General features: G+C 42.7%; 2 protein-coding genes across 4 annotated transcripts; both read left to right on the forward strand.

Annotated features, from left to right (window-relative positions):
• Positions 1-18247: 18247 nt before the first annotated feature.
• Hk2 (hexokinase 2) lies at positions 18248-79569 on the forward strand. 3 transcript variants are annotated; one of them, XR_007211884.1, is made up of 19 exons: positions 18248-18744; positions 37773-37935; positions 53566-53714; positions 57561-57680; positions 58236-58331; positions 59007-59106; positions 59362-59545; positions 62826-62981; positions 64185-64418; positions 65742-66046; positions 67600-67748; positions 67985-68104; positions 70898-70993; positions 71401-71500; positions 71589-71772; positions 73162-73317; positions 74954-75187; positions 77084-78954; positions 78990-79569. XR_007211884.1 is itself a non-coding variant. In XM_048352820.1 (18 exons), exons 1-18 carry the CDS (start codon positions 18682-18684, stop codon positions 77226-77228), a joined length of 2754 nt encoding a protein of 917 aa, XP_048208777.1. In that variant the 5' UTR covers positions 18248-18681; the 3' UTR covers positions 77229-79569. The 3 variants fall into 3 exon arrangements, 1 of the variants encoding a protein (XP_048208777.1); XR_007211885.1 differs by lacking the exon at positions 18248-18744 and adding an exon at positions 19093-19710; XM_048352820.1 differs by having other exon boundaries at positions 77084-79569.
• A 46197-nt stretch (positions 79570-125766) lies between these two features.
• Positions 125767-130505, forward strand: Pole4 (DNA polymerase epsilon 4, accessory subunit). Its single transcript, XM_048352821.1, has 4 exons — positions 125767-126007; positions 126475-126559; positions 127210-127251; positions 130212-130505. The coding sequence occupies exons 1-4, from the start codon at positions 125792-125794 to the stop codon at positions 130223-130225; spliced, it is 357 nt and encodes a 118-aa protein (XP_048208778.1). The 5' UTR covers positions 125767-125791; the 3' UTR covers positions 130226-130505.
• Positions 130506-144179: the final 13674 nt, after the last annotated feature.

A 144179-nucleotide genomic window follows, 5' to 3' on the forward strand; every position in this document is an offset into this window, starting at 1 on the left:
TTCTCCTAATCCCAGTTTCTAATCTACTCTTGAAATTGTTCAGCATTACATTATTCATTACTACGTCCTAAAATGAAGCCTTTATTTGTGGAACTTCGGCTTAAACTCAGTGTTTTGTATCTCTAAGATATACCTCTTGCCCTTTTGTTTTAGCATTGATTATTTTTAAGATAGGGTTTCTCTTCTTACCCAGGCCCTGGATCATGATCCTCCTATTTTTCTCTTCCCACTATAGTTGGAACAATAGGCCTGTGCTACCATATACACCCTCTGCTGAGAGGGAAACTCGTCGGTTTTCTGTGCTTTGGCATGGAACCATGGTCCTCCTGATCTCAAAGATAGTTAGGATTATAGGTATGGGCCACAACCATCCATCTAAAAAAGCCCTTTAATTAAGGTGTGAACAGACTAAGAATTAGATGTAAAGAGAGAGAGAAGAAAAATCATATGCAGAAGAGCTGAGAACAGGCATTACACTGTAACCCTGGACTGCACAAATAACCAGTTGGTCAAACATCTTCTGGTGAGGAGAGATGAGAGCTTTGCTATGTGCACTGACAGAGACAATAGTAAAGACTTGCACCCTGTTGTTTCAGAAAAGCAGTATGCCTGTGGTCATGGCGTACTGAAAGCATTCAAACCTGTTGGAAACAATAGCTCTTTTGTCCAGGCTCCCTCAATAGGGGAGTTTATCATTTTTCCTTTTGTTTTTTTGGACTCTAAATGCAATCTTAGACTGACAACTCTCAAATTTTATCCCCATTCAGATTTCTGATATTAGCAGGAACTCATGTAACTTGTTATCTACTTGTCATCTATACTTAGTTTCTCACAGGCATTTCAACTTAGGTTTTTCAAAATGGAACTCTGAACCTAGACACTAAATCTGTTCTTCCCCATATCTCCCTGTCTTAATAATGCCACTTATCTATTTGCATAAACCAGAGTTCTGAAGTCATTCATCACTTTTTACCTCTAATCTGCCACAAAGGATGTTAATTTTATCTTCAAAATTTCATAAGGTAAATCTCAGTTGCAAATCCACTTGTGAGAAAACAGAGAAGCTACATTTTGAGAAGTCGAATCGGGAGACTTTATTAGAAAGCTGGTGTCTGCACGTGGACTCCTGTCTCAAGAACCTTCAGCCCCTCTAATACACTTAACACTGTCAGAAAACTGAGAGAGCAGAAAAGGCAATACTAACAACCTAAATCAACTCCAGTGGAGAGTAGGACACCATGGTGACCAGAGGAGAGCCAGGGGACATGAGACAGGAGACACAGACTTGAGGCATGGAGTAATGGTGCCTGACCAGGGCCTAAATAGTGTCAGGGTCGGGGACAGGGTCAGAGGAAACTCAAGAGTCTCCCAAGTTCAAGGTGTAGGACTGGTCCTATCGTCCAAGTCCCTGCCTCAGTCTCTAGGAATTCAGGCATGCCCATCTCCTGGGAGGTGTGACTTTACCTTCCTCCACCATGAAGACAAGATGGTGCCTGTTAAACCCAGTTCCCTACCCACCACATGGCCAAGATTGTGCCAATTAGATCCAGCATCCCCACTTGAAAAACATTTCTTGACTCAATACCCCCTCCTCTCTTTTTGCCAAGTCATTGTCCTCTTTTGCCTGGTTGGACTTACTGACTTCCTAACTGGTTAGTTATCTACCCTTTCCTTGAAATCAATGTTCTAGATGGCAACAATGATTAGAAATTATCAGAGAGAGGGAGAGAGAGAGAGAGAGAGAGAGGTACACATACAGAATCAAGAAATTCATCTGCTTAATGTCTCTGATATCTTCATATTGAACTTATTTCTCCTTCCCTTTAGTGTGTTCCTCATTCTCCATGAATCTGAACCTCATCTCATGCCCTTCCTCTTTGCTGCCCTCACTCCACACATCTTGCAGTATTTTGTCCTGCTCTGGTGTTTCCTGCTCTGGTGTCTTTGAGCATCCTGTTCCTCTTCTAGAAAGCTTTTATTGTTCCCCACTCTGCCTGGCTGGCATCAAGGGGGAGTTCTATAAGCCATGTCCTTTGAGGTTCCAAGGCAGCCTTCTTTCCTGATCATGTAATCTCAGATATGCTCCCAACTTCCCATACTCAGAGCACCACAGTTCCCCCTTAGGCCATGTGTCATCATTTGTAGTATGTAGTTATTTGGGTTTTTACATAACTCTGTCTGTAAGCACCATGAGGGAAAGGATCATAGTGACATGTTAACATCTGCATCTGTGAACTGGTTGCAGAGCTTGGCATAATAAGTACTCAACATAACAAGAGGAATAAGGTTTTACCAGGGAGGAATTAAGCAGTGGCATGACACCAATGCAGTGAGCACTTTAGAGAGGACTGGCTATGCGGGTGTGTCTCTGAGAGTGCCATCTGTCAAAGCTCTTAGAACTGTGTGCTGATGGTTCTTTAAGTGGGATAAACATTAACACACCACAACTGCCCTGGACTGAATGTGGACTGAATGTAAGAGGTAGTAAACCAAGGCCTTATCTGTTGAGAAGATCACCAGATCTACAAAACAAAAAGAGATAGGTATTCTTTCCTTTCTCTAAGTTCACTCCTACTGCCTAGCTTAGTAATCTTTGTCCTCCAAGCTTCTGTGTTCTGTCTCCACAATTGTTTCATGCTTTAGGTTCTTCCATTTCCACACCCAGAAGGCTGACCCTTCCCTCCTTTTATTGGCCTCTGTGTCAGGAGGTCTCAGGCATTTTGATCCTTGACTTGGGACACAACTGCTACCAGCCCCTGTGCTTATCTTCTTGATCATGGGCTGGAAGGCTGCCCACTGGTTGACTGACCTGTTGCCTGGCACAGGCTCCCACTGATCAGCATGTCACCTTTGTGACCAGATGCCCACTTAGTGAACAATGTCAGCTCTCTCTCTCTCTTAAGAGCAAGGGGGGGGGGCATTCCTCAAGCCTCTGTGGTTTTAAGAGACAGGCATTACTTCATCACCAAGTGCTTAGAAAAACATTCTCCAAAATAGCAACAGCCTACTTTCTATGTAGTGTCTTTCTACTTCCTTTATAAACTTCCTTTTTTATTTAGGTTTGTATATGTAATCAACAGAAACCTGAACCATAACTGAATGGACACTTAAGCTTACTTGGAAAATCTACTGGCCACATTTTATACATGTATATGTATGCTTTATTATTATTTTGAAACTTTTTACAAAGCACATACTGTAGAATTCAATGGGTGTGAAAGGTAAAAACAAAATGGTAAGTCTCCCTCCTGGGCTCACACTTCCCTCTGTGGGTTTTTTTGCATAGCCTTCCTGACCATGTATGAGCTTATAAACATGAAGAACTTAGTGCTCCTTCCCCTCCCCCTACCTTCACGTTGCTTTTCATCTTGCTCTCCTCTCTGAAAGTGTACTGTATCATTAACTCAAAACTTTTCTAATTTGTATTAGCCATCTAATATTCTTTGGATGAGTGGTAATCTACATAAAAATGGAATATGTAATTTCATACATATTCACATACATTTGTGAATAATTTCTTAGAAATAAAAGGATATGTTCACTTGAAAGTTGATGGAAATTATCACCTTGTCCTTTCTCACAATATTCTCTGTCAACATAGTTTATGATTTTTGTGTCTATAAACTGAAAAACACAGTCATTTTATTTTTAGTTTGCATTTTATTTGATCTCAAGCACATCATATTTGTATGCATAAAGGATTTGTTTCCTTATAATGACCTTTTCATGCTTTTGCTCACTTTCTTTCCCTTCTTTCCTTCCATTTCTCCCTCCCTTCCTCCTTCCTTCCTTCCCTCCCTCCCTCCCTTTCTTCCTTGTTTTTTATTCATGTTTGTACCAACATGCTTTATTGTCTTTCCTTAGTGATGCTTGAAAGTTTTATATATTTTTATATATTTTTTAAAAATTTTTATTGTCAAACTGATGTACAGAGAGGTTACAGTTTCTTTTTTTTCTTTTTTTTTTTTTGGCCAGTCCTGGGGGCTTGTACTCAGGGTCTGAGCACTGTCCCTGGCTTGTTTTTGCTCAAGGCTAGCACTCTGCCACTTGAGCCACAGTGCCACTTCTGGCCGTTTTTTGTATATGTGGTGCTGGGGAATTGAACCCAGGGCCTCATGTATATGAGGCAAGCACTCTTACCACTAGGCCATATCCCCAGCCTGAGGTTACAGTTTCATATGTTAGGCATTGGATACATTTCTTGTACTGTTTGTTACCTCCTCCCTCATTCCCTTCTCCCCGTCTGGAAAGTTTTATATTTTAAGGAAATTTGTTTATGGTAAATTTGTCTTGAGGAATTAAAAAACATTTTAATTTAGCTAAATTCATCTTTCTGGTAAGGAATTCTTAGAAAAGCTTTAATTAGTTATGACAATAGTTTGTGCTCATGCTCTTTTTCTAATAACTTAATTTTTAACACACATCTTTGTTTTATCCATAATTTATTTTGCTAGAAGCAATAGGATAAGAAAAAAAGTAAAGTTTTTTTCTCCAAAATGATCATTTTGATGTTCTAAAACTACATATTGATTAATTCATCTTTTTCTTTTTGATTTGAAGAAACAAAACATCATCAAATATCCAACCCCTATATATCTATCTCTGGGTCTGTTTCTGAATTTTTTACTCTATTTTGCTCTGGCTTCACGTTTGAAATGCTTTAAATTCTATTATTATTATTATTTCAAAAAGAGTCACAGTGATTTCTTAGACTAGTGTTAGCTAGGTACCAAGACCACATGAAGAATGACTCTTTAACTGTGGCCTAAATAATGCTTTATTTATCCCAATAACAACTACCCTAAACACTAGGCTGGGGGTGTCTAGAAACCACATCCTGCATTCAGTTAAGTCTCACACTTAGTAAGACTTAGTGTTCTCTGGGTAATTTTGGTTGCAAGAAACAGCAATTCACTGAGGCTGGTTCAAATAATAAGGGGTATTGTTTGTATATTTATATATGAAGATATGGATCTCAACCATTTCACCAGGGGAAGCCATATAACAAGACCTCACAGGAAGATCTCTTATGCTTTTTTCTTTTGACTGCACATCATTTGTGTAATTTAAAAGCATAAGTATACAAAACTCATTTTATGAGCTTGAATTCATATACATTTAAGGCTTATATCAGATGCATTAGGGTGCTGGGCTATCACAGTGCTGGGAAGGAAAACAGGTACAGGTATCAGGACCAAAAGTGTTACAAGAAAAAGCTAAAAAGAAATAATTGTTCAAATAGAAGGGTCCTCGGCTGACTGATAAGAAAGTGCTATGTACTGAAGAATAGTGACCTAATAGTGATCAATAGTGATCAATAGTGATCAAATGGTGTTTTAAAACCTAAGTCAAAATGTAAGACTGTCAATGTTGAATGTGAAATGAGAAGTGGGAAGTTAGATCAGGGAGAGCAAACCTAAGACAATAGAGGGAAGAGATGTGGGAGAAAACAGATGACTAGAGGAAAACATAATGTCTAATATTCCAATATTGTATTAGTCAGGACAAAATAGGTTATGCTGAGATGACAAGTGACTCCCAGTTCGGTATATTAAAACAAAAAGGTGATGTCTTATTTGTACTCTGTGTCCCTTACAGGTTGTTGGAGACTGCTCTAAAGTGTCATAAATTCAGACTGAGGGAGGCTCTGTCTCTGTGCTTTTATAATAGTCAAAGCTTTCCTCTTCCCCTCCTCCTCTGTTCCCCTCCCCTCCTCCTCCTTTTCCTCTTCTCAGTATTGGGGCTTGAACTCAGAGCCTGGATGCTGTTCCTTAACTTTTTCACTTGACACTGGTCCTCTACCACTCAAGCCACATCTCCACTTCTGGCTTTTTGGTAGTTAATTGGAGATATGAGTCTTATAGTCTATTTAAAAAATAATAATTACTTATTTATCGTCAAAGTGATGTACAGAGGGGTTACAGTTTCATACATAGGGCAGTGGGTACATTTCTTATACTATTTGTTACCTCTTCCCTTATTCCCCCACACACACCCCGTCCCTCTCCCCCCATGATTTGTTCAGTTGGTTTACACCAAATGGTTTTGCAAGTATTGCTTTTGGAGTCATTTGTCTTTTTATCCTTTGTCTCTTGATTTTGATATTCCCTTTCACTTCCCTAGTTCTAATATCAGTATATACTACTCAGATGAGATACAGTGATAGCACGAGTACAACCACAGGAAGGGATACAAGAGGATCACATAGCATGTTGAAAGTAATTACAGCAGTGATATAACAGTCATTTCCATAACATGGAGTTCATTTCACTTAGCATCATCTTATGTGTTCATAAGGGCATAGCTATTGGTCTCTTGTGATCCCCTGCTGTGACTAGCCTAAACCTGTGTTAATTTTTTCCTATGAGGGAAACCGTAGAGTCCATGTTTCTTTGGGTCTGGCTCACTTCACTTAGTATAATTTTTTTCCAAGTTCTTCCATTTCCTTATGAATGGGACAATGTCATTCTTTCTGATAGAGCATAAAATTCCATTGTGTATATGTACCACATTTTCCTGATCCATTCATCTACAAAGGGGCATCTGGGTTGGTTCCAGATTCTCGCTATGACAAATTGTGCTGGGATGAACATTGTGCTGGTGGCTTTAGTGTGTTCTTGTTTGTAGTCTTTTGGGTAGATGCCCAAAAGTGGGGCTGCTGGGTCATAGGGGAGCTCTATGTTTAGCCTTCTGAGGAATCTCCATACTGCCTTCCAGAGTGGCTGAACCAGTTTACATTCCCACCAACAATGAAGTAGGGTTTCCTTTGGCCACATCCCCTCCAACATTTGTTATTGTTAGTTTTCTTGATAATGGACATTCTTACTGGAATGAGGTGGAATCTTATAGTCTTTCCTGCTAGAATTGGCTTCAAACTGTGATCCTTAGATTCTCAGCTCCTGAGTAACTAGGTTTATAAGCATGAGCCTCTGGTGCCTAGCTCAAGCTCATTATTTTGTGTGTACACTTGCTGAATTTTTGATGGACCAAACTAGTACACATTTAACTTTAAAGAGACATGGTTATGCAATCCATCATGAATTTAGAGGGAGAGGTGGAAATATTTGATGAATCCAATAATGATTACTATAGGTAATCATTACAGCTTATAGAGATATAAGCCTCAGAGTGAATTAAACCACTATTTGTGTGTGTGTGTGTGTGTGTGTGTGTGTGTGTGTGTGTGTGTGTGTGTGTGCTGGTCCTGAGGCTTGAACTCAGATCCTGCATATGTCCTTGAACATTTTTGCTCAAAGCTAGTGCTCTACCACTTGAACTATAGCTCTAGTACTATCCTTTTAATGGTTAATTGAACATATGAGTCTCATAGACTTTCCTGCCTGAGCTGGTTTTGAACCATGATCCTCAGATCTGAGTAGTAGCTTAAGCCACCAGTGCCAGGGGAAATTAAACCAACTTTTACATTTCAGAACCTAGCTTTGGTATAGCCATCTTGACTCATACATTTGCTATTGTTCACTGGGGAGGGGGTGGCTGCATCCTGATGATACCAGTGGTCCACACCTGCCCTGTAGACATGAGGGTGTCCCCAAGACTCTGCCCAAAGCTATACAGTCAGAAATGTACACAGCCGTACACCATTTCTCTGATAGCATTCAACCTTGGACTTTGCCCTAGAAATCTGCCTCTTGTAATTAATTTTTTTAGACTGAATAGATACTGGATAAACAGTTATCTCAAGGGAGAAAAAAGAGAACAAGGTTATATTGTTCTTCTGGATGTTTTAGCTGATACTTTAATCTTTCCTCCCTGAACTCCATGTCTGCTTGAGATGCCACTGTTGCCAGAGGAAGCTCTTAACCCCAGATTTTCCTTGATGTCTCAAACCCTACCAATAGTGAGGCCTCACTATCCTCTTTGGCAATGGTCAGAGAAGCAATTTTATAAGATTCTCAGATGTATCAAGGAGTAAGTGTTCCATGGCCATTTTGAACTCCAGCCTTTTCTTTCTACACAATTATATATATTAAATCAAGGATGGTACTTTCACTGGGTTCCAGTATTCTTACCTATAATCTATTCTCACAAGACCACCAATTTCTGACTTACCTCCCTGGCTTCCCCCGCAGCAGTCATATAGGAGGCATTGTTGGCTGCCTACCATATTCCTTCTTCCTGAAAACCTGATCTTGTTTGTGCTCCATCCACTGTTCTCAGTTCTAGGGTAGAACCTGATTAAGATAGCCTTCACATGATTGGGGTTCTTAGCTGGGTAATTCTTTGTTGTGGGGATTACGGTTTATATTTTAGAATGCTTAGCAGCATCTCTGCCAATAACAGCTTCCACTCCAGTTACAACAAACAAAAATATTTCTAGATATTGTCCCATGTCTCCTGACAGGACAAACTGTTATCCAATTGACAACCATTGATATAAACTGTGACTATTTTATTCAGTGTGTGTGTGTGTGTGTGTGTGTGTGTGTGTATGTGTATGTGTGTGTGTGTGTGTGTGTACTGGGTCTTGAACTCAGGACCTGTGCTCTTTCTTGTTTTTTTGCTCAAGGTTGGCTGTCTACCACTTGAGTCATACCTCCACTCCTGGCTTTCTTTTGTTGGTTGTGGGGCTTGAACTCAAGCCTGGGAGCTATCCCTGAGCTTTATCACTCAAGGCTAGTACTCTACCACTTTGAGCCACAGCACTACTTCTGGTTTTCTGGGAATAAGACATGATAAGAAATAAGAGTCCCATGCAGGGCTAGCTCCAAACCATGATCCTCAGATCTCAACCTCCTGAGTGTCTAGGACTACAGGTGCCCAACTACTCATGGTTTTCTGCTGGTTAATTGGAGATAACCATCTTTTTTATTTGTCTTCCCAGGTTGGCTTTGAACCATGATCCTCAGATCTCAGCTTCCTGAGTAGCTTAGATTATAGTTGTGAGCCACCCATGCCTGGCTAGTTCAATTCATTTTTGTTTTTTCTTTCTGGGAGGAGTGATATAATCTTTCTAAGTAACTGGTTTAAATATGGTAAATGATCATTTGACTAATAAGATGAAAGAGAAATTGCTGCTAAGAGGTTTCAGGAAATGCCTTCCCACTTCCAAGCAAAACAACCAGGATGAGATATTTCCTTTCTTTTTCTCTGGATCTCAGTTTGTGGATGAAATCTAGATACTCTGCAGACACCTGCCACCCATGTGAAGATAAAGTCAACTGAGGGAGTGAGGCAGAGCCAAGTGATTCTCAGAGAAGTAGGGCCAGAGTCCTGACGCACCAGCCTGGCACCTGGCCCGCTGCTGGGCAGCTTTTTGTTTAAAACAACAAGTATTCTTATTGTTGGAGGCATGGTGTTCTGTTACTTGCATCTGAAACCATCCTAACTGAAGTCATCAGGAGAGCAGAGCACACAGAGCAGCTCTGTCAGCCTGCCTGAGCTGCCACAAACAGGGTCTTGGCTCGTGCCTACTGGAACAATGCTTTATTAATTAGAAGCAACGCATTTCCCATCATTGAAGTGACAGGAGGTTAGGAAGTTTACTTGGGGTTTTGGAAAGTTTACAAGAAGAAAACTAAGCTCCTGCTAGCCAAAGGACAGGGATGAGGCAACTACAGAGGTAAGAACCAGGTGCTTCTGGACCAGGAGGAGATACAAGGATCAGAGATGGGCAAACAGATGCTGAGGGGCTGAAGGAGACAAGTGGTAGAACTGACACAGATTCCACTGAGCTGAATCCAAAACACCCTGTGACATGCTGGGTCTCAGTTTTCACCTTTGATGACACATTGGGACCACCAGAGGCCCCACTTCCACACAGCCTGATATAATTGGACTGGGGTGAGATCTAGACATCGAGTTTTAAATATTTCAAATTTATTTTTTTTAGTGGATTCAGTGTCTTTCATCCTAATTCCATATCCTTTTGATTCTATTGTTCTGCCTTCACGGCAGTAGCTTCTTTTCTCAGTTGAATTCCAGTTTGGGGCGAATAAAAGCACTTGAATCTGGTGAAGACTGCACCAGACAGTCTCTCTTCCCTACCTGTTTCCCAGGCATCTAATTCCTCTAAGTAGAACACAGTGTATGAATAAACACAGCTATATTAATTTTGTTTTGTTTGTTTTTATGTGTTAATAATGGCTTTGTATTATGTGGTTCTATATTTGCTTCTTTGACATATCTGCATCATGAAGATCATTCTATATTAGTACTTAGAGCTTCTTGGTAATTTCATTGTGGAGATATGCTCCAATCTACTGAGCCAGTGTCCCTATGATAGAATTTTAGTTGGTTCTAATCTTTTTATGCCAAATGACCCTTCAGTAAAGATCCTAACACAGTGTGAGTATGTGTAGCTGTAAGGCATACAAAGGCAGTATATATACATTGCTGGAGAGTTTTGAATTGATCTCAAGAAGCTATGTTCTCCAACCAACAGTTTTCTTCTATGACAACAGTTAAAAACAACAACAACAACAACAACAACATGATGCCTAGGGACATTACCTATGCACAGAACTCAGGAGACAAGAATAAAAAGAGTGCATAAATGTTTAACCTGTACAGCACACAAAAAAAAATAGTGCTTCAGGAATTTCATTTTCTGTTGGGGTAATCTGTTCACTCTGGAGAGTGCCTCTTGGCCCCATGGTGAAGTGTGTTAACATTATTTGGTTTTTGCTCAGCTGATAGGCAAAATCTTCCTTGTATATCCATATGGTTTAAATTTGCATTTTTAAAGTGTATTGTGGGAAGTGGTGATGTGGCTCAAAGTGGTAGAGCTCTAGCCTTGCGTTGAAGAGCTCAGGAACAGTGCCCAGGCCCAGAGTTCAAGCCCCACGACTGACAAAAAAGAAAAAGAAAATGAAAGTTAAAGTGTATTGTGGCACACATTTATAATTTGAACACTCTGGAAGCTGAGGTGGGAGGATTGCAGAGTTTGAGGCCAGCCTAGCCAAATATCCATACCTTGTCTCAAAAAGAAATTGTCACTATTGCAGGTGGTGTTAATCATCATCTCTTAGATCAAATAGTCATTTGTTCATTTCCTCCAAATTCTCCATGTCCTTCCCAAGGGTTGGATATATTTTTTCTTAATAATTAAAAGAAGCTTTTTATAAAGGAGGAGAATGAGTTTTATCTGGCATATGTTTTTGTCTAGGTTGTCTTTCAATTGCTTTCTATGAGTCTTTTAAGGCATTTAGATTTTCAGTGTTGCTCAGAAATGCCTTCACCTCTGTTCACTTAAAAAAGTAATTGAGGGGGCTGGGAATATGGCCTAGGGGCAAGAGTGCTTGCCTCCTATACATGAAGCCCTGGGTTCGCTTCCTCAGCACCATATATATAGAAAATGGCCAGAAGTGGCGCTGTGGCTCAAGTGGCAGAGTAGCTAGCCTTGAGCAAAAAGAAGCCAGGGACAGTGCTCAGGCCCTGAGTCCAAGGCCCAGGACTGGCAAAAAAAAAAAAAAAAAAAAAAAAAAAAAAAAGTAATTGAGGGCTGGAAATGTGGCTTAGTGGTAGAGTGCTTGCCCAGCATGCATGAAGCCCTCGGTGTTATTCCTCAGCACCACATAAACAAAAAGCTGGAAATGGCACTGTGGCTCAAGTGGTAGAATGCTAGCCAGGGACAGTGCCCAAGCCCTGAGTTCAAGCTCAAGGACTGGGGCGGGGGGGGGGGGGGGGAGTGGGGAGGAGCAATTGCAATTGAACAAGCTTTCTCCATGGTTTGCAGAAACATTTTCAGTAGTCTTTTCTTTCCATGTGAATATTACAATTAGCCTGCTTATTCTTTAAAAGTCCATTGCTTTTAGATATTTTGAATTTAAAATTTACAGATTAACCTAAGAGGAAGTAAAAACTCACAAAATACTGCTAGACTTTCCTGCTTATTCGAGTTTTATGAATTCCTGTATAGTTCAAGTTCCTCAGAATTTTGTCTTTTTGTTCACTACTAAAATGGAAGAAAAGAAGCCACTAGAGTGTGTTGTTAATTTGGCATTAGGAACATTCAAAGCTTCTCAAAGTGATCTTAGCATAATGGATGTCTAGGGACAGGAAGGGAGGGGAGCCCTGGGAACTCTTGGCGTAAATGAAAAGGAGTATGATGTCATTGATATTGTTTAGAATTGCCAGCAACAGTAATCATAATAACAAAAAGACTAAAGTTTTTATTGTTGCTTATAAATTCTTATTGCCATTCCCTGTGCCAACTGCTCCCACTCCTTGGTGCGCCCTGTTCCACAGCACAGCCAAGGCTGAGAATCACTGTCTGGAGAGTTCTGTCTCCCCCTCCCCCGCTTCACAATCACACACTTATTAAGTCCTATTTAAGCCATTGCTTGTATTCGTCTCACTTCTTTCAGCATCTCTCCATCCTTCTGCCTTGAGTCTGATGGGAGCCTTTGGCATCTTTTCTCAGGAATCTGGTCCCATTCCCTATCCTGCCTGTGGTCTGTACCTCTTCTAGCTCAGGTGTTCTGTCTGTAGCCACTGATAGGATTCTGTGGTTTCTCCTGCATCTGAGTCCTTCTACTAGCCCAGCTTCCCTCCTTCTGCCCAGCCTGCCATTCCCCTTTAGAATCATTGTCCTTCCATTTGGAACAACTCTGTCTTTCTCAAATCCCCTAGTCTTTGTATCTGGACTTCTTTTTTTTTGAGTCTCTGAGTTCTTATTGTACATTATGAATCATGCAGGAGCTGGTATGTAACACCTAAAGGCTTTGTATATTCCATCTCATGATCTCCATTTTGCAGATGAGGAAATCAGGGCCTAGAAAGGTCCCAAACCACACAGGTTCCTATGCTAGCCTATTGTGCCACCAAGTTCTTCTTGTAGCCCTCTGTCCATCAGAATGAGAGAGTCAGATGTGTAGTCCTAAAATGTGGGATGGCCTTAGAGAGGGCTCTCTGGCAATATTTCACAGTGGCATGCATCTATGGACAGTGCTGGGTTATAGCTTGTATATAGCTTTTATCCCTCTCAAAGTCAACGAATTTATAGTTTCTCTAAGGTCAAACTGTCTACTTACTCTTTCCTCCTAATTTAACTATCATTGAGCATGGATAACTATTTCCCAATCCCTTCAATGTATTTTGTAGTTTAGTAAAAAATTGGGCAAAGGGCATTTTAAACTTTGCAACTGTAGCATATTAAGTGACTGTTGGGGATATGTGTGGATATTTGTTAAGTTTTGGGTCCTCCTAGCCCCTTTGAACATCTTTCTTATGTTTTGGAACTTTATTTCATTTTGACTCCTGACTCCCTGGCCTATTTTTTCAGCTTTCCTTGCAGCTAGGGAATGGTCATATGACTTAAGCCCTTCTAACCAGCTAAAAAATACCGGTTTGGAAGTACCATAAATAATTTGGAAGTACCATACAGAATTTCTTCTATCAAGAATACTGTGAGACAGACATCTAGCTCTTAGAGGTGACTGTGGTACATCTGTAGTGTCCTATGTTTAGCATCAGGAATGTGGCAGAGATGCCAGGCCAGGGTTCATAGACACAGCCTCTTCACTGGGAGAATTGGATGGTATAACTGGCATCCCTCTTGCCTGGTTCCAAGCCTGATCCTCTGGCCCTCTTGAAGATCCAGTAAGGGACTTTAATTTTTATTGTTGTTGGTTGTGGAGCTTGAACTCAGGGTCTGAGTGCTATTCCTGAGCAATTTTGCTCAGGGCTAGCATTCTACCACTTTGAACCACAGTTCTACTTCTGGTTTTCTGGTGATTAATTGGACATAAGATCTCACAGACTTTTCCTTCCCAGCTGATTTCAAACCATGATAACCAGATCTCAGCCTCCTGAGTAGCTAGTATTACAGGTGTGAGCCACCAGCACCAAGCTTTAATATTTAAAAAAATATAATTTAATTTTTATTATTAAGATGTTCAGAGGGGTTACCATTTCAAGTCAGGTAGTGAATATATCTCATTTATTGAACAATGCCACCTGGACTTCATTTGTCTTTTGATAAATTCCTTTTCTGCTTGAACAAGCTTGAAAATGTTTGAACTTGACAGAATTTTTTTTTGTGTGTGTGTGTATGTGTGTGTGTGGTGTGCATGTGTGTGTATGAATTGTAATGACTTTCAGTTGTTTTTAAAACTGCTTTAAAATGCCTTTCTGTCCCAATTCCTCAAATATATAAATAATTGGACTATAAACACAGGAGATTGTCCAATATTAAAGAGAACAAGGATGCAAGGAGTTATGAATATGTACATTTAGGCCAGCTCCAACCTGAGTCTCTTTTAATTTTTTCCTTTGGTGGTAGTGGGGTTTGAACCAGGGCCTCATGCTTGATGGCTGATTCTCTAACACTCAAGCTATGGCTCCAGATTATCTTTTGCTGATTATTTTGGAGATGGAGTCTCATGAAGTTTTCCACTAGACTGGCCTCAAACTGGGATCCTCCAGATTTCATCTTCCTGAGTAGCTAGTATTAAAGGTGAGGGCCAATGTGTCTATCCCAAACTCATTCTTAAAATTCTCTACATGACCTATTTATAATATACTGCAAACTTGATGAATCTTAACTTTTACAAATCCTAACAGAGGTCTTTGGGGAAAATATTGTCTTTTCAAGACATTCTCCTGAACCCAGTGGCCAGGGCTCAGAGCAGAGGATTGGCTAGTATGTACCAGCTGTAGTCAGATAGAAAAGCTGGCAATCCCATCTATCAGAACTCCCTGGATGAACATTATCCTGTGGCTTTGACTCTTCCTCTTCCAAAACTTTATAATAAATAAAGACACAGAAGCTAGCTTTGTAAGGAGAGCCTTTTCTGTGATATTTATTTTACATGCTAGATTTTTATCTTTGACTAAGCAGTTAATCATTTAGGGGGCAAGAACCATATGCTTCCTTCTATGTTTCTCACAGCACCAAAGGGCTGTTCTGAACATTGTAAAGGTTTAATAATTATTTGCTGATTGATTTCTCTCTTGGGTTGTGGAGTGAAAATTGTATGGTTGTCCAGTCACACTTCAATATCTGTGCTTATGAATGTACATGAGGGAGGAGAAGAGATGAAAGGAGACAGGGGGAGGGGGGAGGAGGGAATGAGGGAGGAGGTAACAAACAGTACAAGAAATGTATCCAATGCCTAACACATGAAACTGTAACCTCTCTGTACATCAGTTTGAGAATAAAAATTAAAAAAAATAAAGGACTACATACTATACAAAAAAAGGAAAGGAAACAGAGCTGACAATCAGTAAAAAGTAAACTTGAACTATGAGTGTTATTTTTTGTAGGCTGTGTGCATGTGTGTGCATGTGTGTGTGTATCTGTGTGTATATGCCAATGCCAGTACCGAGGCTTGAACTCAGAGCCTGGGTCCTGTCCCTAGGCTTTTTTGTTCAAGGCTAGAGCTCTATATCATTTGAGCCATAGCTCCACTTTTAACTTTTTGGTGATTAATTGGAGATAAGAGTCTCACAGGCTTTCTTGCCCAGGTTGGCTTTGAACCATGGTCTTCAGATTGCTGCCTTACGAGTAGCTAGGATTATAGGTATGAGCCAATAGCATCTGGCTTCAAAGTATGCATTTTATGAGCTGGAGTAGAGAGGAAGGCAGAGACCTCAAAGCCTTTGTAGTAGTTATCTGGTGTTCAAATTTTAAGATTAGAAAGTACTAGGTAGGTAATCCCAGCTATGAGTGAGGTGGAGATTAGGAGGACTGTGGTTGGAGTCCAGCCTAGGAAAAAGGTTATGAACCCTTTCAACCAATAGATCAGAAATGGTGGTGTTGTACCTATGATCCCAGCTATGAAGAAAGCTGCAGGTCAGAAGATGGAGATCTAGGCCAGCTCTGTCAGCAGTAATAATAGTGAATAGTAATGACAATAATAAAAATTCAAACCAACCTCAAACTGCAAATCTCTATCTAAAAAATAATCTTAAAAGCAAAAGGGGGTTAGGAGTGTGGCTTAGTGGTAGAGTGCTTACCTACCATGCATGAAGTCCTAGGTTTGATTCCTCAGTACCACATAAACAGAAAAAGCCACAAGTGGTGATGTGGCTCAAGTGGTTAAGTCCTAGCCTTGAGCAAAAGAAGCTCGATGACAGTGCTCAGGCCTTGAGTTCAAGCCCCAGGACTGGCCAAAAAAAAAAAAAAAAAACAAAGAAAAAGAAAAAGAAAGAAAAAGGGACTGGTGTTGGGGCTCAGGTGGTAGAGTGCCTATGTAGCTAGTTCAGGCCTTGAGCTAGGGATACACAATTTGTTTTATATTTTATTTATTTATTTTGGTGGTGCTAGAGTTTGAACTCAGGACCTTATTTGGTACAAACACGTACCACCATTGCACCAGCTTCCTCATTAAGATAGGGTCTAACTAACTTTTTGCGCATGTTAGCCTAGAACCACAGTCCTCTGCATCTCTGCTGTGCAGCTAGGATTATAGGCATGAGCCACTGTGCCTGGCTGTATTTGGTTTATCTTTTAAACAAGTTGTTTTAGCTTCCAAGTGAAGAGATTTTGAAGGCTGAAGCGGGGAGGTAGGCAAGGATGGAAGCAAGATGATGTGGCATTGGCTCTGGTAGAACCACTGGTGGCTTGGACAGGAAGTATCCAAGAGCATGGAGAAGGTTAGGGTGTGATAGGTCACATTGACTGCTTTGTGGATGGATTGACTGGATGCAAGTGTGAGTGACAGAAAGGAAGCATGGATGACTTAAGGTGCAGGTTGATGGATGACATAAGGTGCAGGGTGATGATAGCTGCTGAGAGTATTGGGAAAGGAGATCCGAGAAGAAAGGTTGAGTTCATTGTTGCACGTGTAGAGGTGACTTATGACAGTCAGGAGCAAGCCTGGAGTGCTGGGAGAGGTCCTTTTTAGGTGTATTTTTGTGAGTCACCTGTGTGCATAACAGTCATAAGGCTGAGAGGGATCACTAGAGAGAAGATGTAACCAGATCAGAGAAGAGGGTAGAAGGCAGGTCTGGAATAATGGAGTATTTGTCAGTAGAGAAATTGGGCCCCCGGACAGCAAGGTTAGTAAGAAACCTACTGAGTGAAGCAATTGGCTCAGACGGGGCAAGGAAGGTGTGTCCAAAGGATATGACCAGCTGTCCCCAGCATCCCTGAGGGGTGGAGTAAGATGAGGCCAGAGAGATTTGCAACATGTAGGTCAGATGGTGACTAGCACCAAAGCGGTTTGGGTCCAATCCTAAGTGGAGTGCAGAAAAGGAGGGGTGAGGATTTGCATTTGGCTCAGAGTTTTCAAGTCGTGCTGACAAGGTGGATCATAGATTAAAATTTTTTCATAGTTACATGTGTTCTTATTCTCCAACAAGTGTTAAGTATTTCTATAAGAATAACCTCTATACACATTTCAGTTACTATCCACTCTCCCATGTCATCTGGCAGAGCTTATTTTCCTCTGTGACCTCTCCAACTTACCAGCACCAATCTCATGTCTGCTAAATTATGGAGGCTAGTGCCAAGCATTAAACTAGGGATCTCCTCCTTTTCCGAATTCATGAGCCAGCCCATCTGTTCACCGACTTTCACTGTCAGTCCTACAGCAACTGATAGGGCCTCTTTTCTGCCTTTTACTTTCCCGCAGAGGCAGGGTAGGATCACGGGGGAAGAGAATATGGTCTTAATGTCAGACATGTGTTCTTTTCATCATGGTACATAAGTACTTAACAAATAGCAGATGAGAAGGCAAATCTCTTAAAAGCACTGTGCCTCAGTTTCTTCATCTGTGAAACGGGGTAAATAAAACATACAACCCACCAGTGGTTCGTTGGGTTGGCTTTTGTAATGTTTAGCAAAGACCGTGAATTGCGCGTTAAGACCCAGTAAGTGAAAAGCAGGATGCTTCAGAAGTGTGCCCAGGTAGTGGAATCCCCTCACGAGATCCTAACACAACAGACCAAGTCTTTCACCCGCACAAGGGCGTGTGCCGGTCCAGTCACTCGTCTTTCCAGTCGCTCCACATCTCCTGGGTCGCCGATCACGCGCCCCCCACCCGTCCGGAGCCTGACGCAGCGGTGGCTCATGCGCCTTTGAGTCCTAAGCTTTTGCCACGGATCACACGTCCCATCCAGGGCTCCCGGCCCCACCCCCTGCCTGGGGCTCGCCTCTCCTAAGTCTGGCTCGAGTGTCGAAGCGGCCGCGCCCGCGGGCCGTGCGCGCTGATTGGCTTTGCCGCTCCAGTGGGCGGCCCGCCGGCACACACACCCTCTCTGCGCAGCCAATGGGCGTGCGCGCGTCACTGACTGGGCGGCCCTCGAGCCGGCAGCCCCTCAATAAGCCACATTGTTGCGCCAAACTCCGGCACTAGAGTTCTAGGCCAGCGTTGGAAGTCCTGCGTTGCCGAGCGAAGATACTTTGGCAGGAGTCTTCGTTCGAACGACCGTGAGAAGTCCGAGCGTCCCAGTGGAGTTGGGCTGCTGTCTTCTTAAGCCTCAGTGATCCTGCGGATGAAGTTAGCGCCCTGACACTGGGTACCCGGACACGTCGCCCAGACTGATACTTAGGCGCCTTTTAGTTGTTGTGGCTCCACAAAACTTTCTGGAGACCCGAGAAACCCCAGTTGGCAAGCTATTGCCGTTAGCCTTCTTTTGTGTAGCTTCTGGACTCTACGCTCCCTGCTAGGCAGCGGAGCCACGGTACAAAGCGGTTGTATCACGCCGACCTTTTTTCCCTTAACAAGCGCTCGCGCCTCAGTTTCCCCTACTTGGCTAGGTGTAAGTCGCGGCAAGATGATCGCCTCACACATGATCGCCTGCTTGTTCACGGAACTCAACCAGAACCAGGTGCAGAAGGTAAGGCAGCACAGCACCGGCGGGGGAGTTTGGCTACCTGCTGACGAAAGTTGCGTGCTCTCCGGTAATCTCCCATCCTGTGGGGGATCCGCTTCCTCTCCCTTGGGGCTTGGGATGCGGAAAAAGTTTGGGTAGTTGGGAAATTCCTTGGGCTGGTAAGCCACGTCCGCTAAGGCTACGACGGACTTGTGGGCTCCCGCGAGTCGCTGGGACTCGCGCGCTCTCGGGCTTGCTCCTTCCCTGCGCTCCAGCGCGTGGTCGCGTTGCCCCTAACTCCCTCTCCCATCTTTTTTTTTTTTTTTTTCTTGTTTCTGGAGGGGCAGGTCTCCCAGCACGTAGTCAAGGACTGCTGGGGCCACGTGGGAGGAGACCCTCTTCTGCAGCCGGAGTTCCGGCGAGAGCACGTGGGGAGAAATCGTGTCTCGGGGAGGCTCCTTGGCCGCGTGGGGCTGCTGGGGGCCTCGCGCGCTCAAAAACTGATTTTGGAAGGCGCGTGGTTCCTCTACGGTTCCTCACCGCCTTAACTGAGGAGGTCTCAGAGGAAAAGCCGATCCGTGAAGGCGCTAGGAAGGGGACAGAATTCGCTCGCGACGCCCCCTCCCCGGAACTGAGGTGCCCGGAACTGAAGCTCGGCTAGGGGCGCTTCCCCCACCCCTCCACGCGATCGGCTCCGCCTCGCGTCCATGGGGCCCGCCTCCGAGTGGGTGGCGGACTTGGATGTTACTTTCTGCTTTGCCCCTAAAAGTTAGTCAGATGGGACCAATTCCCTACCCTCCTACCACATTTCTGAGATTTCTTTTTTAAATTTTTCGTCTTTCTGAAAACGACTTTTTTACTGCTCCAAGTCTAGCCCTGTCTGTGCCCACCTAGTTGGGGGCTGCCCTAGCAAACCTGCTCTCTTTGAGGGGCGCTCTCTTGGGGAGCGCTGATCCGGTCATTTACATAAGAAAGAGCCTCGGCGGCTCTGTGAGTCTCCTTCTTGCCGCCTGGGGGTTTGGAGGCAGGGTTGGGTGGGGCGCAGCCCCGCGGGCCCTCCTGAGGGGAGAATTGAGTTTCCTAAATGGGATTATGGGATTGGCTTGGATTTGAGGGAGGGGATGGTTTGGGGCTGTGGTACGAGAGTTGTTTTAGCACTGTGAAGCAACGAGTGAGCATTGCCCAATTACAATTTGAGTGACAGAAACTTTTTTTTTCTTTGAAAATGTCATAATAATGTGCCATGAGGTGACCTACTTGTATTCCCTATCTGGAGGTTCTCGCACCAAGAAAAGGATGACAGGTTACCATCTTGACGTTAACAGAGCCATAGCATAGCCATAGATGACCCTCAGACTGTAGGAGGGAGCTAGGGGCTCCAGGCGCCCGGTTTAGTTTTGTTCTGCAAAGAGTTATTACGCTCTACTCTTTGAATTTGGCCTTTCCCTCTAATTGTTCATTTAAAAAGGCATCTTGGCAACTTCTCTAGGCTTATCTGTCCAAGATAGGATTTAACTCTTGGGGGAAGACTCTTGGCTTGGCAAGTCCTAAAATACAAAGCAGAGGCTCATTAATTCCAGGAGGTCTCAGTTGGGAGAATATGGCTCCAGGACATCTAAATTCCTTTGCAAGTTTACTCTTACTAATGTAAAGAAAAAGGCCAGGATTGAAGCTGTGGAACTGTGTATACCAGTCCTAGAGCCTGGAATGGGAGTCATAGCTCATACGGTGCAAAGGTCATACGGTGCAAAGAGAATTAATCAGGGTATCAGAAAATGTGTTCTAATTTCTCTTATAGTTTATGGATCAGAGGGTCTTGGACTCTTTTGGACAGCCCATTTCCTTTTTTCTTTTTGTGTCAATACTGGGGCTTGAACTCAGAGCCTGGGTGCTGTTTTAGCTTTTTGGAGATGAGAATCTCATCAACTTTCCATTGACCTTGATTTTCAGATCTCAGCCTCATGAGTAGCTGGGATTATAGGTGTGAGCCATCAGAGTCCCAGCTGTCTATTTAAAAGGCAGTGATAGCAGCCTTGCTTACAGAGGCAGATGATAGCAGCTTTGCTCTCTTACAGAGTTGGATGATTATTCACAACAGTGTGGAAATGTCCACCCTTTAGATTTCTCTGCATTTGTAGCTAGCTAGAGGTGTCCCTGAGAACACTTGGATGGATGTATTTCCTCCAAGTTACCCATGGGGGCAGAATTGAATCAGGCCCTTAACTCAACAGGTGTCAGAACTGGGATTTTGCCTAAACTGGGAGGCAAAATCCCAGTTCTGGTGAGCAAAGCTGGCTTTGGTGAGCAAAGCTGCTTGATTGTAGCTGAAGTTAGGAAGGGAGCATCTTTATGAGCTGCTGCTGACAAAAAGAATTAGAGAAGAATGAAGAAGCTGAGTTTAATTTTGGTCTTTTGGAAAGGCCTTGATTTGGACTTTTCTTGAATACCCTTGTGATGACATCAATTTCTAAGCTAGCCTGAGGACAGGCAGGGTGTAGAGTCATCTGTCCAGAACTAACCCTATCAGGAAGACTGGCCTGGAGAAGTACATCATATATCAGGTAAAGAATACAGAGTCATCAGAAAAGGAAAAGACAAATTAGGAAAAAGGTCCTTTGTTTCCCTATTTTTGGAGTTTGTTTCAGTATGTATCTTATTTTATATATATATGAAGAGTTTTTCTAAGACTCAGAGGATTCATTTTATTGATGTGAATTAATATGCAAGATAAAGTACTTTTGCCAAGGGAGCAGATTCAGAGCAGAGTTAACTCTAGAAATGAAATGAAGTATATACTCTTTCCTTTTAGCCATTAATCAAATTGTTGCAATACATGTAGACTGATGACATTACTTTCAGTCCTGAAATATACAGAGCTCACTTGTTCACTCACTGTGTGAACAAGTGGTGACAACTCTGAATGGGAGGGGGCTAACTAGGCAGAAAGAGCCCCCAAGAGTGAAAGTAGATAAGAATGGTTACATTCTACAAAGTAGACAAGAATATTTTCATTTCTCTGTGCTAAGTGTGAAACATAAAGGAAGATACATTCTGTTGTGAGGAGACAGAAGGCTCCAGGAGAAGAGAATTTACTAAGCCTAATAATGGTGAATCCCCATGGTTTGGTGGAGGAGCTAGAGATATCCACAGACCTTTGATGCATCATGAACACCTACTGCACCATTAATCTCCAGAAAAGGAACTAGGTAGTAGAATGAGCTACTGATTAAAACCTTTTTCATTTTTATTTTTGGCATTGGTACTGGAGTTTGAAGTTAGGGCCTCAAGTTTTTTGGCTTTGTTGCTCAAGGCTGGTATGCTACCACTTGACCCATACCTCTACTTCTGGCATTTTCTGGTTAATTGGGGATAAAAGTCTCCTAGATTTTTTACCCTGGCTGGCTTTGAACTGAAGATCTTTAGATCTCAGCCTTCAAGATAGCTAGGATTATAGGCATGAACCACCTGCTCTTGGTTTAAGATTATTTTTGGCTGGATTGATTTTCATGGCCTAATAACCATTGACAGTTACAGCATATCATTTTTCAGCTGGTAACATGTTAATATCCCAACACTGTCCCTTCCTTTGCTCAGTGGATAGATAACAGCAGTAGGCATACATTGTATCTTTTGCTAGCCATTCATTTGTTTTATATTGTCAAAATCCTAGAGTAAAGCTAAGAAGTACTTTCTACTTTACTCTTGAAATGAATTAAAATTCCCTCTTGAGGCTGCTCAGTCAAAGTCAGCTTTGTTTTCCTCTGACATTAATTACTTTTCAAAGTTGGTCTTTTTTAGCACCTTGGTGTGGATATATGTGGTGGGAGGGGACAGTGGAGGAGTGTTGTCTACTCAAATCAGAAAAAGACAAAGCAAAGTTAAAATGTAGCCACTGGAGTCAAATCTCACCCCCACCCCTCACCCCCACCCCCTGCCCCCCCCAAACAAAACAAAACAAAACAAAACAAAAACTCCTCAGCATTCTTCTGATATTTCCTACTTAAAAGACTAACTCTGATAGGAAGTTTCTCATTATCCTTGTGGAATTTTGAAGTCAGCAAATTTGATTTGTTTGCTATCTCTGTGTTGGCTATTTTTTCCATTTCAAAGGGTAAGGTGGGGTGTGGCAAATCAAATCCCAGAGTTCATTGGTTTTGTCTAGACTGCACACTGCGGGGGGGGGGGGGGGGGGGGGGGGCGCGGGGGGCGGGGGGGGGGGAGGGGGCTTATCCTGCTGTGCACTGGAGGGGCTCTTGCTGCTTTTTTCTGTAGTCATTTTCTCAGCCTTGGTGTGGTTGTCATCTGAGGCTCAAATACCTTGTTTGCAAGGGGCTATCATGAAATCCTATCATGAAATGTAAGATAAGTCTCTACTTAACTCCTTTAGACTTACTTAGGAGTGCTTGTTTTTTTTTTTTTGCTCCTTAGTGGACTTTTGCAATGTCTGGAGACATCTTTGGTTGCAACAAGTAGCCAAAACAAGTAAATTTTACTGGCATCTCATAAGTAGAGGCCAAGCATGCATGGATGATAAATATCCTGTGATGCATAGGGAATCGCCTGCCTTCTAGAATTAATTGCTGTAATATCTATAGGGTGGAGGTTGGGAAACTAACTGCTCTAGAAGAACTATCCTCTCAACCCTTTCAGTTTTCAAGTGCATCACTTAGTGGCCATACAGCTGGTTGGTAGGCCCAGTTGTGGCTAGAGTTCTCATGCTTTTAACAGTGTGCTTCACATCATGAGATAGTCATGACAAGAAAAGCAGGCTTTCATAAGAGATGAATTTAAAGTGAGGTCTCTAGTTCATAGCAGTCAGCAAACACCATGATTCCTTACTGAAGCGTGGGCTTCCTAGCAGGAATCAGTTGCTGTTTGTAAGAAAGCTGGGTAGTGCCAGTGCTTCAGAAAACTAGTAGGAAAGAAGTCTGCCTTCCTTGGGAGACTCTTCCCAGCCGTGTTGGAATTTCCTTGGATGTAAGACATCTGCCAGGCTTCCAGCCACATCAGGAGTGGTGAGCCCACAGCATGTAAGCTCAGGAGCTGCCACAACTGGGGAGCAGAGGGAGAAGACTGGTGACACCTACAATGGACAGGGACTGTGCAGCAGTTTGGGGAATTAGGTGAATTGGAGCTAGGTCCCTTATGCTGAATCTTGGTTTGCCACAGAACAAGCAGTGTGAGGATGTGCCTTTTATGAACCCTTTCTAGGGCTGAGCTTCTTCCTGTCATAAGATGGAGAAATTATTGAATAATGCCTTACTGGAAAAGTTATTAAAGAGAAAGAGAGTTGCTTGGCTCTTGTGGCTCATGCCTGAAATCCTAGCTACTCAGTAGGTTGAGATCTAAGGATTACATTTTGAAGTCCCAGGAGACTCTTATCTTCAATGACCCACCAAAAACCTGGGAAGTGGAGCTGTGGCTCACTGGCATAGTGCCCATCTTTAGCAGATAAACTCAGTGCCTTGGCCCTGAGTGCAGCACCATAAAAGAAGAGAGTTCATATGTCAAACTCTTAGGAATTGTATTTGACCTGTTGTCAAATGCTTTATGTATTAAATGTGGAGGAAAAAAGACCCCACTCTTGGATAAACCTGCTGTACTGCCCATCTGGACTGAAAGATGAAGACACTCTGCTGCCACCTAGATAGTCCCAAGGGCTTCTTTTATAGAATGTGGGCCCAGGCTCTGTGAATGTGGCTCGGGTTTGTGCTCTGTCCAATTTGAATTAGAACAGAGGACAGAAAAAAAGGAAAGTTCTTGAGGCTGAGAAGAAGGAACATCTTTATTGGATTTTCAGCTTCTAAAGCTTTTCTTTCCTGGGCATGGACCACCTTACCCTCAATGCTTCCTTCTGGTTCTTTGGGGGAGGTAGCACCTCCGTTCTGCTGTGTCTGGGGGTCCATACCTATTGGTGCACTCCAGGGGTCAAGCACCGTCCTTGATGCCAAGAGAGAGACAGCTGCATGGAATGATCATGTTATTTCCAATCTTGCCCCTCTCCCCCCCCCCCCCCCCCCAGTCCTCCAGTAACTTTTCTAGAGAGCACAGGACCAAGACTCTGGATGGGGATGGCGTTGGCACTTGCTGAGGTTGTTCACCTGGGAGGTTTTCTGCTGCCATGTTTGCCAATCAGATACCTTTCCTCCCTGTTCATATTTGCTTCCAGCTCTGGTGTCCACTGGGGAAACTGTTTGAGGTGTCAGCACTAGAGTCCCTGAGACCAGGCCAAGGAAGGCTAGGCCACTCTTGAACCTTCAGGAGATTCCCAAGGGAACTGGGCCTGGGCAGCACAGCCCCTCCCACATTCTTTTGGGCACTCATGTTCAGACCCCCGAGCTGTGTGTTCCCGTTTAACTCACTGGGGCGTAAGGCATTTAGTATGTTGAATTTATACTCTCTCATCCTTGGAGACTTAAAGTTTTTGTCTTACCCCTGTCTGCAGTTCTGACTCTGTGAACCAAGATCTCATTCTGAAAAGAATCTCTTCTCCACCTTTTTGCAGGTGGCCATAGGCATTTTTAGTGCTTTTGTCTAGGGAATCTGTAAGCATTTCCTTGACATTCCTTTCCTGGGGAGATTTGATGTAGTCTTATCTCTGAGTTCTGCGTGACTAGTGAGGGGAGAGGAGTCAGACTGACCAGCCTAGCCTTCCAGCTTGCCCCCGTTTGCCTCCCAGTCTCCCAGTCTACTTGTGTCCCCGCTTCATTGCCTCCCCACCTCCCCATCCAGCCTTCCCACTTTCCCTCACCATCCTTGCCCTAGATGTTCAGCATCCATTTCTCTGGAGATGGTCTGTAGGCTTAAAAGGCCTTATTCCCAGCCTCTTCCTTTTGACATGTGTATCATCTGATAAAAAGGAATGAAGCTAGGCAAAGCACCTGACAGCTCTAATAGGGTTAAGTGAGGACATTTGAAGCTGCCATTTTCCCAGTTGAAGCTTCCTGCTTCCTTCCAAATGTTCCAGTATCTGTACCCTCCACAAGCCTTCCAGCCACATCCTATCAGTTCCGGCCCCTGTGGATAAGAGCTTTGACTAAGAGCTAATTGGTGTAGTAAACCTATGCCACCCTCAAGCTGTCCCACCGGATAGGCACTTCTACTGCCTATCATGCAGATAAAGACACTAAGCACGGAAAAGGACTGTGTTTTGGCTGTGGGCAAGGCAGAATTCAAACCCAGGGGGTCTGACTCTGAAGTCCATACACTTAATCCCAACACATAGCAATTTAGGGCAACTAGAGATGGGCAACTGTTTGTTTCAAGGGCTTAAGGGTCAAGTGTCAAGTGTCAGTTGCAAAGGGACCTTTGGGATCTTTGCTGTAGTCTAACGCCTTCCTTTTACAGTTGATAGGAAACTAGCTGATGGGTGGTAAGAGCTCAGTTCAGGCTCTCTTAGCAGAGGCGCGCGCGTGTGTGTGTGTGTGTGTGTGTGTGTGTGTGTGTGTGTGTGTGTGTGTGTGTGTGTGTGTATAGGTTGGTACTGGGTCTGAATTTTCAAGGCTTCTCATGCTCCCTTGGCTTTTTTTTTCTCAAGGCTGGTCCTCTATCACTTGAGCCACAGCTTCACTTTCTGCATTTTTTGGAGGTGAGTGGATAGGGAGAAAGCCTGTCTCACACAGTGAGGGTTCAGGCTTGAAGAGCAGGGTCAGGCAGAGAGCACCTATAAGTGTCCAGAGTAGCCAGCTTTTCTTCTTTACCAAGTTACTCTTCCAACTATTCTCTGGGGCATTCCCATATCCCTTTGTAGGTATCTACAACAACAACTGTTTGTGCGTGGCGTGCGTGTGTGTGTGTGCTGTCTTGAACTCAGGGCCTGATGCTGTCCCTTAGTTTTTTGGCTCAAGGCTGGCATTCTGTCACAGCTCCACTTCTGGCTTTTTGGTGGTTAATTGGAGATTGGAGTCTCAAGGACTTTCCTGCCCAGGCTGCAGGCAGGTCTCTCTCAGGCATCCTGAGTAGCCAGGATTACAGGCACGAGCCATTGATGCCTGGCAACAAAGTCATGGGGCTTGAACTCAGGGCCTGGGAGCTATCCCTAGCTTCTTGGTGTTCAAGGCTAGTGCTCTACCACTTGTGCCACGGTGCCACTTCCAGTTTTTGAGTGGTTAATTGGAAATAAGAGTTTCACAGAGACTTCTGCTTGAGCTGGCTTTGAACCATGATCCTCAGATCTCAGCCTCCTGAGTAGCTAGGATTACAGGCGTGAGCCACTGGCACTCAGCAATAAAGACTTTTTTGATCATTTATTATATTGAGTATTGAGAGAGCTGTTGGCATCACCAAGATTTAGAAGTAGATTTAGTTGGTACTTTCAGTCTCCTGGGACCAGTGAGAGTAAGAGAAATAAGGGTGCTAAAGGTCATGTGTTGTCATTTCAGTTAAGGCCATTTGTGCTGAAGGGCAAGTGGAAGTTTGTCAGGTCAGAGAGGTGTATATTTTAGATGTGGAAGTTAAGATATGCATGCATTCCTAACCTTTCAAGGACAGACACTCCTCTGATCCATACTAACATGTGATTTAAGTGATTGTAAGTCCCTATTTTTATTACAATGAGAGAAACTACCTGCTGTCTGCCCTCCTTTCAGTTTGTAACTACTTGTTGGCATATTTGCCTATTGGCATGGACTTGCTGAAAAGAGGTTGTGTCTCCTTTAACCCCTGGTATCCTCAGTGCCCAGCCCTGGCACACAGGATTTGGTGCTCAGTTAATACCTATGGGTAAATGGGCCATGTTCATGTCCATCTGGGGTATATTATTCCTTTGTCTTGCTGCCCTTCAGGCAGAACAGAATGAAGACAGGAGGGCCCGGGCCCAGTGTCCCAAATGCCCATCTTCTAGACCCCTGACAGGCACTGCTGCTGGGCTCTGTCTCGCTGGGCTGTAATTTGATGCAGTTGAGAGTGAGAACTGGCAGAACAGGAAACCCTGTGACTCACCATGGATGGTGCAACAGGATCTTGGAGGAGTGGCCCACGGGCTCCTTGGTCAGCTCCGCTCTTACCCCCACTGCCACCAGAGGCTTTCAGTGTGCCCTGCGCCAGCTGGATTCTCTCCAAGGTGGCCTGGCAGAGGCCTCTTCCATGTGAGGAAAGGCTAGAAGCAGATCTGTTACTCTTGGTCAGCTGGGCTCCAGTTCTCAGTTCTCATGTTCTGCTGCTATGTGTGTTCCTTCCCACTATCTTTATTTTCTTTATCAGAAACATCTGGCTTTGACTTGGCAGCTTTACAGGCTAAACTTGCACACAGTCTTGGCCCTCCCGGAAAGAGTCTGTGAGGGCATTATTACTAATGAGGTCATTGTTAGCAGTTACCTGGCATTCCTGGGATGGGCACACCTGTGCTTAAGTTGGGGCGCTTGGGGCTGGCTACCGGATGTTGTAGGTGCTGCTAGAGACTAAGGCTTGTGGTTTGGGTAAGCTTCTCCAAACCTTGGTTGGTTAAATATTTGCGTCAACCCTCTAGCAAAGGAATAATGAAAAAAAAAACTTCTTTTGAGACTTAAGTTGCAAGCATGTGTCAGCGTATAGTTACTGAAAGGCTCTTTGTGGCTGGATTTAAATAGAGCTCCCTTCTGGATTGCCTGAGACTATATTCACTATGTACCCCAAACTAGTCTTGAACTCAATATCGTTTTGCTTCAGGATTATAGATATACTCCATCAGATCCAGTCTTCTACGTTTTAAAAATTGAACTATAAGCCAGGTGCCAGTGTAATCCTAGCTTCTCAGGAGGCTGAGATCTGACGATTGTGGTTCAAAGCCAGTCCAGGCAGAAAAGAAACTCCTATCTCCAATTAATCACTCAAACAACCACACAACAGAAGTGGCTCTGTGCCCCAAGGTAGAGTGCTGGCCTTGAGTGCAAAGAGGTTCAGGTACAGTGCCCAGACCCTGAGTTCAAGCCCCACAAGCAACAAAAAAAATATTGAACTATAATATGCATAGGAAACTGAATATATGGAGTAACTATCACCCAGACCAGATCTATTAACAGGTGATTACCAGTGCCAGCCCCATTTTCTGGCTCTTAATATCGACTCTTCTTACCAAAAAGTGTCATCCATCAGTGGCATTATTCACATAGATGTGTTTTTTTTTATTACTATGAATGGACCCATGTTGTGTTTGTCTGCTTCTTGCACCTAGCATCACATCGTGAGGCTCATCTGTGTCCTTGAAGGTGGTGGTAGGTGGTGCATTCTCAAGCTGCTCTACCTTGCTTTGATGGTTGACTCAACAGAATAAGTGATAAGGCCTTCTGCTTCTAGAAGACACAGCCCTTGCTGAATTTCTTTGGAGGAAGCCTAGTTGGAGCATTGACATAAGATGATGTATATAGATGAATGACTTGATTGAATCTTCAGGATAGAACCTGAGTGGTATTCAAGTGCCTCCTTCAGGATCACCTGGAGAGAAGGTTCTAGATAGTAACAACTATCCAGGGGATGGGGAAAGGAAGTCTGCTATGCCTTCATGTCACTGCATCCTTTGCTTGAATGCTTCTAAGCTTGTGGAGTCATTTTCTTGTCCTATTTGATTGCTTGAAGTCACCCTTCTGTCAGGAAGGTGTGACCTGTAGAAATGACTGGTGAGCATTTGCTCATGTATGTATTATTTTCTGCCTGCTTACTGAAAGGATTTGGCCATTTGGCTCAGCTTTCAGTAAGAGGATTTCTAGAGCAAGAGTCATTGAGTGGGCAGGGCTGATTATTAAAAAACTAGACTAAGGGCTGGGAATGTGGCTTAACAGTAGGGTGCTTGCCTTGCGTGCATGAAGACTTGGGTTCGATTCCTGAACACCACATAAACAGAAAACGCCGGAAGTGGTGCTGTGACTCAAGTGGTGGAGCGCTAGCCTTGAGCAAAAAGAAGCCAGGGACAGCACTCAGGCCCTGAGTCCAAGCCCCAGAACTGGCAAACAACAACAACAACAACAACAACCAGAACTGGCAAACAACAACAACAAGTCTTCAGACTAGCTTGCTGGTTGGAGTTGAGGACAGAGTTCTGAGCTTCCTGATAAAGTGAAAAAGACAAGTCTTCGAACATCAGCAATTTCACTGACCTGTAGTGGGGGTGCAGTGAATTTGGGCTGTTAAGCTTTTGACACTAAGCCCAACAGGCAATTGACTGGCCAAGGAAGGATTAGTGAACAACACAGCAACTAGGGTGATTGTGTCTTTAGGGTCTTTGTTTCCCATTATCCCTTTTGTTTTCTTTGAGGGTGTTGTTCAGGTCAGCCTCTAATTTACATGATCCTCCTTGAGTGCTGAGATTATAAATGTGTGCCACCATACCTGGCTCAGTGATTCCTTGCTTAGAAATGTTAGAATCACACTCGGTCCGCTAGTTGTGGACCAAGTTGGTCCGCAGTTTCTTCTTAGATGGAAAAATCTGTACAGTTATGTTCATGCTAGAAGCATCTGAACAGTTTACCTTTTTTTTTCTGTTTGTTTGATCTGATGGGGCTTAATTCAAAATTTCTAATGGAGGCTTCAAAGAGCAACAAAAATGATAGAATTCAATCATACTAGAGTGGAGCACAATTTCAGTGGGGAGCTTGGGTAATGTAGTGATTTAAATATGTTTTCTGATAATGGAATTCATAATCTTAGGATCTTGGGCTTGCCCAGGCCTTCTGAGCTTTTCCACTCTGTGACCTCCAGGTTAAATTCATCCACTGATATGGCTTATTTTGTAAGCCATCTCCTGTGACCTTGCATTGCACATGCCTGTCTAAGCTAATCTACCAAGACTTAGCCCTCTCTGAATCCTGGAAGCATTTATTTTCTTTTTCTTTTTCAGAAGCATTTACTGTGGCTTATAATTTGGTTCAGGTTCTTTGCTATCTTGTAAATCCTAGCGAGTAGAGATCTTAATTTTATTTTTAACAAAAATATTACTGTGATAAAATATATATAGCGTAAAGTACTTTTACCTTTTGCTTGCTTTTTTAGGCTGAGGTGGGTACTTTTGCTTATTGGCTGGTGCTCCACCGACTGAGCCATGCCTCCACCCCATTTTTGCCATTTTAAGTATACAATTCAATGAAAGCAGGTACATATACATTGTTGCACGACCACCATAGCTACTGATCTCCAGAAAAGAGTTCCTTTAACATCATATTTCTGTCCACTGTAGTGTTTGTATGTAATGGGTATTTAATAAATTCTATAAACTGGAAGACACTGGAGATGCAGCCATGTCAGGGGATCAGGGATTGAATGGTAATAAATCTTACAGATTTGGCAATTTAAGGTTTCCTTCTCTGTTTTCAAATTTTCTTATGATATTCAAATGAGCCTTTGGTATACTTTATATAAATTGTTGAAGTTGGAATTAAGGTACTCTTCTAGCACTATGCAATTGTGTTGGGGCCAAATTCTTGCTGAGACCAGATAGAATAGCTTCAGGACGCAGGCATTGCCATCAGCTATTTAATTGAAATGTTCCATGGGCCAGCAGAGTTGCTGTTGGTCTGGGTGATGCAAATTCTAGGACCAGTTGTCTGCACCCCACCCCCTCCCAAGGCTGCTCTCTGAAGTTTCTCTGAGAATCCCTTTCTGGCTCTTAATCCCTTTCTAGGCTGTTCTTTTCTTGGATCTCTACATCTGGCAAGGGCAGGGCCCTGACTGAGCCTGTGCACTGCATATTCTGATGTGGGGCCTCTCAGAGAAAGAGAATGTCTCCTCCATTCCTTAACATTGCTTCTAAAATACACTTTCCTCCTCCATTTAGGGTTGGTCCGGAGATAAATTTGGACACTTAAAGGAATGGGTGTAGGTCCTATTTAGGACATTATTTCTTAGTTTCATAATACACAGTATAGGGTTCATTTCTTGGAGCTTCTCTTGATCTACCCCCAAATTTTGAAGAGGAAAAGACATATCAGACGATATGGGAAAAATGAAAGTGATTGCCCAATGAGGACATCCTAATCTTCTCAGCATTGCTGAGTAGTTACCTACAGAATCTTGTGATCTATTTCTTTCTTAACACACACCCTTGTCTGGGGCAGGCTCAGCCAGGCTTTGCCAGGCTTTGCTCTGGCTTGCCTGTGGCTCCCTAGTCTGGAAGCCCCTCTTCTTTCCACCTCTTGCCCAAACAGGGCCTTAAAGAGAAGCAGTCATGGGGATAGGCCACATATTCACCACTGAAGGAGAAAGGGCTATTTGAGGAAAGTCTTCACCTTGTTAATCCTGGGTATGATCTAGTAGAGTTGAGAAATGTCCTTGGTTTGGCAGAGAGAAATCTGGAAGATGAAAAAGGGTGGAGAGGAAAGAGGTGGTATAGAGTTTTATGCTTACTGCTTAATTATGGTCAAGACTGTGTCGGGCTCTTTATCTTGTGTGTGCGTGTGTGCGCGCACTTTGATACTGGGGTTTGAACTCAGAGTCTCCATATCTCTAGGCTTTTTCTACTCAAGGCTGGCATTCTACCACGTGAGTCATACCTCCACTTCAGCTTTTTTGTAGTTAACTGAAGATGAGTCTTTTAGATTTGTTTGCCAAGGCTGACTTCAAACCCTAATCCTCAGATCTTAGCCTCCTAAGGAGCTAGGATTATAGGTGGGAGCTATGGTGTCTGGCTTTCCCTCTATTTTATATAGTAAGGATGCTGGGCTCAGAAAAAGTGTGACTTTTCAGTGTTGCACACCTGCTCAAGTACTTCTCAGCTAGGATATGCACACTGGTTTTTCTAGTGCCAAAGCCCTCATATCACTACCACTGGCTAAAGAGAGAACTGCCTGAATGGTTCTGTCTTGATGGTTTCCAACAGCTTAAATCTCTTTCCAGCAAGTATAGGGTTTGTCCTCCCAACTGTCAGCACTCTGGATCAACACAGGATTATTTTACTAGTGATATTATTGGTCTAAGCCATAACTACTAGCTTTCAGATACCCTAGATAGGAAATTGATAGAAATGACCTTAAGTAGTGTTGACTAGAACCTGCCAGTCACAATAATATTGACACGATTCAAAACTTCCCAGAACTAGGATGGATATTTGACTGTTAACAAGTGTATCTTTTTCATCAGTTTGGAATAGATGCTAGGAATTCTTTTTTTTTTCTTCTTTCTTTTGCCAGCACTGTATATTGAACTCAGGGCCTTACATTCTTGCTTTGGCTTTTTCACTAAGGCAGGCACTTGAACCACATCACAACTTTGGATTTTTTGCTGGCTAAAAGTCTCATGGACTTTTACTCAGGCTGGCTTCCAACTGTGATCCTGATCCTCAGATACCAGCCTCCAGTGTAGCTAGCATGAAACGTAAGTGCTCAGCTGGCTGTTTGGAATTCTTAGTGCTTTCTTTTCTTTCTTTTTTAGTGGGGGAAAGGGATTTTGGAGGGATTCAGGGCCTCAAGTTTGCTAGGCAGGCACTCTATCACCTGAGCAAAGCTCCCAGTCCTTTTTGCCTTCTTTTTTTCAGATAGGGGCTCAGATGATTTGCTCAGGTGACCTTAGACTATAATCATATCTGCTTCCCATGTAGCTTGGAATTCAAGTATATGTCACTGTACTTGGACTATTTTGCTTTTATATTTGTTTTGAAACAGGGTCATGCTATGTGTAGCTCAGGCTGGCCTTTCAACTCACCACCCTCCTTGCTCAGCCTGGTGACAGGTATGCACTACCTTGCCTGGCTTCTCAATGCATATATATATATATATATACATGTATATATATATATACATGTATATATATATGCATTCCTCATATGATTCTGATGTTCTGCCAAGTCCGGAACTCTTATCACAAGTGGCAGAATGGAGATGTGGCAGAAGTTACCAGAAAGCAGGTTTGTCAGTGATTGAGAAATAGCTTTGTAACTTTGACCAACAATGGAGCTTAGAGAAGTACTGACCTTCTCATGCTTAGAAGCATTCAAACCTAGCTGACTCTGTTGATGGGTGAGTGTGACTCAGATGCTATGCTCACTAGATGTTGAGGGCCTTCTCTTATGAAGAGTAGTGGTTCTCTGCAGTTGTCCTACTGTTTTGTGTACATATGGCATGTTTCTCTCATTTCTTTGAGCCTGTACTTTAGTGGAAGTCAGCAGGATTCTGGAACCTGCATTTATTTCCCTCCTGATTCAAGAAAACTGTCTTCACATGAGGTTGCATTTTGTCCCTGACCTCCACTTCTCTTGGCCACTGCTCATTCAGTGCAGTAGTGCCTGCCAAGGCTGTTTGGCCTCCAGTTGGATGTTTGGTAGGCTGTGGTGTTAGGTGATTAATCAGCCCTTTCTAGTGACCTTAATAAACTGGTAGATAATATCATCCTACCCAGATGCCAGCTACTCCTGACTTAGAAAATTCAAACTCCCAGCTGAAGGAGGGGATGTTTGGTTCAAGATGCTGGACTTGTATTTTTTACATCTGTCCACATCCTTACTCTTGGTCTTTCTTTCTGTATGATTCAGAGAAACCAATGCTGGTATCATCTAGAAACCATAGGACAGATAGGGAGTGGCCAGCATACCAGGAAGGCCCATAGGCCAGCAAGAATAGTGATCCTGAGGCCCACACAAACCTCTGAATTTCACCACTCAAGGGACCTATAAAACAAGAATGCAGAAATTCTACAAAAAAGAGAATGGAACCAGGTACTAGTTAGCCACACATTCCTGTAATCCTAGCTACTCAGGAGGCTGAGATTTGAAGGTAGCAATTTTAAGTGAGCCTGGTTAGGAAAATCTGTGAGACTCTTTTTTTTAAAATTTTTATTTTATTTTTTTTTGCTAGTCCTGGGGCTTGGACTCAGGGCCTGAGCACTGTCCCTGGCTTCTTTTTGCTCAAGGCTTGCAATTTGCCACTTGAGCCACAGTGCCGCTTCTGGCCGTTTTCTGTATATGTGGTGCTGGGGAATTGAACCCAGGGCTTCATGTATACAAGGCAAGCACTCTTGCCAATAGGCCATATCCCCAGCCCCTCTATGAGACTCTTATCTCTAATTAACCACCAAAAATCTGGAAGTGGAGCTGTGGCTCAAGTGGTAGAACACTAGCCTTGAGTATAAAAACTTAGGAACAGCAACTACGCCTTAAGTTCAAGCCCCAGGACCACCCCTCTTCCCCCAGTCCCCCAGAAAAGAAGAAAAAAGACAGTGGAAATCAAATTAGATAGAAGTTTAGATTAACCCTTGGCAGATAAGACATGTTTGATAGGAGTTGAGAGGATCATAGTTCAAGGTCAGCCTGGGCAAAAGTTTGGGGAGATACTGTCTCCAAAACAAGCTGAGCATGGTAATGCACTCCTTTAATGCCAGCTAGGTAGGAGGTGGAGGTAGGAAGATCAAGAGCCCTGAGTAAAGGCCTGAGACTCTGTGCAGCATATATAAAAGCAAACAAGACTGGAGTAGAGTGTTGCTTTGTAAGTACTTGCAAGTAAATACAAAAAACCCACTATCATAAGAAACTCCAGTGTCCACACATAGGAAAGCTTGTTTACCTACCATTATCAGTCATAATTGTCACTATTGTTTTCATATGGCATTGAACACTTGAAAGATGATTATAATCTATTGGGGAAAAGTCAACATGTTTTGAGTTTTTTTTTTTTTTTTTTGCCAGTCCTGGGGCTTGGACTCAGGGCCTGAGCTCTGTCCCTGGCTTCTCTTTGCTCAGGGCTAGTACTCTGCCTCTTGAGCCACAGTGCCACTTCTGGCTTTTTCTGTTTACGTGATTCTGAGGAATCAACCCAGGGCTTCATGCATGCAAGGCGAGCACTCTACCGCGAATCCGTATCCCCAGTCCCATTGAGTTTTAATTTGATTCTTTCAGAGCTGAAAGTGAGATCTGTCTGACTCAGTTTCCAGCAGGCCTTGTGGCAGTTTAAACATCAGGGATACACTGAGAATGACTGACTTAGAATTTGCCATTTAGGAAGTGGCAATAGAATGGCTTAATGAGGCAGAATGTGCTCTTCACATGAATTTGCTCATTCCCATTGCAGATACACGAGAAACTCTATGCAAGAGCTTGTAGGGGGCATCGGTGAGATTTCTAGGCCATAAGGTGATGTCCAGAGACCCTGCCCTGCCAGGCTTGCCCATGGACCTCACTTTCTGTTAATGTTCCATGCCTATGTTGAGGGCTCCTGGCATAGAAGGTAGCCTTTAAATGGGTGTGGCCAGCCCTAATCTCTGTGGTACCATTTGACATTTGGCCTGTAGAGACCTCCAGTCTAGCAAAAGAGAGGCAGACATTCAGCAGAGTGGACAAAGCACCGACCAGCCAGATTGCACCCTTTATTCCCAGTTCAGCCTTGTCTGTCTTTGTGACTTTGGGCATGCTGCCTTTTTTTTTTCCTCTGAGAATGGAGGTAATGACACTATTTTGCCTTCAAAGACTGTTGTGAGGACTGAAGGTCTTTGTGGGTACAAAAACCTTAGAATCAAATCTGGTACAGATAATTGCTACGTGAGGCTTTGCTGTTTGTACCATTGTCCAGGACATCCCAGGCAGGTCCTGGATAGGACTGGGCTTGGCCTCTGATCTGAGTGGCCCTGGTCTTCATACATTTGTACACTCTGTTGTAGGAAGCAGGTTCACCACAGTGTCCTTTCCAGTCAGTCCTGCAGTTTGCTGGTGAGGAGAGAACATGTGCCCACACCTTGAGGGCACAGCTGGTGCAGCTGCTTTCCTTATTTTCTCTGTCTCACCCTTCTGGTGGCTCTCAGCGTGACCTGTCATAGCTGCTTCTGCTGAGCCTAGTGTGAAACCCACGCACCTGCCTGGGTGGGTTTTATCAGGTGCTTTCCTGATAGGAGAAATAGAATATCCATGGTCAAGTCTGAGGAGAGTTTTCTGGTGCTTCTCCTTCTGGAGTTTAGTAGGAAAAGTTCATCCATTAAAGTTAGACACAAGAGCAGTGAAATAACTAAGGAGAGTTACCTCTTCCTCTGAGCAGTGTAGAGGTTGTGTTATCCAAAGGTCCTGCTGTGTGTTGGGCACTGAGCTTGGTTCCAGGGTATGCAAGGATAAGCATTGTTCTTTAGCCCTTAGTGTTTCTGATTTATCATTATGCATAACCTCCCATCTTACGATGGTCCAATGGATAGTTTCTTGATTTTGTGATAATAGAAAAGTGATACACATTCAGTAGCAACCAGACTTCAAATTATTTGATCCTTGCTCAGGCTAGTGACGTGTGGAACAATATCTTGCCATGTGGGCAGTGGCGGTGAGGCACAGCTCCCTGTCAGCCACATAGTCACAGAGGGAAATAACAATATTCTACCATGCAGTGTTGTTAAGCCATGATATCTAGTAGGTTAGGGGTTAAGTGAATTTTCCACTTGTAATTTTTAATTCAAGATGGGCTTATTACGATGTTATCTCATCATAAATCCAGAAGTGTCTGTGAATATTTATTTCCAAACTGTAGATGGTATTGTGAAAGCAAAAGCTTGAGTCTTATAATTTAACAGGAAGGTCAGCTATGGAACTTAACCAGGTTGGGTTTCTATCAGATGCTTTTCTGATAGGAGAAAATAGAATACCCATGGACAAGATCTACACCCAAGATATAGAAACATGCTGTAAGATTAGGAAGTGAATAGCAGCTGGCTTGTGTGGGGCCTTGGAAGGATTTTGGGTCTGCCTGGGGTTTGCAATATAGATAGAGGAGGAACCAGAGAATGGTGTGAGTCTAGCTGAAACTAGTGGCTGCTGGGCCTGGGTGAGGAGTGCTAGGACTGACTCAGCTGGGCATGTGAAATGTATGGCGGCCTAAGAGGAAGGTCAGTAATGAACCATAGCATGCGGTCAGGTGTTTTAACCCAACCTATCAGAGAACACCCCTCTTCCCAACTGCCCTTTCCCCTGGTCCACCATTCTCCAGGAATAAAATTAAATCTATTTAAATTTTTTTTTAAAAAGAAAGATAATGGTTTGCCAAGTCAATTCTTATGAATAGGGTTTAATAATCACCTCTATCCTTGACAGATTTTTATTCTTTTGAGGGGCTGGATGACATTCCATGGCATGGACGATGCTATAATTTATTAACCCTAGGTCTATTCTTGTTTTCTTTCTCTTTCAGGTTGACCAGTATCTCTACCACATGCGTCTATCTGATGAGACTCTTCTGGAGATTTCTAAGCGGTTCCGCAAGGAGATGGAGAAAGGACTTGGAGCCACCACCCACCCTACTGCTTCTGTGAAAATGTTGCCCACCTTTGTGAGGTCTACTCCAGATGGGACAGGTACTGGATCTGGTGGGGTGCGAGGGCTCTGAGGGCCCCTTGATGGGCACTTGATTGGTTGCTTTTGTTCAGGTACCCAAAGAACTATGTGTCAGTGAAGTTTCCTTGGCTTCAAGCTAAAGCAGCAAACACAGGCTGATCTAGACATGCAGAGAATTGAAGGCTTGGCGGGGGGGGGGGGGGTGGCGTTGTGGGTGGCTAGGAAGACTAGGGAAGCTGGCAGTCTTGACAGTCAAGTCAACATCAAGTCAGCCTGAGTAGTCAAGGATAAAGCTACTCGTGGTCAGCCCTCCCAGGATACTGCTGACAGCAACTAGTTTTCTACTGTGTTGACAAAGGCGTCTTGGCTCAGTTTGAAGTTTTGTAATTCCACAGAAATTGACCACAGTGGTGGTGATATCAACAAAGCAGGCTTTGATGCTCACAGCCATGGACAAGGGTGGTCACTCTCTGGCCTAAACATATCTAAGTATCTTTAGGGATGTATTCTGTAGGCATGCTGGAAAAACAGGGTAGTTCAACTTGTCCTTTATTATACCACCATAGAAAGGCCTAGAAGTCTAAATAAACTATACAGAAGAGCCAGATGTGTGGCCATGCCCATAATCCGAACACTTGGGAGAGTGAGGCAAAAGGTTGGTGAGTTTGAGGTTGAACTGAGGTACTTAGTGAGATAAAAATAAAGACATCAAATAAAAATAAATAAAATGAAATACGAAGAACATTTGAAGAGTCACAGTGTACATTTAGATATTGAAGGCTCTGAAGTCCTGCAGTAACAACCTGCTTGTTTAATCCTGTTTGGATACATAATCCCTGTTTCATGGTGTGCCACTCAGGATCTGATTTTATCTTATGGCTAGAGATTGGTATTGGAAAGATGGACAAAGGTTGGATCCCAGAAGAGTTGGCATTTGGGCCTCATTTGCTAGACACTGAGGGTTTGGGAGGGCAGTGAAAGTTTCTGACAGGTGTGAGCAGTTGTAATGTTGCACTGTCAGCTGTAACCATGGACTGGAAGGGTTGTGTCTATGGAGTGGGAGATGACAGATGGCTCCCATGTGTCATGATGGATAGGGAAGAGAGATTTGAAGGGGTTCCAGGAGGTTGAGCATAGCAAGCAGCTTGGATGGCAGCATCCCTGGGGAAGGGGATGGAACTGAGCTGCCACATGGAGAAGCACAGGGTAGGCCAATGAGAATTGGGTGGCATTAGGCAGCTCCTACATCTCCATACAGGACAGGAGAAGGAGCCCAAGGACAGCTATGAGGGCAAGGGAAGAACCAGGAAGCAGAGAGTCCAAGCAGCTGAGTGAGGAGAGTTCTCAAAGAAGCTTCAGGTGGTGAGATGTCTGCAGAGGAATTGGGAACTGGGGCTACAGAAAGGATGTTAGGGTTTTTAATATAACTTGTACATGACTATTTCCATCACACTTGTGTTCTTGAACAACACTGGAGTCTATAAGAACCTGATTTGTCTAACAAGACTTTATACAGTTCCTAAAATAAGTATGTTTGCTGAGTTCTTGGAGCCTAGCCTGGTTGACCTTGTTCAAGATCATTCTCTTGTGTACTTCAGCCATATAAATAGCCTCTTGAGGTATGGGTATGGGTGTGGGGGTGGTGGAGAGGAAGGGCCTCTGGAAATTCTCCCTCTATGACCTCTAGATTGGCACATTTACTGTACCCTGATTTGGAACTGCACCAATATCTATGCTTTGTTTGATATTCTGATAAATTTATTAGCTCTTGAAGTTTAGTCATTGTCAAAATATGCATTCTAGTGAAAACAAATATTCTGAGCACCCTTATGTATTCATTTGTTTTTCATAAAATGTTATAAAGTAGGTACATATTTTAATCCTTTTTTGTTTGTTTGTTTGTGCGGGTCCTGGGACTTGAACTCAGGGTCAGGGTGCTGTCCCAGAGCTTTTTTGCTCAAGGCTGGTGTTCTGTTACTTGACCCTTGGCTCTTTCAGCTCAACTTCTGACTTTTTGTGTTAATTGGAGTCTTGTCTGGGCTGGTTTTGAACCTGGATCCTCAGCGCTCAGCCTCCTGCTGAGTAGCTAGGATTATACGTGTGAGCTACGTGCGAGCCACCAGTGCCCCACTAATCACTCTTTCTCTCCTTTCCTTCCTTCTTTCCTTTCTCTCTCTTTCTCTCTTTCCCTCCTCCTTTTTTTTTTTTTTGCCAGTCTTGTGGCTTGGACTTAGGGCCTGAGCACTGCCCAAGGCTAACCCTCTGCCACTTGAGCCACAGTGCCAGTTCCACCCTTTTCTGTTTATATAGTGCTGAGAAATGGAACCCAGAGCTTCATGCATGCAAGGCAAGCATTTTTACCACTAAGCCATATTCCCAGCCCCTTCTTTTCTTTTCTATCAGTCATAGGGCTTGAACTCTGGGCCCTGGGCCCTGTCCCTGAGCTCTTCAGCTCAAGGCTAGCACTCTACCACTTGAGCCACAGTGCCACTTTCTGTTTTCTGGTGCTTAATTGGAGATAAGAGTCTCACAGACTTTTCCTGCCTGGGCTGGCTTTGAACCATGATCCTTAGATCTCAGCCTCCTGAGTAGCTAGGATTACAGGTGTGAGCTACTGACACCTGGCTCTTTTGTTTGTTTGTTTTTTTAAGATGAAGAATTGGAAGCTTGGATGGCCAAATCATTTTCCCAAGATTATGATCTTGAGATGAGCCAGGAGTCACACTTATAGATACCAAACTCAAAGGCATCATGACCATACTTGACATGAGTGTGTTCGCATGCATATGTGTGTGTGGCTCTATCCACAGCCTGGTAAATGCTATGACTAGCATTTTTCCAAATGAGGTTGCACCTACTTAATAAAATTGTTTGAAAGGACTAATTGTGGAACAAATGGTATATATAACCACGATTTCACAATTCAATTTCTACCTGTATATACCCTGAACAACTGCCATATGAATTAATGGAGGCAGGTCCAGTAATGTTCACAGAACTACTTATAATGACTATGTTGGACAATGTGTGGTGTAGTCATATGATGGAATACTTATTGAATAGCACATAAAAAAGCATATGTAAATATAGAAGCAACTCAAAAGACAAGTTGAAGGCTGAGCATGGCGATGCACTCTAGCCACTCAGGAGGTAGAGGTAGAAGAATAAAAGGCTGGCACCAGAAACCAAAAACAGACTGGGGGCATCATGGCTTATATACATCACTTGCCTACCAACTATAATGTCCTGAGTTCTATCCTCAGCACTGCCCATCTCTTGAAAAATACATGAGTAAATTGCAGAAGCACATGAATTTCTTGGTCATTGAATGTTAAAAATCCCTCAACAGCTATATATGTTAGGAATTAGAATGTGTACAGTAGATAACTGATAGCAATGTTTCTGGAGATACAACTGAAGAAAAGAACTGGAGGCTGTGTAATTAATGTGGTTAATAGCAGGATTTTCAAGTTTATATTCTGTTACTTGGAGGAAGAATGTGTTATATATGTGGCAACAAGGGTTGGGGACTCCTAAATTGATAAAGACTACCAAGAAGGAAGATTCTCTTTCCTTGTTGGCTCCCCTATGAAGTGCTGAAGGAAAAGACCCCAAGAGTGCGGCTGTGGGCACACATACACACCCGAGATGTGGTCACACAAAGCCATGGACCTTGCTGGTGCACCTGTTTCCTTGCCACGGCCATGGGCGGAATCTGGGTTTCTGATCTTGCTGCTGGTGATGACCTCTCACTCTCAGAAGTCTTCAGACCTCTCTTCCAGTGATGCCTGTTCAACTTGGATTTTATCAAAGCCCTTGCTTCTTAGCTCGTTCATTTCCAGCATTGCTTTTCAAATCTGAAGAATTAAACTTCAGATTCATACCTCTGATCTGGAAGGACATAATCCTCACATCAGTAGCTTTCTAACTTTTCTGGAGTATATCTTCATAACTTCATATACTCATAGACCTAAATATTTACGTGTGTGTGTGTGTGTGTGTGTGTGTGTGTGTGTGTGTGTGTGTGTGAGTATACTGGACTCATGCCAGGAGACTCTCTCTTACCTTGTTTTTCTTCCTTCCTGCCAGTCCTGGGGCTTGAACTCTGGGCTTGGACACTCTCCCTGAGTGTCTTTTGCTTAAGGCTAGCTCTGTACTACAAGCCACAGCACTATTTCCAGCTTTTTCTGTGTGGTATGGAAGAATAGAACCCAGGGCTTTATCCATGCTAGAGAAGCACTCTACTACTAGGCCACACTCCCAGTCCCTTCTCTAAACTTTTTTGCTCAAGGCTAGTGTTCTACACTTGAGCCACACCTCCATTTCCAGATTTTTTGCTGGTTACTTGGAGTTAAGAGTCTGACTTTTCTGCATGGGCTAGCTTTGAACCTGGATTCTTAGGTCTCAGCTAGGATTGCAGATGTGAGCTACCAGTGCCCAGCTAAGAGGTTTTCATTCACTTCATGATGTGAAAGCCTTAAATGGTCTTCAGACCAGTTTTTATTCTAGACTGGCATTGTATAATTAGCTACTTCTTGTCTGCTGTACAATGTGTGGTTTCAGGTCATTGTGGGGTGAGGTGAAGATTCTTCAAATTCTAGCTTTAAATGGGTTTAAATTCAAGGTGCTCATTTCTAGTGTGCCTCTGTTTTCTTCTTTGTAGAAAGATGGGTTGTAAACTTCTCAAGGTCTTCTCTGAGAATTTAGGGGAGAACCAGCTAGGCAACTTTTCTACCTGTGACAGAAGCACACCTATGAGCCATGACACACCACTGCAAAAGATGTGTTCACTGTAGACTTTACTGAAAAAGGATGATTGAGCCCGGTGGCCCATGCCTGTAATCCAAGCTGCTCAGGAGATAGAGATTTAAGGATTATGGTTCAAAGTTGACCCTGGGCAGGAAAGTCTGTGAGATTCTTATTTCCAATTAACCACTAAAATGTCAGAAGTGGAGCTGTGGCTCAAGAGGAAGAGCACTGGCCTTAAGCATGAAAGCTTAGGGACAGTGTCCAGGCCCTGGGTTCAAGCCCCAGGAACCACACAGGAATATATTTCCAGCACAGGACCAACAAGGAATACTTTTCTCAGATGACTGAACTGTCTGCCAGGGCATGTGCAATTACTGTGTTAATTACACATGAACTGTTTTTAAGGTGGTGAAAATGTTAACTACCCTAATTTGATCATTACATACTATATATATGTGCTGAATTATAGCATAGTACATGACAAATTTGTACAATTGAAATAATCAAAAGAATGTTCTGTTTATTTGTTCTTTTACTTTCCCCTCACATTTAATCATTGTAGAGTGAACATACTCTTTTTGACTAGACTTACCTTATCATACCCCCTGCCAACCATCAGTTTATCCTGTTACTTGATACACTGTGAAATAAACTACAAAAATTAGTTCATTTCAACCCTACAGCTTGAGCTCATATATTACTACCTACAGTTAAATGTTAAGTTTGTTTTCTTGATACAAAATGTACATATAATGAAATGATAAACCTTAAGTCCATTATTTGATAAACTGACAAAAATATATACATCTGTTTGTATAATTCTTGTTAGTGTATCCCAGGAAAATTGTCTACTGCCCTTCCCAGTCAATCCCTGTCCTGGTCTCAGATACCATGCTCTAGTTTTTTTCCCACACATAGTAGTTTTGCACATAAAATACTTTCATATAGTAGTTGTTGCATTTTGTGCCAGTGTTGGGTTTTGAACTCAGGGCCCTTTGCACTTGCTTAGCTTGCTTGCTCATTATGGCACTCTTGAACCATACTTTCTAACCCAGCATTTTACTGGTTAATTAGAGATGGAGTCTTGCAGATTTCTGTCTTCACTGGCTTTGAATTTTAGTTTTCAGATCTCAGCTCCCTGGGTAGCTAGGATTAAAGGCAGGAAAGATTGGCTCCCAGATCAGTAGTGGTTTTTTTTGTGTGTGTGTGTGTTTTGTTTTGTTTGTTTGTTTTGTTTTGGGGTCAATCCTGGGGCTTGAACTCAGGGCCTGGGTACTATCGCTGAGCTTTGTTCAAGGCTAGCACCCTACCTCTTGAGCCACAGTTTTACTTTTGGCTTTGGATATGAGTCTCACTGACTTTCTTGCTGGGGCTGGCTTCAAACCACAATCCTCATATCTCAGCCTCCTGAGCTACATGACAGTCATTGGTACCTAGCTCAGTAGTTGTTTTCAATGCAAGAGTTTTACTCATCCTCGGTGGGGTTTATCTACCTTGGGTTTATCAGTAGTTTGTTCCTTTTGATTACTAATTCCATGATATGAATGAAATCATATGACATGAATATTGACTGATACTGGACAGTTTCCAGTTTTTTGGTTATTTTGAGCAAAGTTGCTGTGAATATTCTTACCTAAGGCTTGTTGTGAATGTACATTTTCAGTTTCTTGGATAAACATCTGGGAATGGAATTTCTGGGCTATAGTTTGGTACATACTTAGTTAAAAACTGCTAGGCTTCTCTCTAGAATTGTCAAACCATTTTCTATGGCCACCAACAACATATGAAGGTTCTGCATATTCTTCTATTCTCACCAATATTTGTTGTTTGTATCCTCTTGATTTTTGTAAGAACTGGAGAAAGGAAGCATTTATTTTACTTGTATCTGCCAGGCATGACACCTTTTTAATTTGAATCCTGGGGTATGAACTCAGGGCCTCATGCTTTCCAGCTTGACTGATGCTGTATCACATGAGCCACGTCTCCATTTTAGCTTTTTTGCTGGTTATGTTTTTGGAGATTGAGTCTCATGAATCTTTCCACGTGGGCTGGTCTCAAACTTCAGTCCTTCAAATCTCAGCCTTCTGAGCAACTAGGATTACAGATAAGAGCCACATATGAGATATGGCAACTGATAATAGGATAAAACACTTGATTTAGAGAGAATAGGCAACTTGCCCAAGTCACAGCAAACAGATGGTAGTGTTGAGATTTCAACATGGCTAGCTACATGCCAAACCTGGGCTCTTAAGAATACCATAGAGGGGCTGGGGATATGGCCTAGTGGCAAGAATGCTTGCCTCATATACATGAGGCCCTGGGTTCAATTCCCCAGCACCACATATACAGAAAACAGCCAGAAGTGGCACTGTGGCTCAAGTGGCAGAGGGCTAGCCTTGAGCAAAAAGAAGCCAGGACAGTGCTCAGGTCCTGAGTCCAAGCCCCAGGACTGCCCCCCACCCAAAAAAAAAAAACCACAAAAAACACCCCATAGAGCTACATTTATGCTTATGAGCCTCCCATATGACCAACGCAATTCACCAATTTTCTTTCTTTTTCTTTTTTTTTTTTTGAAACTCCCATCGAGCTGTTGCCTTTGATAACAAAGACCTATGTGAGGTTCCTTTCCTCTGTAAGGCCATAGAGTGCCAAGCTACCTGTGTCCTGCCTTTGAATACTGAAAATTGGTACACTGAGAGATAAAGTGTGTATAGACAATTAGAGAGTGTTATTAGGCCATATAATTCAAGCATACAATATGATAAAAAGGAGACTGGGTTAGCGATAGGTTGTATAGGAGCTGGTGGAACCCCAAGTGAAGCCCTTATCTTGGTTGCTGTGCATTGTATCAACAGCCAGGCAATAGAGACTTAAAGCAAATAGTTAGCATACAAGTAAGTTAGTAAGTGTATTTATGTGGTGCCAGAAATATAAATGATGATTGTACTGATAGTTTACATATGGTAGATGGCCTTTATGAATGCCAGGCATTGTGCCAAACACCTTGCCTTTCACTGTATTAGAAAAAACAATAGCCCCTTGCCCCCAGGTACTGGGGTTTGATCTCTGGGCCTCGCATTTGTTGAGCAGATACTTTGTCACTGGAGTCATGCCCCCTCTGCTGTTGTCTTCAATTTCGACAAACTGTGCTTCTAGATGTGAGAGTGGTGTGTGTGTGTGTGTGTGTGTGTGTGTGTGTGTGTGTGCCTTTGACCTAACCAGAAGACGGATGGGGTTGGGATAGATGGCTGGGAAGGGGAATAATAGATGCATTTATGTGTACATAAATTGATATATGTTGAATTGAAACCCTTTTGTGCAAGTATTTGAAGATAAAAATGATTAAAAGAAAATGTTGACAGCTACCTGCCTTGTGCATTGAGTGAGCAGGAAGGGCTGCAAGCTCTAGGGTTTGACCATATGCAGTTTGCCTAGAATACTTTCACTACTGAACGTCCTATGTCATTGGAAATCCCTCTATTCTGTGCAAGCCAAGATGATTGACCCCCCTCTATGGGTCATTGGCTTTCATTGCTGCTCTGCTGAAATATCACAGCAGCCAGCCTCCCTGGCACTAACCCATCCCCCACAGTGCTACTAGAGTCCTTTGTAGAATGCATCTGGTCTGCTTGAGAACCAGAGTCTTTGGCAATGGCATTGGATATGTGCTGTAGCCATGTCATGTAAGCCTGGGGTTACAGTGTTTCTGGATGTCATTTTTGTTTTTGGCAGCTACCAATTGGTACCATCCCATATAATTATAATAAACCTCCCTCTCATCTTACTGGATATCAAGTATTCCATGGACTTCCACATATGTCCTCTTCCTCTATATGTTCCCTTTTCTATGGCAACTTCCTAAGGCAGATGGTCTCATGTTGCCCCTGAACAACCTTTCTAACCTATTTGAATTAGTTTTTCTAGTTCTGAGCTCTTTTGTCCTGTCAAGTCAGCAACTGTTGAGCATCAGGTAGCTAAGATTTTGGCAACTCGTCCATGCTCAATGTTAAAACAACTAGTGACGGACATGAAGTATTGTGTTAGGAAGTCTTTGAATGGGTTCAGTTTTTGACTTGTAAAATAATGTTTTTCAAACATTTCTTGAAGTGACTTTTTTCAATTGTTTTGGAGGGAGTGGACCTCAGTTCCAAATTTAAAAGATAAAAGTAGAGACAAATAAATAAAACTGGAAGTGAGGGTATAGGAGGTGAGCTGAACTGAACCAGTGCCTTCCCTCGCTGTGAACAGACCTTGTTACTTTCATGGATGAGCTGCACTCTGGGAACACTGTACAAACCACTTATGCAAAGGGGGCTTCTGGAGTCTGGGTTCCTGGTTTGGCACTCAGCTGGTTTTGCATGAAGGGACACTACTGCTTGAAAGTATAAAACACAACCAAAACTATTTGCAAATGATCCTTAGACACTGTCTGGCACAGTGCTCTGAGGGCCTGATGAGGGGAACAGGTGGTGATCTATTTTAACTGGTGGCAAGTATCTGTATATTGGATATAGACTTGGTTGAAAATTTCAATGGCCCCTGTCCCTCATCCTGCAAAAAATACACTGACAATGCAGGTACCACGCCCACCTACTATGACATGCTTAACTATTATCTATCAGTAGATCGATTTATTATGTAATTGTACAAAGGGATTTCACTTCCCGAAGTCAGGTTATGAGTATAATACATCTTGATCAATGTCATGTTTTTCATCAGTCTCCTCCATCTTTCCCCTTTTCATTCCTACCCTCAAGTTACACAATTCAGGTTTTACATAATGCACATTGACTATAATGACTACATCTGCTCACCTTTCTTCCCTCCTTTCCTGTGCCCTTCCCTCATTGTACCCCTCTTCCCCCCTTCCCCCAGCATATGTGTCAGCTTCAGCAATATTAAAGTGATGACTTTAAGTAAATGACTGAAGTCACATCACCTGTAAGGTGACATCGACTTTCAAGTACAGGTGATTAGTCAGGTGCCATTTTGGTCCTTGGCTTTTGCCGGTGACAGGTGAGTTCCCAGGAGAAATTGGAACTCCTTTATCTTGCTGACCTTATGTGTCTGATAAGAGTGGAACTGAAAGTAGGCTGACTGGTAGTCTAGGTTGGGAAATGAGTCAGCCAACAGACTGCCAGCGGAAGCTAATTGGGTCTTCACTGTTGGGTGAAGTAGAGTGGGGGTTCGCTACAATGAAACGGGGTCCCCCCCAAGTGAGGGGATTCCTGGTTCCCCCAAGAGTCCACTACACAGTCTCCAGCTACAAGATGACAAAAAGACAGATTTATTGGGGAAGTAAAAAGTGAACAAAAAGTGAACCTATCAGCCTTGGTCGCAGCCCAGACTCGGGAGCCGAAACTGCCGACCACGTGTGCAGGATCAGGGCCCAGACTCGGGAGCTGGAACCGCGTACACCTGTGCAGCCCAGACTCGGGGGCTGGGACCACGTGTCCGTGTGGCCTTCCAGCCTGGTTATAATGCAAACATCACAGACAAACTTGCCACATGCAGGTGACCTATGAAGATACAACACTTACAGAGCATGCTAGGCTGCATGCAGGTGGCCAATAGAGTTAGTCTGTCTCATAATATCTATTTGAACTAACCTATCATTCTAGTTAGAATTGATGCATGGATTTGGCGGGGCTCACATGATGCAGGTGGATACGCCTACTCATAGAGGAGGGCATGGGTTTAACCTTGAACGTTCCTTGAACTTTCCATGCTTCAGGTGGTCAAGCAGTTTACACAATCTAATCACAGCAAAGGGGAACTTCCCTGGATAGGGTGGGGGAGATCTTAGTGAAGATGGAGTTGGCTTCTGCTCTAATCTGAGCTGGAGTCAACCTGAAGTTCCTCCACAGCTAAAGATGACACTGGCCACATCTGACCTCCCTATTACAGGGCAGTGTGACATAGGGTGGCACTTGGTCCTCCCATTGCCATTTCCTCTTAGCTGGGGCTGGTACAATTTATTTAAGGCTTTTTCTTTATTCCCTCCTTGCCTTACTAGGCAGCTGGTGCTGCTTCTCAGGTTGGAGGGGAGCAGACTGCATTATCCAGCTTTATTAGGTTCCAGGTTTCGCTCTATAGGGCATGTCACCATTGTCAGTGATGGTGTACCTGTCACCTCAGTCTCTCATCCCTCCACTCAATGTGAAAGGTTAAATCAGAGAGGACTTAGTCATCTAATAAGCCCATAAGGGGCTCATTGGGCAAACAGGTAAAGGTGAAGGTGTCTTTGATTTCTTTTTCACTACTTTATAGCTTCCAGGAACCTGAGCTGGGAAAGATGAAGGTGTGGCACTGCAGGCCAGAGACAGGCTTTGGAGTCAGATGGACTTGGCTTTTAATGCTGGCTCTCATTGCCTCTGCATGACCTTAACCAAGTGACTCAACTTTCGAGACATAGCATCACTTCCTCCATTACCCAGGCCAATCTAGGGGCCCCCATGACCTCAAGGTCCGATGCTCTTGACATTGTTAGTGAAGAACTCATTTGGAAGTTTATAACTTCTCATGATCAATTTCCTTGCTCACAGAAGTGGGGGCTGCCGGAGAACCAGCCAGGATCTACATCTTGGTTGGAATTGCTTGATCTGAGTAGATTTTTCTCATTTGTGAGGTTGAATTATAACATTTACTTGAGCTCCTGAGGATTAGTAAGTTAATATTTGTAAATAAATACGTCATTGCTTAACGAACCAAGTTGTCTTCTGTTAAAGACATCTACATGGGAGGCTACACAGGCTACTGAATCTCTCATTTAATAAATGAGCCAATGACAAGAAAATTTAGGGTGAGATAGTTCCTTAATAAGTTGTCTCAAATGTGAACAATAATTACTTAGGATTTGTGAGGCCTACTCATCCATCTCTCAGTTACCTCAACCACAGCTCTATGGGGGGACTGTCATGCATGCCGTGAGTACGGGCACTGGAGTGTCCAGTGCAATGAGGAGTCACCTTAGGATTTCTAGAGTCACAAGGCTGGACCTGCCTCAGATTCTGGACTCAGGAAGGGTATAGTCCTTAACCATTAGCTGTGGTCATGTGTGTTTGTGGAAAAAGCATTCGGGAGAAAGGATGTGGAAGGATGTCTGGTCCTGAAGAATCTAAGGAAAACAGGGGCATTGCTTCCTGGGAACAGAATTTTCAGCAATGCTTTATTATTTGTAGTTTCCCTCCAGTTCACCAGAGAATACAGCAAAGCCACAATCCTGATGGAGCCAGGCTGGGCTGAATCCAGCAGGGCTGGCCTTGGGTGATCACCAACTAGGGCAGCCCTGGTCATCTCCGTCCCCCATGGTCACTGATTCAGCGGATCGTGTGTGTCCTGGGCCCCGGAGTGCTGATAAGGCAGTTCGTTCTTGATGTTCCTTTTCATCCCTCATGACAACTACTACATTGCATTTCCTACCATCTGGCTGAGATCCCATGACCAGGGAAGGCTCAGAATCAAGAGTATCTGGAAAATTTGCTATGACCATGAAGCAGACCAAATTCTCCCAGATGAGATTGGCATTGCTTTAGTGAGGCAACAACTGGCGTGAATCATGAGGCTGCTTCCAGGACCTAAGTGGAAAATGAGTATGGATTCTATTGGCTTTTCTTAGAGAGGTTGCTATAGTGTCCCCTACTGGTGTTGGCTGGGGAAACTCGGGGAAGGTGTGGGGTATTGTTTGCTGAGAACCTATGAAGAAAGTACTTATGGAATGTGTCTTAAGATCTTGGCATAGTTATTGGGTGCTAGATTCATATTTCCTCCTCACAACCATCTTATTAAATATGCAGTTCCTACTTTATTTTGTTTTGCTTTATTTATTAATTTTCTGTGCTCATACTGGGACTTGAACTTAGGACCTGGACACTGTCTCTTAGTTTGTTTTTTTTTATTTGTTTATTTGTTGTTTTGTTGTTGCTGCCAGTCCTGGGGCATGGACTCAGGGCCTGAGCACTGTCCTTGGCTTCTTTTTGCTCAAGGCTAGTACTCTACCTCTTGAGCCACATAGTCACTTTTGGCTTTTTTCTATATATGCGGTGCTGAGGAATCGAACCAGGGCTTCATGTATACAAGGTGAGCACTTTACCACAGACTATATTCCCAGCTCCCCCTCCCCTTTTTTTTAAATTCAAGGCTGGTTTTCTACCACTTGAACCATAGCTCCATTGCTTTTTTGTTGTTGTTGTTAGTTCTTTGGTGATGAGTCTCATGGGCTGTTTTTGAACCTTGATCTTTAGATCTCAGCCTCTTGAGTAGCTAGGATTACAGGTGTGAACCATTGATGCCTGGCTGAGGTTTCCATTTTAGAAATGGAATAATTGAGGTCCAGAGGCTTGACTATGACACCACCTACTGCTGTGTGTTCTGAGCGCTGGGGAAAGTCCATGGGATATGTCTATCTTCAGTTTTCCCTTTGTACTTTAGGGGCTGTGGTGGTACTATCAATGAACCACAGCCTAAGTCTTAAAGGTGTTAAAGGGATCTTAACACCTTTGTTGGGCATAGAATAAACCTGTTTCATTTAGTTTGATCCTACTCTCCATTCTGTTCTATTTCAATTTCCATTAGGAGAGGGACTCAATATTGAGGAACAAGCCAATAAGTGTGTTTCCTAGGAAGTTACTGTGCTCTTTGAGATGTGCGATAGGGCAGTGGGAGACTTGGGGAGCACAGTGTGGGTGAGCCGCCTCCCCTCCCTGCTGGCCCTTGCCTACTAGCCATCCGGCCCTGCTGTGGGCTCTGCAGCGCCTCTTCAGCATTTTCATTCTGTGTTCTACAATGGAGTATGTCCCTGTAGTTAGCTGTATTATTGTCCAGAATCTAGATGTTTCCTGTCTGCACTGCTTATTTTCAGGTGGGAAGGAACTCCATCTTTCTGGTGACACAGGAAGATTTTACCCCAAACTTTTCCAGAGTCCTCCTATGCTCTTTGTTATTCCTTCAAAACTCTGTGGCTTGTCTGGAAAAGCTGAGTGGGACGATTTTTGTTGTTGTTTCAGATACTGGAGCTTGAACTCAGAGCCTAGGCACTGGTTCCTTTGCCTCTTCACTCAAGGTTGATGCTGTATCACTTGAGTCATAGTTCTACTCCTGGCTTTTTGGTAGTTAATCTGAGATAAGAGTTTCTCGGATTTGCTGCCTGGGCTAGCTTTGAACTGTGATCCTCAGATCTCAGTTTACTGAGTAGTTAGGATTACAGGTGTGAGCCACTGTGCCCAACTAAGTGGACCAATCCTTGCTTTACACACTTTGTGGCTTAGCATCCTTTCAAATTCTGCTAAGCTTGAGTTCCTTCAGGGGCATTTGCTTAGCAGTGTACTAGGCCATTGAATTTATAAAAATGCGACCTTAACCTGTGTAGGACATTGGCATTGAAGAACATAAATATTAAAGGTCAATTTTTGGACATAAGGATAGAATTGAGATATAGAATTCTGCAGGCTTTGTGGGGCCCTGGAGCTCCATGGGTACTTGCTAAAACATGTAGTAAGCAGTCCATCTTGTGAAAGAGTGAAGGCCCTACTGTTGGTTGTGAAACAGTCACATTGTTGATGTGAATTATAAAATTAACATAAAAGTGCTAAGCATCAAGAAGTAAGATCCATTGTGATCCTCTCCTAAGAATACCCTCCTTTGTTCTCACTGTGCTTAGAATGCTGTTTAATTAATCATGACCTGTGCTTAGAAAGCTGTTTAATTAATCTTGACCAAATGGAATTATTTGTCTTTTACTATCCACTGGATTAACACAGATTTTTTTTTTTTTTTTGCCAGTCCTGGGGCTTGGACTCAGGGCCTGAGCACTGTCCCTGGCTTCTGTTTGCTCAAGGCTACTCTGCCTCTTGAGCCACAGTGCCACTTCCAGGTTTTTCTGTTTATGTGGTGCTGAGGAATCGAACCCAGGGCATTGTGCATGCTAGGCAAGCACTCTACTGCTAAGCCACATTCCTAGCCCATTAACATAGATTTATAGGCATATTCTAGTTATTACAAATGAGGGAAAGCATGCAGCCTATGTTTCTTTGGATCTGGCTCACTTCGCTTAATATAATTTTTTCCAAGTCTTTCTGTTTCCTTATGAATGGGGATTATTGAAATTAACTCCAAGAAATGGAATCAAGAGTTTTTTTGTTTTTGTACTGTTTGCAGTTATTTCATTTTTGTCTTTCTTTTCCTTTGGCTTATTCTCTTTTGCCACTGTTTTTGATTTCTGTACCCTTTATTTTGTATATAAGTTTATCTGATTTGGGGAGGGAATCACAGAAACAGTGGGACAAAGAGTGAACCAATTCAGCAATGATACTCATTAGAAACTATGTTGAAAATGAACTTTACAACCTGGGAAGGAAGGGGATTAGGAGAGGGGGGAAAGTGGAAGAATATGAGGGATGGGGAACACTGTTCAAAAAGAAATGTACTCATTACCTGACTTATGGATTGTAACCCCTCTCTACATCACCTTTACAATAAAATTAAAAGAAAAAAGTAAGATCCATTGGTCATTGTATCACTGCAACCAGTGTTCATTGAAGGACTCAGGGTTTTCAGTATTTAAATTTTTTTGTTGTTTGGTTATTTGGTTTGTGCTGATATTAGGGCTTGAACTCAGTGCCTGAGACATGTCCCTTATCTTTTTCATTCAAGGCTGGTAGTTTGCTACTTGAGCCACAGCTCCACTTCCAGCTTTTTGGTGATTAATTGTAGATAAGCATTTCTCAGATGTAGATAAGCATTTCTCAGATTTGTCTGGTTTCGAACTGTGCTCCTCAGATCTTAGCCTCCTGGGTCTCATGAGACACCAACACTGGCTAGGATTTTAAGTTAAAATTGATATCTGTCAGGCAGTTTGGATTTGTCTTTCTCTAAACTAACTGTGGCCCCACCTTTGTTTATAGAACATGGGGAGTTTTTGGCTCTGGACCTTGGAGGGACAAACTTCCGTGTGCTCCGGGTAAGAGTGACAGACAATGGACTCCAGAAGGTGGAGATGGAGAACCAGATCTATGCCATCCCCGAGGACATCATGCGAGGCTCTGGCACCCAGGTATGGCTTTTCTTTTCTTTTTTGGCCAGTCCTGGGCCTTGGATTCAGGGCCCGAGCACTGTCCCTGGCCTCTTCTTGCTCAAGGCTAGCACTCTGCCACTTGAACCACAACGCACCTCTGGCCGTTTTCCAAATATGTGGTGCTGGGGAATCGAACTGAGAGCTTCATGTGTAGGAGGCAAGCACTCTTGCCACTAGGCCATACTCCCAGCCCCGGTATGGCTTTTCTTGTAGGGCAGTCTTCACTCTATAAACACCTCCCTTGGGATGGTCCTTCTTCAGCTTCCCTTGCCACAGAGAGACAATCAAGACACGCTTGGACACAAGCACAGCTGTAGTGTTCCCTAGTAGCGGGAGGAGATCTGGCTATTCTCGCCTTGTTTTATATCCAGAGGGTACTAAAGGGATGGACGGGGATAACTACTAGGATTACATTGACATCTAGGAAGGGGTGGAGTCTGAGATCTCCTTTAGTTCCTGTTCCTTCTCCTAAGCAGGCCAATGCTGGGAAAATAATTACTGATTATGAGCAGAGCAAGTGAGTGAGATATTTTTAGATCCTTTATTTGTCTTTGGTGGTGGCCCAAAGGGAGAAGTTGCTTGCCTTGTTTTAAAGCTGAGGTTGGAGAAGGAACTCTGCTGAGCGTGTCACCCATCCATCTCCAATACAATGTTGAGAAGGAACCACAGAAGGGAAAGGCTCTTCCACTGCTTCCCTGTGCCTGTACCATGCTGGATTACTGAGCCTTGTATTTGAGCAATCTGTCTGATTCTGGGTTAGCAATACCATCTGGCAGAGCCTCTGCTTATTTATTTATCAGTAAAAGGAGATGATAGTACCTATATATTGTGGGGTTGCTTGGAGAGGAGGCATGTTAAGCATTCCACACAATGCCTACTGGTTTTCCATGGGGGATTTTGCATGTTCATCTAGTTGTTCTTCCCACTGTGCTCTCAGTCTCTGTAGTCAGCAATTGCATTGTTCCCCTTCATGGGAGATGTGGTCAGGTGGTCACTTTTTCTTCTTCTTGTTCCCTGTTTCTCACCCTGAACACAGATCACACGACACAACCCCAAAAGAGGTCTAGGATTGTGAAGAAGACTTGCAATATCATGCTAATGTGTTAGGTAGAGTCACATCTCATCTCCTACAGTAGGTAGGGCTCAGGTACCATACATGACTTAACGCTCAAAGCCTGACAAGGCTTGGGCCAGGAAAGTGTCATTTTACTATCTTAAAAGGGCATAAAGAAAATGACTTCTATTCTTCATACATTACACTAAAAATTTTTAAGTCTAATTTTATAACATTTATGATGTAGTAGTACAATAAATGTTTACTCATACATTCAATTAAACTGCAATCTATGGATATAAGCGTGTGCATAAACTCATTAAATTACATACCCCATTAAATTACTGAATCAAACGTACTTGCTTTCCATAAGAATATTATCTTGGTCTATTTTAATTATTAACTTTGCATAGGACATGACACTATTAGTCATAGACAGGGCATGAAGTCAAATCAGTCTTTGCAACGTGTGTGTCATTTCCAACAGTGGTCTCTTAATGTATCATCCTCAGTGGCTCAGGAAGTGCCTTCCACCAGACTCTAGGCTGCTTCTATCCGAAACTATACCAGCAAATGGTTCTTACTTTTATACCAGCAAATGGTTCTTACTTTAGTATGGCATCATCATGGCCATCTTTTGTTGTAACAAAGGTCACTTACTTCCTTGAAGTACAACATCTCAATCAATGGGCTAATGTTATACTTTATTTATTTTTTGGGCAAGGGCTCTGTAGACTAGGCTGACCTCTAACACAGTCCTTCTGTCTTAGCCCTTCTGTGTGCTAGGATTACAGGAATGAGCCACCATGCCCTGGTAAGGTTTTAGTAGTATATCTTATGGGAAGAGGAAAGAGCAAAACCAATACAGAAAAGGAAACTTCATATAATGATGCCCTTTGAGCCTTTTTATGGCAGGAAAGTGTTCGTTCTTTCCCCCCAGCATCTATCTTATCCTTAAATCCTCAACTAACAGAGGAGGAAGCACATGGTCTTCTTTTCTTCTCTTTAAAAAGGTATAAGTTTTAGTTCAAAACTAGTCCAAATAACTTTTTTTTCTCTGTATAAGACTACTGGTCACTTGAAATGCTGAGCACTTAAAATGTGGGGAGAGTGAGCAGCTGAAATTTATTTATTTTTTAATGTTTTAGAGGTGATATACAGCAAGGTTAACTTTACATATATCAGGATATCTGTATCTATATATATAAAATTTCATTCCTTTTGATTAGTATCAGCAGCTGAAATTTTAATTGTGTAATTTAAATTATATGTGTATATATGTGTGTACACACACACACACACACACACACACACACACACACACATATAGTGCCAGTACTGGGGCATGAACTCAGGACTTTGTGCTCTCCTTTTAGCTTTTTCACTTAAGGATAGTGTTCTCAAATGTCCACTTACAGCTTTTTGCTGCTTAATTGCAGCTAAGAGCCTCAGATTTGACTGTCCAGGCCTCCACAGCTCAACTTCCAGTTTTTCTTAGCTTCTTTACTCAAGGCCAGTCTTCTACCACTTGAACTATAGCTCCTTTTCCAGCTTTTTAATGGTTCATTGGAGATGTGTTTCATGGACTTTGCTGCCTGGGATGTCTTTGATCTGTGATCTCAGATCTCAGCCTCTTGAGTAGTTAAGACTAGGTGTGAGCTGCCGACTTCTTCTAAAATTTGCATTTTTAACTCTTCCCAGGCCATGATGGGAATGCTGCTGGTCCAAGACAACCCTTTGGCAATCTTTAGTGAAATCTTTATTTTAGCTTCTATCTGGAAAGGAAATGATAGTTATTCACACACACACACACACACACACACACACACAGTCACAGGCATACACACACAGGCACAGTCTCACACAGACACATACTCACTCTTACACTCCTCTGCCCCTGCCTTGGTTTATAGAGTTTGCCTCTTGGTTAACCTGGTTCTTAGAATTTGCTCAGCCTCACTGGCCTCTGTTGTGCCTCTGGTCACAGCCTCTCAGAATCTGGAAGGTCATCTTTGAGGATGCTGAGTGGCAAGAAGGGAGCTGCGAAGTTGTGGGCTTTGGGGCTGATTGAAGAGCCTCGCTTTTGTGAATGTGGTTTTCTCTAAGGCTTAGGAACTGTGGGTTCTGCTCCACATGGTCGCAGTTATGAGGCACTTCCTCCACAAACCCTTTGATTCCTCAGTGCTTCTGTTCTGAAATTACAACACAAAGATAACCTTTTCAAATTGCTTCCAGGGGATTAAAATTTTTAGAAAGGAGGAAAAATATAAAAGTTGCTTATTTTTGTCAAGTGGATTCATAGATTGCCTGTGGGAAATGGCCTACCCAGTCACAAGAAACAAGGATGCTAAAAATACTTCTTGGTAGTGACATAAGCTTTTCCTTTCTGGTAAGGTAATCAGTTGGGTGTCTCGGATGGGGCCACCAAAGTATGTTCTGTTCTTTGGGCATACACTAAATTTCTGATCATGTTGGTCATAAAATTTCTCCCTCTGTACAGTTATTTTGACACAGAGGGTATAAAAGGAAGACATTATTTAATGAGCACTAACTCAAAGCCCTTGCATGCATTGAGCTGCTGAATTCTATTGGTAACTGTAAGGACAAGTCCATGTGACATTCTTGTGTTTAGATGAGCAGATGAAGACTTCATGGGTATAAAGATTTGGCACAAATTTAACTATTTTTTTTTTCTAAGCCAATAGCCAAGGTTCTTCATCTCTGTGCTTTCTACCTCTCTACTTATATTTTCCTGTGTCATGTATCCTTAGCTGTTTGACCACATTGCGGAATGCCTGGCCAACTTCATGGATAAGCTACAGATCAAAGACAAGAAGCTCCCATTGGGCTTTACCTTCTCATTCCCATGCCATCAGACTAAATTAGATGAGGTAAGTTGCTTCAGACATTTTGGCATCACTCTTGGGATTGGGAGGACTAGGAACAACTCCCAAGCTACCTGCTGCCCTTGGCTGGGTGGTGGCTTTGACCTGTGGTGCAGATGAAGTTTCAGTCAAGAGTCCTGGGTGACTGTGGGTAGTTGTGAGAGCGGGGGGAAGAAATACCAGAGGGAGTTGTTCTGTCACCTCCCCCCACAGACATTGCACAGTGTTCCTATTTCACCAAAGGTAACAGGATGAAACTTCAGGAACTCCTTTGATCTAAAGTATTATGAGTGAGACTTTGGAAAGAATGATTCTTAGGAAGTTAATGATGTGAGGATATATATCTTATTTTGATAGTTATTTTGATAAGGCAGCAAATCATGAAGGGATTTAATCTGATTTCCTGATTTTTGGTGGCCCAAGTTTCTTTTTTCCATTGCCAGTCAGGAAACAATACAAATTCAGTCATGACCTGGGGCTGTGCTGATGTTGATTGTTGGAGGAGTGTGGTCTGAATTTTAGTTGTAGGAAGTCAATATTCGTTCTTTAATCCTTTTTTAGAGTTATCTTGTCTCCTGGACCAAGGGGTTCAAGTCCAGTGGAGTGGAAGGCAGAGATGTGGTGGCTCTGATCCGAAAGGCCATTCAGCGGAGAGGGGTGAGTGTATGTGGGGGAACAAGAGCTTGGATTTTATAGGTGCTTCTGTATCCACTCTGAAATCTTTCTCTATCTCTCCTCAAACTCAGCATGAAAACCTTCTATAGAGCTTAGGTAGATTTGTCTTTTTCCTTCCTGCTATATATTTTACCCCATAATTTTGTGTACCTTTGGGGTTTTAAGGTTAATATGATGGCAAGATCCTTAACCTTGATGCAGAAAAATCCTAAAGACTTGAATATTACTGTCAAGAAAGTATGACTTGCATAAAAGGATGGAATGGGTCAGAGAGAAGAAAAGTTAAGTCTAGCAGAAAAGAAGCTGAGGGGAGATGAGGAGGAGAGATAGAAAGGAGGAGGAAATGGAAGAGAAAGAGGCAGAAGAGGAGAGGTGAAGCTGGAAAAGATAAGATGGGCTGTTCTTAGTGCAGTGGTGGCTACAAACTAGGCCATAGGGTAGCATCAGGAAAATGGTCCTACATGATATGGATGATATGGTGCTGTTTGGCTAGGTCTGGACCTAGATTTATAGTTCTAACCTTCTTTGGTGTTGAGTTCAGTTTGTAAGGGGGCAGCCTTGCCATTGAGCTGGGCCTCTTACTGCCCTTTCTCCATCTTTGCACTTGTTTCCCTTCTGTGATGGTGAAGGTCAGAGCCCTCCCTTTGATCTCCACAGGACTTTGATATTGACATTGTGGCTGTGGTGAATGACACGGTTGGGACCATGATGACCTGTGGTTATGATGACCAGAACTGTGAGATTGGTCTCATTGTGGGTGAGTGAACACCTGCTGTGAAGGCCAGTGCTGGCCCAGGCACAGGAATGTGGGCTGGAGAGGGAAGAAGGATCTATAGCCTGGGCATTTCCACTTTTGCGGGCCTTGTGCAGTTGGGGATAGTAGAGGATTTAAGCCATGCACTCTGCACAGAGGGATCCCAACCCCCAGCAACCTCAGAACAGGAGCATGTAAGAGATGGGTGGGGCATCCATCAGTGAAGGTGGGTGCTGATTGGTCTCTTGCTTTGTCTAGGCACTGGCAGCAATGCCTGCTACATGGAGGAGATGCGCCATATTGACATGGTGGAGGGTGACGAGGGGCGGATGTGCATCAACATGGAGTGGGGGGCCTTTGGGGATGATGGCGCCCTCAATGACATCCGCACTGAGTTTGACCGGGAGATCGACATGGGCTCCCTGAACCCTGGGAAGCAACTGTAAGTGGGTCCTTTCTGTGGATGGGTAGGGTGGAACATGGAGGCTGAGGTTGGGCTGCTGGGATGTGGGACTGCTTTCATCTTCTTTGTTTAAATACTCTTCCATAGTTCCCAAAAGGTTGCCAGGGCACACACTGGTTATAAGAATGTTTGTGAGAGGGCCTGATAGAACAAGTAGTCACTTTGGAAGGTCTTATTCTAAGAATACTAGCTCTTCCCTTTCTTTCTACACCTCCCTCCCCCACCCCCTTTTTTAAACTCAGGGCCTGGGTGTTGCCCCTGAGCTTTTTGCTCAAGATTAGCATTCTACCACTTTGAGCTACAGCTCCATTTTTAGTTTTTTGGTGGTTAATCGGATATAAGTATCTCATGGACTTTCTTGCCTGGACTGGCTTTGAACCACGATTCTCAGATCTTAGCCTCCTGCCCTTCTATAGGCAAACTTTCCATAGAAATTGTGAGTCACATCAGAAAAAGTCCCATTGCATGATCAAGATGTGGGTCTCTGAAAGCCCCTTTTGTGTCTCTCACCCCAGATTTGCCCAGGGTTTGAAGCTATGAAGTGGCTTCTCATTGCTCACCCACAGAATCCTGCTGTTGTGTCTGATTTAGGCAGACAGAGCCAAAGAGCCTTTTGGCCTCTATCCTGTGTCTGTGGCGGAGCCATGTCCTGGGGTAGATTGGAAGAAGGAGCCTAGCATTTTTGAACCCTGAATGCTATGACTTTACCATGGCCAAACTTGATTTCTTGTTACTTTTGTCTTTTATGTAACATTATTTCCTTTGACCAATTTGCCCAATGCCTCTGTTGAAGATCTTGAGATAGGATTGCTGCAAGCTCTGATAGCTTATTGCAAAAACAGTGTTGAGCAATGTAGCACCTCTGTGGTCTCCTTGGTGCTGTAACTGTTTTAGGAAACCTTTTAGCTCAGATCTCTAGGGAGAAGCAAACCAGCTCTATGAACTGTGACAGTGGTGGGCAGCCTTTTTCTTTGTCCGTTTCTGCTTCCCCCAAGCCTACTTTCTTTAAGTCACAAGCTTCTCTCATGTTGAAACGTGAGTCCATGTACTTGAACTTTCTTAGGAACATACTACTTGTGTCTGCCTTGGTAATGAGAGGTTGATGAGAAGTTGCCTCTCTGATGTCTGCCCCCATTAACAAGGCACACCCATGTCACTTCTGAAGAGCCACGTGCCCTTTGACATGCCCAAAGACAAAATGACCAGCCAGGCCTTGACACACACCCCTGCTTATCCTCAGACAAGACTCACAGATGGGAAAACGTCTTGCCAATTGTGTCATTCTGAAGTCATGAAAGTGTCACACTGCCTATCGGAGAATGTCCTCTCCATAGCTCCAATAGTACCAGCTTTGTGAGAGAAGATGTGAAACAACCGATATGTAAATTCCTTACTTTTATTATTATTATTATTAGTGCTTGAACTCAGAGCCTGACACTTTCTTTTGGCTTTTTTCCATTCAAGGCTGGACTCTACCCCTCAAACCACATGTCCACTTACACTTTTTTTCTCCCCTTGTTGGTTAATTGGAGGTAAAAGTCTCACAGACATTTCTGCTTGGGCTGGCTTCAAACTGTGCTCTTCAGATTGCAGCTTCTTGAGTAACCAGGATTATAGGCAGGAGCCATCAGTACCCAGCTGAATTCCTTACTGTTTAAGCCAGGCTACTATGGAGGTGGGGACCTGTATTGATGCTTTGACTTTTTTTTTTTTTAAGACAAGGTCTTACTGTATAACCCAAGCTATCCTGGAGCTCGCTATCCTCCTGCCTCAGTCTCACAAGTGCTGGGATTACATGTGCATGTACCATGTCTGGCTTTGCTTCAGTATTTTCAAAGCATCCTGTACTTAGAGCAAAGCTTCCTTCTCTCCCTTTGCTCTCATCCTTCCCTACCTTATCTGGCCTTGTGGTTTTTTTTTTTTTAATTATTATTTGTTTTATTTTTTTCAGTACTAGGATTTGAACTCAGGCTTTTTATTTTGCTAGTTATTATTACTATTTTATTTTTTTGAGATAGGGTCTCCCTGCCTGGGCACACCTGGGGTGAGATTGCTAGTTTATACTTTCCATTGAAGTTGGGATGACAGGTACATGCTGAAATCTCTTCTGCCCAGGCTATCTTGGAACAGTGTTCCTGTCAATCTCAGCCCCCTCTGTAGCACAGACAACAGACATATATCACGGTGCCCAGCTACCTGTTCAGAAAGGAGTCTGTGGTGTATGCTTGGGTACTCCTTAAATTAAAAATTTTGCCAGTCTTGGCCTCCCAAATAGCTAGGATTTCGAGTGTGAGTCACTAGTACCTGGCTCACCTTGGGTTTGGGGCAAGTTACTTCCTGATGACCTGGGTTTTCTCTCTGGTAGTCGATTCCAAACCCCTGCCACACTGCTGCTTTGCAGCCTCCTTGTCTCTGTAGCCCATTCTAGTTAGTACCACCATCTCTGTTGGCCTCTTATTTCTGAGATCCACATCTTTTCTGAGACACCAAGTGGTCTTTGCCAAGAAGAAAGTTGCGAAGTCTTGGTTTCTCATGGTCCTGGCTATAAAGACTGGAATTCTAAAGCAAACAGTGTCACCTAGTGTTGAGAAATTAAATTATCCAACTCTCTTAGTTTGAAGGCCAACTTTCTGAAATATACCTCTTACCTTCACCTGCCTGCCCAGCTTTCATTGTGTGCATCCCTAGATTTTCAAGATCTGTCTTAGGCTTTCCTCATAACCTTGCTCCATCACTCCTTGTCTGTTTCTGGTGGTTTTTACCCATTTTCTCAGGAATGCACAATGGGCCACAGGGGCAGGGCAATGTGAGTGGATGAGTGGCTAGCTCGGCCCCCATATTTAGTCAGACTGGCTTTTTTCCTTGTGCAAACAAATATTGAGACTGTAAGAATTAAGACCAGCATTTTTTCTCTCCCCTACATGAAACATACATTATCTCAACGTTCGCCTATTCCAGAATATTCCTGTATTCACTGGGTATTTTATCTGACTGTTTAAGACTTATTCTTTTTCATATAGTTTAAGGCCTGCTAGCCTGAAAGACTGTCCCAGCACTGCTCTCACAGCCACCTGAGCTGTCCCAGCTCTGGACATCCAATCCCTAGGTAGTGAATAACATCCATGTTAATTCTTAATAATATGTACCCTGACTTCTAAAGTACACTGATATCTCACGTGTGTGCATCTCACCTTCCTATGAAAGTTACGTGTCCACTATTGGTGTGGACGTCACTATTCCACTTTGCATTTCCTTGCAGATTTGAGAAGATGATCAGTGGAATGTACATGGGGGAGCTGGTGAGGCTCATCCTGGTGAAGATGGCAAAGGAGGAACTACTTTTCCAGGGGAAGCTCAGCCCAGAGCTCCTCACCACAGGTTCCTTTGAGACCAAAGACGTTTCAGATATTGAAGAGTAAGTTTCTGGCCGCACCAACTCACGAAGTCTCTAGAATTGGGGCAGGCAGTTGGAAAAAAAAGTAAGGGGTATTTTACTTTTATTTTTTTACCTGTTAAGAAGGACCACAAGAGGGCCTCAGGTGTCCAGTGCTAGGTCTGTGACTTCACTTTATTTACTAGTCTCTACTTTCATTCATTTTAGTAAGTGGTGGTGGGAACCATTGGCCTCCATGAACAGAGACCAAAACCCATTTCCTTGGGCTTAGAGCTGAAGGCATTAAAATACTTAATTGGGTTTAGAGCTGAAGGCATTAAAATACTTAATAACTCATGTTTTTCTGCCTTCTTTTCCTTTTCCTGAACCTCTTGACATTCCATTCCACATTGGAAGTTCCCAAAAAAGAAAAAAAAAACACATCCTGATCCCTGCTTCATAACCAAGAATTAGGTTCTTGGGTACTCAGAGATGCAGGCACTTATTCATAGCCCAGCAAAGATGGTTGGCATTTTTTCCAACAAAAAATATCCTAAGAGTCAGGCCTGGTGTTCTGTTTTTGAAATTTCTGCTTGGAGATTGAGGAGGTTGTGTGGTTTAAGGAACGGGATATGAAGAGGAAGTATCAAAGGAAGTGAAAACCCCTGGGAGAACTGTGCCTGCTAGTTGCTAAGCCCAGAAGGGACATGAGTGCTATTACAGAGTGCTTTTAGTTCCCCAGAAGGGTGCCTCGGTCACAACTTGGGGCCTTTCCCATCTTCAGGCATAGACATTGCCTGCTCGAGAGTGAAAAGGTAGGAGTGGCTCCCACAGCCACACTCATGTCCAAAGTCACTGATGGCTGAAACTCCCTTCTAAGCCAAGTAAATAATGTAAGCCATACCCACTAACTCAGTATGCAAAGCACCACAAACAGGGCTTCTCGTCATATAATTTACACAAAAGAATTTCTAGTTTTCCTCATGGTGGGGGTGGGGGTGGGGGAAGGGAACCTAGAAAGGCAGTGCAGATAGCCCTCAGTATGTGCATTTGTCTGTGTCATCTTTCAGGAGGGGATTGTTTCACACTCTCCTTCTTCCTCCATCTCCCCACATCCCACCCCTGCCTGCACACCCCGGGAGGAGGAGTTTGCTATAACTGAGGTGCTTCCTTGCCAGCCCACACGTCCTCCCACTGGCCACAGCAAAACAGACATATGCACACATAATCTTTCCCATTTTCCAGGGAAAAGGATGGTCTTCAGAAGGCCTACCAGGTCCTGGTACGGCTAGGCATGGATCCACTGCAGGAGGACTGCGTGGCTACTCACCGGATCTGCCAGATCGTGTCCACTCGCTCAGCCAGCCTGTGTGCGGCCACCCTGGCTGCTGTGCTGTGGCGCATCAAGGAGAACAAGGGCGAGGAGCGCCTGCGCTCTACCATTGGAGTGGATGGCTCCGTCTATAAGAAACACCCGCAGTGAGTCAAGTGTAATAGCCCAGAGTACTTGGGACCTGGTGACTCCATGAGCCAGCTCCATTTCATATTCCTTAGAATTGAGGGCCTTTGCAAAAGAAAAGTTGGCTGAAGGGCATTTCTAGTTTTTCCATCTGACTTTGCTATTTAATCCTGTGCCATCCATGTTTTGATCCTTTGATTCATATCTACCCAAATATTCAAATATCCATTCAGCTTTTAGTGGTCCCTCTCTGTGCTTATTTATTTCCCATCATTTTCTCCTAATGAGTCCTTGGTCACTGTGCCTTCATTAACTGAACTGGTTGCTTCAGAAGGCTTAGGGCCTGAGATTCCTTAACTGTTCATCCCAGTGCCTCAGAAACTTTAATGCGTGCACAAATCACCTGGAGACCTTGCTTACAGGCAGGTTCTGAATCTGAAGGGATGAGGATAGCCCTGAGATCCCACTTTTTGTTTATTTTTATTTTTTTGGTGCTAGTACTGGGGCTTGAATTCAGGGCCTGGGGTACTGTCGCCCAACTTTTTCACTGGAAGCTGGTGCTGGAATATTTGAGCTACAGCTCCACTTCTGATTTTTTGCTGGTTGCTTGAAGATAAGACTCAATAGACTTTCCTATCTGGGTGGATGAGAACCTGGATCCTTGGGTCTCAGCCTCCTGAGTAGCTAAGATTATAGGCATGAACCACCACTAATGCTCAGCTGAGATAGCATATTTTTAACAACATCCAGTGAAGTTGCTGCCCCATAGATCATACTTGAAGAGGCAAGCTCCAGGCTCAAAGCTGCCACCATCCTGAGAGTTTCTTGATGAACAAATCTGTTGTTTTCAGCTCTGTCTGTTTTCAGACATTTTTGGCATCCATGGCAGGAACTGAGAAAAGACCATCAGACAGAATGCATTTTGAACTTTTTTCCTGGGATCTTTCTAGGGCAGCATCAAATAAAATGGGGGATAGAATGTGGAAAGCAGGTGGCATAGTCACCACCAGATTCTGTCAGGCTTCCCAGCAGAGGCTTGCTGCACCTGGTTGGGTGGGCAAGCTGTGGCTTACTGGCTGTATCAGCAAAGACCATGCGGTTTCATGTGACTGCATGTATGAGGCAGTGACTTGTTAGAAGGACTCTTTGCTTTTAGTGGAGGATAAACCCAACCAGGGTGGTCATAGTTGAGTATCTTGAATTTTCAGGTAGTGGCCTGTGATGTGGGAAAGATTGGAGAGAGGAGGGTCAGAGTAGCTGGGATGGGCAGTGAGCTATGGTGCCATCATACCACTGGCCCTAACTGTGGATGCCTGTCTCTTTATCCACCTGGGTGGCTGTAGTTTTGCCAAGCATCTTCATAAGACTGTGCGGCGGCTGGTGCCTGACTGTGATGTTCGCTTCCTCCGCTCTGAGGACGGCAGTGGTAAAGGAGCAGCTATGGTGACAGCGGTGGCTTACCGGCTGGCTGACCAACACCGAGCCCGCCAGAAAACCCTGGAGCCTCTGAAGCTGAGCCGTGAGCAGCTTCTGGAGGTGAAGAGGAGGATGAAGGTGGAAATGGAGCGAGGTCTGAGCAAGGAGACTCATGCCATTGCCCCTGTGAAGATGCTGCCCACCTATGTGTGCGCCACCCCTGATGGCTCAGGTACAAACCAGGGGGTGCCACCAGTGTCACCTGGTAGGCTTTTATCTTGGTGTTGGAGTTCGCGAGAGCTTCCTTAGTATTATTAGTCTTATATGTTAAAACCAGATTGTGTTTCTGCAGCTAAGAGAATTCTGGTGGTCCATAAGTCAACAAGGCCTTCCTCTCAAAAAGTAATAGACAGACGACTTGTCTATCTATCTCTTCCTCTGTTAGTCCATCTAGTATTTGGTAACTACTAAAGATTGGCAGTTAATTTTATTAACAAATTGGTGTATGTGTTAGAATGCGGAGACATAGAGAAGTTAAGAAACTCTCCTAAGTTTTTGTAAGTAGACAGTGTCAGAGCTGAGATTCAAATTCATTAGTTCAGGTTCCAAAATAAGCTCTCATGATTACCACATTATTTTGTGTCAGGCCATAAACCATTCCATGGCCTAGATTTAGCTGAAGCTTGCTTGCTTATTTATTTATTTGGTGTGGAGCCTGAACTCAGGGTGCTCTTCCTTGCTTTTTCTCTCAAGGCTATAGTACTTGAGCTCAATCTCTGTTTTGTGTTTTTTTTTCTTCCCCTGGTTAGTGGGAGGTGTGATTTTTTTTGACACTGGCTGACTTTGAACTGTGATCCTCAGATTTCAGCCTCCTAACTTGCTCGGATTACAGGTGTGAGCCACTGGTTCCTGGTAGTTTTAACAGCATGCAGTCATCCCCATTCATCTATAAGACAACTTGTTTATGACTGCTTTCCTCTGCACTGGCAGAATGGAGTGGTTGCTCCAAACACTATGGCCCACAGAAAATCAGGGTTCCCTCTGCCTCTGGTGAAGGTCTTACAACTTAAGGCGTCTATCTCCAGATCAGAGAAAATGACCAGTGAGGTTGGTGTAGGTCTTTCCTCACCTTTCCGGAAGAGGTTACCTAGGGTGAGAGGAAGACTAAGTTTGTATTTCACTCAAACTGCCTAGCAAACGAGAATGGTTCATTTTTTTTTAAAAATTACTCTTCAGGGGCTGGGGATATAGCCTAGTGGCAAGAGTGCCTGCCTCGGATACACGAGGCCCTAGGTTCGATTCCCCAGCACCACATATGCAGAAAACGGCCAGAAGCGGCGCTGTGGCTCAAGTGGCAGAGTGCTAGCCTTGAGCGGGAAGAAGCCAGGGACAGTGCTCAGGCCCTGAGTCCAAGGCCCAGGACTGGCCAAAAAAAAAAAAAAAAAAAAAAATTACTCTTCAAACTCCTTTAAAGAACCTTACTTTTCTGTTTGTCTATTCTAGAATCTAACCAGAGGTGACATTTGATTTGGCACAAATAGTGCATTTAGTTTGAAGTGTACTACATCCTCATTTCCTGTGTTCATTCTGACTGTTGAGGCCCAACACAGGAATTTAATGAAAACCAATAAGGAGCTCGAAGGACTGTGGTCCTGGAGATCTTACTTTCTTTGCTGTTAGATGGAACTCCATCCACTCGAGGCTGTGGGCCTCTATGGAAAAACCCCTATTGGGAAAGTGCATAAACTCTGTTACCTTCACCATCATCTTTTTTCTTCTCTTCAGAGAAAGGGGATTTCTTGGCCTTGGACCTTGGAGGTACAAACTTCCGGGTCCTGCTAGTTCGTGTGCGGAACGGGAAGCGCAGAGGAGTGGAGATGCACAACAAGATCTACGCCATTCCGCAGGAGGTCATGCACGGCACAGGGGAGGAGGTGAGGCCATGGCTCCTGGGAGAGCCTGAGTATCCCTCCTGCCTTCAAAGACAGCACCTCCTCTTCTCACCCGGCGCCCTGGGAGGGCCAGTGTCATTGAGGGTCCCAGTGTGGTCTCAGGTTATGACAGCTGGTCTTCCACCTGGGTGGAAACTTTGAGCTCATGCCCAGGCCCTGCTGGAGGCAGCCTTCTCTGGCCACAGCCTCTTGCTCAGTGTCCCATCTTCTCCCTACAGCTCTTTGACCACATCGTCCAGTGCATCGCTGACTTCCTGGAGTACATGGGCATGAAGGGTGTGTCCCTGCCTCTCGGTTTTACCTTCTCCTTCCCCTGCCAGCAGAACAGCCTGGATGAGGTAACTGTTCCTTCCTGGAGGACCCTTCTAAGGGCTTTACTGACAATCAGCTAGCCCAAGTTTGGTGCAGGAGAAAACATTAAGCTGAAGCCAGGTGCCAGTGGCTCCTTCTCCCTGCTACTACTTGAGGAGGCTGAGATCTGAGGATCACAGTTCAAAGTCAGCCCAGGCAGGAAAGTCCATGTGACTTTTATCTCAATTACCTACCAAAAAACCAGAAGTGGAGGTGTGGCTCAAGTGGTAGGGCACCAGCTTTGAGTGAATGAAGAAGCTTAGGGACAGTGTTTAGGCCCTAGCTCCAAGTTCAAGTCCCAGGACCAGCACACACAAAAAAAGTTGAGCTGAGAGGATGGAAGGAAATGAGGCCATGAATGGCTTTTGGAAGGGAGAAAGGGAGCTCCTTGATTGATGGGAGTGAGTTAGTCAAGGCTCACTAAGGAGGTTAGCTTGGATTCACCTGTCTTTGGAATGGCAGAGATGCTTATCCAAATATTAAGTCACATGCTTAAACTACCCTATGGGATATACTATGCTAGTCTTCCTCTGTGCATTATCTCATTTAATCCTCACAGGAACTATATAAGATTGGTATTTGTATGTCCATTTGGCAGAGAAAAAAATAAGACCTGCAGTGGTGATGAGTGGTTTGCTCCACCTAGCCTGGCAATGGCCAAGCCATAGTTTGAGTTCTAGTTTCTTGACATCTGAATCTCAGGGCTCAGATTCTGCTCTCCTGCTCCGTAGGCCCTTGGTCTGGGCCCAGGACATTTTTATTCTGTCTTCTATTGCATCAATGCACTGGCTATTCCGTAGTCTCATTCCCTTTGATTTGCCTTGGATGGGTGAGCAGGTCTGGTGCTCTAGATGTTCAGGACATGAGTTCATTGAAGAGTGGAGGAGAGCTGAACAGGCAGTGCTTGGACCTGCGCTGATGACTTCATTGTCAGAGTAGTGTTTTGTGAGCAGTTGATCCTCTTAAGTCACAGCTAGCATATATGCAAGCTGAAGGTCGAAACTTGCCAGCGTATATCCTTCCAGGCTTTTTCTCGTGTGTGTGTGTGTGTGTGTGTGTGTGTGTGTGTGTGTGTGTGTGTGTGTGTGTTATTGGTTTTAAACTCAGGGCTTGCCAGGGAGAATGATGCTGTACTACTAAGCCATGTCACCAGCCCTATTTTTTTACACCTGTTAATTTGGAGATAGGATCTTGTTTTTTCACCTTGCTCTACACCTGGACTGTGATCTGCTTGTTTATGCTTCACCAGTGCAGACAGGATGATCGGTACACACCACTAAGTCCAGCTATTGCTTGAAGTGGGGTTCTCATGAACTTATTGCCTGTGCTGGCCTTGAACTACAATCTTCCTGATTTTAGTGGCCCAAGTGGCTAGGATTATAGATGTGAGCCACTGGTATCCTGCCCAAAAAAATTTTAAGCAGATGCTATCCAAAGCATCAAGGAAGCTGGAAGTTAGGTTAACTTTCTGTCTGAATTGTTAAGATTGAGATCACTGTGCTGGATTTTATCGTATATGTTCTAATTTCCTGTAAGGAGTGGGTGTTAAGTCTAAAGCTATAAAATTCAAGAGCCAACAAAGCAGAAGACAGGTGTTTGTTGGTTCCGGTGAGATCATCTTGCTGATGGGCTTCAGTAGGTGCTGAGGAGGCACACAAACCACTCTGGGGGCCCTTCAGCTGTATTTACTCATCACTTACCTTGGGCAAGACTCACAGCTGTTGAAGCCTGTTGTTTTATTATCAGAATCACTTTTAACGATGTTATTTGGTTATTCTATAAACTTTAAAGTGCCAAACTTTTGCCAGAGATGTGATTCTTAGCTTGTGTATGAGAAGGGCAGAGACAAGCACACCCTGTGTGGATGTGTGTGTAAGCAGGGTTCCACAGAGATATGCTTTGTTCTTCTGGATCTTCTGGGATCTAGTTACATAGTGACACATCCAGGTTGATGAAAGAAATGCTCAGGCAGTGGGGCATGAACCATGAACGAGACCTGAGACAATTATGCAAGTGGGTGGTATGAGCCCACTGTGGGCACACCACAGAGCACACCACAAAGGGATCTTGAGGTGCTCATTCCTGATGGCTGCACAGTACAGAGAGTTCTGGAGAATAGACACGTGTTCCATGTGCAAAGCCAATGGACATCTGCCAGATGACCTTGTAACATCGTGAAAGGCGCATTAAAGACAGGCCTGCATGTTTAATGTTTTCTCAGGATCGTGGAGGGCCACCTCACTGAGAAATGGAGGCAGGTGGTGAGAGAAGTAGGCTTCCCTTTAGCTATGGTTTGTTTCATACTGGAGTCTGGAAATTCAAGGACCCAACACTGGCTTTTGTGATGTGAATATAGGATAAGAACAGGGTAAGCTGCTTAGTGCAGAAGAAAACAAATGTGTAGGAGCATCTGCATCATGCAGATGGACTCAGTAGGCCTTGGGGAGAGCTCTGTTCCCCTCTTCAAACTGTAGGCCTTGGGTGAGGTATCCCAGTGGCTTAGTTACTTGTAAGGTTAGGGGGTGTGATCTTGGTAAATGTTTCACAAGGTGGTTGTGAGGATTAAATGATGTAACACATGTGATGTGTTTAGCGTAGGTGCACTGCATAGTAGGTAATCCAAGTCAGTATCTCTGAAGCAAATTTAGGATTATTTGTGGATGAGATGACTGGCTATTCTTGGGAATCTGTCTAAACTGGGAGGTTGAGAGCTAGGAGGAGAATGGGCTTTAGGGCTGGTCGGACATTCATTTCTGATGTCTTTCATGTGTGAATTTTAGAGCATCCTGCTTACGTGGACAAAGGGCTTCAAGGCATCTGGCTGTGAGGGCGAGGATGTGGTCACCCTGCTGAAGGAAGCGATTCACCGGCGAGAGGTGAGAGAGCCGTAGTGATGTAGGCCCTCTGCCTGAAATGACCCATGTATTCAGAAATTGGGCAACATTGAGTCCTGCTCTGAACATGAAGACTCAGGAATGAGTCTTCCAAGTCTAACCAAGTCTTGTTCTGTGCACAGAAGCCCACGGTTTAGGGGTGGGTATTAGGGGCTATGAAGGAAAAATGAAGGTGGACCAGAAGAGCAAGAGAGCATGATGCACCAGCAGGCTACTATCTCAGGAAGGTGTCTCTGAAGAGGGGTCATCTGAGTAGATGCTTGAGTGAATGGAGAGAACAAGCCATGCCAAATAAGATATACTTCATATACATATAAGTCTTGGTTAGACGTGTCTGAAAGGAGACTACTGTGGCCCCTTTGTGGATGAAGTACCTGTTTCTACCTCAGGAGTTTGACTTAGATGTGGTTGCTGTGGTGAATGATACAGTTGGAACTATGATGACCTGTGGCTATGAGGACCCTCACTGTGAAGTTGGTCTTATTGTTGGTAAGGACACTTGTGGTCTTCCCACATGGGGATGAACATCCTTGGGTGGGTGGGAGGTGATGCTGAGTGCTGGTGTTCTGATTGGCAGGCACGGGCAGCAATGCCTGCTACATGGAGGAGATGCGCAACGTGGAGCTGGTGGATGGAGAGGAGGGACGGATGTGTGTCAACATGGAGTGGGGGGCCTTCGGGGACAACGGATGTCTGGATGACTTCCGCACAGAGTATGATGTGGCTGTGGATGAGCTCTCTCTCAACGTAGGCAAACAGAGGTAGGTGCCCAGCTGTGTATGGTGGGCCTTGCATCCCAGAAATGGACCCCAACCTGTGTTCTGAGTTGCTACCTCACCATTTCCCAGCATGCTTGTTCTCTTGAGGTGCTAAGGACTTTGAAAAGTTTTCTTGCCAAATTCATCTGCAAAGTTTGAGTGAGTAAACATAAGCAGCTCTTACCCAGAGGCCTGGAAAAATAGGCAGGGGACTGTTAGAGCCTAGGACTGAAGCTACAAGGAAACAGATGTAAGGTAGTACCATCTGGGCAACCCTGGATGAATTAAGCAGTGCTGGGAGGCACAAGAGTCCAGCCTTTCTTCTTTTCTCCTGCCTGTATATGGCACCCTCTATTGGTAGATTGGGAAAATTGGCCTCCAGCTTCACCAAGCCCCAGGGAGGTTAGGGGAGGTTCTGAACTAAGAGGCCTAGATCCAACTCATTTCCTGTTAGGAAGATATTATCTATAGTGTCATAACTGCATTATCCAGGACCGTCATCTTGCAGAATACACTTAACAAAAATTTGTCTGGCCAGTGGCTCATGCCTGTAATCCTAGCTATTCAGGAGGCTTGCGATCTGAGGATTATAGTTTGAAAATAGCCTAGGCAGGAAAGGCCATGAGATTTATCTCCAACACACTACTCAGAAAAATCCAGAAGTGATGCTGTGGCTCAAGTGGTAGAGCGCTAGACTTGAGCACAAAGAGGCTCAGGGACTGAACCTAGGCCCTGAGTTCAAGCCCAGAACCAGCAAAAAAACAAAAACAAAACAAAACAAAAAAGTTGTTTGAAGTAAAGTACCCAGACAAAAATGCTTGCAGTAGCTAAGCAGGAAATCAGGCTACAGTAAGAAAACTGAGTTGTGATAGTCTTATTTGAAACTGGTCGCCTTAATTTTCTTTCCTTTTTTTTTTCTTTTCTTTAAAGAGACACGATGCAGGGTCCAAAGATGCTCAAGCATGTAAGCATGTCACAGTTATGCTTAGTTCTAGGGACCAGGACAGTGGGCTGCTGTTGACAGTAGTTGTTATAATGAATAGGTCTAGAAGAAAGTATGCTAACTTTCTAGTGAAGTCAAGGCTGAATGTTCCCTGCTTGCCCCCTCCCCTACTCCTGGAAGGATGGTGGGGTTTGTTTCCTTCTCAAGGGAATAAGCTTTGGGAAAGGAACCCAGGTGGGGCCCAATCTCTGGAAGCCCTGTGGGCTTCAGGCACTACGTGTGCTCCATTTTGCTGAAAGTAGTGGGTCAGCATGAGAAGACTACTGGAATTTTGCCCATGGGAACCAGTTCCTTTCCATCAAGGGGCATCTTCTGCCCTCTCTTTTTTTGTTCTTTCTCAACATATCCAACACCTTCCTTACTAAACTCTGAACATTGTCCCCTGGCAGGTTTGAGAAAATGATTAGCGGCATGTACTTGGGTGAGATTGTCCGTAACATCCTCATCGACTTTACCAAGCGTGGCCTGCTCTTCCGTGGCCGCATTTCAGAACGGCTTAAGACACGGGGAATCTTTGAAACCAAGTTCCTGTCTCAGATTGAAAGGTGAGAGTGCAAGGACTGGATAAGAGAGGACCACGTATATCCCCCTTTTCTTCCTCTTCCGAGTGGCTTTTACAAACAATGCTCACTTTGTTGTTGTTGGTTGGTGGTATTGGGGATTGAACAAACTCAGGGCCTCTACCATTTGAGACATGCCTCTATCTCCTTGTATTATTTTCAAGGGTCTTGCATTTTATTCTGGGCTGTCCTGGGCTGTGATCCTCCTATTTATGCTTCCTATGGGGATGACGGGAGTGTGTACTACACCCAGCCATTGTATTTCCCCTGTAGTTGCGATAACAGGTGCTCACTACTACACCAACTGTTGATTAAGATGGAGTCTTACAAATTTGCCCAGGTTGGCCTCAACCATAATTCCCTCTCTCAGTCTACCGAGTAGTACAGGCTTGAGCCACCATGCTCAGTTGACTTCCACATTTTTATATGACATTTGTACAAAAGAATGAACATGGTATGAGCTCATGAAAACTGTTGCTGTGTATACAAGGCAAGCTCTCTTGCCACTAGGCCATATCCCCAGCCTGTTGCTGTGTTTTGACCATATATTAAAGCTAGAGAGATATTTGCTCCTAGGGTATAAATGGAAAAGTGCAGAGGAAGATAACAAATAAAACATCTGCACTCATCTTGGAGGACTTTCCTAACTACTGGCTTCCAGTAATTGGGCGATAAGGATCGAGTCCAGATGGGATTGTCAGACAACACAGAAGTGTGTGGTGAGGGAGCTCATTAGAGCAAAGCCCCCCTCCTCCAGTCCAAGGCAGAAAATTCTCCAAATTAGAATGGTGAATTTCAGAGCCCTTTAAAGATTAATGCTGTCATTACTCTTAGGCCATCTACCAGGAAACAGACGGCTGACACAAATGAACCCCGAGGGTATCTATATCAGTGAATAGAGAGAAAATGTTGTAGCTTGCCTGTCTGTGGATATTCAAGAATATGATTCCAGTTTTCTCAAATAGTTCCTTTTATGTCACAGCTTTTATTATTTTCTTCCTGTGATTTTTATTTACATATGTTTCATAAACAATGCACAAACAGATGTAGATAGCAAGCAGGAGTCCAATGCTGGTTAATTAATGCCTGTCCTGGGGACCCATTGATGGCAGCAAGAGAAAGGATGTGGAAAACAGCTCTGCAACTGGAAAATGGCCGCTTGCTGCCATTGCCACTGTCTTTGAAATTTCTAAATGAGTTGAATCCACAGTGAATTCCTTTCTGTTTTCAGTAATCAGTTTTATAGTAGCAAGGCTCTCCCTGGGTAGGTAAGTCGAATGAGGAGCCATTTCTTCACATTCCTGTTACCCTGAGGGAGAGTCAGTCAGCATGCTTCTGTAGGATGAACACTGCTCTGAGATCAGGACCAGCTCTCTTCCACCCCCAGTTATTTATTTATCTATTTTTGATCCTGGTCCTGGGCCTTACTGTCCCTTAGCTGTTTTGTTCAGGCTTGGTACTCTACCACTTCATCACAGGCTCTTGCCTGCAATGGCCTCGAACCACGGTTCTCAGATCTCAGCCTTGTGAGTAACTAGGATTACAAGAGGCTAGGTGGACCCCGGACAGGTAGGCCACTGAGTCTATCTGCATGGCTGACCTCCATTCTCTCCCACCCCAGCGACTGTCTGGCCCTGCTGCAGGTCCGCGCCATCCTCCGCCACTTGGGTCTCGAGAGCACTTGTGACGACAGCATCATCGTCAAGGAGGTGTGCACTGTGGTGGCTCGGCGGGCGGCCCAGCTCTGTGGCGCGGGCATGGCTGCCGTGGTAGATAAGATACGAGAGAACAGGGGGCTGGACACCCTCAAAGTCACAGTGGGTGTGGACGGGACCCTCTACAAGCTCCATCCTCAGTGAGTATCCGACCTAACTTCCCTGTCTCATCTGTCTTCTATTTTCTTTCCCTTCTTTCCCCTTAGCAGATCACAAGCCACTGTGGTTCTTTTCATGTTTACAGTTTTAAGACTAATAATCAGAAGCAGGCCTGTATTTCACCCCAGCACCAGGAGCTCTCTCTGACCCCTCCTGGCTGTACCCTCATTCTGCTCTTCCAGGAAGGAGTGCTATGTTGAATGTGTCTCTTTTTCCCCCTGTACCTATGTATACATCTATATTGTTATAGTTTTGCTTATTTTTGAACTTGCCACGATGGAATTATCACATGTCTTCTGTGATTGGCTTTTCTGGCACAGCATTTATGTTGTTAATTATTTTAGTCAGTCTTAAGGCTCAAACTCAGGAACTGGATGCTGTCCCTGAGACTATTTGCTCAAGGCTGGCACTCCGCCACGTGAGCTACAACTCTACTTCCAGCTTTTTGGTGGTTAATTAGGAATAAAGAGTCTCATGGAATTTTCCTGCCTGGGGTGGCTTTAAACAGTGATTCTCAGATCTCAGCTTCCTCAGTAGCTAGGATAACAGGCATGAGCCACTGGCTCATTGAAGTATGTGGTTGAAGAATGAATCTCAGGCTTTTTTTTTTTTTGTCAGCTATGGGGCTTGAACTCTGGGCCTGCACACTGCCCATAGCTCTTCAGCTCAAGGCGAGAGCTCTACCTCTTGAGCCACAGTGCTACTTCCAGTTTTCTGGCGGTTAATTGGAGATAAGAGTCTCACAGATTTTCTTGTTCCAGCTGGCTTTGAACTGTGATCCTTAGATCTCAGCCTCCAGAGTAGCTAGGATTGCAGGCATGAGCCGCCGGTGCCCAGCTCAGGCTTTTGAATAAGTGAATTATCATTGTATTTACTGTTCATGTGATGCGTCTCTTGTTTTCAGATTTTCTTTTTGCCAATTGTGGGGCTTCAACTTTGGTGCTTGGACACTGGACTGGGGCCTGGGCACTGTCCCTGAGCTGTTTTGTTCAAGGCTAGCACTTTTTTTCCTTTGAGCCACAGCTCTACATGCAGTTTTTGTGTGGTTAATTGGAGATGAGAGTCTCACGGGGACTTTTTGCTTCTTTCCTGGCTAGCTATAAACCATGATCCTCAGATCTCAGCTTCCCAAGTAGCTAGGATTACAGGCATGAGGAACTAGCATTTGGTTCATTTTTAGATTTTGACTATTAGAAGCAATGCTGTTGTGAGTATTATATAGTAAATGTATGTCACAACATATGCTTGAACTCAAGCAAGATTTTTTTTTTTAATAGTTTGGGGCAGAGATGGGCAGATACTGACTGCTTTCTTAAGTAAAGTTGTGTTGGGGTGCTGCCATTCCACATGTCTACATCTTGTCCAAGACTGTGCTCAAGCTTCTGCAGAAGACACTCATGACAGATCACCTGTCCCCAATGCTGTCCCACTTCCTCAGTGGAGAAGTACCCAAATGTTTTCTTTCCACCTTTCTTATCCTTTTTCTCCTTTTTACTATTGTGCTTCTCTCATCTTCCACCCCCCTTTTACCCTTGTGACAGGGCTTTACTTTGTAGTGCAGGCTAACACTAAGCTTATGAATTCTCTTGCTTCCATCTGCTAATGCTGAACTTATTAGGAGTGGATCGAATCTATCCTTCACTGATTACTTTGAGCATAGCTCACCAGAATTGCCCACGGTCATGTTACAACTTGTATCTATTACTCTAAGCCTCAGTTTCATGACACACAATACTTTTGGAGTTTTGCTACATTGTGGCTTCGGCCTTATCATCATCTGAATTATTCCTGGGTTTCCAGCATTGTTTCTTACACCTCTGAGGACACAAACCAATCATGACTAAGGTACATTTGTTTTTCTTGTGTCTTTTTTCCAGCTTTGCCAAAGTCATGCACGAGACAGTAAAGGACCTGGCTCCCAAATGTGATGTGTCTTTCTTGGAGTCCGAGGATGGCAGTGGAAAGGGGGCAGCTCTCATCACTGCTGTGGCTTGCCGCATCCGGGAGGCGGGGCAGCGATAGAAACCAGAAGGACCTCTCTTCTTCCCCTCTTCCCTGTTTTAAATTAAAAGGTGTCATCCTCTTGTGTTGGAGAGAGTCCCTCAGCTTTTCCTTGTCAGACAGGACTCCATTGCACTGGGTTTTGTCTCTGTATTCTCATTGTAGTTCAGCACCCACACATTGGCCTTCCTGAGACACAGAAGAAGGATTTGTTCACACTGGTCACAATCATTCCCATTGGTTCTCTTAAACCTTCAAAATAGTTGGAAAGATTTTAGCCATCCCTCTGGTGGAATTCCACATCACTGTACCATCGATCATGCAGAATGGAGACTGTCAAGATCCTGGCTGCTCCACCTTGGAGCTGAATGGGACATTTCTAGATGGAAAGCTCTGAAGCTATTTCTCTCATCAGAGATCTGGGATATCTCCACTAATGACTTGAGCCTGATCTTCAAGTATTGCTCTGCGGTTCCAGAATGTGCTTCTGGAATCCAGCCACCCCACAGCTGGATAGTGAAACCAAAGCCAAGAGTTGCCACATCCTGCAAGAGTGTTTGTCCTCACATGCATCATGACCTCCTGTGTCACCCATGAGCCCTGGAATTTTGGGAAAGAGGGAGCTTTTGAGTTTTGTTTGTTTAATTTTTTTCCCTGCAAAAGTGGAGAAACACTGTATTTTCATTTTAATTTATATTTGAAATTTATTTAGCTCATGAAGTAGGTGTGCTCCTTCATTGTGTAACGGTTAATTTGTATGTAATGTATTTATATGTTCATTTGTTATGTATGTAGGTAAGCATGGTCTCCTCACCCTTGGCCTCATTAGTAGATCAGTGTAGTTGAAGATGTGAGGCAAAGATACCGACCAGCGACTAGAAATACCTCATTTGCCCACAGGAAGAGAAAGAGAAACCTCTTCTGGGTGAGTGACTAGAAAAGGGTCAGCTTTCTGGTTCCTCCTTCCTCTAGTGTGAGGAATGTGTGGAAGGCAGGGATAGAGACAGAGGCTGGCAATGGATTGAAGAAACCACAGCAGACTGGCTAGTCAAGGGATTTTCCTGGGTATATTATGTGGAGTATTACCCAAAGGAAGCCAAAGGAATCATTTCAAGTACTCAGTGCTTAGCAGCATTTATTCTTTATTCTTAGGGCAGTCAGTATTTTTAAAGTTGACAAGGTAAAGAAAACCCACCAAAAATTCATATTAGAAGTATATCAGAGAGAGAAGAAGAAAAAAAGAAAGAAAGAAAAAAGAAGTGTACCTGTTCATCACTATTAAACCAAAATGAAGCAATTAAATAACCAAACCAAATGAAACCTCAGGGATGACATTTGGGGGGGAGGTATTTGCGCCCTCCTAGCAAATTTCACCTAGGGTTTGTTTTGTAAATGTTTTACAGCAACTGTTGTGTCTGTGCTTCCCTGGACTGAGCTGGTATTGGTCTGCTGACATGTTTTTATTTTTTTGTACACATTATTTATTTCACACTGTTGGCAGGGATGGGAGGGGCATAAAAACGCCCATACTCTACTTTCCAAGAGTACAGTTAATTCTGAATTCATGTGTCCACTTCTGCCCTCAGCTATGAACAACCATAGACATGAAGCCTGGATGTAGCCTGATTGAGAATGAATGACCTTGTAACACTGGAAAAGTATACAAGGATCAAAAAGGAACGATGGGGAGAAACTACTCATTTGCACCCATGTTTTTGCACAGTATTCCAACTTTGGCTGAGGGGAAGTAATGTTACTGCCTGGTTTCCGAACAAGGGAAAGCCACCCTGGTTCTGGGAAGTGCAGAAGAAAGAACATGTTCTTTATTACAGGCTTGCTCTGCCTGTCTGATGTAGTTCCTTTGCCCCCATCTGTAATTACTGACCTAAAATATGGGTGCCTTTGGCTACAATGAAGGCCAGAAGCCACATGCAGATTTATGGCTCACTAAAGGATACACATGAAGTACAGATAAATTTTAACTTAATTTATTAAGTTTTAAATAAAATTTACCTTTTAAAATTAGGCACCATTTATAAATATTTCACCTATTTTTAGAAGTAGAGATGTGGGGTGGGTAGCTGTAAAGAAGTATTGTGCTGTTGGTTTCCAGTCAGGAGCAAAGGACCACACACACGTTGACTGTGTTCCTAGCACTGCGCTGATAGATCCTAGCTGATGATGCTCTGCTCAGTGTATATCCAGTGGAGCTCAGTCTGACCGGGCTGTGCTGGACACTGCATCTCAAACCCTTTCAGTCTTTCAGTCTAGTGAAGATGTTGTCACTATGTACAATAGAGAACTAATTGATTAACTATGTGATGTTATCTACAATTAATAAATTTCAACATTTTCCAAAGTATTCAGTGTGTAATCTGAGCAAAACATTACGCGTGCATTCAAGAGTAGAATGAGGCATGGCTGCCTTCCTTGGGCAGTTTGAATGTATGAATTGGGTGTCTTGATTCTGAGTGGATGGATAGCTTCCTCATGGGAGGAGGTAGAATTGCTTGTAGGATCCACTTGAACCAATATCCATGAATGTCCAAGTCCCTTACATACAATACAGCCTGTGCGCCTACTCCAGTATTTAAATTGTTTTGGAATGACTTCTAATACCTAAAACAATGTAGCTATTCTACTATACAATTTAGGGCATAAGAACAAGAATACATCTGTGTGTTTAGTACAGATTTATTAGAGTATTTTGGAGGGGATTTCCATGTTTATTCTCTATGGACAATTAGAATTTTTTTTGGTCATTCACAGGGCTTGAACTCTGGACTTAGTGTTGTTCCTGAGCTCTTCAGCTTAAGGCTATTGGTCTACTACTTGAGCCACAGCACCACTGGTGATTAATTGGAGATGAGTCTCACAGATTTTCCTTCCTGAGCCGGCTTTCAACCATGATATTCAGATCTCAGACCCCTGAGTGGCTACAATTTTAGGCATGAGCCACTGGCAACTGTGGTTTTTTTTTTTTCTCCTCAATTATTATTTTTAAGTAGTTGTACAGATGAGTTGCCATTTAAAATCAATGTATCTTGATCAATGTCACCCCTTTTAGTATTCTTACCTTTTCATTCCCATGCCCACCCTTTCCCTCACTCTTATTAAATTTTCTAGGATATGCATCGGATTCTTGACTGTATTCTCCCTCTTCTTCTCTCAGAGGCAGTAGTTTTTCCCAAATACTTCTGAAGTTGATTGATCAAATTTCTGAATATGGAGCCTGTGGTAATGGAGGCCACCTGCAAGGGCTTCATGGTCTTGTGGATAAAACTTAGTTTGATCCCAGATATTTTTCCCCTTTTCAGAAACCCAGTCCAGATGGAGCTGGGAGGTGACTTTCTGGGCTATCCTCAGCGCTAGATTGTCACTACTAGAAACCATGTCTAGTCCAGCATCTCCTGTCCAAGTAGCAGGACTAGAGATTAACCTCCTCCAGGGGCTCTACTTGGTCTTACTTTCAGAACACATAGCTGTCCTGTGACAGCATCTTCTGTCCTCTTCTCCCCCCCCTCCAGCCTTTTTCCCTCCTCAATAAAACATGCAACCAGGAGTACCTTTCCCTGAGGTCTTTAGTGATACCCATTGACATTGACAGTGTTGCTTTAACTTGATAATCGATGACAAGAGTAAGAGATTAAAAATGATGGGAGATAAATGAAAACTAGGTCTTGTATTTATAATAAATTGGTGAGATTATGGAAGCATTCTCATTATTGGTGGAAATACCAACTGGTACAGCACACTTACAAGGGGAGATATTCTAGAAATTTGTGGTGAGAAAATATATTTAGCTTCAAAGCTGTTGACTACTATACAGCATATGAGAACTAGAAAGAGAAACTGCCCACATATGGGTCTATCCATCTTCAGGTTCCAACCAGGAAAATAATTCACTCCAGTTACTACCAGTTACTACATTTTATTACAGTGAGTTGATTATACAAGTGATGGGAGAGCTGAGAAGAGGAAACAGTTCAGAGTAGCAGCCCCAAAATAACAATCAGGAATAACTGCTGCTCTGCTGGACACCACTGGTTCATGCCTATAATCCTAGCTACTCAGGAAGCTGAGATTTGAAGATTGCTCTTCAAAGCCAGCCTGTGCAGAAAAGTCTGTGAGACCCTTTAATCACACACACACACACACACACACACACACACACACACACACACACACACACACACACAGAGCTGGAAGTGGAGCTGTGGTTCAAGTGGTAGACTATTCCAAGAACAGTGCCCAGGCCCTGGGTTCAAGCCCCAGGAACACCCCCCTCCCCCCAATACACACACACAGAATAGCTGCTTGCTGCTTCTTTCTCTTAGTCCATTTTTGTGTTGCTGTGACAAAACATCTCATGGTGGAACTTTGATAAAGAAAAGGGCTTTATTTGGCTCACACTTCTAGTGGCTAGGCTGAGTGACCACATTCTGTGAGAATCTCTCCCGTATCACAGCATAGAGGGTATCACACAATTGGAGTGTGCGCAAGAGATGGAGAGAGATGAAGCAAGGGAGAGATGAAGCAAAGAAAATAGGGAGGGGCCAATCTTACACGCAATAATACATGCTCACAAGTACTAATCCACTCCCTTCAGAGGACAGTCCTTTCTGAGAGTGGCTCCCCAATGCCTTAATGACCTTCCACCATACCTTGCTTCCAAAAGATCTTTCAACTCTTAATGCTCTTACACGGGACAGGCTTCTAGCAAATGAACCTTCATGGTGAGGGAACTGTATTCAATTCATAGTATGAATGCTGTGAGCCTGCCATAGTGCTCTGTAGAATGAGGGGGTCTAAGATCTCACTCAGCTTAAGCTTTTTTTTTTTGGCCAGTCCTGGGGCTTGGACTCAGGGCCTGAGCACTGTCCCTGGCTTCTTTTTGCTCAAGGCTAGCACTCTACCTCTTGAGCTACAGTGCCACTTCCAGGTTTTTCTGTTTATGTGGTGCTGTGGAATGGAACTCAGGGCTTTGTGCATGCTAGGCAGGCACTCTACCGCTAAGCCACATTCCCAGTCCCCTTCCTGCTTTTCACTTAGCAATAAACACAGCTCTGTCACACATCACTGCTCTCTGCTTTCCAGGCTGCAAGCCCTTTTGCAGGGAAAGAAGACAAGAAACACACCAACCAGAGCATTGAAATAACAGAAAATAGTATCCTTGGCAGCTCTCGGATCTCAGGCCCTCTTCAGGGCAAGCATGTGGTCTGTTTTATTGAATGTTTCCATCTTAATAAGCAGTGGGAAATACTGGGGACATCTGCCATGGCCTGCTGATCCTGGGACAGGGAGCTGGCAGCACTGGGCTGCTGCATAGCTCTTGGAATGTCCGCACCTTGGGGTCCTAAAATGACCCCAGGAAGCCAGGTCTGCCCTCTATCCATGTGGTAAGACCAAACCACCCCCTAACTTCCTTGGCAATTTTCTACACATTTCAAAATCCTAGATGTTGCTGTAAGACCATTTCCTTATGCCCTGTGCAATGGAAATACTGGGAAAATGACATCTGTACATTTGTAGTTGTCAGTGTAATATACACATTATGTAAGAAGTGAGTGCAAATTTGCTGCACAAACACTAGAATACAAAACTGTCATAGTGAAGAAATCAAATTAAATCTAAGTTAGAGCCAGCCTTAACAGGGGTAAGTAAGTGTCCAAGAACATGTATTCCCCAGCATGGAGGGGAAGTTGCTGAGAGACAACACAAGCCTCAGGCACCTGAGAAAGGGCTCTGGTCTTCTGCCCACTGTTTGCAGAGCTTATGGGAGAGCCCCCTAGGGTCGGCCAGCTACTCTGACCTTCAGCCTAAACTGGAGAGATGGCGCCCCTGGCAGTGGCACCGGGAACTGCATTTGGCAAATGCCCATCCCTGTTGGCCATCAGTAGCTCTGTCTCAGAGGCGCCCTCCTATGGCTGCCTATGGGAAATGCTTCCTCTGGGGGGAGCTGACTTCCTTTTATCTGCCTCTGGTCTTCAATTCCAATTTGGCATCTGAGTGAGTAAAGTCAGGGCACTGCTGCGAGCTTAGTTACTGGCTGGAGCTTTTTTAAATTTAGATTTCCCCAAACAAGCAGATTAGATTAAAGCCATAAGTTCTTGCTTTGCTTCCTAAAATGTAAACAAGATTTCAAGGGAGGGAGAAAGGGAGTGTGGTTGTTGAAAAAAAAACAAATCAGAAGAGAAAAAGGAGAAGGAGGTATGAGTTAAATGAAGGCTGTCTCCTTGGGAGGAAGGGAAAGGGGGACAAGGGTGAGGGCAGAGGTAGGGAGAACAAGCAGAAGACGTTGGCAAGCCTGTTCAGAGCACTGCCCACATGCTCTCCTCTCCTTGGTCACTCCAGGATCTTTGCATCCTGCTCTTGTATAGATTAACCTCAAAAAACCCAGTCTATGGGCTGGGAATATGGCCTAGTGGTAAAGTGCTCATCTCCTATACATGAAGCCCTGGGTTCGATTCCTCAGCACCACATACATAGAAAAAGCCAGAAGTGGCACTGTGGCTCAAGAGGTAGAGTGCTAGCCTTGAGCAAAAAGAAGCCAGGACAGTGCTCAAGCCCTGAAGCCACACCCCAGTACTGGCAAAACAAAAAACAACAACCCAGTCTATCACTAGAGAGAACTGATTGTTTTTAAGAGATGGCCAGACTTCCCCTGGCAAGAGTCAGTTTAAAGGAAAAGCCACACCTGTTGAGATTGATTGTAAACTAGTAACTTAAATTCCCTGCTTGGACACTGTGGTGAAGCAGAGACTATGCTGGCTGTGAAGAAGTGCACGCTAGCCAGGTGGGGTAGCACATGCCTATAATTCTAGTCATTCAGAAGGCAGTTGTTGGAAGCTCATGGTATGAGGCACAATAGCTCAAAAACAAACTAAAAATGAAAAGACTGAGCTGTGGGTCAAGTGCTAGAACCAGGTCTTGAATCCCATCTCCAGAACTGAAGTTTGCACTGGACAGCCCCACTTTCCATTAGGACGGTTCTCGCCAAACTGTGATTGGCATCTTGAATGCAGAGACATCTAGCTTCTCTTAATTTTCTGGTGTTTACAGAAACCTAGGAGTTTTATTCATCTTTCTGTCATGTCCTTTCTTTATAGAATCAATATTCTCTCTTCAGTTCCAAGCTGACTCTTGATTGCCTGTGAATTGAATGAAACATTGTTTGCAGAAGACTAGAATGGAACACTTTCTTCAGACAGCCCGGAACAGTGGAAAGCTCTAGAATATTTCCACTGGCAGCTCTTCACCAGGTAGATTGAGATGAGGGGTCCATACTGGCCCCTAAAGGGTCTCTGGGCCCATCACTATTTCAGCCAGGTGCCTAAAGATCAATTGCTGGGCAGAAGACAGACTAGAGTAAACCCAGTCCTTTGCCCAATGGGTCCAGCATCTGCTTGCTTAGGGTGAGCCGGAATCTCACCTCATGTAACACTTGATTTCAATAGTCAGTGTTGCAAACCTCCCCTCCCCCATCCCGCAGGCCTTCCCTTTCTTGTAGCTCTAGTACCTTAAATTGCTCTGTTCTTTCTTTTCCTAGTCTCATTAACACTCCACTTTTCCTCTCTTCCCTTTTCCTGTATCCCTCAGAATTAGATAGTCAGATTAGCCTAGATGTCCAACCTCCTGTCATAGTGGGATCTAGAATGTCCCTCAGAGGACTTTGTACTAACAGGTTGGATGTCAGCCTATGGTGGTGTTGGCAGAGCCTTTAGGTAGCTCCTAGTGCAAGACTGTTGAGGGCATACCGTGAAAGGGGATATGGGGGTCCTCTCCTCTCTCTTGTTTTCAATTCCTGAACTTCATGACATGAGTAGCTTTCCTCTGTCACTTGCTTCCACCAAGGTGTCCCTCCTGGCTACAGACCACGGTGAGAGGGCAAAAATGTCCACAGACCTCTTGAAACTACAAACTAAAACCAGATTTTCCTTTTTTAAAGTTTATTTCCTAAGATATGTTGTCATAGCAACAGAAAATGAATTAATGCTCCCCTCTACAAGTTTCTTTCTCTTTGGTCTTAATTTACTCACCAATCCAGTCACTAAATTAAACATTGGCTGAACAATGACTACAACTACTGTTTTAGCTGCCAGTCACACAGCTGTGAACAGAATAGACAGATCCCTGCCTTGTATCCCAATAGTGAGAGAATGTACACTCAGCATACTTCCCGTGTGGCTTGTGCTCTGAAAATAGCACAGGAGGCTGGGTGGACAGAGGGTGATGGGGTGAGGTGGGGGAGGAGGTCTGACTATGTTGCTCAGAAGTATAAAGAAAGGTCTTTGTGATAAAGTGAAGACAGAAATGAGATGAGGGAGAGACAGGTAGGTGTTGGGAAAAGGGCTTTCCAGGAACAGGGAAGAGCAAGAGCCGTTGAGGAGCAGGAAGGATCGGTGTGGCTGGACAGAGTGAGCAGAGGGGGTGTGGAAGACACTGGGCAAGAAAGAGTTGGAAGTCAGTTGGTGCCAGGTCTATACACCATGGTGAAGGGTTTGGATTCTTCTTCAACCAAAAAGTTGTGAGCAAAGGGGAGCCAAGTTCAGAGAGAGGTTTAGCAAAGAGAATATTAGTGTAATTGCAGCAAATACAGACACAGGGCACTGTACTTTGAGGCTTCTGAGATGAACCAGGTGAATAATGACAGTCCAGAAAGATAGCTGTGCCGGGCCTGCTATGTTCTGAAGCTTAAGGTGGCAGATTCCAATAGAGCAGATGTGGATGTTAACAAAACAGAGGCTAAAGAGGACTCCTGGGTGTTTGGCTTGAGTAACTAGAAGAGAGCTGTCCCCCATGGAGATGGGGAACACTGAGGGAGGAGCCAGTTGTAATGGACAGATGAAAAAATTGGTTTTCTGGCACATGCTTTCTCTCATGTTGAGGAAGCTAGCTCTAAAATACACAGGATCATAAAAAATTATACAGGTCTGTAGGCGTTCACACACAGTGAGACCAAAGGAAGACAGGGTTAGAACACAAAAGCACAATGCCTACGTGCCTCTGATCATACCAAAGAATATTTATCAAAATGGCCCAGGAAATAGAAACAAGAGTTTATTTCCTCTTTTTTTTTTTTTTTGCTGTTTTTTTTTTTCTTTTACTTTGTCCTGTTTGTTCATTTATCTGTCTTTGGGAGGGTAAGGGGAGGCCCAGAAGGGGAGGGACAAAGAAAGGGTAAACAAATGCAGCAGTGATACTAGACACTATGTTGAAAATGAGCTATACAACTTGTGGGTGGGGATGGGAGGAAAAAACTGGGAGAGAGTGAGGGAAGGGGTGACATTGTCCAAAATGTTACCAAACTTACATAACTGGTTTTCAACCAATGCAGGAGCTGCAGTTCTCCCAAAACTAAGGTATGGTCTGGGAGCACTGACGTGCTAAAGCTATGTGTTAGAGATTTAGCCCCCAGGTGGTGGTAGTGCTATTGATTGGTGATTGGATCTTTAGGGTGCTAACCTCACCAATGGATCCACTAATAAGTCCATAGGTGAATGGGTTATTAGGGGGTAGGGATAGTTGGAAAAAGTTACTTATTGGGGTATAATTTAAAGAATATCATTCTCGGGGCTGGGGATATGGCCTAGTGGCAAGAGTGCTTGCCTCCCATACATGAAGCCCTAGGTTCGATTCCCCAGTACCACGTATACAGAAAATGGCCAGAAGTGGTGCTGTGGCTCAAGTGACAGAGTGCTAGCCTTGAGCAAAAAGAAGCCAGGGACAGTGCTCAGGCCCTGAGTCCAAGGCCCAGGACTGGCCAAAAAGAAAAAAAAAAAGAATATCATTCTCATTTCTCTTCCTCCCTCCCTCCCTTCCTCCCCTCCTCTCTCCTGAAGTGCACCAGAACAGATTTTCCCTCCTCTAAGTTGCTTTTTCGAGGGATTTGTCAAAATGGTGAAAAGTTGACACACATTCGAATGAACTGGTTGATGTAGGAGCATCTTGAAATACCAGCTGGCAAGGGTGTTAGCAAAGAGGATTGCGTTCTTCTCTAAACTGCCAGCCAACTTGAATGGGTCCTGCTTGCTGAAGATGGGGTAATGTGAGCGCAGATAAGGATAAACTGCAACATCATCAACTATGTTTAAACCCATACATTTATGATGAAACTAAAATTGATCTCTTAATTGGCCTCCATTGGAGAATGATAGAGAACCAACTCATTATCCAGGAAACTGGCTAATAATAAAGGGAAATAACAAACATTCACTCTGTGTTTCCTATGCAAACTATACGTAAGGGTAATCAAATGGTAGACCAGGGGGCACTTCTCTTTATAGCAGTATTCCAGCTAATGAATGGAGAAGGATGATAGAATTTGACTATCGCTACTATTGGCAGTTTTACTGATCCCAGGCAATGAGCATAAATGGTTCAGAATATAACAGAGAAACAGTCATTATTTGTCCTCTGATGGAAGGCTCCACCCCCACCTCAAGAATCTAAATGCCAATTTGAAGATAATTTAGAGGAGGGAAGGACATACTACAGATACCATGGGGGCAGATTTGGCAAAATTCAAAGCAAGGGAAACTCATAAGCCCAATGGTCTTATTTCAACAAATAAATAGAAAAGGAAGGCAGATGTCTAGATTAAAGGAAAATTTTAATGGGTGTACCTTTGTACACCCATCACTCTGCGTAGACCCTGTTGGGATTCCACTTCAAGTCTACAAATAATATGAGGCAACTGGAAATCTGAACATCGATAGGCTGTTAGATAATGTGAAAGAATTGCTATTTTTTTTCATGAGTACAATAAAGGCATATTTCTGTTTTAAACTGAGCAGTTATCTTTTAGAGATGCAAACTGATATCCATACAGATGGAATGACCTAGTGTGGATGTGTGGCCTTGGATCCAAAAGCATAGGCAAGATAGAAAGGAGGCTGGCCTTCAATTAGTAATATTTGAGCCTAGGTCAGACATAGTGGTACACCTAGGACCCCAAGTTTGAGGCCTAGTAATTATTGAGTCTGCATGATCATGTATGAGAAGATAGTGAATCAGTCCCTCTACTTTTGTGTGTGTATGGGGTGGGGGGAGATCCTGAGACTTGAACTTGGGGTCTGGGTGCTATCCCTAAGCTTTTTTTTTTCAGTTCACATGTTTTTTTTATTTTTTATTCTTCAAATTTTTATTATCAAACTGATGTACAGAGAGGTTACAGTTTCGTACATTAGGCATTGGATACATTTCTTGTACTGTTTGTTACCTTATCCCTCATACCCCCCTCTCTCCTCCCCCTTTCCCTTCCCCCCCCTGAGGTGTTCAGTTCACTTACACCAAACAGTTTTGCAAGTATTGCTTTTGTAGTTGTTTGTCTTTTTTTTTTTTTTACCCTGTGTCTCTCAATTTTGGTATTCCCTTTCAATTTCCAACTTCTAATACCAGTATACACGGTTTCCAATATACTCAGATAAGATTATAGAGATAGTGTAGGTACAACCACAGGAAGGTGATAAAAGAACATCATCAATAATAGAAGCTATAGATACAGATGGGACGTTGAAAGTAGTTACAACTGTGATATAACAATTGTTTCCATAACATGGAGTTCATTTCACTTAGCATCATCTTATGTGTTCATAAGGGTATAGCTATTGGGCCTTGTGATGCTCTGCTATGACTTGCCTAAACCTGTACTAATTATTCCCAATAAGGGAGACCATAGAGTCCATGTTTCTTTGGGTCTGGCTCACTTCACTTAGTATAAGTTTTTCCAAGTCCTTCCATTTCCTTACAAATGGGACAATGTCATTCTTTCTGATAGAGGCATAAAATTCCATTGTGTATATGTACCACATTTTCCTGATCCATTCATCTACTAAGGGGCGTCTGGGTTGGTTCCAGATTCTAGCTATGACAAATTGTGCTGCGATGAACATTGTTGTGCTGGTGGCATTACTGTGATTTTGTTTGTGGTCTTTTGGATAGATACCCAAAAGTGGGTCTGCTGGGTCATAGGGGAGTTCTATATTTAGCCTCCTGAGGAATCTCCATACTGCTTGCCAGAGTGGCTGAACCAGTTTACATTCCCACCAACAATGAAGTAGGGTTCCCTTTTGGCCACATCCCCTCCAACAATTGTTATTGTTAGTTTTCTTGATATATGACATTCTTATTGGGGTGAGATGGAATCTCAATGTTGTTTTGATTTGCATTTCTTTTATGGCCAGTGATGTGGAGCACTTTTTCATATGTCTCTTGGCCATTCTCATTTCCTCATCAGAGAAGTCTCTTTGTAAGTCTTTAGCCCACTTGATGAGGGGGCTATTGGTTCTTTGCTGTTTTGTTTTGGAAGAAGGTAATTTTTTTAGTTCTCTGTATATTTTAGAGATGAGGCCTTTGTCCGTTGAATGGCTGGTAAAGATCTGCACCCAGTCTGGGCTTTCTGTTTATCTTGCGAGCTATGTCCTTTGCCGTGCAGAAGCTCTGCAGTTTGATGCAGTCCCATTTGTCCAACCTTTCTTTGATTTGTAGCCTTTCTGGGTCTTTGTTAAGGAAGTTCTGTCCTGCGCCAAGGAGCCCAAGTGTTTCTCCTACTCATTCCTTTAGTGTTTTCAGGGTGTCTGTTTTGATTTCGAGGTCTTTAATCCATTTGGAATTGATTTTGGTGCAGGGTGATATATATAAGGATCTAGTTTTAGTTTGTTGCATGTGTTGAGCCAGTTTTACCAGCACCATTTGTTAAAGAGGCTATCTTTCTTCCAAACTATTGTTTTAGCTCCTTTATCAAAGATTAAGTAGGCGTAGTTCTGTGGGTTCATTTCTGGGTCTTCAATTCTGTTCCATTGGTTTTCAGGCCTGTTCCAGTGCCAATACCAAGCTGTTTTTTTATTACTATAGCTTTATAATACAGCTTGACGTTGGGTATTATAATTCCTCCAGCACTGTTCTTTCTGCTTAGCATTGTTTTTGCTATTCTGGGTCTTTTATTGTTCCATATGAATTTCTGGATTGCTTCCTCTATTTCCTTAAAAAATGGTGCTGGGTATTGCATTGAATTTGTAGATAGCCTTTGGCAATATTGCCATTTTGATTATATTAATCCTCCCAATCCAGGAACATGGGAGGTTTTTCCATTTCCTTAGTTCTGACGTACTTTCATTTTTCAAGCTTTTAAAGTTCTCCTCAAAGAGGTCTTTCACTTCTTTGGTTAAGGTTATTCCTAGGTATTTTATGTTTTTTGAGGCTGTTGCAAAAGGAGTTGCTTTCCTGATTTCAGTCTCGGTCTTCGGGTCGTTAACATAGAGAAAGGCCGTTGATTTTTGAGGGTTTATTTTATATCCTGCAACTTTGCCAATGTTTTGGATCAGCTCTAGTAGCTTGGGAGTAGAGTCTATAGGATTCTTTAGGTATAGGATCATGTCATCTGCGAAGAGAGAAAGTTTAACTTCATCTTTTCCTATTTGGATCCCCTTTATATTGTCTTCTTGCCTAATTGCTCTGGCTAGGAATTCTAGTACTATGTTGAAGAGCAGGGGAGAGAGTGGACATCCCTGCCTTGTTCCTGATTTTAAAGGGAATGGCTTTAGTTTTTCACCATTTAGAGTTATGCTTGCTGTTGGTTTGTCATAAACTGCCTTGATTATATTCAGGAATGTTTCCTGGAATCCCAGTTTTTCCAGGGCTTTCAGCATAAATGGGTGCTGGATTTTATCGAACGCTTTTTCCGCATCCAGAGATAAAACCATGTGGTTCTTTACCTTGCTCCGGTTGATGTGGTGGATTACATTAATTGACTTGCGTATATTAAACCAACTTTGCATCCCTGGGATGAATCCAGTTTGATCGTGGTATATGATTTTTTTGATGACCTGTTGAAGTCGATTGGCCAGAATTTTGTTGAGAATTTATGCGTCTATGTTCATCAGGGAAATCGGTCTGTAGTCCTCTTTCCGTGATGAGTCCCTGCCTGGTTTTGGGATGAGGGTTATACTGGCTTCATAGAATGAGTCTGGTAGAGAACGTTCTCTTTCAATTTCATTGAAGAGTTTGAAAAATATTGGTGTGAGTTCTGTTTTGAAGGCTTTGTAGAATTCTGCAGTGAATCCGTCTGGACCTGGTCTTTTCTTGGAGGGGAGATCATTTATTGCTGTTTCTATTTCAATACTGGATATGGGTCTGTTTAGAAGGTTTAAATCTTCATGGTTGAGTTTGGGGATATGAATTTTTTCTAGGAAATCATCCATTTCTTCCAAGTTCTCGAATTTGTTGGCTAAAGGTTTGCAAAATAGTCCCTTATTATTTTCTGAATTTTGGTTATTTCTGTGGTGATGTTACCTGTTTCATCTCTTATCTTGTTTATTTTAGTGTGCTGCATCCCTAAGCTTTTGTGCTCAGGCTAGTGCTCTCACTTAAGCCACAGTGTAACTTCTGGCTTTTTGCCATTTTTAATTGGAGATTAGAGTCTCATGGAATTTCTGCCTATGCTGGCTTCTAATAATAATCTTCAGACCTCAGCCTCCTGAGCAGCTAGGACTACAGGTGTGAGCCACCAGCCCCTGGGCTGCCCATCTACTTTTGTGGGTGTTTGAAAGTCCTTCTTATAACAAGTAAAATAAAAAGAAAAACTAGGATACAAAAAATGGAAAAAGAAATAAAGACTAATTAAGGGAAGATAGAAGGAAAGAAAGAAGGGAGAAAGGAAAAGATATTCACAGACATCCCTTATCACTCCTTCCAACCACCCTTACATTTTCATGGGTTTTTCTCAAGTGGAAGAGAAAGATCAGAGTTCCTACCCTGTGGAAGCCATCTACAGCATGTGGCATAACAGAAAAAAACTGAGGCTGTCTGCCATCAGTGGTCCCTTATGAGGCTCATGTCCTCAGCTGTGCATGGTACTATATCTGAATGTCAGTGGAGTAGACGATGGGGGAGGGACCAGAGGACTCCTTTCTGGTTCTGACCACTTAGTGATTTTACATGTCCCTGATGCTACAACAACATACCTGAGATAAGCTACTTCACAAAGATCAGAAATTTAGTTGACACAGTTCTGGAGGCTGGCAAGTTCAACATTAAAACCTTTGCAGATTTGATGCCTGGTGAAGGCTTGATCTCTGCTTCCAAGATGGTGCCCCATGGTGTAGCCTCTGTGGCAGAAGGGATAGATAGGCAAAAGTGGCCCTCAGAACTTCTTTAATAAAAAAATTAATTTCTGTAATACATGTGTTCTTGGATCTAATATTTAGGGGACTTTTATCCTCCTCATTCTATAGTATTAGAAAAGAAGGAAGGGCTCAGAGACCTTAAGCAGTGTGTTCAAGGTCACATAGCTGGTACTGGTGGCAGCAAGTTTAAGGCCAGAATGGTGTGAGGGTGAAATTCATAGCTCTTTTTCTTTAAAAAATCTCTCTTGCCCAAAGAAGCACAGCTAGGTTTGATAGCCTAATAGGTTGCCTAACTAATTCCAATCCTTTCCTCATCCTGCCCCTGCCAAATGACATTGATTACTGTTATGCCAAGTCGCGAAACGACCACCAAGAAGACCACTGAGACTCAGACGTTCCAAAATGCAAAAGCAAGGCAAGGCTTTATTCAAGTGGGCCGCAGCCCGGGCCTCGTCCTACTCACCGACACAGCGGAGGTTAGGAGGAAGTCTCGAGCTCTGATTGCACAGGGCTTATAAAGGCAAAAAACAAAGTTACAGCAATCAGATGTTCAAGCAAGACAAAAAACAAAGTTACAGCAATCAGGTGTTCAAGCAAGACAAAAAACAAAGTTACAGCAATCAGGTGTTCAAGCAAGCAAGATTAGGACACGGGTACAAATATGATTGGCTCAGGGCTCAAGACATTCTGGGGACGGTTAGAGGTAAGTATTCCCAGGCGGTTAGAGTTCTTGACCTGCTGGGCCCTAATAAGCTTGCCCCGGGTTTGCTCATAGTTTAAACAGACAACAAAATGAGGGCTGCCTGAAAATGGGGTTTACTTTAACTCTTCATTCACCCCTTCATTACCCCCTTCTGATAGGTAACTCGAGAACCAATCGTGGTTCTCCTTGCTTATTAGTTTGACTCTGACTGAGAATCGGTAGGGATAGATTGGTATTGTGCCCGCAATACCATAAGTTGTTGGTGGTGCTTTACTCAGTTGGTATTTGGTGTGGCTCAGGAGGAGGTCCAGTCTCATAAAGGGCCTTTAGCTTGAGCCAGATCTCTTGGTGGACTTGCTATAGGGCTGTGAGGGGGGATAAAAGCTCATAACAAATGCGAATGCAAGTTAGGAATAACATGTAGATGACATCACACAAGCCCCTTAGCCCTGCAGATGCAGGTACAGATAAACATAGTTTTACACTGAAGCCCCAATTCTGACCCTATTTATTTTACAGCCAATTTGATTACATACCAACTTTACTCATATGCTACTAATTTTAAGACATACTAATATCATTTGTTACATACTCAAACTTTCTAGGGATTGTCTTTTGTCTTTCTGACTTTTAACATGCCAAAACCTTTTAATCTAAAGGAAACTTTTTTGCTTGCCCAATTCTCTTTCTAAAGTCTTTCCTTATACAGTTTTATAATCTGTGTCTTATAAAATTTAACATATTCCCATTCACACCATCTTCTACTTCCTCACACCATCAGTGACTTACTGGAACATTCTATGACAATTTACTTTTTAAATCCCTTTCTTATCCAGAGGAAACCATTTCTCTATCCCTTTCTCCAAGGCTTTCTATACTAACTTTCCTCTTTACATTTCCTGGGGCTTCTTTGCTGCTAGAGTTTTAAACTGTCTACATTTTTTGGTTTATCTCAACTATATCAAAGCAATTTACTGTGACTCCACCCACAGGCTGTTGGGGAAAACAAAGATGGGGCAAGGGTCAGTCCGATGGGACTGCTGCTCCTAAGAAGCCAGACCAGAGCCAACTATCATGAGTTACTATTTTAGAGTGGATTTCTCCAGTTTCCAGTGCCTCTAAGTGCCTAAGGTTGGCCAGTGGCATCTGTAAGATCCACTCCCAGGAGGGCTCCATGAAGATGCCCCCAGCAGTTTAAATCTCTGTCCAGTTACCTTGGTACCTGGCAGACCTGATGGCAGTTACCTCCCTTTCTTCTCTGAGGTCACACCCTAATCCATCTGCACACATTTTAATACTCTTGGACATACCTCCCACCCCAGGCATTGCCTGGAAGTGACTCTCCAGCCTGTCATACATGCTTTGAATTTAGCAGCAGGCCAATCTGCTTGAAAATTTCTTACAATATCCAATTTTCTTAATACAGCTAGTTAACTCCAGTCAACTTAAGAATGTCCCCCGCAAACTTTGAGTTTTAGCAGATCCAAAACACTTTCCAGCAGAAATCAGCTGTGTGTGATAAGAGTCCCATCTGAAGATGTAGATTCTTCCAGATGACTGTTAGACTCTCCTTGATCCTCACTCAAATGCAATGGGCAGGGGCCATGTTGGTGTCAGGCAGCAGTGGCTCCCAGTGGTTCCAGTAGAATGTCACACCTTCTGCTGGGTTACCTGCAACTTTCTCCATAGACTGGTTAGAGAAGCTTAACCTAAGTTAACCTAAAGCCTAACTTTAGTCAAATTTTCTAGTATTTTCCTGGTTCCTTCTTAAGCACACTAGCTTTTGTAGGCTGGCACATCACTGAAAGTCAAGACAGCTTTAGGCAATCCATGTCCCTTGGGTCATTTTGCCAGGGCAATAGGTTTAAATCAGATATTTCCAATAAGGCTAGGATTTTTTTTTTTAAGCCAACATAGGCTTGGCCTGTAACCATTTCTCACAAGTGCAGTCTCTGTATACTGTTACCTCTGTTTTCCATGCCTCTAGTTTATCCTGCCTCATCTTCTCATCTTCCCAAAAACAACTCTGGTCCCTTGGTCCTAAAAGGGGGAGACTGATGGGCGAAGATCATCCATCTTCTATAACTTCTTCAGGCTGACTCAGGGACGTTGACCTTATCTAGCCAGGAACCTATAACCTTAGTCTATTTTACCAAGGGGCTGCAGGATCAGATGTCCATTAGGAGCTTTACTCCAAACTGGAAATTACATTCAACATTTTAACTTTCAACTATACAGACTTCCTTTTGGGCTACCACAGTGTAGCCTTTTTTTTTTTTTTTTTTTTGGCCAGTCCTGGGTCTTGGACTCAGGGCCTGAGAACTGTCCCTGGCTTCTTCCCGCTCAAGGCTAGCACTCTGCCACTTGAGCCACAGCGCCGCTTCTGGCCGTTTTCTGTATATGTGGTGCTGGGGAATCGAACCTAGGGCCTCGTGTATATGAGGCAGGCACTCTTGCCACTAGGCTATATCCCCAGCCCACAGTGTAGCCTTTTAACATTCTAGTTTGTAAAAGCTTTTTCCTGACTGGCTGGGGAACTAATCTCTGATGATCCAAAAAAAATGACTACATTACCTTTGCAGGCCTTTAACAGATCTCAATAAGGACACAATCTCAGGTCTACAAGCTTTCTTTCCTGAACAGATATATCAGCTTAAAATTCTCACTACCAGTCAGGGCTTTGAGTAGATGCAGGGGTTGGGATTTTAAACTGTCCTCTCATTTGACAAACTTACCCTTACTACCCACTATCACAGATTACTGGCAAGTTCCTGCCTAGTAGACAGACATGGGCATTAGAAAGGCATGCTTATGAACTATTCTTCTAGGACTTCCCAGCTTTGATTAACTTTTGAAAGGCCAAACAGGAGTGACTTGAGGATCTGACACCATGTCTGCTATCCAAGCAGTGGCTTACTGCCTCTGGATGCTCCATTACTTTTGTCCCAGGAGGAGTGACTTTTCACTGGACTTGGACTCAGGGCCTGAGTGCTGTCCCTCAGCTCTCCAGCTCAAGACTAGCACCCTACCACTTTGAGCCTCAAAGCAACTCACAACTCTGTTCCCAGCACTTCTGCTGGCCAACTAGATTGAAAACTCTCACAGGGACCTTTCTCTGCCCGGGCTGGCTTCGAACTGCAGATTTCAGATCAGTGAGTCTTACAAGAGGCCACTTTACTCCAATTAAAAGCAACAAGGTGGTCCACACAGAAGTAGTTTTTAAGCATGCTTTTACCTGGAACTTATTAAGGGCCAATGTTAGATCTTGACAAACTTGTAGGAATCACCTGTCCTCTGTTGGCCTGCTGGAAACTGTTACAAAAAACCTACAAAGAAACTCTCAAGGGGCAGTTTTAGAAATTCCAGTCAAATCATTCATTTTTACCACAAGGTTTCCAATGTTCACAAACAACACAAAGACGACAGTGCTGCGCGGTGGGGTCACTCCCCACTGCCTGCGGGTGGCCTGGGCTGGCCCTGTGTCTGCCCCTGTCGGCGGCTGCGGGTCAGGATTCTGGGTTGATGCCTCTGTGCCCTGGGCTGCCAGCACCAGGACTGGGCGGGACCCTCCAGAGCGGAGGGCACAGCTGAAACATTCTCCTCAGAGTCCTCCTCTTGTAACTGGGGTAAGGAGTATGGCAGGGGAAACATTTCCTCCTCCACGCTTCCTCCCTGAAGGACAGGTGGGTACAATTTCTTCTCTTCCTTTTTGGTTTCTCTTTCATCTAGATTAGGCATTGCAAAGTCTCCCCTCGGGTGGCCAATTAGTTCCCTTAAAGGTGGGCCATTCTGACTTGCACAGGGTGATCCACTTTTCCTTTTTAAGGGCCACACTCTGGTTCTGAGCTATCTCTTTAACCTCCCTCCAGTGGGCTAGGGTCAAGTCTAGGGGGCTAGATGGAGGTTCCCATGATAGAATGTTACCCATAGCTCTGATCAGATGTGCAGCCCAAAAGGCTACAAAAAACAAAACAATTAATACAAAATGTGGAAAACACACAGGCCTGAGAACAAGAATAGCTGCGAGTTGGAGATCTCCCAAGTTGGCCCACAACCTCCTGCAAGGGTGAAGAAGGAGTGGACCCAAGTTCAAGGCAAGGTTCCAGGGGTCCCCTTTCAAGGGTGGAGAGTCTGGGGTGTTCCCCAGTCTCTCCTGGATTGCTGAGTAAGCACGTCCACTTTCACAACCCCTTCAAGAAATACGAGTCGGAACGACCGTCCTCAAAAAGGAAGCAAAGCAGAGAGACAGACAAATTACAGGACAAGACAAATGAACAGCGCTGTTTTCTTACCTTTGGGGTCTGGGGTCTTAGGGGTCTCTGGGGCTATCCCGGACGAAACCCCAAATGTTATGCCAAGTCGCGAAACAACTACCAAGAAGACCACCGAGACTCAGACGTTCCAAAATGCAAAAGCAAGGCAAGGCTTTATTCAAGTGGGCCACAGCCCGGGCCTCGTCCTACCCACCGACACAGCGGAGGTTAGGAGGAAGTCTCGAGCTGTGATTGCACAGGGCTTATAAAGGCAAAAAACAAAGTTATAGCAATCAAGTGTTCAAGCAAGACAAAAAACAAAGTTACAGCAATCAGATGTTCAAGCAAGACAAAAAACAAAGTTACAGCAATCAGGTGTTCAAGCAAGACAAAAAACAAAGTTACAGCAATCAGGTGTTCAAGCAAGCAAGATTAGGACACGGGTACAAATATGATTGGCTCAGGGCTCAAGACATTCTGGGGACGGTTAGAGTTAAGCATTCCCAGGCGGTTAGAGTTCTTGACCTGCTGGGCCCTAATAAGCTTGCCCCGGGTTTGCTCATAGTTTAAACAGACAACAAAATGAGGGCTGCCTGAAAATGGGGTTTACTTTAACTCTTCATTCCCCCCTTCGATTACTTCCTGAGAAAATTGAGTCCCATTCTAAGAACCTACCAAGTTGACACTCTTCTTTGCTGATGATTAAAAACTGTCTGGTTTTTCAAGAAGCAAAAATCATTTGGCTGTTTTCTGATAGCCACTTCTTACACTCCATCTTTCTATCTCTTTGGGCAGGAAAGGGGAGAAGCTTCATTCCTCTTGCTTTGCACTTGCGTCTGGCCTGTATGCTTTCTGGGTAGTCCATCATTCTTCATAGTCTGGAATCTTTAATTCTCTATCTTGTCCCTGGCCACAATGGAGCTCCTCTGTTGTCCAATCTCATTTTTGCCCCTTGGGGTTGTGCTTCTATCAGTGCCCCCTTCAGTGAAGATGAGGGTAATATTTAGGAGAGATATTTGGAGATGATGACACCAATAGTGTTATTAAGGAACTTTTATCTAGGCGTGGTAAAGGTACTGGGAAGATGGGGCTATCTCTCCACATACATACATATATGCATACACACATATACATACATACATAGTCTTTCAGACAGGGTCTTCATATGCAGCTTAGGCTGGTCTTGAACTCTTGATCCTCTTGTATTAGCTTCCCAAATGCTGGAATTATTGATATGTACCACCATGCGTATAATCCATGACTAAGGGTACAATTTTTTTTAAAGTCACACCCTTTGTTTTTTTTTGAATAATGATTTCTTTCTTTTAATAGTTTCTTTCATTTATTCTTTGTTTATGTGATACTGAAGAATCAAACCCAGGGCTTCATGCATGCTAGGCAAGCACTCTACCACTAAGCCACATTCCCAGCCCCAAAGTCACACAGTTTTAAAGAATCTTTTCTTTTTAATTTTTCTTTTTATGATACTTGGGTTTGAAACCAGGGTCTTGAGCATGCAAGGCAGGTATTCTACCATTTGAGCCAAACCCCAGTCCTTTTTTGCTTTAGTTATCTTTTTCAGGTAGGGTCTCACATTTTACCCAGATCAGTAATGAACTATAGTCTTCTTACATATGCCCTTTCTCCTAGCTGAGATCACAAGTAAGTAAACCACACCAAATTTTATGTCAGAGTTGGGAAATCTCATTCATTTTTGCCTGGGATGGCTTTGAACCATGGTCCTCCCAATGTCTGCCTCGTAAGAAAGTGGGACTATAGAAACCACGCCTGGCAGAAATTTCTTTTGGTTTTAAATATTTGCGATTTACCTCCAAATAAAATGAGATGGAAGAAATAGGTGGGAGTTTGGATAAAATGAGATTGCATGAGAGTTGGTGATTGATTGATTACTGATAATAGGTCTGTGTGAGCTCAGTATACGACTTTACATTTATCTGAATTTCTTCATAGTAAACAAATAAAATAGGTATTAAAATAAAGAGCAGCTCTGTTTACATGAGAGCAGGGTGGCAACCATGCTGGGAGGAAGCATAAAACCTGTGAATGCAAGAAGATAAAATAATATCACACTTCTGCTTTAGATAATAACTTTTGGGCTGGGAATGTGGCTTAGTGGTAGAGTGCTTGTCTAGCATGCATGAAGCCTTGGGTTCCATTTCTCGGTACCACATAAACAGAAAAAACTCCAAGTGGTGCTATGGCTCAAGTGGTAGAGTGCTAGCCTTGAGCACAGAGAGGCTCAGGGACAGTGCCCAGGCCCTGAGTTTAAGCTCCAGGACGGACCAAAACAACAAAACAAAACAAAACAAAAAACAACTATTTACCCTTCCAGTGCAGTTTATTCCACCAACAGTGGGGGCCAGTTTCCTTTTTTTTCTCTCTGCTTAGCTTCAGTCTCAGAACTATTGTGCATTCACCCCTTCTTGGAGATGTGGGCCCCAGCTCTGAAGAGCTCCTCTTCATAGATTGAATTATCTTTGTTCTCTAGCCCTAGAGGTGGAGCTGCTTTCCATAGTTATTGACTGTGCGTATTTTGATATTCCCTTTTTGCCTTTTTTTGTCCCCAATACCTGTCTAGATTAAATTACCTTAATTAAAATAACTGGTGTGGCTCCTGCGTTCCTAGCAAAGCATAATGGACACGTGCCCCTTGGAAACAAAGGCTGAGAAGCAGCCCGGGTTGCGGCCTTCCTCAGTGGGATGACCACAGGTGCTCAGTCTCAGAGGCTCCACCACAAGCCTCAAGTCAGCCTCTACAGTCAGGAAACTCACTCATCTGAGGAAGAGCCCTTTTCCTCCCCAAATCTAAGTAATGTGCATAAGCACAGAGAAAGGGTTTAATTTGAGAAAACCAACAGAGACCTGAAATCTTTTTATCCCAATCAAAGTTGTCAGAGCCACTTAGCATCAGAGCCAGTCAAGTGTCCCCAAATATGCTGCCTGCCCAGTAGCCATCCTGTCACCAAGGTAACCACACATCAGTGAACAGGACCCCAAGGAATCAGCCTGAAATTCAGATGCCTGACATGTTTGTCATTATCAACTCTGTCAAAGTGCTGCTAGAATAATTCTCTGAAAGTCTCCTGCCCCAACCCCTTGCTGTCTTTTGTTTCCCAAGTTGAGAATATTCCCACTTCAAAGAAAGACAAGGTGCTGGCAGGCATGACACACAATGAGAGGAGGAACTTGTTTACTTAGCAACAAATAAAGCAAACTGCCCACCCCAGTGGGGGCATCTCCACCTATCTTTGCAGGTCACACTCTCATCTAGGCCTCTAACCCACAGTCATTTCCTTTGTCTAGCCTAGCTGTGTAGCAATTCCAGCAAGCATGCTCCACAATGCCCTTCCTGCTCTCTGAACTGATGTGTGATGTTCACACCATGCAAATGTCTACTCAGACTCCTAATCTTATTACAACTGCCCCAACTATTTATTAAAACATCCCACTTGGGGTGACATGGATCAAGATGTATTGTACTTATAAACCAATTTGTTGGATTGAAACTTCTTTGTACAACTAATTGAAGATAATAAAAATGTGGTATTAAAAATCCCACAAGTATATATTGAAATATATCTTGCATACCAGGCACTAGACTGAGAGTGAAGGTAACAACAACAACAACACAATAATAATTCACTGGTGATGGATAGAGCCAATGGGTTCTAGGGTAGGCCAAGAGAGCAGTTTCAAAGGAGAGAGATAGCAGCTGTGAGGTTTTTGTTTGTTTGTTGCTTGTCTTTGGGGGTATTTTTTTAGTGCCGGTCCTGAGGTTCAAATCCTGTCCCTGAGCTTCTTGTAACAATTTGAGCCACAGCTCTTTGTTTGTTTGTTTTATAGTTTAGTAGAGAAAAAAGTCTCACAAACTTTTCTACACAGGCTCCTGAATAGCCAGGATGTGAGCCATAGTGCCTGGCTTCTGCTGTGGGTTTTTGTTTTTTGTTGTTATTTTGTTTTGTTTTTGTTTGTTTGCCCAGTTGGGGGGGGGGCTTGAACTCAGGGCCTGAGCACTATCCCTGGCTTCTTTTTGCTCAAGGCTAGCACTCTGCCAACTTGAGCCACAGTGCCACTTCTGGCCTTTTCTATATATGTAGCGCTGAGGAATCGAATCCAGGGCTTCATGTATACAAGGTAAGCATTCTTGCCACTAGGCCATATTCCCAGCCCACCTTTTTTTTTTTTTTTTTTTTTTTTTTTGGTATGTAACAACCATTCCAAACATAGTGGCTTAACAAATGACAGTGATTATGTTGCTTACTCGTCTACAATGTCAGCAGGTCTGGGTGGGGGCAATGTTTGTTATCTCCTCCGTCATTCCTCCCTCCCCTTTTCCCTCCCCCTGCCATGAGTTGTTCATTAGATTTACACTAAACAGTTTGTCTTTTTTACCCTGTGTCTCCCAATTTTGATATTCCCTTTCAGTTTCCTAATTGTAATACCTGTATACATGGTTTCCAATGTACTCAGATAAGATACAGAGATTGTGCAGGTACAACCACAGGAAGGGGATACAAGAGGATCATCAATAATAGAAGCTACAGTTTCACATGGCATGTTGAAAATAATTACAACAGTGATATAACAGTCATTTCCATAACATGGAGTTCATTTTACTTAGCATCATCTTTTGTGTTCATAAGGGTATAGCTATTGGGCTCTTGTGATCCTCTGCTGTGACTAGCCTAAACCAATGCTAATTATTCCCTATGAGGGAGACCATATAGTCCATATTTCTTTGGGTCAGGCTCACTTCACTTAGTATAACTTTTTCCAAGTCCTTCCATTTCCTTACAAATGGGACAATGTCATTCTTTCTCATAGAGGCATAAAATTCCATTGTGTATATGTAGCACATTTTCTTGATCCACTCGTCTACTGAGGGGCATCTGGGTTGGTTCCATATTCTAGATATGACAAATTGTGCAGTGATGAGCATTGTTATGCTGGTGGCTTTAGTGTGTTCTTGTTTGTGGTCTTTTGGGTAGATGCCCAAAAGTGGGGCTGCTGGGTCATAGGGAAGCTCTATGTTTAGCCTTCTGAGGAATCTCCATAACGCTTTCCAGTGTAGCTGAACCAGTATACATTCCACCAACAATGAAGTAGGGTTCCCTGTTGGCCACATCCCCTCCAACATTTGTCATTGTTAGTTTTCTTGATATAGGACATTCTTACTGGGGTGAGATGGAATCTCAATGTTGTTTTGATTTGCATTTCTTTTATGGCCAGTGATGTAGAGCACTTTTTCATATGTCTATTGGCTATTCTCATTTCCTCTTCAGCCAAGTCTCTTTTTAAGTCTTTAGCCCACTTGTTGAGGGGGCTGTTGGTTCTTTGTGGTTTTGTTTTGGAGGAATTTAATTTTTTTAGTTCTCTGTATATTTTAGATATGAGGCCTTTGTCTGTTGTATGGCTGGTAAAGATCTTTTCCCAATCTATGGGCCTTCTGTTTATCTTGCAAGCTACCAGTCATATATCAAGGAGACCATGCCCCTTTGTTCTCTGTGTTCTAGGCTTGTCTCGCTCAACATTATTTGTTCAAGTTCTGATCATTTCCCTGCGAATACCAATATTTTATCATTTCTAATTGCTATGTAGTATTCCACTGTGTATAGGTACCACATTTTCCTTTCCCCTGCAGAAGCTCTGCAGTTTGATGCAGTCCCATTTGTCCATCCTTTCTTTGATTTGTAACATTTCTGGGTCTTTGTTAAGGAAGTTCCATCCTGTGCCAAGGAGCCCAAGTGTTTCTCCTACTCCTTCTTTTAGTGTTTTCAGGCTATCTGTTTTAATTTCAAGGTCTTTGATCCATTTGGAATTGATTTTGGTGCAGGGTGATATATAAGAATCTAGTGTTAGTTTGTTGCATGTGTTGAACCAGTTTTTTTTTTTTTTTTTTTTTTGGCCAGTCCTGGGCCTTGGACTCAGGGCCTGAGCACTGTCCCTGGCTTCTTCCCGCTCAAGGCTAGCACTCTGCCACTTGAGCCACAGCGTCGCTTCTGGCCATTTTCTGTCTATGTGGTGCTGGGGAATCGAACCTAGGGCCTCGTGTATCCGAGGCAGACACTCTTGCCACTAGGCTATATCCCCAGCCCTGTTGAACCAGTTTTTCCAGCACCATTTGTTAAAGAGGATGTCTTTCTTCCATCCTATTTTTTTAGCTCCTTTATCAAAGATTAAATAGGCATAGTTCTGTGGGTTCATTTTTGGGTCTTCAATTCTGTTCCATTGGTTTTCAGGCCTGTTCCGGTGCCAATACCAAGCTGTTTTTATTACTATAGATTTATAATACAGCTTGACGTTGGGTATTGTAATTCCTCCAGCACTGTTCTTTCTGCTTAGGATTGTTTTTGCTATTCTGGGTCTTTTATTGTTCCATATGAATTTCTGGATTGCTTCCTCTATTACATTAAAAAATTGTATTGGGATATTAATGGACATTGCATTGAATTTGTAGATAGCCTTTGGCAATATTGCCATTTTGATTATATTAATCCTCCCAATCCAGGAACATGGGAGGTTTTTCCATTTCCTTAGTTCTGACGTACTTTCATTTTTCAAGCTTTTAAAGTTCTCCTCAAAGAGGTCTTTCACTTCTTTGGTTAAGGTTATTCCTAGGTATTTTATGTTTTTTGAGGCTATTGCAAAAGGAGTTGCTTTCCTGATTTCAGCCTTGGCATTTGGGACATTAGCATATAGAAATACCATTGATTTTTGAGGGTTTATTTTATATCCTGCAACTTTGCCAAAGTTTTGGATCAGCTCTAGTAGCTTGGGAGTAGAGTCAATGGGGTTCTTTAGGTATAGGATCATGTCATCTGCGAAGAGAGAAAGTTTAACTTCATCTTTTCATATTTGGATCCCCTTTATATTTTCTTCTTGCCTAATTGCTCTGGCTAGGAATTCTAGCACTATGTTGAAGAGGAGGGGAGAGAGCGGACATCCCTGTCTTGCTCTTGATTTTAAAGAGAATGGCTTTAGTTTTTCACCGTTTAGAATTAGGCTTGCTGTTGGTTTGTCATAGACTGCCTTGATTATATTCAGGAATGTTCCCTGGAATCCCAGTTTTTCCAGGGCTTTCAGCATAAATGGGTGCTGGATTTTATCGAACGCTTTTTCCGCATCCAGATATATAACCATGTGTTTTTTTACCTTGCTCCAGTTGAAGTGGTGGATTACATTAATTGACTTGCGTATATTGAACCAACTTTGCATCCCTGGGATGAATCCAGTTTGATCATGGTGTTTGATTTTTTTGATGACCTGTTGAAGTCGAATGGCCAGAATTTTGTTGAGAATTTTTTCATCTATGTTCATCAGGGAGATCAGTCTGTAGTTCTTTTTCTGTGATGAGTCCTTGCCTGGTTTTGGAATGAGGGTTCTACTGGCTTTATAGAATGTGTCTGGTAGTGAATGTTCCTTTTCAATTTCATTGAAGAGTTTGAGAAATATTGGTGTGAGTTCTGTTTTGAAGGCCTTGTAGAATTCTGCTGTGAATCCATCTGGACCTGGGCTTTTCTTGGATGGGAGATCACTTATTGCCATTTCTATTTCAGTGCTGAATATGGGTCTGTTCAGAAGGTTTAAATCTTCATGGTTGAGTTTGGGGATATCAATTTTTTCTAGGAAATCATCCTTTTCTTCCAAGTTCTCGAATTTGTTGGCATAAAGGTTTGCAAAATAGTCCCTTATTGTGTTCTGAATTTTGGTTATTTCTGTGGTGATGTTACCTGTTTCATGTCTGATCTTGTTTATCTGGGTTTGCTGCTTTGATTTTTTGGTCAGGTTTGCTAGGGGTCTGTCTATCTTGTTAATTTTTTCAAAGAACCAACTCTTTGTTTTGTTGATTCTTTCGATGGTTTTTTTTTGGTCTCTAATTTATTTAATTCTGATTTGATTTTAATTATTTCCTTCCATCTATTGATTTGTGGGTTGGCTTGTTGTTCTCTTTCAAGGAGATTAAGGTGCTTCCTTAAGTTGTTGAGTTGCTGTTTCCCCAGTTTGTTGGTGTATGCACCCTATGAGTACTGCCTTGGCTGTGTCCCAATGGAGCTGGTACTTTGTGTACTCATCTTATTTCAATTCCATAAACATTTGAATTTCGGTTCTAATTTGTTCAATGATCCACTGATGGTTCAGCAATATGTTGTTTAGTCTCCATGTATTGTAGGATTTTCTGCGGTGGCTGTTTGAGTTGAGCTCTAATTTTATTCCATTGTGGTCTGAGAGAATGCAGGGAATGGTTCTGATACTTCTGAATTTGTACAGATTTTCTTTGTACCCTAAGATGTGACCTGTTTTGGAGAATGTTCCATGTGCTACCGAAAAGAATGTGTATTCAGTTGTTGCTGGATGGAATATTCTGTAGATATCGGTTAAGTCTAGTTGGTCTATGCAGTTGTTTAGTTCTGTGGTTTCTTTATTCAGTTTTTGACATGTTGATCTGTCCAGAAGTGATAGTGGAGTGTTAAAGTCCCCAACTATCAATGTGTTTGGGTCTATTAGTGTTTGTAGAGTCAGTAGTGTTTGTTTGATGAAGTTGGGTGCTCCTGTATTTGGGGTGTAGATATTTAGGATGGTTATATCCTCCTGTAGGAGAGATCCCTTTATTAGAATGTAGTAACCTTCTTTGTCTCTTCTTACCATTTTTAATTTGAAGTCAATTTTATCTGATGCTAGGATTGCAATGCCAGCCTGCTTATGGGGGCCATTTGCTTGATCGATTTTATTCCAGCCTTTCACTTTTAGAAGATGTTTACTTTTGCTGGACAGATGTGTCTCTTGGAAGCAGTAGAAAGATGGATCTTGATTTTTGATCCAACTTATGAGCCTATGTCATTTGATTGGAGAATTAAGTCCATTAATGTTGAGAGTTAGGATTTAGAGATGATTGTTTGTTTCTTTCATTACATCTATCTTGTTAAAAGCTGTGTTTTCTCATTTCTTGATCTAATATTCTGGTTTTCTATTTAGGGTTCATTTCTCTGTCTGTATTGGAATTTTGATTATTTTCCCTGTATTGTACATCTTTGAGGATTTTCTGTAAAGCTGATTTGGTGGAGATATAGTGTTTCAGTTTTTCCTTACTGTGGGAGACTTATTTGACCTTTGGCTATGAATGAGGGTTTAGCTGGGTCCAGTATTCTTGGTTGGTAGTTATTTTTATTTAGGGTTTGGTATACTTCATTCCAGGCTCTCCTTGCTTTTATGACCTCTGCTGAGAAGTCTGGGTTAATTCAGATTGCTTTTCTTTTATATGTGATTGTTTTCTGCTTCCTAACAGCTTTAAGGATTCTTTCCTTGGACTCTATTGATCCTGTTTTGATCACAATGTGTCAGTGGGATGTCCTATTCTGGTCTGGTGGGTTTGGGGTTCTAAATGCTTCTTGTATCTGTATAGGCCTATCCTTCTGGATATTTGGGAAGTTCTCAGTTAATATTCTGTTAAATAGATTGCCTATTCCATTAACTTCTTTCTCCAGGTTTTCCTCAATACCTATTAGCCTTAAATTGGGCTTCCTGATTGTGTCTTGGAGCTCCTGGAGTGATTTGTTTTATAGATTCGATTGGTTTTGTATTGATTTTTGATCTTTCTCCATAGATTCTAGGGAATCTTCAGCTCCTGAGATTCGATCCTCTGCTTCAGTTAGTTGGGACTGTAGACTAGCTACTTGATTTCGAATCTCTTTTCCTTCTGACTGGTATTTCCTGATGATTTCCATCTCCTTGCTATAATTATCTCTTAGGTCCTACATGGACTTCTTTACTTCATTAACTTCATTAATTTGGTTTTGAGTGCTGTCTCAAATCTTTTAGCTGGGTAACTATCTTTTCATTTGAGTCTTGAAGTTCAATTATCTTTCTATTTGTGGAGGCCATGAAATTCTCCATTAATTTTTGCTTTGCCTCTTCATCCTCTAGAATAGTTGGCTGAAGAGGTTCAAACTTTTCGTTTATCATTTTTATCAGTAGACTTTGTAGAGCATTTTGAGGGTTCTCTTCTATGTCTTTGATTGACTGCTCTGCTTCCTGCTTGTTTTGAGTGGGAGATGAGACTCTATTGTTTGCCATCTTTCTTGTGTTTCTTCTGCCCATTTGGGTTGGGAATGCCAATCTACAAGTACTTGTGAGCAGTATTTAAGACCCAAAGCAGACCTTACCAAGCACTTTTGTGTAAATCTTAGAAGTTCACAATTGTGTACAGATACCTTGTATACCTGTATATAAAATTAGATTTGGTGTTCCTAAAGAATTCAATTTCGATATAACAACCAATCTGGAGCCCTGTATTCAGTAGTTACTTATTTACTGTTACATCTTTATAAGCAATTTTTGTTCTTATATTAAGTTCTTTTTGGACTGGCTGGCTTTGTCTTTGAACCCCTTTGCTTCACTCTGATTGAACATGGATACCCTCTATCCAATAATTGGGGTCAATGGAATCTGGAGGTCCTTGAAGTAAGTCAGGAAGGTAAGTTAGTGGTAGTAAAGAGAATAGAGTAAAATGTATGGGGGGGGTGATGATTTGGTTTAGTTTCAGTGACGTGGAAATGTGGAGAAGAGTAGAATCAGTAGAAAGAACAAGGTTAAAATGCTAGACAATGGAGTGTTAGCAGAAAAGAGTGGAGGTGTTATTCATAGGAAAGTAATTTTTAAAGAAAGAGAATGTGAAGAGAGAAATAAAGAAAAAATACTGGAAGACAAATGCACAAAACAGAAAAGTTATTGAAAAAAAACCCAGAAAAATGAACGACCAAAAAAAAAAAAGAGATAAAACAAACAGGTAAAAATGGAAAACAAAAAACCAATGATGTTTCAGAAATGAAAAAGAATTCACTTAAAAATGTTTTGAAAAAAAAATGGAGTCTTCCTTGTTTGGGTGGGCTTTCTACAGTCTCTGGTTTCCTTGCGATGTTCTGCAGTCTATTTTGCTGCTTGGCTGGTTTGACTTGCTTTCAGTTTGCAGGGGGTGGATGTGCTTTGACCCTCCTCCCCTGTTAGTGAAATCCTGGGGCTCTGTGGTTCACACAGCTTGCAGGTAGGCCTTGGGCGTCCACTGTAGATGGGGGACGTGAACAGTCCTTTGAACAGTGGCTCCTCCCGTCTGCTGTGGGGCCACTGCCTTTAATGCCTGGCTTTGAATAGGCTGTGGACTCAGCAGGGCAGGGCGCCTCTGGCCTGGTTTACCAGGCTGAGAGTCACTTGCCTGGGGGAGGCACCCTCCTGGGTGGGGTGGCCTCCTGGGTGGAGCTGGCTATGGAATTCAGCTCCATTTTGGGCTGGAAATTGGGCTTCTTCTGTGATGGGACCATTTATCTGTCTCAGGAGCTGTTTATTCTCCTGTCTGGTTGTTCCATGCTGTTGGTAGCTGCTCCGTGCTTTTGGTTTTAATTTAGAAATTCCAGCAGGCAGGGCAGGGCGCCTCTGGTTGAGTTCACCTGAGTGTGTAAGCCAGGGCCGGGATGAGCCTCCCGCCTGGGCAGGGGTCATTCTCCTGGGCAGAGCTGGCTCTCACTGGTGGGTTCCTCTTTACCTTTTCAAAGATGGCTCCTTTGTCCTCGCTTTCCCCAGGCCCGCTTTAGTTCCAGTCTGGTCTGACCTTATGCCAGTGTCAATGATGGCGCTTTGCTCTGGCGGTCAGGGAAGGGCTACCTTTAAGAAGCTGCTCTGTGGGCGTGAGTGAGAATGTCTTTCGTGGGGTACTCATGCTTTCTCTTTGATTTCAGCCCATCCGTGCTCAGCCTGCGATCTGTGTGTGTCTGCGCCATCTGGAGGATTTCTCCCTGGTGGCCATTGTGTACTTTAGGTGTGCAGAGTGCGAGGCACTGTGCCGGTGCTGGCACTGGCGTGGTGGCGGGTTGCCGCCTGGAGCTCAAATCTGTGTTTTCAGGCCAGCAAAGTTGATTTTTCCTTCTTGGCCAGAATCCCTATACTGTTAGAACTTACTTGGGCTGTCTTTCTAGGAGTAAAAGTTTCTCTGGAGTGGTAAAACTGCAATGTTGGAGGGAGCTTAGCTAGGGCTCTGCTGCTCCTCCGCCGTGTTCCCAGAAGTAATCAAATTGGATTTTTATTTTAAGGAAATTGAAGATTTGAACCAATGGAATCATCTGTTGATGACATGGCTGGGCCCTGGTCCAGGGAGACTGGAGATCCTGGTTCAGGTTGTGGAGTTGTTTCTGCTGGCTGCTGTGGAAAGTATGAGAAAGGGTCATCTGACTTAAACTGAAACACTGATTTGGGGTGAGTCCTACATCAGACATAGGGTGACATTTAGGGCACTCTTGCAAACTCCATTGCAAATGTGAATTTGACCTAGTGCTTTGAGAAACTAGAAGATTATCAACAATTAGCTGAATCTATGAGCCATACCTAAGCGCTCACAGACTCACGTTCTACCATGGTACTATCTCAGATTGACAGCACTTGAAAGTATACAGTAGTGACAGGCTTTCTTTTTTTCTGTATACCCTATTGACTCTCTGGGTTTGTTTTTTTTTCTTTCTTCTGGTACTGGGGCTCGAACATAAGGCCAAGGCACTGTCCCTTGGCTTTTTCACTCAAGGTTGGTACTCTACTACTTGAGCCAGCCCTCTACTTCCTGCTTTTTGCTGGCTAATTGGAGATAAAGGTCTCTTCAATTTGTCACCTGGACTGGTTTTATTATTTTTTTCTCATGCTTTTAAAAATTATTATTAAGTAGTTTTACAAAAGAATTGCAGTTTCATAAGTCAGGCTAGCAGCACAATGTATCTTGATCAATGTCACCTTTCCATTCTTCTTCCCTATTTCTCCCCTCCCATCCCTATCCTCAAGTTATGTAGTTCAGTTTTTATATAATGTACACTGAACACAAGGACTGCATTTGCTCACCCTTCCTCCCTCTATTCCTGTGCCCCCTCCTTTTGCCCTCCTGAGTAGAGGCCTCCTTGAAGCTTGAACTCAGGGCCTGGCAGCTAGCCCTGAGGGTTTTTGTTGTTGTTGTTGTTTTTTGCTCAAGGCTAGTGTTCAGTCACTTTGAGCCACAGCTCCACTTTTAGTTTTCTGGTGGTTAACTAGAGATAGGAGTCTGCCTTTGCTGCCTGGGCTGGCTTCAAACTGAGATCCTGATATCTCAGCCTCTTGAGTAGTCAGGATTACAGGTTCAAGCCATGAGGGCCCAGCTTATTATCTGTGCCCCCCCCTTTTTTTTTTTTACCAGTCCTGGGGCTTGAACTCAGAGCCTGAGCTGTCCCTAAGCTTTGTGCTCAAGGATAGTACTCTACCACTTGAGCCACGGCACCACTTCCAGCTTTTTCTATTTATGTGGTACTGAGGAATCGAAGTTCATGTACCTAGCATGGATCATGAATGCTAGGTAAGCACTCTTACCACTAAGCCACATTCCCAGCCCTTATTATCTGCTTTTTAAGTTAACATTATATCATGAACATCTATTACAATAAACACTTCAATTCAACTTCTTTTCTATTATTGGACATTCAGGTTTGTTTGCTACTCTAAATGTCACAATAAACCTTACACAAATATGTATACTGGTCGTGGAAATCTATTCTTGTAATCCCAGTACTCACTGGGCCAAGGCAGGAAGATCAGTCTAATAATAGGCTCAGATATTAACAATAGTCCTCTTTTCAATATTTTATAGGCTTCATTCATATAGTAGGCAACTGGATGGAGGATTTTTTAGTAGCTAAGTCAAAAAGTTTTGACCCAGAGCAAGATAGAGGCACAAAGTAGGTAAAAGCACAGATAGATAGATCAGTTTGAGGCCAGCCTGGGAAAATATTTGAGACCTAATTTTAAAAGCAAATGGTAGCAAAACTGGTTCAACACTTGCAACAAACTAAAACTAGATCCTTATGTATCACCCTGCACCAAAATCAATTCCAAATGGATCAAAGACCTTGAAATTAAAACAGATAGCCTGAAAACACTAAAAGAAGGAGTAGGAGAAACACTTGGGCTCCTTGGCACAGGATGGAACTTCCTTAACAAAGACCCAGAAATGTTACAAATCAAAGAAAGGATGGACAAATGGGGCTGCATCAAACTGCAGAGCTTCTGCAGGGGAAAGGAAAATGTGGTACCTATACACAATGGAATACTACATAGCAATTAGAATAAAATATTGGTATTCGCAGGGAAATGGTCAGAACTTGAACAAATAATGTTGAGCGAGACAAGCCTAGAACACAGAGAACAAAGGGGCATGGTCTCTTTGATATATGACTGGTAGCTTGCAAGATAAACAGAAAGCCCACAGATTGGGAAAAGATCTTTACTGGCCATACAACGGACAAAGGCCTCATATCTAAAATATACAGAGAACTAAAAAATTTAAATTCCTCCAAAACAAAACCGCAAAGAACCAACAGCCCCCTCAACAAGTGGGCTAAAGACTTAAAAAGAGACTTCTCTGAAGAGGAAATGAGAATAGCCAATAGACATATGAAAAAGTGCTCTACATCACTGGCCATAAAAGAAATGCAAATCAAAACAACATTGAGATTCCATCTCACCCCAGTAAGAATGTCCTATATCAAGAAAACTAACAATGACAAATGTTGGAGGGGATGTGGCCAACAGGGAACCCTACTTCATTGTTGGTGGAAATGTAAACTGGTTCAGCTACACTGGAAAACGGTATGGAGATTCCTCAGAAGGCTAAACATAGAGCTTCCCTATGACCCAGCAGCCCCACTTTTGGGCATCTACCCAAAAGACCACAAACAAGAGCACACTAAAGCACAACAATGCTCATCACTGCACAATTTGTCATATCTAGAATATGGAACCAACCCAGATGCCCTTCAGTAGACGAATGGATCAGGAAAATGTGGTACATATACACAATGGAATTTTATGCCTCTATGAGAAAGAATGACATTGTCCCATTTGTAAGGAAATGGAAGGACTTGGAAAAAGTTATACTAAGTGAAGTGAGCCAGACCCAAAGAAACATGGACTATATGGTCTCCCTCATAGGGAATAATTAGTATTGGTTTAGGCTAGTCACAGCAGAGGATCACAAGAGCCTAATAGCTATGCCCTTATGAATGCATAAGATGATGCTAAGTGAAATGAACTCCATGTTATGGAAACGACTGTTATATAACTGTTGTAATTATTTTCAACATGCCATAAGAAACCGTAGCTTCCATTGTTGATGATCCTCTTGTATCCCCTTCCTGTGGTTGTACCCGCACTATCACTGTGTCTTATCTGAGTACATTGGAAACTGTATATACTGGTATTAGAACTAAGGAAGTGAAAGGGAATATCAAAATTGAGAGACAAAGGATAAAAAGACAAACAACTCCAAAAACAATACTTGCAAAACCATTTGGTGTAAACCAACTGAACAATTCATGGGGGAGAGGGAGAGGGAGAGGGGGAGAGGAGGAAAATGAGGGAGGAGATAACAAACAGTACTAACACATGAAACTGTAACCTTTGTGTACATCACTTTGACAATAAATAGGAAAAAATAATTAAAAAAGCAAATGGTAGAGTGCTTGCATAGCATGTGAGAGGCCCTAATTTCAATCTCCAGTACCTCCAAAAATAAAGAAAAATTTATTTTTCTATCCAGTACACATGCATGCATCATATAGCTGCTGCCAATGTGAATTTGCCACAGTTCAAGCTATAAGGGTATATATCATATATACTATATACTTCATAGAATGCATATAATTATTATATATTCATATGTTATTATTATTGTATATAGTAAACATATTCATTTTTTAATTTAAATTTTATTGTAAACACGATGTAGGGAGGGGTTACAGTTTCATAAGTCAGGTAATTTGTCCATTTCTTTTTGAAAAGTGTTACCCCCTCCCTCATCTTCTACTTCCTCTCCCCAACTTCTTTCTTCCCTAATTTGTAAGTTTGTTTCCAACATAGTGTTTAGTGATCTACTCTTCTTTACAAAAAGTCTTTTTCTTGAAAAAGTTTTGGGCATGCTGGTACATTCCTGTAATCCTAGCACACAGGAGGTGGAGGCAGAAGGATCATGCATTCAAGGACAACCTGGACTATATAGTAAGACCATCTCACAAAAAACAACAACAAACAAACAAAATAAAATAAAAAAGAGAAAGAAAAAAGGAGAAGAGTGAAGAGAGGCGAGAGAGAGAGACAGAGGGGGGAGAGGTAAGTGGGGAGGGAGGGAGGGAAGGGGGAAGGGAGGGAGGGAAGGAGGGAGGGAGGGAGGGGGAGAGAGACAGAGAGAGAGAGAATAGAAAAGGGAAGGAGACAGGAGAGGAGGGGAAGCCCACACCCACATTACAAGTTAAATAAGCAGGAGGTGATTTACCTGAATCATCTCCTGTACTTTAGTTTCCTATCCAACCTGCCTCAGTACATAAACAAACTCAATACCTAAGTTAAAAGTACATATATATATATATATATATATATATATATATATAATGAATACCTGGGTTTTGTAACAAATAGCTGTGTTTCAGCTCAACACAAGCAGCTGAGCTAGGGCAGTAACTGATTACACCTGACCCACACTGTCCAAATAAAGCAAGGGCCTGGCGATTGCCAGGACTTCGTTTATGTCCTGTTCTGGCTGTGGTCTAGTTCACGGAACTCCTTTCCCCGAAGGGTGCTGTGGCATCCACTGGTTCTTCTTTGCGCACATGGTTTTTATTAAAGTCAATTTGTTCAAACTTTTCTTGAACACAGAGGACCAGAGGGGCACAGAATGCAAAACTGCCAGCAAGGCTCTGCCTTTTTATAGAATAAGCAGGAAAGTAGTGCCTAATTTCCAAATAATTTCCTTCCTTCCTTCCTTCCTTCCTTCCTTCCTTCCTTCCTTCCTTCCTTCCTTCCTTCCTTCCTTCCTTCCTTCCTTCCTCCCTCCCTCCCTTCCTCCCTTCCTCCCTCCCTCCCTCCCTCCCTCCCCCTCCCTCCTTCCTTCCTTCCTTCCTTGCCTTTTGCTAGTTCTGGGGAATGGGACTCAGGGCTTGAGCACTGTCCCTGGCTTGTTTTTGCTCAAGGCCAGCACTCTAACTCTTGAGCCACAGAGCCTCTTCTGCTTTTGTATATATGTGGTGCTGGGGAATCGAACCCAGGGCTTCATGTATGCGAGGCAAGCCTTCTACCACTAGGCCATATTCCCAGCCCCCAAATAATTTATTTCTTTTCTTCACTTGCCAGACTGTCCAAAACTTCAGTCTTGCCTTTCCCTCCTTGCTTTTCCCTGTGGTGATTACAGGGACGCTGCTGTCCTCACCCTCCGACTTGGAACTGTGTCCCGTGAACTCTCTTCTTTTGGTTCAGATTGGTTGACCTCACATGAGGCCACATCCATCTTAAAACATTTCCAAGAGTCTCTCAACATTTTCCCTGTTGAAACTGCCCGGTCGAGGACTGGCAAAAAAAAAGAAAAAAAAAAAAGAAAAAAAAAAAGAAACTGCCCGGTCGGGCAGCTGCCATTTCTTTCTGTACCTTTGCATTGGCCCCGGTCGTTTGTGGGAGAAAGGTCTGCACGGAGCCTCGTAGTGAGTGGGCTTCTCACTATCCGAACTGTCCCGAGAAGAGAGGTCTTCCTGGGGTGAGGCTTGGAGCTGATGAGGAACCTGTCCCATATATAAAAATTCTATAGGTCGTATCCCCTCCATTCTCGAAAGGTGACAAAAATGAGTGCTAGAGAAGGTAAATAACTCTCTCAAAATACCACTCCGGAGCTGGGATTCGAACCGAGGCTGTCCAATTCTGTATTCCACTATGGATTTCTGGAAGCTCTGCTGGTTCAGTGAGAGAGGAGCTGGAAGAGGGGGTCAGGGTGCTGGGAAGGCAGAGAGGCCGGTTTCCTACCAGCAAAGGCTCTGACCTCAAAGCTAACACCCCTTCCCCTGCCCGCGTCCTCCTCCTCGAGGCGTCCCCAGGTGCCCAGCCCCTCGTGCAAAGGAAGTGCCCACCTGAGGGGCTCCACCTGGGTGTTCATGACTAAGCGGGACCTCAGCCCTGTCCGTGCCCCTGACACCCAGCTTCGTTCTCAGAGGTGTCTTGGACTGGTTTTAAACTGTGATCCTTACTTAGATCTAACTGCCTGGTTTATCCGTCTCCATGTCACTGGTTCTTAGAGTTGTTACTCATCTCTTCCTCAGTCTATATAGCATACATCAGGAAGTTCTCCACGGAGGGCTGTACCTACCTCCCCTGAGGACATGGGTTAGGAGAGACGTGGCATTACATTATTATAATGCCATGCTCTCTCCTAACCAAGGCCCTCTCTTGCTTTCCAACGCTATGATCTTAAGTCAGTGTACCTTGTGTGAAGGAGGCTGTTGTATCTTACAGAGCGCAAATCCTTCTCCCTTGGTAGTGGCAATATGAGGAAGTTTATTTAAAAAGACTCTATTCAAGGGATGCAAGGATGTAAGAGCAAACAAAGTTGAAAGATATGCTGCTCTAGGTCAACACTAATTCCAAATGGAAACGAATTATCACTCACATTTTTCTGCACATCTTGGGGGCAGGGGGTTACAAAATTTGTGGTCATCATCAATGAAGCTCAGAAACCAGTTGTGAGAAATTATTGGAAGCTAATATTCACATGTACCATGGTGAATGCAAACAGCATTAAATGAATGACACCAGAGAACTGCAGAAGCAAAAAAGACCGACAAAATCCAAAATGACATCAGTTTAACAGAAACAGTTTCCAAGGAATCCTGACATTGTGAATGGTGATGATTACCATCTTCTTCTTGCAGGGGGAGAGAAAATACCAGCTATGATAGCACAGACAGACATTTCTGCATCTGTACAGAGTTGACATCTGGATTTTATGAAGAATCTGCACATGCTGTGATAGAATAATACAGAGATATGTGTCTCTTTTTGTGGATTAATCTAAATCTACATTGGTAAGTGTCAATACATCATACAGTCCTTACATTTTAAACTACCAAATTGTTTATATGGACAAGGTTCCTACAAATAAAATTTTTCTAGTGCCTTGTAACAACATGGTGATCTTGGCCACTGGTGATCTTGAAATCCTATCAGAAAAGGATTAAGAAAAGAAAAATGAAAGACAAATGCAGGTACACTTCTGAAAAGACATTTGCTATGTATGCAGCAAAGAAACAAGACAGAAGTTGGAAGGGCAAATGTTGTTAATATGTATTTGTGTTCTTATAGGAAAGGTCCATGGTGGGGGCAGGGAAACTGATGCTGTAGGGGAGAGAGATGGGGAGTACACGGATGCTACATCTGCTAGGGGTGTAGGTGTGATGGTCATAGTTCACAGGAGCTCTCTTTTCAATGCTTCTATTTTCTCCATGGTAGAATGAGAATTCATATCATCAGCAGAGATAGTATGTAGAGTGGGGAGATGGTGTTGTTCTATGATTGATGAATGAGGAGAAGGTGTGAAATAGCCATCATGGCAAGGAGGTGAGTGAGCAGACTAGAGGAGGCAGTAGGCTTGCTGACTATCCTAATGCCCAGTTGAGAAGAATCACAAGACCAGTCAGACAAGCAAGTTTTTTTTTTTTTTAATATAGCTTCTCAAGTGAACAGATGGAATTCAGTTTAGCCAGGGATAAGCTGTTTATCAGTGCATTGCCTCTCAGCTTCAAGCCAACCTCAGGTTTTTCTTGTGACAATGGAGCATTTCTTTTTGGTTAGCTGGTATGGTAGAACTCATTAGGAGGGCACTGGAGGAAGGAGAATTTTCTAGTTCCATGTGTTTTTTCTTTTTCTAGGCAGGATTTTGTAATGCACAGTAGCCAGCAGTATGTCTTTCCCTTGTACATCAAGTCCTGCCAGCAGGCACCTCAGGGACTTCACTACCTGGGAGGTCACAGCTGTGTCCTCTCCAGCAGGGTTAATATGTATTTGTGTTCTGATAGGAAAGGTCCATGGCAGGGGCAGGGAAACTGATGCTGTAGGGGAGAGTGATGGGGAGTACACGGATGCTACATCTGCTAGGGGTGTAGCTAGTGCCTTCTTCCTGTTGTCAACCAATGTCTGATTTCCTTTCCTTGTAATTCAATACACTCAGGGTCTGGAGCCAGACAGAGCTTGGAGGAATTTCAATGCCATAGGCAATGCGAAGTACGAGAGAGTGAGCAATTAGATAGATGTCTTTGAGAGGCCTCACAGGGTGAAGATCCTCTGCCTTGCTTGGGTCTGTTCTCTGCCCTGAAGTTTTAGAAACCAGTTCTGTTAGCATGCAGAGCGCAGATCCATCTCTCAGCTTTAACGCTAATTAATTAAGGAAGATTCTCAGAGCACAGATACACGAAACCACACTATCAATTTATTGATTCACAAAGGGTCTGGAACTGTCCTCTGTGTCTGGAATACTTGTCTCTGCTTACACATTCTTCACTGAAAACAGATTTTCAAAGAAGGCAGATAGCAGAAAGTTGCATAGTGAGCATGGATCCAAATGATGGGAGCTAGATGATTCAAATTTTTAATGGTATTGAACTGGGAGGCCCTGGTATTGGCATTCTTATTGTAAGAACAGTCTTTTTAAGTGTCATGAGAATATTCAACACAGTCATTAGTGGAGACAGGGTCTCCATGCCTCCATAAGTGCTGCACTTGAATTCCTGTCACCATTCTCCTTTTCCTGTTCTTTCATTCTGACTTTTTTTTTTCTTGCTAGGCTGCCAGACTTACATTCTGAAGAATGTGTTAGAACAAAGAAATGAGCAGAAGTTGAAAGGGTATGTGTGATAAAGATGTATTTGTGTATTTGGGTAGGAACACATTCTAAAGAATGTCTTTTTGGGGGGGAAGCAGTCATGGTACTTGAACTCAGGGCCTTTGTGCTGTCCCTGAGCTCTTTTGCTCAAGGCTAATGATCTATTGCTTTAAGCTATGGCTACACTTCCAGTATTTGAGTGGTTAATTGGAGGTAAGAGTCTCATGGGGACTTTTCTGCTTGGGTTGGCTTTGAACATCCTCGGATATTAGCCTCCTGAATAGCTAGGATTACAGGCATGAGCCACCAGTGCCTGGCAAGAATGTAAGTCTTAAAAAGATATTTTATCTCTGTTCTAATCTGCTTTGTGTAGTTGTTGAGCCTAATTCTTGGAGGATAGCCTTATCCTTCTAATTTATGCACACTCATTAAATTCTACCCAATAGGTAGATGATTCTTTCTTGCAGTTCTCATCTTTATTCAAAAAAGACATGAAAGGAAATGGAAACAAGAGTTTTTTTCCCCTTTGGTGTTTTCTTTTCTTTTTGTCTTGTTTGTTTGTTTGTTTCTCTGTCTTTGGGAGGGTAAGGGGAGGCACAGAAGTAGAGGGACAAAGGGTGAACAGATGCAGCAGTGATACTCACTAGATACTATGTTGAAAATAAACTCTACAATTTGTATGTGGGGATGGAAGGGAAAAACTTAGAGAGAGCAAGGAAAGGGATGTCATTGTCCAAAAAGAAATGCTCTTTTTACCTGACTTATGTAACTGTAACTCCTCTGTACATCACCTTTATAATAGCAATAAAAATTCACAAAAAGTGCACATTTGAGGACACTTACCAAAGACCCTATATCCCATCATTGCACCACATCCAAATTACTTACATTATTATTATTATTATTATTATTATTATTATTATTATTATTATTGCCAGTCCTGAGCCTTGGACTGGGCACTGTCCCTGGCTTCTTTGTGCTCAAGGCTAGCACTTGAGCCATAGCTTCCCTTCTGGCCATTTTCTATATATGTGGTGCTGGGGAATTGAACCCAGGGCTTCATATATATGAGTCAAGCACTCTTGCCAGTAGGCCATGTTCCCAGTCCCCTACTTACCTTATTTGTTTGTAGATAATCTTCAACTTAATAACTGCTTATCGAGTTTTTAATTGTTTCATTGATCAGTTCCTCCAGAAGCACAGGATTCTATGAGGTGAATGCAAATGACAAGAAGGATGCTCATGAGCACAGTGCTTTCCTTTGCAGTGTGGTGAATCCTGACAAAGTCACTGTTAGTTTATACATAGCCACACAAATCTATTCCTACCTGATCATCTGGCTGATTTTAAGTTAATGAAAAGTTAGTGTGCTACTTGGTGGTTTGAAAAGGCCCTTTTCAACTGGGGTTGATTATACTCTCAATCTTTGAACATTTTTCTATAATCTGGTCCTCTACCCCCCACCTTTCTTTGACATCCTCTTTCAGCCACTGTATCATGAGCTCTCCTTTCAGTGCTTCTATTTTCACCATAGTGAAAGTAGAAAGTAGAAAGTTTCAGGTCAGTTGGCCGGGGTTGGTATTTTAGAGTACCTGACTCAGAAAAAACAAAATAAAAAATTATAAAATAAATAACAAATAAAAGCCCCTTCCTCTCACTTCTACATCATATGTGTACTCTTAGGATAACCTGCCACCTATATCTTAAGCTTTGCTTCCCTGTATATAGCTTCCCTTAATTAGAGATTGTGTGAATCAGATCTTAGCAAAACATTTTCTCCCTCTCCCTCTCATTGTGCCTGTCAGCCATTGTGGGGTGAATAGCCCTCCTTTGCATGTGTTCTTTTTGTGTTATATGGATGTTCTATGGAAGAGGCAGGGTGTTTGAGATAGGCTTTCTGAGGCTTCTTGAAACTTCTTAGCAGAGTGTGTTGCTTCCATGGATGTGCTTGATTTGTGATTATTTATTGAGCTATTCAATAAATAACCATACATGCATATGATTTAATGTGCTTTGCTTGATGTAAGATATCATAATTAAACCTTTAAAAGAGTAAGAGTGGTTGAGAAGAGTATTTTTGCACAGTATGAAATTATATGTAATGTCATCATGCAATTAAAAATTTATAATATGATCTGAATGAAAGTCATTCTACAAAATAATTCAGTGATGACAAAAAACACCATCAACTTGATAAATGATTCACTAATACTCTGCTTTTTTCTGCATAACTTCTCACTGATATTTAAATACTACTGCACTTAAGTCTTTCATGGGCATAGATAATGACTAAAAATAATTCAATTGTAAGTTAATCAAGCAACTGACCAATGAGTAGACATTTATTGAGTATGTACTTTGACATCATCTGTTAGGTGTCATCCCTGCCTCAAGGGGCTTCATGTTTTGAGGAAGACCCAAGAGGAAATACAAAGCAACCAAGCAACAGTCTAGGACCTTGGAGTCTGGTAGGACTTACTGAAAATAAAAAGAGAATTAAATTAAGCTAGGAGAAGGCTGTGGGAAGCTGGTGTGAAGAACAAAGAACAATTTATTCTTGTCTGCCTGTATTTGATTTAAGTCTATACTTTCATTTATATTTGTTTGGCTTCTTTTCTCAAAGCCTAGATATCTTAAAAGAGCAGGACAGTGAGGCAGGTAGAGGATAAAAATAGAGGATTAAAGTTAGGAGAGAAGGCAAGTAGAACAAGAGTTTAAGCAGGTGACACAGGTGAACGTCAGGGGCAGTTTGATGACCAGCTGCCAGCAGTGATGACCAGGCTGGAGCTATGGCTACACTGTTAACAATAGTAGTTAAGAAGGTGTAATAGGAGCTAGAGCAGGGTCAAGAAAATAGGGAGATTTAGCTCCTAAGGTCCACTGAAGACCAGCATTTGAGCCAAGCATCAAGGATAACTCCCAGGAAACCCAACTGTTCCTAAACTGAAATCTTCACTGTTAAATATCAAGGCCTTTTAGGCAAAGTCCAGTCTAGTCACCAGTGGTCTTCATCTCTTCAACTCTCCTCAATGATCTATCTGTGGGAAGCTCTGGGTTTCTGATATTCACCACTCACCAGTGTTGTCTTCTGCCTCATATACCAAGACCATCAAAATCTCCACCCACTCTCAGAAGTCCGTGGGTTTGGGGCTGGGTCTATGGAATGGACTTTGACATTAATTGCAGATGATTTTGACAGAGGTAGTAGTTATGATGCAAGAAAAACAGGGCCAACCTTGATTCATAGTGACTGTCATTACTCACTTCCATGGGGACATCTTTATCATCCTTACACAGATGTACAAAGGGTTTCAATTAAACAGGTCAGTTTGTGAGTACAGTGTATCTTAATCAATATTATCTCTTCCATCATTCTCTTCCATCATCCTTGACTTCACTCATCCCCTTTAAGTTGCCTGGTTCCATTCTTACATATGTACATATATGTACATCGAATATTATGATTGTTTTACCCACCCTTCCTGCCTTAGTCCTCTCCGATCAATAACATGTGTTCCAGCTCCTTGGCATTTATTTAGTTAAACTGTTAAGTTCATTGTACATACGAGTTATGCCATTCGACTCTTACCCTCAGCATGCCAAGATTCTTCCCGTGTATACCATATTTTGGAAGATTTATTTGTGTATATCTGAATATGGTCCTATATATCTTTTCATATGTTCATAATTTAGATATTTAGTAGGATATCTAAAAGGCAAATACAATCTTAAGAGTTATGAGATATTTTAGTAAGATACCTTAAAAAGGTACTTAGGGTAAGATTAATGCTCATGGAACTTTCAACATATTTATTCATCACATTGTTTCTACTATACATTCATGCCCCCCCTCTAACCCCTGCAGAGAGATTCACAGTGACTAATTCATTTGGTTGTGTGGACTTTCCATTCAGTGGAGAAGTGTGAAGTAGTATCTTCAAGAGTAGTAGAGAATTTTTGTTTTCCATAGTATTTTCTCAGGGCCTCCAGTTAAAATGAGTTTGTACAGACACCTGCCTGCTAAGGTAATTATTTCCTCATTCATGTCTGTCAAGGTTGGGCTATGTTCACCTGGAGAGTGATGATTTGAGGTGTCATTATCCTGCAGGACCTGGGCTGGTGTGGAAGTGAAGGAGGTGTGTGTTTCTATGGGATTTGATCTATGCTGGCATACTTTCTCACTGGGTATGTCTTTAGGCATGCAAATGCAAATTCATGCTTCCAGTCAGTTTTTTTTAAATATATAATTTTATTATTGTTATGGTGTTGTACAGAGGGGTTACTATTTTACAATTCAGGTAATGTATACATTTTTTTTTTTGGACAGTGTTACCCCTTCTTTGGCTTTCCCTCATTTCCCCTTCCCATCCCTGCCCACAAGTTGCATGGTTCATTTTCCATGGTATAATGAATACCATGATTGCACTTGATCATTTTCTTTGTCTCCCTCTACCCTCTCCTCCCCAAAAAAGCAGAAAAAGAAAAGAAAAAAAACACATACTACCACCATCACCATCTCCATAAATAACCCATGCTTCCATTTCCTGGAATTTTATTGGATAAATCCAATCACTTTTTGTAAACTATTTCTTCTTTCTCTCAGGTCTAATCTATTCTTTTTTCTATTTAATTTTGTGATCACTTTCAAGTTACAAGAAGTATATACATATATTATAACTAGAGATATAATTGCTAAGATCTCCAGAGGAAAGTTTAATAATCCCAATCTCCTCCACCCTTTTCTTCCAATCTCTGATATTGTAGCAATTGTTAAAAGCTTCATGGGTAATTCAGAAACTGTGTACATCTCTCTTTTTACAATCTCTCTGTCTCTGTCTCACATAGTTCTAGGAGTCAGAATTGACTGCATGATGGAGTCTTCATTATTAGGATGAGAATATGATAAGACAAACCCTATTACTCTTGTTCCTCCTTCCAGGGGTTTCAGGTTCTTGCACTGACATTTTTTCCTAGCTTTTCCAGTCCTGAGAACATATTACTTTAAGCATACAAAAATAGAGTGAAGAAGCAAAAGCCTCTTCCCAGAAAGCTGTTTCCTGAGGCTTCATTCCCAGGGGTTCTCACTGGACTTGGGCAGGTAGGCTATACTAACTCACCAGGAATTTAAGAACAACACACTCTATTGTTAGAGACATAGGAAATTAGTAAGACCTTGCATTTGTGACCAGAGGCCTGGAAATTGCTATGCTGAATTAGCTGAGCAGTGCCAGTCCAACCTGAATAAGCCCAGGGCCCTGTGAGAGGTAGAAACAAAAAACAATGATCATGAGAAACTCTCCGAGGGTGGTCTCCAGGCTAAAATACCCGGTAGATGGGCGCTGGCAGGTATGCTCTCTGCTTATGGGGAAGGTGACTAATTTAGTTATGCCTCTGCATACCCATTGGTTGGAAAGTCAACAAAAGCACTTTAGCATCTAATGGCTAAGCATCTTAATTATGGATTAACAGTGACATAAAAATGCCTTGCAGCTGGAGCTGCGGGGAGAGACCCTTCTTCATGGATGCCCTCTGTTGTGCATTTTGCTGAATGGGGGAGATATCCTCAGAGAATAGACTGCTTTCAGTGGTTCTCAACTGTAGTGGGAGAAGCTGCAGGATATACAGGCCTAAAGGACCCGGAACTTCCACCTTTTGCCCTAGTTTACCTAATAGAGGATGTTAGAGTTTGCACTCTATTTTTTTTTGACTACTTGTAACTTTTTGTTCTTTAAGTACACGAATCCTTCTTTTTGTCTTTCTAGCATATTTATCTAGTTAATATTTTCTTGTTTTGTATTAAACTTAGGGGATTTAGTTTTTCATATTTTATATGATTTCTTCTTAGTATTTATTGTATTTATCTTATTACCTTTAAATGGTGTACTCGTGTTTTTGGTTTGCTCCTTTGGCTTTGATCATGGTGATATTAGGAGACAGGGAAGTGATACCACAAATTGGAAGATTGTGATGACCAGGGCTTTTCCTTGAAGGCACATTTAAATTAACCTAAATGATTCACTTGTTCAAAGTTGAATTTCTTTTCACTGAAACCTTTTGAAGTTTTACGAAGTAGAATGTCAGGCCTAGGAAAATGACACCTACATTGACCAATAACATATCTGAACTACTAGAACTTTCTGCAGCCTCTTGTTTGCTGGCTGGGAGGGGTATTTGCTGTTGGGAAGTAAAGGGGAGGAGGCTGAGGAAGAAGCTCACAGGGCCTTGGGAGGCAAGTTTGGTGGGATTAGTACAGTCATATCTTGCAATCAGTGGAGGTCCAAGCAAGGCTATGTGTTCATCATTAAAGCTGGCAAGACAATTCTTAGTTAATGAAACAGTGAAAATCAGGGGTCAGCCAGCATAGGGATTGTGTGGAATAAGAGTCATGCGCAACTATATACATGGAATCATAAAGACCTAGGAACTATAAAGATCTAGGTGATGCCTTCAGGTAATCTTTGTTATCCCGGTCCTGAGCAACATTTTCCTATGAAGGGCCCAGGCACTTGTGTGGATAAAGGGATAGGAAATGGTGCTCTAGCCAGGGAGGAAGTTTTATCTGTTGCTGGGTCTTGACATGCCTGGGAGGTCTGACTTGAGGTGGAGCTGTAAGACAGCCTGGAGGTAGATGCAAGCAGAAGATGGTAGAACAGGGTGTAAGCCAGATTAACCAGGTTGCTGACAGTTCTGGTTGTTTTTCTGGAGCTCTCCCAAGACTTTAGTAACATACTACTTAAATGCTTTGGCTGTGATTCAGTTGTGCTATTTAATCTGTTTCTAAATAGGTCTGCAGATATGTTCTTGGTGGAATAAGCATTCCATGAGAATTCTCAAATTGTGTCTTATAGCTTTGAAGATATTTTAAAGAAACGAAATCAAATTGTTCTACCATGTTACCTCAATGGTAAAAGACCTTTGGTGCCAACAAATAATGTTATCACATGCATTAAATGGGAATAGATTTTTGCAGTAAGCTTGAGCAGAGAAAGAGGGAAAAAACTGATAAATTTCAAAGGTTAGACTCTTATATACAATTAACTAGCAAAAAGCCAGAAGTGGAGGTGTGGCTTAAGTGGTAGAGCACTAGCTTTGAGCACAAAAGCTCAGAGACAGCCTCCAGGCTCTAAGTTCAAGCGCTGTGATCAGTGTTAAAAAAAAAAAAAAGTGACTTACCAAAAAATATATACATTAACGTGTAACGTACTAGTATATTTAAAGTTTTAATTCCAATACAATGAAGATTGTTATAAGCCATGTAAACAACAGATCTCTTGGTTCTCAGTAGTTTTCAGGAGTGTAAAGGGCCTAGTGGTCGGATGTGTGGACAGGCCTCCACGATCCCCACAACTCCACAGTGTCTAACCTCGTCTTGTTCTTGGGGCTTCCTCGGCGTGGACTACCCGTATTCTTCCATTTCTGTCTGCCCCGGGTCCTCCCTCTTCTCCCCGGGCGTCTGGTGCAGGTTTCTAACCTTCCTCAGCGATCTGGGGAGGCCCCGGTGCTAAGACTCTTGTGGGTGGCGTCTCAGCACCAGCCTGGCCACAACCACGGTTTTTTTTTTTTTTTTTTTGGCTAGGAGGCAGCCACCAGGTCGGCTAGGCTCGACCGGAAGGGAAAGGTCACTAGAGACCACGACCCCGGTCAAAAGAGCGAGTGGGTGGGTACCGTGCCCTGCCAACTTCCGGCGCGCCCTGCCGCGTGAGGGCGGAGCCATGTGCCCGTAAAGGGCGTGGTTTCCACTCCGCGCGGGAAAGGGGCCGGCGACGCCTGCGCGCGCTCAGTCCGCTCCGGGCGGGATGGCGGCCACGGCGGCAGCTGGGAGCGGGACGTCCGGGGAGGAGGAGGAGGGGCCTGGTGGGGAGTCAGCGGCTTTACAGCCCCAAACCCCAGCGAATGCACCCGGAGCTCGTCTCTCCAGGCTGCCCCTGGCGCGAGTGAAGGCCTTGGTGAAGGCGGACCCCGACGTGACGCTAGCGGGCCAGGAAGCCATCTTCATTCTGGCGCGAGCAGCGGTGCGGTGGGAACGCGAGGGCACTCAGGGTCGCGCTTGGGGGAAAGGGGCGCGCGGAGAGCGGGCCAATGCTGGGGGCGCGGTGGGGGCGGGGCCCGGAGCTCCGAGGGCGGGCCCGGAACGTCGGGGGCGGGGCCTGGGGCTTCGGGGGCGGGACGAAGCCAGGAGGGAAAGTAGGGGTGAAGGACTTCAGAGAGCCTGGGAGACCCACCTCTTGGAAAGCTCTGAATTTGGGAATCTAGTGAATAAGCCCAGTGGATTTAAACTAATTGAGGAGGGAGATCTGACCTACTGGGGAAGGGACAGCTGGAGGACTTTCAGGAAACCCCGGCAACCTTAGCTTTAAAAACCTTCCTGCTGTGCCCCACCCTCCCTTCGACCTTTACCCCACCCTTGAACGGGATCGCACCCCCCAACCCGTGGTCTGGAGCTCTACGTTGATCTTTCCTCTGCTTGTTTGCTTCACAGGAGCTGTTTGTGGAGACCATTGCTAAAGATGCTTACTGCTGTGCTCAACAGGGAAAGAGGAAAACCCTCCAGAGGAGAGATTTGGGTAGAGTGGCATTGTGGCAACTGGGAATAGACCAATGGGAGACAAGGGCTCCTCATTTGTTGTTTGAGAATGCATTGCTGTGGCAATTGAGGGTAACCCCTTGTACACGTATTAGGCTACATACAGGGTATCTTCCCCACCCCCCCTTTTTTTCCCCTTGAGCTCTTTTGCTCAAGGCTAGCCCTCAACCACTTGAGCCACAGCTCCACTTCCAGGTTTCTGGTGGTTAATTGGAGATAAAGAGTCTTATGGACTTTTCCTGCTCAGGTTGGCTTTGAACTTGATCCTCAGATCTCTTGTCTCCTGCATAGCTAGGATTACAGATGTGAGCCACCAGCTCTAGGCTCACCCTCCCTTTTTGTTGTCAACATTTCCTAATATCTTTCAGAGCAAAGAGAATAAATAGATTTAAGTGCAAAACCATTCTACTCTCCACCAAACAGTTATTTAGGCTTTTATAGAGAGGTAGCTAGCTCATATGTAAGAGTTCATCGTGGAATAAAAAATGGATAGCAAGAAGGAGATATATTTTCAGAAATGACCTAATTTGCATAAAACCTCAGCTCTTACATGGATTGTGTTGTTGGGGATTGGAAGCTGAAGAGCAAATGACCAGCATTGTTCTAATGCCCCTTTGTTGTGTGTTTCAGATAATGCAATAGAAGCTGTGGATGAATTTGCTTTTTTGGAAGGTGAGTTTTCTATTAGTAGGTAATCATTTACACTTGTCTTTTTGATACTAATAATGTGAGTTTAATCTTTTTGAAATAGACATCTGTTTTCCCTTATTGAGGAATAATACCTTCTCTCCTTCTGATTAGGAGAGGAGAAAAACCTTATTTCTAAATCTAGTGTAATTCACTTTTCACTCTTGGAGAATTAGAACTTCTACTGGAAAATTGGTAACCATCAAGAGAGTGAGAATATGAAAAACATTGGTGGAGTTAGCAATCCAAACTTTGATTCCTGCGCAAGTTGATATCCCTAAATATAAACTCCCCCCTCCTTTGATACAAGGTTAGAAATCAGAAACAATTGAAAACCCTTAAAGGGTCACCTCGTTCAACCCCCCCCCCCCTTTTTTTTTCATTTTCGTCAGTAGTGTAAAGTGATTATTATGCTGCAGGGAAATTTTGTACTAACAAGTTTCTATTGGTTTTTCAGAAATTTGAATTACCTTGATTACTAACTAAATCTTGTCATAGAGACTTGAAATACCACATTTTAACTATCTTCTCTCAGAGCAATTTCTCCTATTAATTTCTGAATCTTTCTGGTGATGGCATATGTTCTGATTGAATACTTGTTTGAAGTCATGTATCCTCAATTCATTCTCACTTTCCCCCCTTACAAGGTTTCTTTCTTATTACCTCCTCTAAGTCTCATCACCTTCTAAATTCTTTTCTTGATTTATTCATTCAGTTCACTCCTCTGTTCTGCATCTGCCATATCCACCTAGACCTTTGATACTTTTAGTTTTAATTAAAAATTATTATTATTATTTTTTTTTTGCCAGTCCTGGGCCTTGGACTCAGAGCCTAAGCACTCACTGTCCCTGGCTTCTTTTTGCTCAAGGCTAGCACTCTGCCGCTTGAGCCACAAAGCCATTTCTGGCCATTTTCTATGTATGTGGTGCTTGGGAACCGAACCCAGGGCTTCATGTATAGGAGGCAAGCACTCTTGCCACTAGGCCATATTCTCAGCCCAGTGGTACTTTTAGTTTTTAAATGTCTTTTGAGATACATTCCTATGGTATCCAAACCCAGATTATTGAGTATTCTTTCAATTTTTAGATAAGTGTTTAGCTTCTCTTTCCACTTACTCATAATCTGTGTTAGTTGCCTACTTTGCTTTATTAGTCCAGTGTAAGTCATAGCAGTGTTTTGTGTGTACTTGAAGACAAAGGGTATCCTGTAGTTTCTAGATGCAATGTCAAGTTTCATTATTGCATAGTAAAGATTTTAGGAAGTTCTTTTGCCTCTGTTTATTTTATCAATTACTAGGATTTGTATGTTAAAGTCTGCTGCTATAACTGAAAATTATTTTATGTATAATTTTGGGTCTTTTTTTCATTATATATTGTAAGACCAGGTGAATAGGTATATAAAAATACTCTTGCATATTGTTTGGGTTTCGGTTATTGCTTTTAACTAGAGCATTTAATTCATTACTTTTAAATGTCTTTGGGGACATCTATGGCTTTGCATTTCCTGCCTCATTTTATCCTTTATAATCATCCTACCTATGATGTTTTTAATCACCTCCACTTTCTGCTTTCTTTTGGGTTAACATTCCTTTTCCCTCTTCTATTAGTTATAGTCTATTTCTATCCCTTTAGTGGCTAACCACTGGTTATAACATCTAACCGTAATTTATCATAGCTTAATGTTAGAACTTTTTTCTGTATTTTGAATCTCATTTGTTCCCTTTAAAAATTTTGTCTTTTGCTATGGTAGGTACCTACAGTGTTAGCACTCTGGAGGCTGAAGCAGGAGGATCAAAAGCATAAGGGTTCAATTTGAGCCCAATTGCTTACATAGTGAAACTCTGTAACAAAACAAACCCTAAAAACTACACCCTTCCCTTTCCCCCTCAAAACCAACACATTTTTTTCTCTTTGTGTTTAATTTTCTATAGGCTTCATTCTGATTATATAGAAGTGTGGATTTCTTTTTGTGTAGTTAGCACGTGGGCTTCTTTTCTCTATCCTTTCTCTCCAAGATTCCTATTGAACAATCTAAAATCTCAACCCTAATTTTGCCTCTCCATCATATAGTCTGTATAATTTTTTCTGACTTTACAGTTTATTCTCTGTTCATTTCTTTCCACCTTTTTGTTGATTTTTAGTTTCCGTTTTTATATTTTCAAGTACTGTGAATTCCATTTTCTTTTGGCGGTGCTGGGTTAGGAACTCAGCTGTATACTTGCTTGGCAAGTGCTCTACAATTTTGCCCAAGTTGACCTTGGGTAGCTGGAATTTCTGGCATATATGACCATACCCACCTCATTTTATCTATCTGCCTGCCTGCCTACCTACCTACTTACCTACCTACCACCAATACCAGGGTTTGAATTCAACACCTTAAATTTGCTTGCCTTGCTTGCTTGGCTGGTGCTCTGCAAGTTGAACTATGCCACCTGCCTAGCTTTTTGCCAATTATTTTGGAGGTAGAATCTCATGGGGTTTTCTGCCCTGGTTGGCTTCAAAGCTTGATATTCCAGATCTCAGCTTCCTGAGCAGTGAAGATTTCTTATGATTGGAATCTTGAGTTTGAGGACATGCAAATTTCTGGACTCAGTCCCCGTCTTAAATTGGGACTTTCTAAAAAGATTGATTATAAGCCCTTTTCTTTGGACACTTTTCTCATTTATTTTGTTTCACTCAATTCGTGTTTGGTCTCCATGTATACTAACGTAACACAACAACTTACCTTTCTCCTACCTCTGGTGCTTATTCCCTTGGTTGTTGCGCTTAATTCCGAACTCCTCATCCTCTGTAATGACATGTTTTTCCCTGGGATCTTTTGGATAGATATTGATCAAGATTAACGTGCTGCCAGTACCAACACTTCTGTTTGTTAACTTTGCCCAATTGTTACAGTAATGTAGCTTTCAGAGCACCTGACTTCCACATTGTACTTTGTATTTGTAGGTACTTTGGATTGATTGCTGAGCTGGGCTGTTTTTTGAGCCTTCACTGCATTCTTCAGCTTGTCCCGTTCTGCATCAGCTCTGAAGAACAGAGTCTTCACCATCCTCTGTTCTATGTTTACCTAATCTGGGATAAGCGGATATTTTTCTCCATAAGGTCTTCCACTACTTATGTCTGTCTTCCACTTCAGGCCTGGATGTAGCTGCTGCAGCATGGGGCAGAGATGAAGAAACTGTTCTGCTAAGTGGTTTAATGAATGATTTAGACCAGAATAAAGGTCTTTGATCGACTTCATTCTGCTGTGTTTCATATTTTGGCTTTGTGCTTGCATTGTGATCAGAGAGCCATTATTCCCAGGAATGGACATAACTAATTACAGTAAAATCAGTGGTTACTCTATTACTTGAGTCATGCCTCTAGACTAGCCTTGCCAGCCATTCTATATCAGTTATTTTTCGAATTTTGTTCATTTTTCCAGCATGTCATTAGAATGTGCTCCACAATGTATGGAATATTATTCTTAGAAATTCAAATAACTGTACTGTTAGGTTGAAAACCAGTTAAAATTTCATTCTAACAGTTTTATTGAACTATATATACTCCACTGACTTCAGGTGTACAGTTTGCATGGTGGTGCGACTCAGGAAGCTGAGGCAGGAGGATAGTAAGTTTAAGGCCATCTTTGGCCACATAGGAAGTTCTAGCTTAGCCTAGGAAACATAGTAAAATCCTATCTTGAAAACAAAAGTCAAAACAAATGATGTGTGTGATTCAATTTGTGTATGTGTGTGTGTATGTGTGGGAGAGAGAGACAGAGAGACAGAGAGACAGAGACAGATGATATGTGGAACTATTGCTATAGTGAATATTTCTAACATTTTCTCAAGGGAATAAGAATGACATTATATATAACCTTTTTATGTCTGACTTTTTAAAGCCTTTAGCATATACCAGTACCTATTTTATTTATTTTTTTTGTTTTTTTCTTATTTATTGTCAAAGTGTTGTACAGAGAGGTTACAGTTTCATATATTAGGCCTTGGGTACATTTCTTGTACTGTTTGTTACCTCCTCCCTCATTCCCCCTCCCCCAGTACCTATTTTTAATTTAACTTTTTAAATTAAAATTTTAAATGCATACAGTGTAACATTTTCTGCTTTCACTTTTTCTTTTCCTCAGCAATAAAGTTTGAACTCAGGGCTTTGGGCTTGTTAAATGAGTTCTCTCCCACTATTGTAGCTAGTTTTAAGTTTAGAACTTGCAGTAAGTATATTTACATGTATACCATCTGGCTCCAGAATGTTTTTAATCTTCTCAAACTGAAGTTCGATATGTGTGACACAGTAATTTCCCTTCCTCCTCTTCGCCAGTCCAGGCTCTTTTTTTGTTTGTTTATTTGGAAGTGTGAATAGCAGGAGGTGATGGTTAAGGAAGCACTGGGAGGATTGCAGCAGGTAGCCTTAAGTAGTTCTTCATTATTTTTGAGTTGTGGATCACTGTTGAGACTCCACAGGACCTACTGTCTAGAATAATGCAGTGACACTCTGTCCTGTCACATTTCAATAGAAGTTTATTTTAGAGCAGTACTAGATTTAGAGAAATGTTACAAAGACATCTTTTTGTTTTCTTTGCTGTAATAGGTTTGTTTTCGTTTTTGTTTTTTTGGCCAGTCCTTGGGGCTTGGACTCAGGGCCTGAGCACTGTCCCTGGCTTCTTGCTCAAGGCTAGCACTCTGCCACTTGAGCCACAGCACCACTTCTGGCCATTTTCTGTATATGTGGTGCTGGGGAATCGAACCCAGGGCCTTATGTATACGAGGCAAGCACTCTTGCCACTAGGCCATATCCCCAGCCCGCTGTAATAGGTTTGAACTGAGGGTAGTACGCTAGTATGCAGGTGCTCTTCCACATCCATTCTCTTTTGCTTTATAGTTTATTTTCAGATAGGGTCTTGTGCTTAAGTCTAGGCTCACCTCAGACCTTGATTGTTCTACCTCTGCCTTTAGCCTAGCTGGGATTATAGATGTGTGTCACATACCTGGCCCTCAGGTCTTGTATACTCCTTAGTACCACCATTGCTAACATTTTAACATTCCCAGATACCTTTGTCAAGACTCAGAAACTGACCTTTATAGATTACTATTAGCAGCTCCAGATTACTGGGATTTCACCGATTTTCCCATTGTTAACTTTTATGTGGCAAGATGCAGTCCAGGATTCTTCATTGCATTTACTTTTCATGTTTCTCTAGTTTCTGGATTGTGACAATTTCTCAGTGTTTCCTTTGGCTTTTATTACCCTGATAGCTTTGACTAATACTGGTCACATTATGTAGACTGGCTTGCCTGTTTTTCTTGTGATTATTTAGTCCCATAATAACTGCACATAATCATGAGTGTTACACAGACTCCTGAGAACTCTTCCAAAGAACTCTCATATTACTGAAAATGGGAATTTGAAAGGGCATGTTAGCCTTTTTCTGAGATAAATTAAAATTATAGGTTGCAGACCAACAGTGGGACATAAATTGATGTAGTGTGTTTTCATTAGCATTAAAAAATATAACCAAGGGCTGGGAATAGTGGCTGGAGAGCTTGCCTCGTATACATGAAGCCCTGGGTTCAATTCCCCAGCACCACATATGCAGAAAATGGCCAGAAGTGGCGCTGTGGCTCAAGTGGTAGAGTGCTAGCCTTGAGCTAAAAAGAAGCCAGGAACAGTACTCAGGCCCTGAGTTTAAGGCCCAGGACTGGCAAAAAAAAAAAAAAAAAAATATATATATATATATATATATGTATATATATATATCCAAGTGATTATAGTTAATGCCGTATCTATTGTATTCATGAAAAGTAGGATATTCGGTGCTCCTACTAAGAAGTATGTGAGGTAATGCATTTGAAAATTAGCTAGATTTAACCATCTCATGATGTGTATGCCTATAGTTCAGAACATCATGCTATCTGACAAATTGTTGAATCCAGTAAGGTTATTCTAAATTTTGTTTCATTTGTATGTGTGCTATCATTGTCTAATATGCTTCTCACTTGATGCCATGCCTATTAAGGGTAAAAAAAAAAAAGATGTTGCCGATATAATTAAGGTTACTAATCAGTTGATTTTAAAATAAATTATCCTGAGTTGACTGCCAGTGGCTCATGTCTATAATCCTAGCTACTCAGTAGGCTGAGATCTGAGGGTCGTGTTGAAGCCAGTCTGGGCAGGAAAAGTCTGTAAGACTATCTCCAATTAGCCACAAAAATGTGGAGCTGTGGTTCAAGTGGTATAGTGCTAGCCTTAAGCAAAAGAGTTCAAGGACAGCACTCAGGTCCTGAGTTCAAGCTCCCCTTTCCCCCCTTATTGGAGACACCCCCCCCCCCCACTTATCCTAGAATATAGCTAGGCAGTTTCCAAGTAACTATATGGTCCCTTAATAGCAAAGTTTCTCCTGGCTGGAGGTTGAAGAGAATGTCAGATTCAAAGCACAGAAAGAGTTTTCTTTATTTTTTTCAGCTTACTTTATTATTATAAAGGTGACAGAGGGATTTCAATTACATGAGTCAGGTAATGAGTACATTTCCTTTTTTATTTTTTTGCCAGTCCTGTGCCTTGGCCTCATGGCCTGAGCACTGTCCCTGACTTCTTTTTGCTCAAGGCTCGCACTCTGCCATTTGAGCCACAGCGCCACTTCTGGCCATTTTCCATATATGTGGTGCTGGGGAATCAAACCCAGGGCTTCATGTATAGGAGGCAAGCACTCTTGCCACTAGGCCATATTCCCAGCCCGTACATTTCCTTTTGTATGGTGGTCTTCTGTTCCCTCACTCTCTCCCAGACCCTCCCTCCTGTCTCCACCTTTCATCAGGGTTCCATGAGCTCCACTACTGCACTTTTTCACACTTTTTCCTTCAAGTTCTGTACCCTCCCTCCAGCCCTCCCGAAGATATACATTTGACTATACCATACATAAAGAAAATAAAACAACCATCAAAAAATAAAAAATCTAAAAACTAAAAAAGAGGCACTTAGACATTATACCTTTACACTTCTCTTTTGAGTATCCTCTTTTGGTCTCACTGTGTGTGAATAGCTAGACTCATATAATTCATCATATCTCAATATATTTTAGACCTAATTTCCACATATCACAAAGAACATGCACCATTTGTCTCTCTGAGCTTGGCTTACATGATTTGTTCTTGTTTCATCAGTTTCCATGCAAATGACATTATTTTTTTCTTTCTAATGGCTGTGTAAAATTCCACTGTGTATAGGCATCACATTTTTGGGATCCATTCATCTATTGTGGAGCATTTGGGCTGTTTCCACTTCTTGGCTATTGTGAATAGTGTGGCAGTAAACATGGATGTGCAGGTGTCTTTATCATATTCTGGCTCATGATGTTTGAGGTAGATGCCCAGGAGTGGTATGGCTGTGTGGTAGGGAAGATCTATATTTAGTTTGCTGTCCAGAGTGGTTATACTAGTTTACATTCCACCAACAATGCAATGGGATTCCTTTTCCCCTATACCCCTGCCAACATTTGTTGTTATTCGAGTTGTTTTGATTTGCATTTCTTTCATGGCCAGGGATGATGAGCATTTCCTCATGTGTTTTTTTTTTTTTTTTGGTTAATTTCATACTTAGCTCTTTTGAGAAATCTCTCCTTAGCTCCCTTGCCCATTTAGTGATTGGTTTATTAGGTTTGGAAGGGGTTAGTTTCTTGAATTCCTTTTTATATTGAATATTAGGCCTTTGTCTGATATACTGCTGGTAAGGATATTTTCCCAGTTTGTTGGCTGTCTTCTTTGTTTACTATGTCCTTACCTGTACAGAATTTTTAATTTTGATGTAGTCCTATGTGTCAAGTCTCTCTCCTATTTGTTGTGCCCCCTGGGCCTTTTTTCAAGAAGTTTCTACCTATACCTGGAAGTTCTAAGGTTTCTCTTACTCTCCCTTGCAGTAGTTTCCAAGTTTTAGGTCTGACATTGAGGTCTTTGATCCACTTTGAGTTGATATCAGTGAACAGTGACAAACAGGGACCCACTCTTAGTTTTCTATATATGGACTCCCAGTTTTCTCAGCACCAACTATTAAAGAGGCCATTTCCCTCCCCACTGTATGTCTTTGTCCCCCTTATTAAATATCAGAAAACTAAGTGTATAGTTTTATTTTTGGGTCTTCTTTTCTGTTCCATTGATCTTCGTCTCTATTTCTGTGCCAATACCAAGATGTTTTTATTATTATAGCTCTGTAATAGAGCTGGTATTGTAATACCACCCACATTACTTTTTCTGCTTAGAATTGCTTTGGCTATTCTAGGTCTTTTGTTGTTTCATATAAATTTTTGGATTGCTTTGTCTGTCTCTGTAAAGAGTGTAACTGGGATTTTGATGGAGACTGCAATAAATTTGCATATCATTTTTGGCAGTATGGACATTTCCATAATATTAATTCTTATGAACATGGAAGGTCATGCCATTTCCTGGTTTCCTTTTTGATTTCTTCATATTTTTATAGTTTTCACTATAAAGATCTTTTATGTCTTTGGTAGGTTTCTTTGAAACTTTTTTTGAGGCTATTGTAAGTAGTGTTGTTTTTCTTATTTCCCTTTGTGCTTGTATATTGTTGGCATATAGAAAGCTTGTGATTTTTGTGGGTTAATTTTGTATCCTGCTATTTTGCCAAAGCAATTGATCAGCTCTAGGATTTGGGGGATAGAGTCTTTTGGGTCCTTTAGATATAACATCATGTATGCAAAAGGAATAGTTGGATTTCTCTATGTGAGCCCATTTTATGTCCTTTTCTTGCCTTATTGCTCTGGCTAGGAATTCCAGAATTATATTGAAGTGCAGTGGAGAAAGGGCATCCTTGCCTTGTTCCTGATTTTAAAATGGTTTGAGTTTTTCCCCATTCATGATGTTGGCTGTTGTTCTGTCATTATTTATTTTAAGGAATATTCCTTCTATTCCTAACTTCTCCAAAGCTTTTTAGCATGAATGAATGGATATTGTATTTTGTTGAAGGCTTCTTCTGTATCTTTGAGATGATCATTATTCTTGTCTTTGCCTTTGTTGACATAGTGAATTATATTTATCAATTTGTGAATGTTAAACCAGCCTTGCATTTGTGGGATGAAGCTACTTGGTCATAATGTATGATTTTTAAAATTTGTTTCTGGATAGAAAGAGGTTTTTTTTCCTTCCTCCTTTTGTCCTTTCCTTCCTTCTTTCTTTGTTTCTTTCTTTCCCTCCCTCCCTCCCTCCCTCATTCTTTCTCTCTCTTCTGTTACTGGCTTTGAAGATATAGGAGGCCATGAACTAAAAATAGACTTTAGAAGCTGAGAACCATTATGGCCATTTTAGAAATAACCTCAGCCTCACAATTTCCCCAAACTTGATTCAACCAGTCACTTGTATGGTTTGGGAAATGATTTTCCTGTAGAGCTTTCAGATGAGAAAGATGGGTCTCTAAGTGGAGAATCTAAGGTTGATATACCAGACTTTTGACTTACAGAGCTGTGAGACAGTAAATGAATGTTCAACTGCAAATGTTGTAATTTATTAGGGCAGCAATAGAAAACATATGATATATTTCTTACTAAGAGTTAAGGAAAAAACAATGTAAAATCTTGGAGAGGGGTGAGTTGGTCCCAACTCTTATCTTGCTACTCTGATTACTTCTGAGGACACACAAATCATTTTTTCTGATCTTTTTCTTAGAGTTGAGTGAGTCATTCTAAACTTTCTTCCATATAGCATTTTTCTTTCAATGAGGTGTTTTTTTTTCCCCTAGGAAAATTCACACCTTTTAGTATGTAGTTCTTGAGGGTTTGTTTTTGTGCTGGTCCTGGGGCTTGATCTTAAGGTCTCATTGCTGATCCTGAGCTTTGTGCTAGGCTGGCACTCTATCATTTGACCCACGGCTCTACTTCAAGCTTTTTAGTGGTTAAATGAAGCTAAGAGTCTCATGGATTTTCCTTCCTGGGGTGGCTTCCTCTCCTATAACTTTAGCATGCTCCCTTCCTAAGCAACAGTAGGCCCATCTAATAAGGGCAGTAAATAATTAGCCTCCACCCCCTCTTCCTTGAGATGGCATTCCTTTAGTACATTTATGACTATATAAGACAACAAGATCCCCTTACAAATGACCTCCAGGGTCAAGGAAGCTGCAGGACCCCCTTGACAGCAACTATCAATCATAGTCCGACATGGAGAAGCCCTGGTCTACATGTCCACACTGAGGTCCCTGGCTCTAAAACCTCCTAGGTTATATATGTCACTTCAGACAATAGACTGCAGTTCTTCTCACTTCTCCCTGTGAGAAGGGGTCTTGTTGGTCCCTTTGCCGGCAATGAACCTTTCCTTTGTTCTTCTGAACCTGGATGTCTGCGTGGTTTCTGGCAATGTCTAATATATCTAGCATTTACATTTTCTTTTATGTCTGCGGAGAAGCAAGACTTCCTTTGAGGTTAGCCATTCCTAAACAGCTGACCTGCCACAAGGCCTGAAAACTTCTGAATAATAGCTGGAAGAGGAGGGTGAGAGAAGAGTGTAATAGAGGAAGTAATCTGACCAAAGTACAATATATACAGCCAGTGAAATAACCACAGTGAAACCCCTTCATACAACTAACACTAAAAAAGTGAATGACAGAAATATACAACAGGTTCTTTTTGGGGATGGACAAAAGGATAGGGTGAAGGAGGCTGAATATGGTTGAGTTATTTTATGTATGTATATGAACCAGAGACTCATGAGATCTGTTCAAATTTTTCTAAAAAGGGAGAAGTAGAGATGAGGGAGAGTGATAGCAATGGTGAATTTGAACAGGGTACATTGTAGAAATGTATGGAAATAAAATGAAATCCCTTGTATAACTAATACAAGTTAGGAAACAAAACAAGACTCAATGCCTGCTAGACTGTATGAATGTACATTATGATTCAGTAGGGCATGCAATATGCCATATAGAGTCTCCTCTCTCTAATGCCTAAGTTAAAATATGACCAGTTCCTTCCTACTAAGTTTATGTCAGTTAGCAAAGTATATCACTTCAGTAATGAAATAAGGAATAGGGCAGACTACAATGTCATCAACTTTGTGAAGTGGTGAATGGGAACTAGGAGAAGAATTGAGAGGGAGTGTATCTCAAGTATTTTTTTTTTTTTTTGCCAGTCCTGGGGCTTTGGACTTGGGCCTGAGCACTGTCCCTGGCTTCTTTTTGCTCAAGGCTAGCACTCCGCCACTTGAGCCACAGAGCCACTTCTGGCCATTTTCTGTATATGTGGTGCTGGGGAATTGAACCCAGGGCTTCATGTATATGAGGCAAGCACTCTTTGCCACTAGGCCATATTCCCAGCCCCTATCTCAAGTATTTGTTATAGTAACAGAAAGCTAATAGCATCGTTACTGTAGGTTTTCTTATTCGTTCTTTTTAAAAATGTGGCCTTCAGCAATGTTTACTGAGTACTGCAGATTTTTGCTCTGAATGTGGGTCATCTATGGCAATAAAAACTGCAAATAAGAAATGAGGGCTATTTCAAACATGGTAAGGGAATACTGTAAGTGAAGATATGTCTGCACATCAGACATTGAGCTTGGCTAATGAGCATTCATTTCTGAGAAAAAGGTTCATTTTGATGTGCTAACAAAGTTTCTTAGCCTGAGACATATTTGCTAAGATTATTCATGCTACTATGAAGAGCCTCTTTGGAAACAGCTGGAGAGCTTTTGTCCAAAGACTCCTCATTTCCTAATGGAGTCCAGTATCACAAGTGAAGAGTGGCATGCTTTTAAAAAGTCATCCATGCTGGTTGGCTCGTGGTGTGTTCCAGATGAGCTGATAATGAACACATCTCTACCTTGTTAGAGAAGATAAATAGAGACTGATGAGGGAGCTGAAGGGCAGTGACAGTTGTCCTCATCTTCAGGAAGTCACATCCAAGTGTCATGAAGCAGAGATGAACATTCAGCTTAATTAAATATACAAGCTTTTAATTAAATTACTCATTTCATTTAAATCAAGTAAAGGCAGCGAATTCTCTAAAGACTCAATGTATCTTTTGATTGGCATATATTAACGGTACAAAGACATTTCTTTGAGGTATTTCCACACATGTATATAATGTACTTCAATTAAATTTACCTCCTCTATTACTTTCTTATCCCTTCTCACCCCCTTTTATAGTTTTTACATGAATTTTATTGCTTTCATATATTCACATAAAGTACTACAATTATATTCATGCAACCATAACCCTTTCGTCCCATTCACCCACCTTCTGTTGGTTCCCCCCCCATAAACATTCCCTCTTTTACATGGATATCACTTGTTTTAAAGTTCTACATTCTACATATGAACAGAGAACATGTGATATTTGTCTTTCTTAGTCTGGCTTATTTCACTTAACTATAATGAGCTACTTTTCCATTCATTTTGCTACAAACATCGTAATTTAATTCTTTATGGCTGAATAAAACGCCATTGTGTATATATACCATATTTTCTTTATCAGTTCATTGATTGATGGATACCTAGGGTGATTCCATAGTTTGGCTCTTGTGAATAGTGGGATGGTAAGCAGGGGTATATATGTATACACACATACACATATATATATATGTGTGTGTGTGTGTGTGTATTATGATGACTTAGATTTCTTTTTTTTTTTTTTTTTTTTTTTTGGCCAGTCCTGGGCCTTGGACTCCGGGCCTGAGCACTGTCCCTGGCTTCTTCCCGCTCAAGGCTAGCACTCCGCCACTTGAGCCACAGCGCCGCTTCTGGCCGTTTTCTGTATATGTGGTGCTGGGGAATCGAACCTAGGGCCTCGTGTATCCGAGGCAGGCACTCTTTGCCACTAGGCTATATCCCCAGCCCCATGACTTAGATTTCTTAAGATATGTATATGCCTAAGAGTGGTATAGCAAAATGACATGGCAGTTATATTCTTAGTTTATTTTATTTTATTTTTATTTTTTGGCCAGTCCTGGGCCTTGGACTCCGGGCCTGAGCACTGTCCCTGGCTTCTTCCCGCTCAAGGCTAGCACTCCGCCACTTGAGCCACAGCACCACTTCTGGCCGTTTTCTGCATATGTGGTGCTGGGGAATCGAACCTAGGGCCTCGTGTATCCGAGGCAGGCACTCTTGCCACTAGGCTATATCCCCAGCCCTCTTAGTTTTTTTTTGTGTGTGTATTTGTTTGCTTTTTTTTAAAAGGAATCTCCATACTCCATACATAGTGGCTGCACCAGTTTGCATTCATACTAATAGTGTATAAGAGTTCCTGTTTCCTCCACATCCTTATCAGCATTTCCTGTTTTCTTGATGATAGCCATTCTGACTGGAGTGAGACAGTGTTGATTTGTATTTCCTTTATAACTAATGGTGATGAATACTTCTTCATGAACTTATTTGACATTTATTCTTTTCCATTTGATAACTATTAACTCATTTGCCTGTTAATTGTTTAAATCTTGAGCTATTTGCTTATTCTGAGGCTTAACACCTTGTTCCATGAATAGCTGACAAAAACATCCTTATAAATTGACTATTAAAGGAAATGTTTCCTTTCATGTAGAAGCACAATCACACTTGTCAATTTTTGTTCTTATTTCCTGAGCAATTGCAGTCCTATTCAGAAAGTGGACTAGGGGTCTGTATCTAAAGTGTTTATCAGATCTAAGAGGTTTTTTTTTTTTTTGGTGGAGTGTTTGGGGTTGTTTATATATAGGATCATTTCAACTGCAAATAGGGATGATTTGACTTATTTTTTTTCTTTTTATCCTTTTATTCATTTCACTTGCTTTCTTGATCCAAGAATTCAAGCACTGCTGGGCACATTAATGAATTTTGCCAATAACCTGAATGAGCTTGGAAGCAGATCATCTCCATAGCATCCAGGAAGGAAGCATGTGGCCAATATCTCTGTTTAGCCCTGCATGACTTTAAGCAGGAAGCAGACAGCCTTATATCTCTGTTTGAGACCTGAAGTAACTAGGCTGACAAACTTCAGTGGTTTAAGGCACTATATTTCTGGCCATTTGTTGCCTCAAGCTGAGAAAGCTTGTGGTTACAGGCTTCATTCTCCTTTTCATGTTGGAGTCCCTGTTTTATTGACCCTTTAACTTCTTACTGGAGCATATTCTCAAATACATTGTCTTAGGACCCTTTGATACCTTTATACATTATTGAGGATACCAAAGAACTTTTTTTTTTTGTCCATAGTAGGGCTTAACACTGGGTTTGGGCACTGTCCCTGAGCATTTCAGCTCAAGGCTAGTGGTCTGCCACTTTGAGCTACAGCATCACTTCCAGTTTTCTGGTGATTAATTGGAGATAAGAGTCTTATGGACTTTCCTGCTTAGACTGGCTTTGAACCCCAATCCTCAGATCTCAGCTTCCTGAGTAAGCTAGGATTATAGGCGTGAGCCACTGGTACCCAGCCCAAAGAACTTTTGTTGATAAAATTACATCTATCCTTATGTCCCATGTTTGGAATTAAAGTGAAGAGATCATTAAAATATTAATTGATCCACTTTAAAATAGAGCAATAAAATATTATCAAATATTAACCTAATCAACATCCTTTGGGGAAAGCATACTTATTATGGGTTTGCAAATCTCTTTAATATCTGACATACTAGAGGACATGTGGGACTTGTTGCAATGATCATGTTAGTGAGTGTATGAGGAAAATCTACCTTCTCCAGGTTGTTTCTCTGTGCCTGGAGGTTTCTCTGGGTCTGTGCTGAGAAATCACTCCTCACTACTACACAGAGCCACTTCTACTTCATGAGGCATGTGTTTATGCTTCTTCTGTTCCTTTTATTTGGAGTTGTGGTTTATACTTTTTTTTTCTTGGTGCCAGTACAGGGGCTTGAACTCAGAGCCTGGGCACTGTCCCTTAGCCTTTTAGCACAAATTTGACACTACACTTGAGTCATAGATCCACTTCCAACATTTTGTAGTAAATTGGAGGTAAGACTTTCCTGCCTAGGGCTGGCTTCAAACTGTGATCCTCAGATCTCAGCCTCCTAAGTAGATAGAATGACAAGTATGAACCACTGGCACCCAGCTTGGTTTATACTTATACTATTTCACAGTGTTTCAGCAGTAGTATTTGCCCTGAAGCTTTCCAAATGATTTTAATTATCAGCACACTATGAAATATTCTGCTCTCTGGTAGAGTGAAAAGAGTTTTTCATCTTTCATTTTTAGTTTTTCACATGGATTTTTATTATAACCAGCTTACCTAACCTCCTATCTGTTTGCATTTTTACTTTGATCATATTAAATTTATAGTTTAATTTGGAGAGAAGTGACAATTTAAGTCATTGAGTCTTTCAAGAACAGTATGTGTGGGCTGGGGATATAGCCTAGTGGCAAGAGTGCTTGCCTCATATACATGAGGCCCTGGGTTCGATTCCCCAGCACCACATATACAGAAAACAGCCAGAAGTGGCACTGTGGCTTAAGTGGCAGAGTGCTAGCTTTGAGCAAAAAGAAGCCAGGGACAGTGCTCAGGCCCTGAGTCCAAGCCCCACGAGTGGCAAAAAAAAAAAAAAAAGAACAGTATGTGTCTTTTCATTTACTCAATTATTCTTTTATGTTTCCCAGTAGAATTTTAAAGTTTACATCTTGTAGATTTTGCCCATGTCTTGAATTTTTTTTGGTTGTTATTGGAAATGAGATCATTTTTTCTAATATACCTTGTAACTTTTTTTTTTTTTTTGGCCAGTCCTGGGCCTTGGACTCAGGGCCTGAGCACTGTCCCTGGCTTCTTTTTGCTCAAGGCTAGCACTCTGCCACTTGAGCCACAGCGCCGCTTCTGGCCGTTTTCTGTATATGTGGTGCTGGGGAATCGAACCTAGGGCCTCGTGTATCCAAGGCAGGCACTCTTGCCACTAGGCTATATCCCCAGCCCACCTTGTAACTTTTTGGCATTTCACTTTCCATTGTATCCCTGAAGTCTTTATATCTTGCTTACAAACCCATCTCAGATATTAAAACGTTTTAATTGAATTTTCATTTAGACATGACATAGAGATAATTAGAAAACACAGCTGGCGCTGGTGGCAAACACCTGTAATCCTATCTACTCAGGAGGCTGAGATCTGAGGATCACAGTTCAAAGCCAGCCTAGGCAGGAAAAGTCTGTGAGACTCTTATCTCCATTTAACCACCAGAAAACAGGAAACAGGAAGTGGCACTGTGGCTCAAGTGGTAGAGTGCTAGCCTTGAGCTGAAGAGCTCAGGGACAGCGTCCAGGCCCAGAGTTCAAGCCCCATGGCTGACAAACAAAAAAACCAGACTTATTATTATAGATTGTTTCTTATAATCATTCCAGACCTTTTCTAGCTTACACACACACACACACACACACACACACACACACACACATATATATATATATATATATATATATATATATGCATTTCAACAAGATGTTGAAATACTTGCTTTCCCTCTTCCTTTTGGATGGGACCCAAAGGCCTAGCATACCCTGTGGATGCCCTGTACTTCAAAGATTCAACCATCTTCCCAGGCTGTACCACAAGACTGTAAGTGAGAAGGCTACATTAGCCTCCCCTGGCCAAGACAATTAAGGGATGTAGAGTTAAGAGATTTCTTTAGAGTGTTGTTGGTATGCTCAGCCAAGTAAGATGGACTTGGAGGCAATCTACCAGTGAGCATGTCCCTATTGCTGGACATTCTTAGAAGTAAACAGTTTGTTTTCTCACCTGGATAAAGGTGAGAAGGATAAAGGATAAAGGATAAAGGCTGTGAGAACTGCCTGTTTGGGAGTTAAATTGTGCAGTTGCTTCCCTGGGGATTGAGATATAACATTGAAGGGGAGGAGATGTGGGTTCTGTTAGGTTCTGAGGAGCATCTTGATTTGTCTTGCATTGTCTCACAAAGGGGTTTTATTTTCTGATGAGACCATGTGGTCTGAGTGATCCGTATGAT

Source organism: Perognathus longimembris, chromosome 8 (assembly GCF_023159225.1).
Source record: "Perognathus longimembris pacificus isolate PPM17 chromosome 8, ASM2315922v1, whole genome shotgun sequence".
Lineage (NCBI taxonomy): Eukaryota > Metazoa > Chordata > Mammalia > Rodentia > Heteromyidae > Perognathus > Perognathus longimembris.

Bases quoted from the DNA above. Each gene is read 5' to 3' on its own strand.
- Hk2 (XM_048352820.1), top strand. From the start codon at position 18,682: ATGATCGCCTCACACATGATCGCCTGCTTGTTCACGGAACTCAACCAG. The intron at 64,419-65,741 runs GTGAGTCAAGTG...GGGTGGCTGTAG, and splicing joins GTCTATAAGAAACACCCGCA to TTTTGCCAAGCATCTTCATA. The intron at 70,994-71,400 runs GTGAGAGAGCCG...TTTCTACCTCAG, and splicing joins AAGCGATTCACCGGCGAGAG to GAGTTTGACTTAGATGTGGT.
- Pole4 (XM_048352821.1), top strand. From the start codon at position 125,792: ATGGCGGCCACGGCGGCAGCTGGGAGCGGGACGTCCGGGGAGGAGGAG. The intron at 126,008-126,474 runs GTGCGGTGGGAA...TTTGCTTCACAG, and splicing joins TCATTCTGGCGCGAGCAGCG to GAGCTGTTTGTGGAGACCAT. The intron at 126,560-127,209 runs GTAGAGTGGCAT...TGTGTGTTTCAG, and splicing joins CCTCCAGAGGAGAGATTTGG to ATAATGCAATAGAAGCTGTG.